At 49.0% G+C, this 141,295-nt stretch overlaps 4 protein-coding genes, 2 long non-coding RNA genes, 1 other non-coding gene and 2 pseudogenes across 11 annotated transcripts in view; 6 read left to right on the top strand and 3 right to left on the bottom strand.

Moving 5' to 3' along the window:
* The first annotated feature begins 2,750 nt into the window (after window positions 1-2,750).
* ZNF175 (zinc finger protein 175) lies at window positions 2,751-45,819 on the top strand. Of its 2 annotated transcripts, XM_032591310.1 has the most exons (6): window positions 2,751-3,288; window positions 6,670-6,930; window positions 34,493-34,619; window positions 34,911-35,006; window positions 40,478-40,579; window positions 40,886-43,095. In XM_032591310.1, exons 2-6 carry the CDS (start codon window positions 6,781-6,783, stop codon window positions 42,733-42,735), a joined length of 2,325 nt encoding a protein of 774 aa, XP_032447201.1. In that variant the 5' UTR covers window positions 2,751-3,288; window positions 6,670-6,780; the 3' UTR covers window positions 42,736-43,095. The 2 variants fall into 2 exon arrangements, with proteins under 2 accessions (XP_032447201.1, XP_030155153.1); XM_030299293.2 differs by lacking the exon at window positions 40,478-40,579 and having other exon boundaries at window positions 2,753-3,288; window positions 40,886-45,819.
* On the top strand, window positions 23,133-23,258 carry LOC115503580. The gene has a single exon (XR_003965419.1). It is a non-coding gene; the product is annotated as a small nucleolar RNA SNORA28 (small nucleolar RNA).
* An 11,875-nt stretch (window positions 45,820-57,694) lies between the features above and the next one.
* Window positions 57,695-60,364, top strand: LOC115503251 (annotated as a pseudogene).
* Window positions 60,365-68,231: 7,867 nt separating this feature from the next.
* On the bottom strand, window positions 68,232-81,909 carry LOC115503235 (sialic acid-binding Ig-like lectin 5). Its single transcript, XM_030299332.1, is given in 12 exon segments — window positions 68,232-69,505; window positions 74,571-74,624; window positions 74,626-74,653; window positions 75,223-75,322; window positions 75,559-75,849; window positions 75,939-76,113; window positions 76,115-76,197; window positions 76,723-76,767; window positions 77,408-77,686; window positions 77,910-78,284; window positions 78,364-78,440; window positions 80,870-81,909. Coding segments are annotated over 11 exon segments (1,659 nt in total). The 5' UTR covers window positions 78,401-78,440; window positions 80,870-81,909; the 3' UTR covers window positions 68,232-69,313.
* Window positions 76,294-77,982, top strand: LOC115503302. Its single transcript, XR_003965335.1, has 2 exons — window positions 76,294-76,799; window positions 77,360-77,982. It is a non-coding gene; the product is annotated as an uncharacterized LOC115503302 (long non-coding RNA).
* LOC115502174 lies at window positions 78,399-80,194 on the top strand (annotated as a pseudogene).
* A 4,881-nt stretch (window positions 81,910-86,790) lies between the features above and the next one.
* LOC115503250 (sialic acid-binding Ig-like lectin 14) lies at window positions 86,791-95,772 on the bottom strand. 3 transcript variants are annotated; one of them, XM_030299367.1, is made up of 7 exons: window positions 95,578-95,772; window positions 95,124-95,498; window positions 94,622-94,900; window positions 94,183-94,230; window positions 90,943-91,200; window positions 90,697-90,832; window positions 86,791-87,280 (listed from the first exon to the last, which is right to left on the bottom strand). In XM_030299367.1, the coding sequence occupies exons 1-7, from the start codon at window positions 95,612-95,614 to the stop codon at window positions 87,223-87,225; spliced, it is 1,191 nt and encodes a 396-aa protein (XP_030155227.1). In that variant the 5' UTR covers window positions 95,615-95,772; the 3' UTR covers window positions 86,791-87,222. The 3 variants fall into 3 exon arrangements, with proteins under 3 accessions (XP_030155227.1, XP_030155229.1, XP_030155226.1); XM_030299369.1 differs by having other exon boundaries at window positions 86,791-87,262; window positions 95,578-95,771; XM_030299366.1 differs by lacking the exon at window positions 86,791-87,280 and adding an exon at window positions 89,610-90,556 and having other exon boundaries at window positions 95,578-95,770.
* A 15,920-nt stretch (window positions 95,773-111,692) lies between these two features.
* LOC115503300 lies at window positions 111,693-119,945 on the bottom strand. Of its 2 annotated transcripts, none has more exons than XR_004342953.1 (3): window positions 119,860-119,945; window positions 115,603-115,724; window positions 111,693-111,733 (listed from the first exon to the last, which is right to left on the bottom strand). It is a non-coding gene; the product is annotated as an uncharacterized LOC115503300 (long non-coding RNA). The 2 variants fall into 2 exon arrangements; XR_004342954.1 differs by lacking the exon at window positions 111,693-111,733 and adding an exon at window positions 113,541-113,581.
* Window positions 119,946-139,125: 19,180 nt separating this feature from the next.
* SPACA6 (sperm acrosome associated 6) overlaps window positions 139,126-141,295 on the top strand; it is a 10,302-nt gene continuing 8,132 nt past the window's right edge. The window contains exons 1-2 of the mRNA XM_030299426.2: window positions 139,126-139,811; window positions 140,311-140,388. Of these exons, the coding sequence (XP_030155286.1) occupies window positions 139,598-139,811; window positions 140,311-140,388 (292 nt within the window). The 5' untranslated portion in view covers window positions 139,126-139,597. The remainder of the gene's footprint in view (window positions 139,812-140,310; window positions 140,389-141,295) is intronic.

Below are 141,295 nucleotides of genomic sequence, written 5' to 3' on the forward strand. Positions count from 1 at the left end.
GCTCAGAGCCTGGAACCTGCTTCGGATTCTGTGTCTCCCTGTCTCTCTGCCCCTCGCCTGCTCACACTCTGTCTCAATCTCTCAAAAATAAATAAACATTAAAAAAAATTCAACAAGTCTTTCTTGGGGGCCTCCTGGCTCGCTCAGTCGGTGGAGCGTGCAACTCTTGATCTTGGGGTTGTGAGGTCTAGCACCATGTTGGGTGTAGAGATTACTTAAAAATAAAATCCTTCACTTTTTTTTCCTTGGGCACATCATAGGAACCTAATATTTGTTGAATGAATGAAATAGAATATTTTTCTCCAGTGACAGCTCATTCTTATTACGTAAAAGCACTGTTTCGAACATTTTGAATATGATCATTGTAGAGGCTGCTTTTAGGCAACAGCAACGGAATAGAGAAAGGGCCCACAGAGACCAACAGAGCATCAACTGAAAACAACCAGGCCCACCAGGCTGATGGGGTTTGGCAGTGGTGGTGTGGGTCCGGAGCTGATGGCCAAGAAAGAATTCTTGAGACATCCTTGGTGCAAAAAGGTGACTTATTAAAGGACAGGACCCTTGGGCAGAAAGAGCCACACTGGGATTGTGAAGAGTGACTGATTATATACTATGGAATTGGGGGAGGGAAGACAAAAGGGGGGCCTCCAGGACTTTCATGTGCTAAAGAGGACTCCTAAGATAAGGGAGGCCTTGCTATTGTTAAGCTAAGGTTGTTTTCCCTCCTGTAGGACATTAACTTTTGGACAGTAGGGGGTTCCTGGAGAAATGTTCTACTCTGTATCTGCCTCAAGTATTTGTCAATGGGCTGTAGGTTATGAGGAAATCTAATTTCACCTCCCATTTCCTTCTTGCCTTTGTTCCCCACATCACTATGGAGAGGAGGGTGATGTTAGGGCTCCAGGGAACTGAGTCTATGGGTTTCTGGAAGATTGCCTTTTTCTTGTAATTTACTAAGACATAGGTAAACTGACGGAGACTCCTGTCCTGCATGACTGTGCTATCAGTTAGCCATTCATTTCCTCCTTTCCTTTGTTCTTGGGCAGCCGGGAGTCCCTGAGGGATATCACACATATCCCACCTGGCAGGGTGTTTGTGGGGTGAAGGCTTGCCTTCTGCTCCCACATCAAGGTGACCCACCTCAAAATATCCATAGGCCCTAACTAATCAATGGGTTACTTACAACCAGGCACAGTTACCAAATACCAAAAGGGGTTTCCCCCTTAAAATTCTTTTTTAATGTTTATTATTTTTGAGAGAGAGAGAGACAGAGAGCAAGCAGGGGAGGGGCAGAGAGAGAGAGGGAGACACAGAATCGGAAGCAGGCTCCAGGCTCTGAGCTGTCAGCACGGAGCCCGATGTGGGGCTGGAACTCACAGACCTCGAGATCATGACCTGAGCCTCTCAACCGACTGAGCCACCCAGACGCCCCAAGGGTCTTACCCCTTTAAATACAGCCCCCTCCCACTACCTCCCTGCAGACAGTGTCTCCCTCACTGTCTTTCCCCAGTCCCCTTCTGGTGTATTCATTAAACTTCTATTTCCTTGTTCTGCCTTGGGTGGATTCTTTCACTACCCATGCCGCCTCCGGCTCTCACACAAATCGGGTTAGGTACCCCGCCAAAAGCACAACTTTATGAAACAAGAAACTGAAGAACAGAGGGGTTAACTAACTTGCCCAAATCTGAACAGCTGGCTTCAAACCCAGGGAGTCCAGCTCCAGAACCTTTGTACTGAATTATTATACATACTGCAGTAAATGATGTGGAAATGTTGGGGTTTGGAGCTGATCACCAAGAATTCTTGAGATGTCTTTGGGGCACAAAAGGGTTTTTATATTAAAGCACGGGGACAGGACCCAAGGGCAGAAAGAGCTGCGTTGGGGTTGTGAGAAGTGACTGATTACATACTTGGGAATTGGGAGAAGTAAAGATTGGGGAAGTTTCCAAAAGGATTTTCATATGCTAAAGAAGATGTGCGGGATCCCGGAAGTCTTAGCTACCGGCAAGCTAGGATTGTTTTTCCCTCTAGCAAAGCAGTAACATTAAAACAGTTGGGAGCTCCTAGAGGAACATCCTATTCACCTGTCTCAAGTATCTGTCAATGAGCTGCAGGTTATAAGGAAATTTAATTTTATCTACTTTTCCTCCTGCCTTTGTTCCCCACAACAGCAAATGCCTACAGAACTTTGTAAATAAATAATTAGAAAATGGGGACTGAGAAACAGAAAGAGAGGAATTCCTTCTGAACACTAGGTCTGGCTTTGTCTCTCTCTTTCTGTCTCTACCATTTTCTTACCACAGCTGCAGCGCACTGGGGAATGGCTCCTCTCTGTCAGTCCTGAAGGGCCAGTCCTTGTGTTTGGTCTCCGTGATTGTCAGCAACTCCTGCCAGACTAAGCTGGACCCTTGAGAAGCAAGCCCCCAGCCTACCCAGTCCTCAGAGCCTGGGGTCCCAGCTGCCTCCAGGGGAATCTGGTGACGGATGGAGAGTTTGAGTGCCAGACTCAACACCCTCTGGGATCCCATTTGCCTCTCACCATTAGCATCTCTGTTGCAGGGTGAGTTGTGGTAGGGAAGAGGGAGCAGAACACCTGGATTTTGAGCATTTATTTTTCATTTTTTAAAGCTTTCTTTAAAATTGTTTATTTCTTAAGATTTTATTTTTAAGTAAACTCTACACCCAGTGTGGGACTCCAACTCACAACCCAGAGATCAAGAGTCGCATGCTCCACCAACTGAGCCAGCCAGGCACCTCCTGAGTGTGGAGTTTTAAATCAGTGTGAAAATACAAAGAAAAGGCATTTTTCGGGATATACAATGCCAGTTTCTCGTAGAAATACATATACAAACAAGTAAGTAATACATCTGCCAAGGTGGGATGGATCCCAAGACTAGGTGAGGTTGCAAACGCCCTCCCTGGCTGTACGGAATGGAAGTCTTTGGAAAATGGCGGCCTCCGGTATCATAATCCTCATGGACGCGGCCATGTCCTTCCCTTGACAACCGCTGTAAGAAGACGACCCGCCGAATAGACTGTAGTACGCCATGATAACTACTGGCAGGGCGTGGCCTCACGGCTTCTACTGAGCCTGCGCACCATTCAATCCCCGGCGCGCCAAGAAACGCCCACGGGAATCGAACCCAGGCCGGAAGTGGCCCAGCGCGGCCATTTCGCTTAGGTTGTTAACTGGGTCTAACCTGTCCGTCCCCTGCGTGGGACGCTGCGGTGATTTAGGATGTCAGCAGTGGACGTCCTGTGGGGCCAATGAGGGGAACTCGGCTTGCGGTGAGTGTGACGGGCTCGGGGGACTAGTGGCGAGGGTCTGCGAGTGATGGGGTCTTTAGTGACGGGAGCTGTGGGGTAGGCGGCGGCTGCTAATCTCAGTTGGGTGATTGGCTCGGTCATTGTCAGTCTTTGCGTGTTTTCCGTGTGTGTAAGTATTTGGGGGGAACTTAGATTCCAAGTGTGTTTTAATACCAACTTTTATACTGTTGGTCCTTGACAGTCGTTCATTTGAGGACGGCGAACTGGCTTCTTGGACGGGCCTCAGGTGGCACTGGGGACGCTGGGGGAGTGACTCCCTGGAGGCAGTGATTGATGCAGGGGCAAGCGGCTTCAGGGATTGGGGGACTTGGAGGGTCCCATTGTAACATCGTGGACCAGTGTACTTGGGGACCTATAGAAATCAGTAGAGTGGGGCGCTGAGGGTAGCTTATGGGACCCTATCGACTGGAGGCCTAGGGAATGTTATGGGGGTTTCCAAGGTTTCTCCTTAGGGCCCTGTGGATGTGATCAGGGTCAGAAATTGGCAGTGGAACAGATGGATGAGGATCTCCTATTGGGATGCATTAATTGGAAGCCGGTGTTAGGGATTATTCCGGGTCCTGTGCAACTCAGTCCCTGGGAGAGAGACATTTCTTGGCAGCCTGTGGAGCCTGGCTGTGACCGTGTTGTGTCGGGGGAGGCATTAGGCGACCTTCTGGCCATCCTGTGGTTCACTCTTCGGGGATTTCTGGAGGTCCTTGCTGTCATGACTGCATTTGGGTGTGGCGTTGGAAGGCAATTATGTATTGTCAAGACATGGTAGGTGATCGGGGTCCTGATGCATGTCTGCAGGTTTTGGGGTGAAGGTAGGGGTTAAGTGCAGTAAACTTACTTTATTTTGGGAGGGAGAGGTAGAGAGCAAGCAGGGGAGGGGCGGAGAGAGAATCCCAAGCAGGCTCTGCTCGGTCAGCGTGTAGCCGGATGCTGGGCTCGAACGCAAAAACATTGAGATCATGACCTGAACCGAAACCCAAGAGTCAGGCGCTTAACCGCCTGAGCCACTCAGGCGCCCCATAAGTACAATAAATTTAAGTCTTATCTTTGTTAGAAAAGTCCGGGCTGTCTAGGGTGTTATGGATGGGCACGGAAATGTCCAGAAGCTTAGACACACCAGCGTGGCTGGCTCAAAGCCTCAGCTCTCTGAAGGCAACGGGAGATAGAGATGGATGGTGTTTATGGAAGCTGACCGCGTAGGGGACCACGTGGGATAGAGGCAGCTGTGTACAATTTAGGAGGCACAAGAGAGGGGCACCTGGGGCGCTCAGTCGGTTAAGCATCTGACTTCGGCTCGGGTCATTATCTCACGGTTGGTGAGTTTGAGCCCCGAGTCGGCCTCTGTGCTGACAGCTCGGAGCCTGGATCCTGCTTCGGATTCTGTGTCTCCCTCTCTCTCTCTGCCCCCTTCCCCGCTCACTCTCTGCCTCCCTCTCTCTCTCAAATATAAATAAACATTGAAAAATATATGTTAAAAAAAAAAAAAGGAGGCGGAGGAAAGTCTGGTTCTCTTTCGTTCCTTCTGCGGACTGAGTGACCGCAAGGCAAATTATGTAACAGCACTCAGCATCAGTTTCCTCATCCACAAAATGGGTATAATCGTGATGGTAATGTTTAGTTGACAGGGTTACATGCAAGTAGAACCAGGTACCTGATAACCTTACTTGCTGATTTTTATCCAGCGTTCGCCGCATGCCGCGCAGGTGCTGGAGGCGTCGTAAGCCTCATCAGCATGTACCAGTTTCCCGTCGCCTGTGATAAAAACTTGCATTTCCATTTTGGAAATTGCAGTTAAAGTAACATCTTCATATTCTCACAGCTAAAAGGTGGCAGAGCTACAATTCAACCGTCCTCTAGAGCAAACTCTTACTGTGATTAGGATCTTGGGGCGCCTGGGTGGCTCAGTCGGTTAAGCGTCCGACTTCGGCTCGGGTCATGATCTCGCGGTCCGTGAGTTCGAGCCCCGCGTCGGGCTCTGTGCTGACAGATCAGAGCCTGGAGCCTGCTTCAGATTCTGTGTCTCCCTCTCTCTCTGACTCTCCCCCCATTCATGCTCTGTCTCTGTGTCAAAAATAAACGTTAAAAAAAACAAACAAACTGGGATCTTCTGAGCTTTTATTCCATAGCAGTGGGGTTTTGGAGTGGTGGTGGGGGTTCAGAGCTGACGGCCAAGAAATCTTCAGCGGCGCCTGCGTGGCTCATTTGGTTGAGCGTCTGACTTCGGCTCAGGTCGTGGTCTCCCGGTTTCCCGCGTCGGGCTCAGTGCTGACAGCTCAAAGCCTGCAGCCTGCTGCGGATTCTGTGTCTCCCTCTTTCTCTCTCTCTGCCCCTCCCCCGCTGGTGCGTGCATGCACGTGTTCTCTCTCTCTCTCTCTCTCTCTCTCTCAAAAATAAACGTTAAAAAAAAAAAATCTTGAGACAGATGTCTTTGATACACAATGGTGATTTTATTAAAGCATGGGAACAGGACCCGTGGGCAGAAAGAGCCTCACTGGGGCTGTGACAGGTGACTGGTTATATACTATGGAGTTGGGGGAGGGAAAGGCAAAAGGGAGGTTTCCAAAAACGATTTTCATGTGCTAAAGAAAAGAAGACTCATAAGATACTAGAAGCCTAGCTGTTGTTAAGCTAAAGTTGTTTTTTCTCTAGCAAAGCATTAACATTAAGACTGTAGGGACTGTAGGGAGTTCTGGGAGGAATGTTTCACTCTGGCCTCTATGCACTGCAGGTTATAAGGAAATTTAATCTTATTTACCGTTTCCTTCTTGCCTTTGTTCCCCACATCTTTATGCAGGGGAGGGTGATGCTAAGGCTCCAGGAGACTGAGTCTGGGTTTCTGGAGGTTAGGCTATTGATAAGATTGTCTTTTTCTTGTAATTTACCAAGACTTCTGTAAACCCACGGGATTCCTGTCCTGCTTGACTGTGACCTCGGTCAGTTAACCAGGTCAGTTAACCATTCGTTTTCCCTTTTCCTTTGTTCTTGGGCAGCCACGAGTGCCTGAGGGATATCACATGTATCCCACCTGGTGGGGTGGGGGTTGCGGACGTTAGCTTGCCTTATGATCCCACATCAATAGTATCTAGCATAGGGGCACCTGGGTGGCTCAGTCAGTTAAGCGTGGCTCAGGTCATGATCCCAGGGTCGTGGGATCGAGCCCCGCATCAGGCTCTGTGCTGACAGCTTGGAGCCTGCTTGGGATTCTGTTTCCCTCTCTTTCTCAAAATAAATAAATAAACATTAAAAAAAAAATTGTGTCTAGCACAGTGGCCTTCCCCGAAGGACTCTCGAAAATACTTGCATGGAGCAAATGTTCGATGAATGACTGTGTGGGTGTTCCCTCTCCAGGACTTCCCGGTGGCTCTGCAGAGCCCCCGGATCAGACCACACCAGTGACACTGTTGGTCTCCTTAGAAGCCCAGCCAGACTCTCCCCCGCAGCTCTGACTGAAGCCTCCAGATGCCCACCCAGCTTTGGGCTCCCGGGAAGAAAGGACTTGCCCACAAGAGAGACCGAGAAGTGAAGCCCAGAGGAGACATGACTGCTGGCGAGGATTTGTCCCAGAGGTCCCAGGCCCTGGGTTCAGAGGAGCAGGATGGACCATGCGAGGTAAGCAGGAGCCACTCCGGGGACAGTTTCCAGAAATTGAGGGCCGATACAGAAAGCAGCAGATTCTGGACTTTGTGTCGCTCAGACCATGTGCCTCCGCCTGCTGAGAGCGGGCCGCGGGGGCTGATGTCCCCTCGTTCACAGGCCGTCTGTATCGTAGAGGAAACCAAACCGGGCTGATGGAGGGGAGGCTTGGCCCTGGGGCAGAGGAAGAGGAAAAGGTAGCTCCTGAGGCAGGTGAGAAGCCCCAGCCACTGGCAGGGAAATGCGAAACTTCATCCACCACTGGGTGTGTCCGCATGTTCTCAGCCGCTTGCCCCCTACCTGACTTGTCTTTACCTGCTGGCAGGGGTTTGCTTGGTTTCCCGTCTCCGCACGGGTTACAGGAACATAGGATACTGGAGCGAGAACTGCCTTCTAAGGACACGTGTGGGTTTTCCTGTTTTCAAGGTGAATAAAAATGCCAGAGAATAGTGTTTCTAAGTTGCCCCAGATATTAATATTTAATATATGGAAATAAGAAAGAAAGATTCTTGGGTATACTCAGGACTTCCTAAATTACAAGTTAGTCTGTGTATTTAAAGACATTGGGTGTGTTTTTTTTTTTTAATTTTTTTTTTTAACGTTTATTTATTTTTAAGACAGACAGAGCATGAACGGGGGAGGGGCAGAGAGAGAGGGAGACACAGAATCCGAAACAGGCTCCAGGCTCTGAGCAGTCAGCACAGAGCCTGACGCGGGGCTCGAACTCACGGACTGCGAGATCATGACCTGAGCCGAAGTCGGCCGCTTAACCAGCTGAGCCACCCAGGCGCCCCATGACATTGTGTGTTTTAAAACAGTAATGGATGGCCATAATAATAAACCGTGTGTCACTGCCTTGTGATGGGTTTATAATCAGTTACAGAGAGATGTCCTGTTTTTTAAGTATAGTAAATGCATGGGTTATTACCACTGTGAACCAACATACTGTGAGAAGATTATATATTTCAATTATGTTTAAAATCCACTCCACCTGACAGAAACATTTGATAATAGAAAACATCGAAGAACATTAAAACTATTAAAAATAAATGCCAAGTAAAAATCATTTAAAAATTAAAAGATATTGCCGCAGATATTTAAAAGTCATTCTTTTTTTTAAAAATGTTTATTTTTTGGGGCGCCTGGGTGGCGCAGTCGGTTAAGCGTCCGACTTCAGCCAGGTCACGATCTCGCGGTTCGTGAGTTCGAGCCCCGCGTCAGGCTCTGGGCTGATGGCTCAGAGCCTGGAGCCTGTTTCCGATTCTGTGTCTCCCTCTCTCTCTGCCCCTCCCCCGTTCATGCTCTGTCTCTCTCTGTCCCAAAAATAAATAAACGTTGAAAAAAAAAAATTTTTTTTAAATGTTTATTTTTGGGGGGACCTGGGTGGCTCCGTCCGTTAAATATCTGACTTCGACTGAGGTCATGATGTCGGGGTTCGAGGGTTTGAGCCCCTCATCGGGCTCTGTGCTGACAGCTCAGAGCCTGGAGCCTGCTTCTGATTCTTTGGCTCTCTGTCTGCTCTCTCCCTGCCCCTCCCGTTTGCACTGTCTCTCTCTCAAATACATAAATAAAAACTTAAAATGTTTATTTCTTTTTGAGAGTGAGAGCATGAGCAGGGAAGGGGCAGAGAGAGGAAGACAGAGAATCCCAAGCAGGCTCTGCACTGTCCACACAGAGCCTGCTGTGGGGCTTGAACTCCCAAACCGTGAAGTCATGACCTGAAATCAGGAGTCAGATGCTTAACCTACTGAGCCACCCAGGTGCCCCCTAAAAGGCATGCCAAAAATGAAAAGGTAAAACACCCAAATGTCACCCAGAACTGTCCAAGATCTTTGTTGTGTGACTGTGTTAGTTTGCTTGGGCTGCCGTCACGAAGTGCTACAGCCTGGGTGGCATAAACAACAGAAATGTATTTTCTCATGATTCCAGGGGCTGGAAATGCAAAGTCAAGACGTCAGCAGGGTTCTTCCTTCTGAGGCCTCTCTCCCTGGCTTGTAGATGGATGGCTTCTGACTGTCCTCGTGTGATCTGCCCTCTGTGGGGGTCTGTGTCTCATTTCCTTTCCTTTTTTTTTTTTCTTTTTCTTTTTTTCCCTTAATGTTTACTTATTTATTTTGAGAGAGGGAGAGAGGATCCAAAGCAGGCTCCTCACTGGGGAGGAGCTCGATTTCATGAACTGAGATTGAGACCTGAGCTGAAGTCAAGTCAGCTGCTAAACTAGCGGCTTAACCAGCTGAGCCACTCAGGTGCCCCTTAATCTTTTATCAGGACCCCCAGTCGTACAGGATCAGAGCCCACTCTACTGACCTCATTTTAACTTGGTTACCTCTTTTATTTATTTTTTTGAATGTTTCTTTATTTTTGAGAGAGAGGTAGAGACAGTGTGAGCAGAGGAGGGTGGGGCAGAGAGAGAGAGAGAGAGACACACACACGTACACAGAATCCATAGCAGGTTCCAGGCTCTGGACCCACAAACCACGAGATCATGACCTGAGCCAAAGTCAGACAGACAGACAACCAACTGAGACACCCAGGCTTTTATTTTTTTTTTTAATTTTTTTTAACCTTTTTTATTTATTTTTGAGACAGAGACAGAGCATGAACGGGGGAGGGGCAGAGAGAGAGGGAGACACAGAATCGGAAGCAGGCTCCAGGCTCCGAGCCATCAGCCCAGAGCCCAACGCGGGGCTCGAACTCACGGACCGCGAGATCGTGACCTGAGCTGAAGTCGGACGCTTAACCGACTGAGCCACCCAGGCGCCCCTTGAGACACCCAGGCTTTTAAAAGACCATGTCTCCATGGTACTGGGGGTTAGGACTTGGCCATAAGAATTTTCTTGGGTGCAGGGAGCTTGGAGGGGAGACACAGTTCAGCCCATAAACGGTGACAAACAGTACATCGTAGGTAAATGCCTTTCCTTTTGCCTTGATGTGTGTTGAACTGTTAAGAGCAGGATTGAAAGCGTGTTCAAGTGGGTGTTATGACACGTTACTTCATATCGGCTCATTTCCTTTTAGATGATGAAAATAATTTTGCCGGCTTGCCCTGGTTTTCGTTTTGCCGTTTCAGTAGATCCTCCCGTTGCTAATTCAGATTTTCACTCAGCTTCTGTTCGTCTTAGGCTATTTGCCACCAACATTCGCATAGTCTTTTCATCGTGGTCTTCCCTCCCTCGGCGTCTGCCAATATTGTGTTGTTATTCTCTACTTTTTAAGCCTGTTAATCTGATAAAAAATAGATAGGTGCCACGGCTGCTTTAATTTGTATTTTTTACGTTGTTTTGGTCTTTTTTTAAATTGGAGCGTAGTGACACAATGTTACGTTGGTAACAAGCTTACAACATATTAAATTGACAAGTGCTATCATCTGTCACCACAAGTGTTCGCTATGCTGTATCTTTTATCCTTGAGACTCACTGGTTCCATAGCTGGAAGCCTGTACTCCCCACTCCCCACCTTTGCCCATCTCCCCATCCTCCTCCCCTTCGGCAACCACTGGTTCTCTGTGTTTATGGGTCTGTTTCTGCTTTGCTTGTTCATTCGTTTTGTTTTTTAGATTCCACATACAGGTGAAATCATACGGTATTCGTCTCTGACTTATTTCACTTAGCACAAGACCCTCCTGGTCTATACACGGTATATACACACACGTATGTCTAACATTTATACGCACACCACATCTTCTTTATCCGTTCACCTGTTGATAGATACTTAGGTTGCTTCCATATCTTGGCTGGTGTAAATAATGCTGCAATAAACATAGGTTACCTCTTAAAAGACTGTGTCTCCAAATACAGGCACACTCTGAGGTACTGGGGGTTAGGACTTCGACAAGTCCTAACCTTTTCAAGTCAGCGTTTCCATTTTCTTTGGGTAAATATCCAGTAGCGGAAATACTGGATTGTGTGGTATTTCTATTTTTAATTTTTAGGGGACCCTTCATGCTGTTTTCCACAGTGGCTGCACCCATTTACATTTCTACCCACAGTGCGTGAAGGTCCTTTGGTCTCCACATCCTTGCCAACACTTGTTACTGTCTTTTTGTTTTTTTGTTTTGTTTTTGTCTTTTTATATGAAAGTTATTGTCAAATTGGTTTCCATACAACACCCAGTGCTCATCCGGACAGGTGCCCTCCTCAATGCCCATCGCCCACCCTCCCCTCCCCCCCCCCCATCAACCCTCAGTTTATTCTCAGTTTTTAAGAGTCTCTTATGGTTTGGCTCCCTCCCTCTCTAACTTTTTTTTTCTTCCCTTTCCCTCCCCCATGGTCTTCTGTTAAGTTTCTCAGGATCCACATAAGAGTGAAAACATATGGTATCTGTCTTTCTCTATATGACTTATTTCACTTAGCATAACACTCTCCAGTTCCATCCACGTTGCTACAAAGGGCCAGATTTCATTCTTTCTCATTGCCAAGTAATATTCCATTGTATATATAAACCACATCTTCTTTATCCATTCGTCAGTTAATGGACATTTAGGCTCTTTCTATAATTTGGCTATTGTTGAGAGTGCTGCTATAAACATTGGGGTACAAGTGCCCTTATGCATCAGCACTCCTGTATCCCTTGGGTAAATTCCTAGCAGTGCTACAGCTGGGTCATAGGGTAGATCTATTTTTAACATTTTCAGGAACCTCCACACTGTTTTCCAGAGCGGCTGCACCAGTTTGCATTCCTACCAACAGTGCAAGAGGGTTCCCGTTTCTCCACATCCTCGCCAGCATCTATAGTCTCCTGATTTGTTCATTTTAGCCACTCTGACCGGCATGAGGTGGTATCTCAGTGTGGTTTTGATTTGTATTTCCCTGATGAGGAACGACGTTGAGCATCTTTTCATGTGCCTGTTGGCCATCTGGATGTCGTCTTTAGAGAAGTGTCTATTCATGTCTTCTGCCCATTTCTTCACTGGATTATTTGTTTTTCAGGTGTGGAGTTTGGTGAGTTCTTTATAAGTTTTGGATACTAGCCCTTTGTCCAATATGTCATTTGCAAATATCTTTTCCCATTCCATCAGTTGCCTTTTAGTTTTGTTGATTGTTTCCTTTGCTGTGCAGAAGCTTTTTATCTTCATGAGGTCCCAGTAGTTCATTTTTACTTTTAATTCGCTTGCCTTTAGGGATGTGTCAAGTAAGAAATTGCTGTGGCTGAGGTCAGAGAGGTTTTTTCCTGCTTTCTCCTCTAGGATTTTGATGGTTTCCTGGCTCACATTCAGGTCCCTTATCCATTTGAGTTTATTTTTGTCAATGGTGTAAGAAAGTGGTCTAGTTTCATCCTCCTGCATGTTGCTGTCCAGTTCTCCCAGCACCATTTGTTAAAGAGGCTGTCTTTTTTCAATTGGATGTTCTTTCCTGCTTTGTCAAAGATTAGTTGGCCATACGTTTGTGGGTCTAGTTCTGGGGTTTCTATTCTATTCCATTGGTCTATGTGTCTGTTTTTGTGCCAATACCATGCTGTCTTGATGATTACAGCTTTGTAGTAGAGGCTGAAGTCTGGGATTGGGATGCCTCCTGCTTTGGTCTTCTTCTTCAAAATTACTTTGGCTAGGAGGGAAGATGGCGGCGTAGGAGGACGCTGGGCTCACCGCGCGTCCTGCTGATCACTTAGATTCCACCTACACCTGCCTAAATAACCCAGAAAACAGCCAGAGGATTAGCAGAACGGAGTCGCCAGACCCAAGCGCAGACGAGAGGCCCACGGAAGAGGGTAGGAAGGGCGGCGAGGCGGTGCACGCTCCACGGACTGGCGGGAGGGAGCCGGGGCGGAGGGGCGGCTCGCTGGCCAAGCAGAGTCCCTGAGTCTGGCTTGCAAAAGCGGAGGGGCCTGACGGACTGTGTTCCGACAGCAAGCGCAACTTAGCGTCTGGGAGGTCATAAGTTAACAGCTCTGCTCAGAAAGCAGGAAGGCTGGAGGACAAAGGGAGGGAGAGCTGCTGAGCCCCCGGACGACAGAGCTCAGTTTGGTGGGGAACAAAGGCGCTCACCAGCGCCATCTCCCCCGCCCATCCCCCAGCCAAAATCCCAAAGGGAACCGGTTCCTGCCAGGGAAATTGCTCGCTCCGTGCAAACACCCAACTCTGTGCTTCTGCGGAGCCAAACCTCCGGCAGCGGATCTGACTCCCTCCGGCTGCCACAGGGCCCCTCCTGAAGTGGATCACCTAAGGAGAAGCGAGCTAAGCCTGCCCCCCTGCCGCCGTGCACCTTGCCTACCCACCCCAGCTAATACGCCAGATCCCCAGCATCACAAGCCTGGCAGTGTGCAAGTAGCCCAGATGGGCCACACCACCCCACAGTGAATCCCGCCCCTAGGAGAGGGGAAGAGAAGGCACACACCAGTCTGACTGTGGCCCCAGCGGTGGGCTGGGGGCAGACATCAGGTCGGACAGCGGCCCCGCCCACCAACTCCAGTTATACACCACAGCACAGGGGAAGTGCCCTGCAGGCCCTCACCACACCAGGGACTATCCAAAATGACCAAGCGGAAGAATTCCCCTCAGAAGAATCTCCAGGAAATAACAACAGCTAATGAGCTGATCAAAAAGGATTTAAATAATATAACAGAAAGTGAATTTAGAATAATAGTCATAAAATTAATTGCTGGGCTTGAAAACAGTATACAGGACAGCAGAGAATCTCTTGCTACAGAGATCAAGGGACTAAGGAACAGTCACGAGGAGCTGAAAAACGCTTTAAATGAAATGCAAAACAAAATGGAAACCACCACAGCTCGGATGGAAGAGGCAGAGGAGAGAATAGGTGAACTAGAAGATAAAGTTATGGAAAAAGAGGAAGCTGAGAAAAAGAGAGATAAAAAAATCCAGGCGTATGAGGGGAAAATTAGAGAACTAAGTGATACACTAAAAAGAAATAATATACGCATAATTGGTATCCCAGAGGAGGAAGAGAGAGGGAAAGGTGCTGAAGGGGTACTTGAAGAAATAATAGCTGAGAACTTCCCTGAACTGGGGAAGGAAAAAGGCATTGAAATCCAAGAGGCACAGAGAACTCCCTTCAGACGTAACTTGAATCAATCTTCTGCACGACATATCATAGTGAAACTGGCAAAATACAAGGATAAAGAGAAAATTCTGAAAGCAGCAAGGGGTAAACGTGCCCTAACATATAAAGGGAGACCTATAAGACTCGTGACTGATCTCTCTTTTGAAACTTGGCAGGCCAGAAAGAATTGGCACGAGATTTTCAGTGTGCTAGACAGAAAAAATATGCAGCCGAGAATCCTTTATCCAGCAAGTCTGTCATTTAGAATAGAAGGAGAGATAAAGGTCTTCCCAAACAAACAAAAACTGAAGGAATTTGTCACCACTAAACCAGCCCTACAAGAGATCCTAAGGGGGACCCTGTGAGACAAAGTACCAGAGACATCACTACAAGCATAAAACATACAGACATCACAATGACTCTAAACCCGTATCTTTCTATAATAACACTGAATGTAAATGGATTAAATGCGCCAACCAAAAGACATAGGGTATCAGAATGGATAAAAAAACAAGACCCATCTATTTGCTGTCTACAAGAGACTCATTTTAGACCTGAGGACACCTTTAGATTCAGAGTGAGGGGATGGAGAACTATTTATCATGCTACTGGAAGCCAAAAGAAAGCTGGAGTAGCCATACTTATATCAGACAAACTAGACTTTAAATTAAAGGCTGTAACAAGAGATGAAGAAGAACATTATATAATAGTTACAGGGTCTATCCATCAGGAAGGGCTAATAATTATAAATGTCTATGCGCCGAATACAGGAGCCCCCAAATATATAAAACAATTACTCATAAACAGAAGCAACCTTATTGATAAGAATGTGGTAATTGCAGGGGACTTTAACACCCCACTTACAGAAATGGATAGATCATCTAGACACACGGTCAATAAAGAAACAAGGGCCCTGAATGAGACATTGGATCAGATGGACTTGACAGATATACTTAGAACTCTGCATCCCAAAGCAACAGAATATACTTTCTTCTCGAGTGCACATGGAACATTCTCCAAGATAGATCATATACTGGGTCACAAAACAGCCCTTCATAAGTTTACAAGAATTGAAATTATACCATGCATACTTTCAGACCACAATGCTATGAAGCTTGAAATCAACCACAGGAAAAAGTCTAGAAAACCTCCAAAAGCATGGAGGTTAAAGAACACCCTACTAACGAATGAGTGGGTCAACCAGGCAATTACAGAAGAAATTAAAAAATATATGGAAACAAACGAAAATGAAAATACAACAATCCAAACGCTTTGGGACGCAGCGAAGGCAGTCCTGAGAGGAAAATACATTGCAATCCAGGCCTATCTCAAGCAACAAGAAAAATCCCAAATATAAAATCTAACAGCACACCTAAAGGAAATAGAAGCAGAACAGCAAAGACAGCCTAAACCCAGCAGAAGAAGAGAAATAATAAAGATCAGAGCAGAAATAAACAATATAGAATCTAAAAAAACTGTAGAGCAGATCAACGAAACCAAGAGTTGGTTTTTTGAAAAAATAAACAAAATTGACAAACCTCTAGCCAGGCTTCTCAAAAAGAAAAGGGAGATGACCCAAATAGATAAAAGCATGAATGAAAATGGAATTATTACAACCAATCCCTCAGAGATACAAACAATTATCAGGGAATACTATGAAAAATTATATGCCAACAAATTGGACAACCTGGAAGAAATGGACAAATTCCTGAACACCCACACTCTTCCAAAACTCAATCAGGAGGAAAGAGAAAGCTTGAACAGACCCATAACCAGCAAAGAAATTGAATCGGTTATCAAAAATCTCCCAACAAATAAGAGTCCAGGACCAGATGGCTTCCCAGGGGAGTTCTACCAGACGTTTAAAGGAGAGATAATACCTATCCTTCTCAAGCTATTCCAAGAAATAGAAAGGGAAGGAAAACTTCCAGACTCATTCTATGAAGCCATTATTACTTTGATTCCTAAACCAGACATAGACCCAGTAAAAAAAAGAGAACTACAGGCCAATATCCCTGATGAATATGGATGCAAAAATTCTCAAGAAGATACTAGCAAATCGAATTCAACAGCATATAAAAAGAATTATTCACCATGATCAAGTGGGATTCATTCCTGGGATGCAGGGCTGGTTCAACATTCGCAAATCAATCAACGTGATACATCACATTAACAAAAAAAAAGAGAAGAACCATATGATCCTGTCAATCGATGCAGAAAAGGCCTTTGACAAAATCCAGCACCCTTTCTTAATAAAAACCCTTGAGAAAGTCGGGATAGAAGGAACATACTTAAAGATCATAAAAGCCATTTATGAAAAGCCCACAGCTAACATCATCCTCAACGGGGAAAAACTGAGAGCTTTTTCCCTGAGATCAGGAACACGACAGGGATGCCCACTCTCACGGCTGTTGTTTAACATAGTGCTGGAAGTTCTAGCATCAGCAGTCAGACAACAAAAGGAAATCAAAGGCATCAAAATTGGCAAAGATGAAGTCAAGCTTTCGCTTTTTGCAGATGACATGATATTATACATGGAATATCCGATAGACTCCACCAGAAGTCTGCTAGAACTGATACATGAATTCAGCAAAGTTGCAGGATACAAAATCAATGTACAGAAATCAGTTGCATTCTTATACACTAACAATGAAGCAACAGAAAGACAAATAAAGAAACTGATCCCATTCACAATTGCACCAAGAAGCATAAAATACCTAGGAATAAATCTAACCAAAGATGTAAAGGATCTGTATGCTGAAAACTATAGAAAGCTTATGAAGGTAATTGAAGAAGATTTAAAGAAATGGAAAGACATTCCCTGCTCATGGATTGGAAAAATAAATATTGTCAAAATGGCAATACTACCCAAAGCTATCTACACATTCAATGCAATCCCAATCAAAATTGCACCAGCATTCTTCTCAAAACTAGAACAAGCAATCCTAAAATTCATATGGAATCACAAAAGGCCCCGAATAGCCAAAGGAATTTGAAGAAGAAGACCAAAGCAGGAGGCATCACAATCCCAGACTTTAGCCTCTACTACAAAGCTGTAATCATCAAGACAGCATGGTATTGGCACAAAAACAGACACACAGACCAATGGAATAGAATAGAAACCCCAGAACTAGACCCACAAACGTATGGCCAACTCATCTTTGACAAAGCAGGAAAGAACATCCAATGGAAAAAAGACAGCCTCTTTAACAAATGGTGCTGGGAGAACTGGACAGCAACATGCAGAAGGTTGAAACTAGACCACTTTCTCACACCATTTACAAAAATAAACTCAAAATGGATAAAGGACCTAAATGTGAGACAGGAAACCATCAAAACCTTAGAGGAGGAAGCAGGAAAAGACCTCTCTGACCTTAGCCGTAGCAATCTCTTACTCGACACATCCCCAAAGGCAAGGGAATTAAAAGCAAAAGTGAATTACTGGGACCTTATGAAGATAAAAAGCTTCTGCACAGCAAAGGAAACAGCCAACAAAACTAAAAGACAACCAACGGAATGGGAAAAGATATTTGCAAATGACATATCGGACAAAGGGCTAGTATCTAAAATCTATAAAGAGCTCACCAAACTCCACACCCGAAAAACAAATAACCCAGTGAAGAAATGGGCAGAAAACATGAATAGACACTTCTCTAAAGAAGACATCCAGATGGCCAACAGGCACATGAAAAGATGTTCAGCGTCGCTCCTTATCAGGGAAATACAAATCAAAACCACACTCAGGTATCACCTCACGCCAGTCAGAGTGGCCAAAATGAACAAATCAGGAGACTATAGATGCTGGCGAGGATGTGGAGAAACGGGAACCCTCTTGCACTGTTGGTGGGAATGCAAATTGGTGCAGCCGCTCTGGAAAGCAGTGTGGAGGTTCCTCAGAAAATTAAAAATAGACCTACCCTATGACCCAGCAATAGCACTGCTAGGAATTTACCCAAGGGATACAGGAGTACTGATGCATAAGGGCACTTGTACCCCAATGTTCATAGCAGCACTCTCAACAATAGCCAAAGTATGGAAAGAGCCTAAATGTCCATCAACTGATGAATGGATAAAGAAATTGTGGTTTATATACACAATGGAATACTACGTGGCAATGAGAAAATATGAAATATGGCCTTTTGTAGCAACGTGGATGGAACTGGAGAGTGTAATGCTAAGTGAAATAAGCCATACAGAGAAAGACAGATACCATATGTTTTCACTCTTATGTGGATCCTGAGAAACTCAACAGGAACCCATGGGGGAGGGGAAGGAAAAAAAAAAAAAAGAGGTTAGAGTGGGAGAGAGCCAAAGCATAAGAGACTGTTAAAAACTGAGAACAAACTGAGGGTTGATGGGGGGTGGGAGGGAGGAGAGGGTGGGTGATGGGTATTGAGGAGGGCACCTTTTGGGATGAGCACTGGGTGTTGTATGGAAACCAATTTGTCAATAAATTTCATATATATATAAATAAAAAAAATTACTTTGGCTATTCGGGGCCTTTTGTGGTTCCATATGAATTTTAGGATTGCTTGTTCTAGCTTTGAGAAGAATGCTGGTGCAGTTTTATTGGGATTGTGTTGAATGTGTAGATAGCTTTGGCTAGTATTGACATTTTGACAATATTTATTCTTCCAACCCATGAGCACGGAATGCTTTTCCATTTTTTTGTATCTTCTTCAGTTTCCTTCATAAGCTTTCTATAGTTTTCAGCATATAGATCTTTTACATCTTAGGTTAATTCCTAGGTATTTTATGATTCTTGGTGCACTTGTGGATGGGATCAGTTTCTTTGTCTTTCTGTTGCTTCATTATTAGTGTATAAGAATGTAACTGATTTCTGTACATTGATTTTGTATCCTGCGACTTTGCTGAATTCATGTATCAGTTCTAGCAGACTTCTGGTGGAGTCTGTCGGGTTTTCCACATATAATATCATGTCATCTGCAAAAAGTGAAAGCTTAACTTCATCTTTGACAATTTTGATGCCTTTGATTTCCTTTTGTTGTCTGACTACTGATGCTAGCACTTCCAACACTATGTTAAACAACAGCGGTGAGAGTGGACATCCCTGTCGTGTTCCTGATCTCAGGGAGAAAGCTCTGAGTTTTTCTCCATTGAGGATGGTATTAGCTGAGGGCTTTTCATAAATGACTTTTACAATGTTTAAGTATGTTCCTTTTATCCCGACTTTCTCAAGGGTTTTTATTAAGAAAGGATGCTGAATTTTGTCAAATGCTTTTTCTGCATCGATTGATGGGATCATATGGTTCTTATCTTTTCTTTTATTCATGTAATGTATCACATTGATTTGTGAATGTTGAACCAGCCTTGTAGCCCAGGAATGAATCCCACTTGATCATGGTGAATAATTCTTTTTATATGCTGTTGAACTCAATTTGCTAGTATCTTGTTGAGAATTTTTCATCCATATTCATCAGGGATATTGGCCTGTAGTTCTCTTTTTTTTGCTGGGTCTCTGGTTTGGGAATCAAAGTAATGCTGGTTTCATGGAATGAGTCTGGAAGTTTTCCTTCCCTTTCTATTTTTTGGAACAGCTTCAGAAGGATAGGTATTATCTCTGCTTTAAATGTCTGTTAGAATTCCCCAGGGAAACCATCTGGTTGCTTATTGGGAGACCACCATCTCTTATTTGTGGGAGATTTTTGTTAACTGATTCAATTTCTTTGCTGGTTATGGGTCTGTTCAAGTTTTCTATTTCTTCCTGTTTGAGTTTTGGAAGCGTGTGGGTGCTTAGGAATTTGTCCATTTCTTCCAGGTTGTCCAGTTTGTTGGCATATAATGTTTCATAATATTCCCTGATAATTGCTTGTATCTCTGAGGGATTGGTTGTAATAATTCCATTTTCATTCATGATTTTATCTATTTGGGTCATCTCCCTTTTCTTTTTGAGAAGCCTGGCTAGAGGTTTGTCAATTTTGTTTATTTTTTCAAAAAACCAACTCTTGGTTTCGTTGATCTGCTCTACAGTTTTTTTAGATTCTATATTGTTTATTTCTGCTCTGATCTTTATTATTTCTCTTCTGCTGGGTTTGGGGTGTCTTTGCTGTTCTGCTTCTATTTCCCTTAGGTGTGCTGTTAGATTTTATATTTGGGATTTTTCTTGTTGCTTGAGATAGGCCTGGATTGCAATGTATTTTCCTCTCAGGACTGCCTTCACTGCATCCCAAAGCGTTTGGATTGTTGTATTTTCATTTTCGTTTGTTTCCGTATATTTTTTAATTTCTTCTCTAATTGCCTGGTTGACCCATTCATTCTTTAGTAGGGTGTTCTTTAACCTCCATATTTTTGGAGGTTTTCTAGACTTTTTCCTGTGGTTGATTTCAAGCTTCATAGCATTGTGGTCTGAAAGTATGCATGGTACGATCTCAATTCTTTTATACTTATGAAGGGCTGTTTTGTGACCCAGTGTGTGATCTTGGAGAATGTCCCATGTGCACTGGAGAAGAAAGTATATTCTGTTGCTTTGGGATACAGAGTTCTAAATGTATCTGTCAAGTCCATCTGGTCCAATGTAACGTTCAGGGCCCTTGTTTCTTTATTGACCGTGTGTCTAGATGATCTATCCATTTCTGTAAGTGGGGTGTTAAAGTCCCCTGCAATTACCACATTCTTATCAATAAGGTTGCTTCTGTTTATGAGTAATTGTTTTATATATTTGGGGGCTCCCCTATTCAGTGCATAGACATTTATAATTGTTAGCTCTTCCTGATGGATAGACCCTGTAATTATTATATAATGCCCTTCTTCATCTCTTGTTACAGCCTTTAATTTAAAGTCCAGTTTGTCTGATATAAGTATGGGTACTCCGGCTTTCTTTTGACTTCCAGTAGCATGATAGATAGTTCTCCATCCTCTCACTTTCAATCTGAAGGTGTCCTCAGGTCTGAAATGAGTCTCTTGTAAACAGCAATTAGATGGGTCTTATTTTTTTTTATCCATTCTGATACCCTGTGTCTTTTGGTTGGAGCATTTAGTCCATTTACAATTCAGTGTTATTATTGAAAGATATGGGTTTAGTGTCATTGTGATGTCTGTAGGTTTCATGCTTGTAGTGATGTCTCTGGTCCTTTGTGGTCCTTGCAACATTTTACTCACAGAGTCCCCCTTAGGATCTCTTGTAGGGCTGGTTTAGTGGTGATGAATTCCTTCAGCTTTTGTTTGGGAAAACCTTTATTTTTCCTTGTATTCTGAATGACAGACTTGCTGGGTAAAGGATTCTCGGCTGCAGATTTTTCCCGTTCATCACATTGAAGATTTCCTGCCATTCCTTTCTGACCTGCCAAGTTTCAGTAGATAGGTCTGCCACTAGTCTTATGGGTCTCCCTTTATAAGTTAGAGCGTGTTTATCCCTAGCTGCTTTCAGAATTTTCTCTTTATCCTTGTATTTTTCCAGTTTCACTATATGTCATGCTGCAGAAGATCAATTGAAATCACGTCTGACGGGAGTTCTCTGCGCCTCTTGGATTTCAATGCCTTTTTCCTTCCCCAGATCAGGGAAGTTCTCAGCTATGATTTGTTCAAGTACACCTTCAGCCCCTTCTCTCTCTTCTTCTTCTGGAAGTTCTCTGTTTCTCCCCTCATACTCCTGGATTTTTTAATCTTTTTCTCAGCTTCCTCTTTTTCCATAATTTTGTCTTCTAATTCACCTATTCTCTCCTCTGCCCCTTCAATCTGTGCTATGGCCGCCTCCATTTTATTTTTCACCTCATTTATAGCATTGTTTAGCTCCTTGTGACTATTTCTTAGTCCCTTGATCTCTGTAGCAATAGATTCTCTGCTGTTCTCTATGCTTTTTTCAAGCCCAGTGATTAATTTTATGACTATTATTCTAAATTCTTGTTCCGTCGTATTGCTTAAATCGTTTTTGATCAATTCGTTAGCTGTCGCTACTTCCTGGAGTTTCTTTTGAGGAGAATTCTTCTGTTTCATCATTTTGGGTAGTCCCTGTGGTGGCTCCAAACTGCAGGGCACTTCCCCTGTGCTGTGTGGAGTAACTTGTGTTGGTGGGCGGGGCTGCAGTGAGACCCGATGTCTGTCCCCAGCCCACCGCTGGGGCCACAGTCAGACTGGTGTGTACCTTATCTTCCCCTCTCCCAGGGGCAGGACTCACTGTGGAGTGGTGTGGCCCCTGTCCGGGCTACTTGCACACTGCCAGGCTTGTGGTGCTGCTTCGATGGGATCTGGCGTATTAGCCGGGGTGGATCCGCAAGGTGCACGGGGGTGGGAGAGGCAGGCTCAGCTCGCTTTGCCTTCGGTGGTCTGCTTCGGGAGGGAGGCAGACCTGTCGGAGGGATGGATCCCCAGAAGCACAGCGTTGGGTGTTTGCGTGGTGCAAGCAAGTTCGGTGAGGGGAACTGGTTCCCTTTGGGATTTCGGCCGGGGGATGGGAGAGGGAGATGGCGCTTGCCAGCGCCTTTGTTCCCCGCCATGCTGGGCTCTGTCCTCCGGGGCTCAACAACTCTCCCTCCCGGTGTCCTCTTGCCCTCCCTGCCCTCCCTGCCCTCCCCGCTCTCCCCGCTCTCCCTGCTCTCCGAGAGCAGAGCTGTTGACTTTTAACATTCCAGATGTTAAGTCCCGCTGGCTGTCAGAACACACTCGGTGCGGCCCCTCCACTTTTGCAAGCCAGACTCAGGGGCTCTGCCTTGCCGGGCGGGCTGCCCCTCCACCGCCCGGCTCCCTCCCGCCAGTCCGGGTAGCGCACCGACTCTCCGCCCTTCCTACCCTCTTCGTTGGGCCTCTCCTCTACGCTTGGCTCCAGAGTCTCCGTTCTGCTTATCTTCTGGCGGTTTTGTGGGTTATTTAAGCAGATGTGGGTGGAATCTACGCGATCGGCAGGACCAGGTGAGCCCAGCATCCTCCTAGCCGCCATCTTCCTGTTACTGTCTTCTTGATACTAGCCATCCTGACAGGTGTCAGGCATATTTTTTGGGTGTGAATTAACTTTTTTCTTGCCCTTTGATTTATAATTTATGTTTATATTGTATATTTTTGTTTGTCTTAGCCTCTGGTTTTCAAATATATTTTCTAATACTCATCACCCATATACGTACATTTCTGAGACATTTGGCACTTTTTCCTTTGCAGGTGGTTTTGGTTTTATTTGTACATAGAAAAGATTGTTTTGCTAGGCTTGTAAATAATAACAGCTGTCTTTGCAAGCACCACTGTGTGGCAGATGATGGAAATTGTGTGACACAGTCTAGGCTTCCTCTCGCTGGAAGGTCTGTCCTGTTCTACTTACCTCTCCTCCCAAAGACCAGCTGTTACATAGACTTACACAGCGTTCCAGCTTAAAAAAGCAAACAAACAGCTGTCAGCATTGTCTCTTCTCCTTAGAGGCAATGAACTTTTACCCTATTAACTAAATATTTTGGTATTTATTTCCTGATCTTTTAATGACACTCTTACAAAGCTGTGTGATACTGAGATTTAGGAGAAACGAGGATATTTGGTCTTCATCCAAGGTTCCTGGCTCACAGCCCCCCAGATCCTTGGAATTTTCCTGAGCCCTAAGCAGCAGGGGCATCTTCTGTCATAATATTTGGTCTTGTCTTCAGTTCCTGGCCAAAAAACCAAACCTTTTAGAGCCATGACCCTGGTGTGTGTCAGCCCCTGTCCACCACTATTGGGTTTATACAAGTAAGGGGAATTTTGGAAATCCCCTAAGGATGGTGGTTGCCAAGGGAACCAGCCCTGTGATTGGAGGGTCGGGGCTTCCAGCCCCACCTCTTCACCTCCAGAGATGGGGGAGGGGCTGCAGGTGGACTCAGTGACCCAAGGCCAGTGATACACTCCAAGTCAATCACAGCTATGTAATAAAGCTACCAGAAACACCCAAGAGGGTGGGGTTTGGGAGCTGCCAGGTGGGGTGGAGGTGCCCCGAGAGTGGCTCACTGGAGGGGAGCATGGGAGCCCTAGCCTCCTTCCCCCACACCCCCTGTCCAGGGCATGTCTTCACCTGGCTGTTAATTCATATCTTTTACTATCTTTATAGTGAGGGATCCAATGGAGTAAATGGGTTTCCTTAATTCTTGGAGCTGCTCTAGCATGGTTTTTTGTTTTGCTTTTTTTTAATGTTTATTTTTGAGAGAGAGAGAAACAGCATGAACAGGGGAGGGGTAGAGAGAGAGGGAGACACAGAATCCGAAGCAGCTTCCAGGCTCCAGGCTCCAAGCTGTCAGCACAGAGCCCGACGTGGGGCTCGAACTCACAAACCATGAGCTCATGACCTGAGCCAAAGTCAGACGCTTAGCCCACTGAGCCACCCAGGCGCCCCTTCTCTAGCATGTTAATTGAGCCCAGGAAGGGGGTCATGGGAACCTCTAATTCCAGCCCCCCACCCCCTTGCTGATCAGAAGCACGGGTGATAGCCGGGGCTTCCAGGAGAGTGCCCTCACCTGTGGGATCTGACGCCACCTCCAGGTAGATGGCGTCAGAATTAAGTTGAGCTGTAGGCCACCCCACTGTAGGGATCCCGCCTGGTGGTGTGAGGGGATCCCCCTTCCTCCACCCATACGGTGGAACTTGGTCCAGGAAAAAAAAAAAAAGCACTACCTCAGAGTCTGCTCGGGTTGCCATTGAGCATCTTTATTTTTTTAATTAAAAAAAAAAGTTTAATGTTTATTTTTGAGAGAGAGTGAGTGGGGGTGGGGGGGGCGCGCGCGCGCGCACGCGCACACACACACACACACACACACACACACACACACTATCCAAAGCAGGCCCTAGGCTCCAGGCTGGGTGCCGTCAGCACAGAGCCCAATGTGGGGCTCGAACCCATGAACCTGAGATCATGACCTGAGCTGAAGTCAGAGGCTTAACTGCCTGAGCCACCCAGGCGCCTGGCATCTTTTGTGTTCTTCCACCCGCAGCACTCATGTGCATGCCTTCATGCCTACTCTTCCTAGAGGTCAGCTTCTGCTGAGAGTAGTATTCCCTGTTTTGTTTTGTTTGAAAGTTTGTTTATTTTTGAGAGAGACTCCCAGGCAGGCTCTGCACTGGCAGCTCGGAGCCTGACGCGGGGCTCGAACTCATGAACTGTGACGCTCAACTGACTGAGCCACCCAGGGGCCCTCACAGTCCCCGTTGTAAAGGGAAATCGCTTCTCCTGTGTGGCTCCTTTACCCACACAGAACACGGCGCCTCTGACTCTCCTGGTCACCAAATGCGTGGAGATTTTTCCCCACAGCCACTCATTTCCCTGTGACACCAGCTGGGTGTCCTGCAGTTTGTCAGCAGAAACTCCTGGGATGCCACGATTTGGTCACAGGCAAGGGGAAGCTTTGCTGCCACGATTTGCAGACTGGGGAGACCACAGCTTTCGGCTGTGAACGGAAAGCCCACTCCAGAGGGGAAGGTTTAGCCTTAAATAGGCAAAACCCGCAAGTTTGTCCCCTTGTCGAGGGTGGTCAGACCCCAGACTTCAACCTCAGGAGCAGACGACAAGCAGGACCCAGCCCTCCGTTTCCGGCAGTGGCTCCAGGGTGTGGCGGCTGAGTAGGAGCACGATACCATGTGTCTTCCCGTGACTTTTGCTGAATTTTGTGCGGGCCCATCGCCACAGGCTGTGCTGACTTTTATTCTTCAGGGTCATCTGGCCTGGTGAAAATTTCTGTTTTCTCTCCCTTGCCATGAGGGAACCCATCTTGTCCGTTAGCTGTTGCTGTCTGATTATTGGGGTCTTTTGTTCTCAACGTTAAAAAAAATTTTTTTTCTTGGGGCGCCTGGGTGGCTCAGTCGGTTGAGTGTCTGACTTCGGCTCAGGTCATGATCTCGCAGTTCATGAGTTCAAGCCCCAGGTCGGGCTCTGTACTGACAGCTCAGAGCCTGGAGCTTGCTTCAGATTCTGTGTCTCCCTCTCTCTCTGCCCCTTCCCCACTCATGCTCTGTCTCTGTCTCTCAAAAATGAATAAACGTTAAAAAAATTTCTTTTTTTCTTTAAGTGTATTTATTTTGAGAGAGAGAGCAAGCATGAGTAAGAGGGGGGGCGGAGAGAGAGAGGCAGAGAGAGAATCCTAAGCAGGCTCTGTGCTGTGAGCACAGAGCCTGGCGTGGGGCTCAAACTCATGAATTGTGAGATCATGACCTGAGTAGAAATCAAGAGTCAGACGCTTAATCAACTGAGCCACCCAGGTGCCCCTTTTGTTATCAAATTGAACTCCATTCTGGCACTGTCTAACCATAGATAGGGTCAGATCCCACAGGGTAAGGGCTCACCCTACAAGGCAGCCCCTCTCCCCCAACTTTAGATGCCAACCAAAACTCCAGTGGCCTTTGGAGGTTCCTAGGATCCCTGCCTTGGGTTTAGTTAATTTTCAGGAGTAGCCCTCAGAATTCAGGAAACCATTACTACGATACCCGTTTGCTGCAAAGGATATTAACTAATAAGAATCAACAGCCAGATGAAGAGATCCATCAGGTGAGATTCCAAAGGAGCTTCTGTCCCCAGTCAGAGGCCCCGAAGGGTGCCCTGGGGACTGGATCTGGTTCCACAGTCGGGAAGCTGTCCAGACCCCGCCCTTGTGGGTGTTTATGGAGGCTTCATGACACAGGCAGGGTGCACGAAATCATCGGTGATTGGCCATTGTCCACCTCCAGCCCCTCTCCCCTCCCTGGAGGTTGGGGGTCAGTTCTAACCCTCCAGTCACTGCTCTGGTTCCCCTGGCAACCAGCCCCCCATTCCTAAAACTCACCTCATCAACATAGTAAGAGACACCTTTATCACTCTTCCTCACTTAAGAAATTTCAAGGGTTTGGGGCACATGGGTGGCTCAGTCACTTGAGTATCAAATTTTTGCTCAGGTCATGATCTCACAGCTCATGGGTTCGAGCCCCACATCGGGCTTTGTGCTGACAGCTCAGACCCTGGAGCCTCCTTTGGATTCTGTGTCTCCCTGTCTCCTTGCCCCGCCCCTGCTTGCACTCTCTCTTTCTCTCTATCAAAAATAAAATCAACATTAAAAAAAGTTAAAAAGTTTTCAAGGTTCTTTTGTTTGTTTTTTTTAATTTACATCCAAATTAGTTAGCATATAGTGCAACAATGATTTCAGGAGTAGATTCCTTACTGCCCCTTACCCATTTAGCCTCCCACAACCCCTCCAGTAACCCTGTTTGTTCTCCATATTTATGAGTCTCTTCTGTTTTGTCCCCCTCCCTGTTTTTATATTTTTGCTTCCCTTCCCTTCATCTGTTCTGTCTTAAATTCCCCATATGAGTGAAGTCACATTTGTCTTTCTCTAATTTCGCTTAGCATAATACCCTCCAGTTCCATCCATGTAGTTGCAAATGGCAAGATTTCATTCTTTTTGATTGCCGAGTAATACTCCATTGTATATATATACCACATCTTCTTTATCCATTCATCCATCGATGGACATTAGGGCTCTTTCCATACTTTGGCTGTTGTTGATAGTGCTGCTATAAACATGGGGTGCATGTGTCCCTTTGAAACAGCACACCTGTATCCCATGGATAAATGCCTAGTAGTGCAATTGCTGGGTCATAGGGTAGTTCTATTTTTAATTTTTTGAGGAACCTCCATACTGTTTTCCTGAGTGGCTGCACTAGTTTGCATTCTCACCAGCAGTGCAAAAGAGGTCCTCTTTCTCCCTGTCCTTGCCAACATCTGTTGATGCCTGAGTTGTTAATGTTAGCCATTCTGACAGGTGTGAGGTGGTATCTTTTTTTTTTTTTTTTACAAATTTTTTTAAATATATGAAATTTATTGTCAAATTGGTTTCCATACAACACCCAGTGCTCATCCCAAAAGGTGCCCTCCTCAATACCCATCACCCACCCTCCCCTCCCTCCCACCCCCATCAGCCCTCAGTTTGTCCTCATTTTTTAAGAGTCTCTTATGCTTTGGCTCTCTCCCACTCTAAACTCTCTTTTTTTTTTTTCTTCCCCTCCCCCATGGGTTCCTGTTAAGTTTCTCAGGATCCACATATGAGTGAAACCATATGGTATCTGTCTTTCTCTGTATGGCTTATTTCACTTAGCATCACACTCTCCAGTTCCATCCACGTTGCTACAAAAGGCCATATTTCATTCTTTCTCATTGCCACATAGTACTCCATTGTGTATATAAACCACAATTTCTTTATCCATTCATCAGTTGGTGGACATTTAGGCTCTTTCCATAATTTGGCTATTGTTGAGAGTGCTGCTATAAACATTGGGGTACAAGTGCCCCTATGCATCAGCACTCCTGTATCCCTTGGGTAAATTCCTAGCAGTGCTACAGCTGGGTCATAGCGTAGATCTATTTCTAAGTTTTTGAGGAACCTCCACACTGTTTTCCAGAGCGGCTGCACCAGTTTGCATTCCCACCAACAGTGCAAGAGGGTTCCCGTTTCTCCACATCCTCTCCAGCATCTATAGTCTCCTGATTTGTTCGTTTTGGCCACTCTGACTGGCGTGAGGTGATATCCGAGTGTGGTTTTGATTTGTATTTCCCTGATGAGAAGCGACGTTGAGCATCTTTTCATGTGCCTGTTGGCCATCCGGATGTCTTCTTTAGAGAAGTGTCTATTCATGTTTTCTGCCCATTTCTTCACTGGATTATTTGTTTGGTGAGCTTGGTGAGTTTGGTGAGCTCTTTATAGATTTTGGTTACGAGCCCTTTGTCTGATATGTCATTTGCAAATATCTTTTCCCATTCCGTTGGTTGCCTTTTAGTTTTGTTAATTGTTTCCTTTGCTGTACAGAAGCTTCTTATCTTCATGAGGTCCTAGTAGTTCATTTTTGCTTTTAATTCCCTGGCCTTTCGGGACGTGTCAAGTAAGAAATTGCTACAGCTGAGGTCAGAGAGGTCTCTTCCTGTTTTCTCCTCTAGGGTTTTGATGGTTTCCTGTCTCACATTCAGGTCCTTTATCCATTTGAGTTTATTTTTGTCAATGGTGTGAGAAAGTGGTCTAGTTTCAACCTTCTGCACGTTGCTGTCCAGTTCTCCCAGCACCATTTGTTACAGAGACTTTTTTCCATTGGATATTCTTTGCTGCTTTGTCAAAGATGAGTTGGCCATACGTTTGTGGGTCTAGTTCTGGGGTTTCTATTCTATTCCATTGGTCTATGTGTCTGTTTTTGTGCCAATACCATGCTGTCTTGATGATTACAGCTTTGCAGTAGAGGCTGAAGTCTGGGATTGTGATGCCTCCCGCTTTGGTCTTCTTCTTCAAAATTACTTTGGCTATTTGGGGCCTTTTGTGGTTCCATATGAATTTTAGGATTGTTCTAGCTTTGAGAAGAATGCTGGTGCAATTTTGATTGGGATTGCATTGAATGTGTAGATAGCTTTGGGTAGTACTGACATTTTGACAATATTTATTCTTCCAACCCATGAGCACGGAATGTTTTTCCATTTCTTTAAATCTTCTTCAGTTTCCTTCATAAGCTTTCTATAGTTTTCAGCATACAGATCTTGTACACCTTTGGTTAGATTTATTCCTAGGTATTTTATGCTTCTTGGTACAATTGTGAATGGGATCAGTTTCTTTATTTGTCTTTCTGTTGCTTCATTATTAGTGTATAAGAATGCAGCTGATTTCTGTACATTGATTTTGTATGCTGCAACTTTGCTGAATTCATGTATCAGTTCTAGCAGACTTATGGTGGAGTCTATTGGATTTTCCATGTATACTATCATGTCATCTGCAAAAAGTGAAAGCTTAACTTCATCTTTACCAATTTTGATGCCTTTGATTTCCTTTTGTTGTCTGATTGCTGATGCTAGAACTTCCAACACTATGTTAAACAACAGCGGTGAGAGTGGACATCCCTGTCGTGTTCCTGATCTCAGGGAAAAAGCTCTCAGTTTTTCCCCATTGAGGATGATGTTAGCTGTGGGCTTTTCATAAATGGCTTTTATGATGTTTAAGTATGTTCCTTCTATCCCGACTTTCTCGAGGGTTTTTATTAAGAAAGGATGCTGAATTTTGTCAGATGCTTTTTCTGCATCGATTGACAGGATCATATGGTTCTTTTTTTTTTTTTTTATTAATGTGATGTATCATGTTGATTGATTTGTGAATGTTGAACCAGCCCTGCAGCCCAGGAATGAATTCCGCTTGACCATGGTGAATAATTCTTTTTATATGCTGTTGAATTCGATTTGCTAGTATGGTATTGAGAATTTTTGCATCCACATTCATCAGGGATGTTGGCCTGTAGTTCTCTTTTTTTACTGGGTCTGTCTGGTTTAGGAATCAAAGAAATACTGGCTTCATAGAATGAGTCTGGAAGTTTTCCTTCCCTTTCTATTTCTTGGAATAGCTTGAGAAGGATAGGTATTATCTCTGCTTTAAACGTCTGGTAGAAATCCCCTGGGAAGCCATCTGGTCCTGGACTCTTATTTGTTGGGAGATTTTTGATAACTGATTCAATTTCTTCGCTGGTTATGGGTCTGTTCAAGCTTTCTATTTCCTCCTGATTTCTATTCCACCCACACAGGAATGCTTAGGATGCTTAGGAATTTGTCCATTTCTTCCAGGTTGTGCAGTTTGTTGGCATATAGTTTTTCATAGTATTCCCTGATAATTGCTTGTATCTCTGAGGGATTGGTTATAATAAGTCCATTTTCATTCATGATTTTATCTATTTGGGCCATCTCCCTTTTCTTTTTGAGAAGCCTGGCTAGAGGTTTATCAATTTTGTTTATTTTTTCAAAAAACCAACTCTTGGTTTCATTGATCTGCTCTACAGTTTTTTTTAGATTCTTTATTGTTTATTTCTGCCCTGATCTTTATTATTTCTCTTCTTCTGCTGGGTTTACGGTGTCTTTGCTGTTCTGCTTCTATTTCTTTTAGGTATTCTGTTAGATTTTGTATTTGGGATTTTTCTTGTTGCTTGAGATAGGCCTGGATTGCAATGTATTTTCCTCTCAGGACTGCCTTCGCTGCATCCCAAAGCGTTTGGATTGTTGTATTTTCATTTTCGTTTGTTTCCATATATTTTTTTAATTTCTTCTCTAATTGCCTGGTTGACCCATTCATTCTTTAGTAGGGTGTTCTTTAACTTCCATATTTTTGGAGGTTTTCTAGACTTTTTCCTGTGGTTGATTTCAAGCTTCATAGCATTGTGGTCCGAAAGCATGCATGGTACGATCTCAATTCTTGTATACTTATGAAGGGCTGTTTTGTGACCCAGTATGTGATCTATCTTGGAGAATGTTCCATGTGCACTTGAGAAGAAAGTATATTCTGTTGCTTTGGGATGCAGAGTTCTAAATATATCTGTCAAGTCCATCTGATCCAATGTATCATTCAGGGCCCTTGTTTCTTTATTGACCATGTGTCTAGATGATCCATTTCTGTAACTCGGGTGTTAAAGTCCCCTGCAATGACCACATTCTTATCAATAAGGTTGCTTATGTTTGTGAGTAATTGTTACATATTTGGGGGCTCCCGTATTCGGTGCATAGACATTTATAATTGTTAGCTCTTCCTGATGGATAGACCCTGTAATTATTATATAATGCCCTTCTTCATCTCTTGTTACAGCCTTTAATTTAAAGTCTAGTTTGTCTGATATCAGTATAGCTACTCCAACTTTCTTTTGACTTCCAGTTGCATGATAGATAGTTCTCCATCCCCTCACTTTCAATCTGAAGGTGTCCTCGGGTCTAAACTGAGTCTCTCGTAGATAGCAAATAGATGGGTCTTGTTTTTTTATCCATTCTGATACCCTGTGTCTTTTGGTTGGAGCATTTAGTCCATTTACAATTCAGTGTTATTATTGAAAGATAGGGGTTTAGAGTCTTGTATGTCTGTAGGTTTCATGCTTGTAGTGGTGTCTCTGGTACTTTGTCTCACAGGATCCCCCTTGTAAGGCTGGTTTAGTGGTGATGAATTCCTTCAGTTTTTGTTTGGGAAGACCTTTCTCTCTCCTATTCTAAATGACAGGTTTGCTGGATAAAGGATTCTTGGGTGCACATTTTTTCTGTTCATCACATTGAAGATTTCCTGCCATTCCTTTCAGGCCTGCCAAGTTTCAGTAGAGAGATCTGTCACGAGTCTTATCGATCTCCCTTTATATGTTAGAGCACGTTTATCCCTAGCTGCTTTCAGAATTTTCTTTATCCTTGTATTTTGCCAATTTCACTACGATATGTCGTGCAGAAGATCAATTCAAGTTACGTCTGAAGGGAATTCTCTGTGCCTTTTGGATTTCAATGCCTTTTTCCTTCCCCAGATCAGGGAAGTTCTCAGCTATTATTTCTTCAAGTACACCTTCAGCACCTTTCCCTCTCTCTTCCTCCTCTGGGATACCAATTATGCATAGATTATTTCTCTTTAGTGCATCACTTAGTTCTCTAATTTTCCACTCATACTCCTGGATTTTTTTATCTCTCTTTTTCTCAGCTTCCTCTTTTTTCATAATTTTATCTTCTAGTTCACCTGTTCTCTCCTCTCTCCTCTGCCTCTTCATCCGAGCTGTGGTTGTCTCCATTTTATTTTGAAGCTATTTATAGCATTTTTAAAAGCTCCTCCTGGCTGTTCCTTATTCCCTTGATCTCTGCAGCAATAGATTCTCTGCTGTCCTCTATACTGTTTTCAAGCCCAGCGATTAATTTTATGACTGTTATTCTAATTCACTTTCTGTTATATTGTTGAAATCCTTTTTGATCAGTTCGTTAGCTGTCGTTATTTTCCTGGAGATTCTTTGAGGGGAATTCATGCCGTTTCATCATTTTGGATGGTCCCTGGAGTGGTGCAGGACTGTGGGGCACTTCCCCTGTGCTGTCTTGAGTAACTTGCGTTGGTGGGCGGGGCCGCAGTCCGACCTGATGTCTGCCCCCGCCCACCGCTGGGCCACAGTCAGACTGGTGTGTGCCTTCTCTTCCCCTCCTCCTAGGGGCGGGATTCACCGTGGGGTGGCGTGGCCCGTCTGGGCTACGTGCACACTGCCAGGCTTGTGGTGCCGGGGATCTGGTGGTTTTAGCTGGGGTGGATCGGCAAGGTGCACAGGGCGGGAGGGGCAGGCTCAGCTCGCTTTTCCTTTGGTGATCCGCTTCAGGAGGGGCCCTGCAGCAGCACCGGGAGGGAATCAGACCCGCCACCGGAGGGATGGATCTGCGGAAGCACAGCGTTGGATGTTGCGCGGTGCAAGCAAGTTCCCTGGCAGGAACTGGTTCCCTTTGGGATTTGGCTGGGGGATGGGTGAGGGAGATGGCGCTGGGCGAGCTCCTTTGTTCCCCGCCAAACTGAGCTCTGTCCTCCGGGGCTCAACAACTCTCCCTCCCGTTGTCCTTCTCCAAGCAGAGCTGTTAGCTTATAACCTTCCAGATGTTAAGTCCCGCTTGCTGTCCGAACACACTCCATCCAGCCCCTACCGTTTTTGCAAGCCATAACTCAGGGTCTCTGCTTGGCCGGCGGGCTGCCCCTCTGTGCCCCGGCTCCCCCCCCAGTCCGTGTAGTGCACACTGCCTTCCTTCGCCCTTCCTACCCTCTTCCGTGGGCCTCGTGTCTACACTTGGCTCTGGAGAATCCGTTCTGCTAGTCTTCTGGTGGTTTTCTGGGTTATTTAGGCAGGTGTGGGTGGAATCTAAGTGTTCAGCAGGATGCGGTGAGCCCAGCGTCCTCCTACACCACCATCTTCTTCCTCAAGCCTTTATCGTGAGGTGGTATCTCATTGTGGTTTGATCTGTATTTCCTGATGATGATGATGTGAGCATTTTTTCATGTGTTGGTTGGCCATCTGGATGTCCGTCTTTGGAGAAGTGTCTATTCATGTCTTTTGTCCATTTCTTCACTGGATTATGTTTGGGTGTTGAGTTTGATAAGTTCTTTATAGATTTCGGATACTAACCCTTTATCTGATATGTTGGTTGCAAATCTCTTCTCCCATTCTGTCGGTTGCCTTTTAGTTTGGTTGATTGTTTCCTTTGCTGTGCAGAAGCTTTTGTTTTGACGAGGTCCCAGTAGTACATTTTTGCTTTCGTTTCCCTTGCCTCCGGAGACGTGTTGAGTAAGAGGTTGCTGTGGCCAAGATCAAAGAGGTTTTGTTCCTGCTTTCTTCCTCAGGATTTTGACGGCTTCCTGTCTTACATTTAAGTCTTTCCTCCATTTTGAGTTTGTTTTTTGTGTATGGTGTAAGAATGGTCCCGGTTCGTTCTTCTGCATGTCACTGTCCAGTTTTCCCAGCACCACTTGCTGAGGAGACGTATTCCATTGGATATTCTTTCCGGCTTTGTCAAAGATGAGTTGGCCATATGTTTGTGGGTCCATTTCTGGGTTCTCTATTCTGTTGCATTGATCTGAGTGTCTGTTTTTGTGCCAAAAATTTTTTCAAGTGTTTTAAGAGCTCTGTGCCAGACAGCTGGAACTAACCCCAATATCACAAGTATGTAGTAAGATTGCAGGGTATTTCTAAAAAGTTTTAATCCCCCCAAATACAACATGAAGTGGGTGGTTAGTGGAGAGCCATGTACATCATGGGGGAAAATCATTAAGAACAGGTCTGCAGGTGACCTCTTTCCAATAAGGAGTAATTTCGCATTGACCTGGGGTTTGATGTTACAGGTATCAGTGTCATTTGAGGATGTGACCATGGACTTCAGCAGGGAGGAGTGGGAGCAGCTGGGCCCCGCCCAGAGGTGCCTGTACTGGGATGTGATGCTGGAGATCTGCAGCCACCTCCTCTCCCTGGGTGAGCACCCCTGCCCACCCCCCATCCCCCCACCCCCCCACCCCCCCACCGGAATCTCGGACAGACCTCGTCGAGATTTCCCTCCTTGTTGTGGGACACAGCAGGGCAAATGAAGTGTGTTATCTGTTTGCCTTTGATTTGTCCCCGTCTTGTCGTTCCTTTAGGGCCCTTTCGAATAGTACTTAGTTCCTAAGTAAAAGATGTTGACTTTTCTGAGGACCGATGCAAAGCTTCACTGAACGCCTGTAGAGCCCAAGACCACATCCAATCCGATATTCTTTCTCACGAACAGGTACCCTCATTCCAGGCCAGAGATGATTTTCAGGATGGAAAAGGAACAGGAGTCATGGATAAGGGAGGCTCAGCTCCCACATCAGTGGCGTCCAGGTGAGTGACTGTTTGTTACCTGGCAGACGCGTGGACATCTCTGGGGGGGGGGGGGCATTATTCAACCTGCCACCCTACCCATCCCCCGGTGGTGGACCGCAGGCCCCGTGCTCTCCCGGTTTCTACAACTAACGCTGTGATGGCCGTGGGGGCAGGCGTAAGAATTTCTCAGAGGTGACGACACAGGAGCGGGCTTCCCTGATGCCTGGACACAAGCGTACTTAGTGTGACTAAGTAAACCATAGACTCTTCTGATGGGCTACAGAATCGGTGCTCTGGCGTCAGAAGGCTCAAGGACCCACCCTTGTATGCCTCACTTGCCAGCGTGGCCTTGATCAGTTTCTCCTGGCCCATGTGATAGGCCATTGGGCTGTTTCTTGTTTTAACATCATTTAGCTAATACCGAGTTAGAGTATCTCCTCATATCCATCGTGATCGGGCTTTCCGTCTGTACGTTGCTTCTACATCTTGTTCGGTCCTTTTGTGTCCATGGAGTTTTTTGTAGTCTCTTTTTCTTTTTTATTTGCCCCCTGAATTCACTGGTTTGTCTTTTCTATGGTGGATATTCTTCCTTCTTTTCCCCTCAGAGCCCCAGGCTTACCCTCGGGTCATCCCTTCATATGGTAATTCCCTTGAAGGGCCCTTCTCTTCACAACACCAAGCCTCAGGGTTTTTTTTTCTGGTGATCTCTAGATCAACCCCTCCAGTTCCTGTGCCTAAACCCTTCTCTTACCTTATTCAGCGGTGTGGTGGACAATTCCTGCGGGATGGCTCACTTCTCTTATTTGCTGGAGATCAGAAATTGGAGTCCTTACCAAATCAAACATTTTTCTCAGCCTTTTACATTTTGTCAGATTTTTTTTTTTTTTTTTTTTAAGTTTATTACAGCAGGGCACGTGGGTGGCTCAGTCAGTTAAGCGTCTGACTTCGGCTCAGGTCATGATCTCATGCTCATGAGTTCGAGCCCCACATCGGGCTCTGTGCTGACAGCTCAGAGACTGGAGCCTGCTTCGGATTCTGTGTCTCCTCTCTCTCTGCCCTTCCCCTGCTCATGCTCTGTCTTTCTCTCTCTCAAAAATAAATAAAAAACATTAAAGTTTATTAGAGCCAGTGAGTGGGGAAGAGCAGAGAAAGAATCCCACGCAGGCTCCGCACTGTCAGCTCAGAGCCTGGAACCTGCTTCAGATTCTGTGTCTGCCTCTCTGCTCCTCCCCTGCTCACACTCTGTCTCTGTCTCTCAAAAATAAATAAAAGCATTAAAAAAAATAATAAAGTCAGACACTCAACTGACTGAGCCAGCCACCCAGGCGCTTCACGTATTTCTACATTCAAATGTATCTAGAGAATTTCATTGCTTGTGCTGTACCTAGTGTTCCTATTTTCTTGTCTACTACAGAGATGGATATACATCAGTATAGACAGTATATACTGTCTGTAGGATGATCCTGTCTGCGTGGTCTGATTGATCTCCACTTTCCGTACTTAATCTTCGTTATGTCAGTATCGAGCATGAGGAAACCATTCAGGATATAAAAATTATTGAATTTCTGAAGATAGGCAAAAAATAATACTTTTTTCTCTTTTGGAAGGAAACAAAATACCTGCTGAGGTAAATTCAAAGACACCAAGATTGGGGCACCTGTGTGGCTCAGTCGGTGAAACGTCTGACTTCGACTCCCTCTCCTTTGCCCCTTCCCTGTTTGTTCTCTCTCTCTCTCCTATGTCTCAAAAACAAAGACACCGAGATCATCATTAGAGTGGGTAACAACATGAGATGTTAAAACCATCAGCCTTTTGGCATTAATGTTGTCTGTTTAATGGAGGCCAACTCAAAAAATACATATCAGGATGAAGGGTGTAGGGAGTGACTGCTTGTGAAGGTCCAAGGTGATGGCATCAGCCCAGAGGAGTGGCATTGGGGGTAATGTGAAGGACACGGTACTTGTAACTGTTCTGCATGGCAGCTGTGAGCTCTAAAGCTAAATTGGGGTAGAAGAGGTGAGAGTATGCTTGGATTTGGGAATAAATTAGACTTTTTTTGGAAACAGCTTTGTGGGGGGTTTTTTGGTTTTTTTGTTTTTAATATTTGAGGGAGAAAGAGAATCCAACTGGTGGAGGGTTAGAGAGAGAGGGAGACACAGGATCTGAAGCAGGCTTCAGGTTCTGAGCTGACAGCACAGAGCCCAACATGGGGCTCAAACCCACAAACCATGAGATCATGAGATCATGACTTGAGCCAAAGTCAGACGCTTAACCGACTGAGCCACCCAAGTGTTCCTATTTGTTTTTTAAATGTTTATTTATTTTTGAGAGCGAGTGACCAGGAGAGGGGCAGAGTGGGGGGACAGAGGACCCGAAGTGGGCTCTGTGCAGAGAGCCTGATGCAGAGCTCTAACTCACAAACTCTGATTCTGTCACTTGAGCCGAAGTTGGGTGCTTAACCGACTAAGCCACCCAGGCGCCCCGGAACAGCATTATTAACGTTAAGCTGTCTTGGAGAATTATGGACAAGCTTTTCAGCATAGTGCTGATATTTTACACTGAGCATCTTCAGTAGTGATGTACATTTCATTGGGTTCTCCAAGAGTTTTATGATCTGAATGAACCGTTCAAAATGGTCAAATCACTGTCTGGGAACTCAAAGTAGAATGTCTTCAGAAAACGTGAAAGCCAGTGTTTAGGTAAAATTGCTATAGAAGAGCGCAAATTGAAAGAAAAAACCAAATAGCCTGATATAAAAAGTCAGGGACTCGAGTAGACGTTTCTCCAGAGGTGACATATGAGTGGCCAACAAGTACATGAAAAGATGCTCAGTATTAGGGTGAGGCAAAGCAAAACCACAGCGGTAACCAACTCACCCACTAGACTGGCTACTGTTAAAAAATCAAAATAGTAAGTGTTGGCAAGGATGTGACCCTCACACTGTTGTTGAGAATGTAAAATGATGCAGCCACTATGGAAGACGGTACGGTGATTCCTCAGAAAACTAAGCCTGGGGGCGCCTGGGTGGCTCAGTGGGTTAAGCTTCCGACTTCGGCTCAGGTCATGATCTCATGGTTCATGGGTTCGAGCCCCACGTCAGGCTCTGTGCTGACAGCTCAGCGCCTGGAGCCTGCTTCAGATGCTGTGTCCCCTTCTCTCTCTGCCCCTCCCCTACTTCTGTCTCAAAAATAAATACACATTAAAAAATTAAGCATAGAATGACCATATGATGCAGCCAGCAATTAATTCCACTTCTGTATATATATCTGGGAGAATTGAAAGGATCTTGAAGAGAGATTTGCACACCTATGTTCACAGTAGCTGAGAAGTGGGTGCAACCCAGTTGTCCATTGATGGGTGAACGGATTAAGAAAATGTGTGTACACACCATGCGATGTGATTCAGCCTTAAAAACAAAGGTAAATCTGACCCATAATATGATATAGATGATTCTTGAGGATATTATAAGTGACAAACAGACAAATACTATCTGATTCCAGTCACAATAGGAGGTTAGGAGGTGTCTAGAGAGAGTCCTGTTCACAGAGACAGAAGGCAGGATGGTGGTTTCCAGAGGGGGGAGGGGGAGCTGCCACTTCAGTGGCATCGCGTCTGTCGCAAAATAAAAGTTGTGGAGGGGCGCCTGGGTGTCTCAGTCAGTTAAGCATCCGACTTCAGCTCAGGTCTTGATCTCTCGGTCCATAGTTCATAGTTGGAGCCCCGCATCGTGCTCCGTGCTGACAGCTCAGAGCCTGGAGCCTGCTTTGGATTCTGTGACTCCTTCTCTCTCTGCCCCTCCACCTCTCATGCTCTGTCTCTGTCTCTCTCTCTCAAAAATAAATAAACATTAAAAAAAAAAAAAAACATTTAAATAAAAGTTGTGGAGAGATGGGTTACACGACAGTGTGAACATGCCTGACAGTGTTGCACTTAGAAAGGCTGAAGGGGTAAATTTTACACTATGCATTTTTTTTAACCACAGTTTTTTTTAACAGTTAACGCTAAAGACAAAAAGCATTCTCATTTTTTAAAAAAGTGAATGATGAGTGAGGTTTGGGGACAGGACAAAGGTCTGAGATACAGTTTCTCCAGGGGACTGACAGAAGAAATAAGATACGATGTTCTCTTCACAGTCAGTATTTAAATCTCAGGGCAGATGAAGGAATAATAAAATGCCGTCACTCTTTTTGTATTTTTTTTTTAATTTTTTGATGTTTATTTTTGAGAGAGAGAGAGCATGAGTAGGGGGCAGAGATAGGGAGCCACAGGATCGAAGCAGGCTCCAGGCTCTGAGTTGTCAGCCCAGAACCTGATGCGGGGCTCGAACTCACAAACCATGAGATCTTGACCTGAGCCAAAGTTGGACACTTAAGTGGCTGGCCACCCAGGCACTCCTTCCTTTTCTGTTCAGCATCTCTTGCATCTTGTGTTCTATACTAGTCAACTGGATGAGCGATGACTCCTGTTCTTGGTGGATAAAAAACGGTACATTAGGTTAGCGTAAGGCTGAAAGGTCTACAGAGAGAGCAAGGTTCAGTATAGTAATTTCTAGAATACTTTTCTCTCCTGTGAAAAGTTCGAAAGGCAGATGAGCAGGAAGCCTCACTTCTTGTATTCTCCGGGTGTCTAAGGTTTTCCCTAGCTGTTGCGCTGTGCTTTAGGACACTGTCCATGTGCGTGACTGGTGGAGTCTTTTGGGTTTTCCACGTAGAGTGTCCTGTCATCCGTGAAGAGTGCAAGTTTGACTTCTTTGCCAAGTTGGATGCCTAATATTTCGTCTTGTTGTCTGATTGCTGAGGCTCGGACTTCCAACACTATGTTAAACAGCAGCAGTGAGAGTGGACATCCCTGTCGCATCCCTGATCTCGGGGGAAAGCTCTCAGTTTTTCTGTCGATGTGCGCGACTGAACGTGCACTGCATCCCAAGGCAGGTTCTGTGAGGCAGAAGGGGGGTGCGGGGTATCAAGAAGCTGTGGTCTTTCCCCCCGGGGCCGGAATTGGTGCATCATGTCGTATGCGTATTCCATCAGCCAAAACTGTCTCCCGGTCACATCTCATCACACAGGACGTTGAGAACTGTTATGTAGCTTGGCAGGCACGTACCTGGTCACGGTTAACTTCTATGAAAGACGGTGACACAGACTTTGAGGGACAGCTTGCTTGTCCACTCTTCCAGTGTTCCTTTCCTGGGTTGTAAGTTCATTTCTAGGTTCAAGCAAACAGATTTCAGCTTCCTGGAGAGTTGCCTTTGGGCAGCGGTACCCTCTTGCTCCTTGGCCATGTCAGGGCTGGTGCCGTCTCCGTTTTCCAGACGACACGCAGGGCGGGTGGACTCCCCAAATCCACCTTGCTTCTGACGAGCGGGGGGAGACGGGGGATGAGTCACGACTTAGATCCGAAAGCTAACGAAGAGCTGGCCGCCGAGCCCCTCCGCCCGCCCCGGCCGTTGCCCCGTGCCCCGTGTCTGTGTTTCCTGGAGTCGTCCATAGGTGTGCGTATCTGTGGGTCTCTGGACCGTCTGCCTGAGGGAGTGGAGCCAGGCTGCCCTTGTTCGAATCTGACTCCCGCCAGAGCTCAGCGAGGTGACTGTGGTCAGTTCCTTATGCTGCACCTCCTCCTCTGTGAGACAGGGGTAGTAAGTACCGTTACGCATGGAGGGTGTGAGGGTTGAAGGAGTTTCTGTGGCACGATGTCGCACGGTCTGGCACGCGGTCGTGCCGTCCGCAGACAGGCTGACACGCAGTAAAGTCTGTGGCTGTTTCCTCGTCATCAGCAGCCCCGCCCCCGTCATTATCCTGCGACTTGCAATTTCTGTGTTCGGTCTCCATCCGCTCCTCTGACGTGTCCTCCTTCCTCTGTTAACTCGTGCCTACCTCTTCATCTTTTTCTCCTTCTAGAAGGGGAGTTTGGACTCAAAACCTCACGACAGAAAATTTTTGAAAAAGCTTCATTTCGCGACGGTAAGGAACTTGCGGCCCCGGGAGGCGGGTCAGGGTGCTCCGTCCTGGGAGATGTGAACCCCACAACGAGGGGTCTGCAGAAGCAAGGGAAACCTTCGCGGCACGGGGCTCTCCTCAGTAGGGAAACACCGGATACAGAGAGAGACCGCGGGTGTAAAGACCCGGGAAAAATCGCTCCTGTGAGGCCCCATCTTGTTTCTCCACAAAAAAGGCCTCCTAAACGTGGCTCATTTGTGAAAAGTTTGAAGCCCAACCTAGAAGGAAGTCCTCAAAAGCAAAGCGACGGCACAGAACACCTCGATGGGACTGTCAGCTCTGGCCGGCTACTCCCCCATAGCCCTTCCGGTCCTGGCTACAAGAGCCTTCGTCCAGGAGTGAACCTGTGTGAAGGGAATCCACATACGAAAGTCGGCAGCCGTAAACCGCCACACGCACAGCATCGAGTTCATACGTGGGAGAAACCCGATAAATGTGCCGAATGTGGCAGGGGCTTCGGCCAGAAGCCACCCCCCGAGCAGCAGAGATTCCACGGCGTGGAGAACCTCCAGGAGAGCGGGAAATGCACGACGAGCCTTGCCCCGCGGCCAGACCTCGGCGCGTATCTGCCCGCTCACGCAGGACACGTTCCGTACATATGTAAGGAGTGCGGGAAAGTCTTCGCTCAGAGGTCGGAACTGACGACACACCAGAAAAGCCACGCTAGACAGAAGCCCCACAAATGCCAGGAATGTGGAAAAGCCTTTTTCCAGGCGTTATCTCTCTTCAGACACCAGAGAACCCACACTCGAGGGAAGCTCTACGAGTGCGGCGAGTGTGGGAAAGGCTTCTCCCAGAAGTCCACCCTCGCCATCCATCAGAAAATCCACGCCGGCGAGCGGCAGTATGCGTGCGGCGAGTGTGGGAAGGCCTTCACCCAGAAGTCCGCGCTCAGCCTGCACCGGAGGATCCACTCGGGGGAGAAGGCCTACGCGTGCCTCGCGTGCGGCCAGGCCTTCGTGCAGAAGGCCCACCTGACCGTGCATCAGAGAAGCCACACCGGAGAGAAGCCCTACAAGTGCAGCGACTGCGGGAGAGCCTTCATTTGCAAGTCGCAGCTCGACATACATCGCCGCATCCACACCGGGGAGAAGCCGTACGAGTGCCGTGACTGTGCAAAAGCCTTCACGCAGAAGTCACACCTCAACATGCACCGGAAGATCCACACGGGAGAGAGACAGCACGTGTGCCGTGACTGCGGCAAGGCCTTCACCCAGAAGTCCATCCTCAACATGCACCAGCGCACCCACACCGGAGAGAAGCCCTACAAGTGCAGCGACTGCGGCAGAGCCTTCACCTCCAAGTCACAGTTCAGAGAGCACCAGCGGGTCCACACGGGCGAGAAACCCTACGTGTGCGCCGAGTGTGGGAAGGCTTTCAACGGCAGGTCCAATTTCCACAAACATCAGATGACTCACACGAGAGGGAAGACCTTTGCCTGCCACACGTGCGGGACCGCCTTTGGCCAGAAATCAGAGCTGATGGCACATCGGAGAACTCACGTCGGACAGAGGCCTCACGAATGCGGGGACTGTGGGAAATCCTTCGGTAAGAAACCACAGCTCCAAGTGCACCGGCGAATTCACACGGGAGAGACGCCCTATGCGTGTCCTCAGTGTGGGAAGGCCTTCAACAACAGATCCAATTTTAATAAACACCAAAGAACTCATACCAGAGACAGACCTTACGAGAGCAGTTACTGCATGAAAGGCATTACCCAGACATCCGTTCCCAGTATGCATCAGCAATAACATAAAGTGAAACAAAGTCTAAATTTCTCGAAGGAAAAAAAAATCTAAAAAATCTCCGTAGAGTCTGATTCAATTGTATGTTACAGAATCCACGATTCAGAAGGACCCCCGGAATGCGCTGCATTGTTGCAAAGGTACACCTTGTTTTATATGAAGGAAATCGCTTAAACAAGAACATTTAAGAATGAGGGGAAGTGTCCATATTCGTACTAACCTCGTCAAGGATTATAAAACTCTCTTGGGAAGAAACCCGGACTAACCTTGAGAAAAGTGTCTCTGTAGAAAGTAGTACAAGAGGGGCGCCTGGGTGGCTCAGTCAGTCAAGCATCCGACTTCGGCTCAGGTCACGATCTCGCGGTCCGTGAGTTCGAGCCCCGCGTCGGGCTCTGGGCTGACCGCTCAGAGCCTGGAGCCTGTTTCAGAATCTGTGTCTCCCTCTCTCTCTGCCCCTCCCCCGTTCATGCTCTGTCTCTGTCTCAAAAATAAACGTTAAAAAAAAAAAAAAAGTAGTACAAGATAAAATTTTGCCAGATTTTTTGATAAATGCATAAATGTGATTTTGTGATGTATACTGGTCTTCACGGGGCACCTCTTCTCTTACACGACTAGCCCAGCTCTCCCCTCCCCACTTCTTCCCACCCCCACCACTTCTGGCGAGCATCTCCGTAAATAACCAGCGTCAACCTTTCGGTGTGGACTTTTTCCCATTTTTATACAGCCTCCTGGTCACTTCCCCAGGGTCAGCAAACTGGCCGTTGGCCACCCGGGTTTTTTAAATAAAAATTTTACCGGACACAGCCACGTTCATCTGTTTGTGTATGGCGGGCGTGAGTAACCCGTGGCGGAGCCCACGTGGCCCGCAAAGCGGAGAATATTTACCCTCCGGCCCTTACAGGAGATTGCCAGCACCTGGTGTCCGCACACACTCATCCCTATGCTCATAATCCTACACCTGTGTCGGAGCTCTGTCCTTGGTTCTGTCCGTATCAGATCCTGTCACAGGCGTGTGTGCCTCGTTCTTCTCGAGCTGCGACACGTCCGTTCGGTGGCTGCACCATATGCTGTAGGGTGAACACGCTCTAACATATTCAACCAGCCTCACAGGTTTTACTCTTCCCCACTTTTTTTTTTTGCTACAAGAAAGAATAGCATAGTGTTGTCGGACACAGGCCCAGGAGCCAGGCACCTGTATCTGATCCTACGTCAGTTGGGCAAGTGTTTAATTCCTGGGTTTCAGAAGGACGATGCCAACGTCCTTTTGTGAGAAGTAAACAGGTCCGTGTTAAGCACTTGGAACCAACAGATGCGTGGAAGTGAAAGGCGGGGGATTAAGGCCGGTGGGGAGAAGTGAGTAAAATCAGCTCTCCTTAGTAAGAAACCAGGTGGGAGCTCTGGTCCCGGGGATTCTGTTCCAGCCTCCAGCAAACCCTCGGCTTGGCACTGGGGCTCCTAGGGCTGTGAAGTTGATGTCCATGGGGAGGCTGGTGTGGACGGGCTGTAGCTCCTTGGAGAACAGCCTGGAGCCCTAGGAGTTCATGCCGTCTGCAGCTGACTGGGGCCAAAAAGCCAGGATGGGGGAGGGGCAGCCACACGAACCCAGGACTTCAGGACCGCCCAAGACAGAACATTCTACCTCCAACCCCAGTTTACCTCTGGTGGCTCTGCTCCTGGCAGAGGTCCCGGCCCTCCGGCAAACAGTGGTGGCCAGAGAACAGACGGGGCGGTAAGAGGAGCATCTTTGCAGCCTTACAGGGGGGAGGGCAGGGAGGCCAGGTGGCCTGTGCCCCCCACACCGTGGAGGGACCTGCGGCTCCCTGTGGGCTCCTCAAGCAGCAACCCCCTCCCTGGCAGCCATGTCCTCATCCTCATGATTGCAGCCCCGGTGGGAGTTGGGGAAGCCGTTTATCCTCAGGTAGCGAATGGGGCATGGGGCAAACATGCCTCCAAGGAAGCCACAGTAGGGGAGCCTGGAGAGGCAGAGAGAGTTGGAAGCCAGGAGTTTCAGGCAACAGGGCCCTGGCCCTGGCTTTCTATCCCTAAGCTTTATTTCTGCGTTCCCCCTTCTCCACTCACCCCGGTGATAACCTCTCCCCTGACCCTTCGGGTGTCCCCTTCCCTGATCTTGCGGTCGCCCTTCCTCTGCCTCTTCAGACGGGTCCTCGACCCCTGGGATATCCCCTCCTCTAAATCCTGACAGGCCCACCTGATGACCACTTGATGGCCCTTTCTCCCCAGATCCCTAAGAACACCCTTTCCTGCCCCCTGGCCAGCCCCTCCTTTCATACATTCCTCTTCTCTGGCTTTTGTCATGACCCCCTCTGTCTACCACTGGACCCCTGTGACACCTGCATCCAAAAGGAAGGTTCTTCCCTGTCTACCAGGATTTTCCCCGCCCCATTGTCCCAGAGTCGGCCCCAGGGATCAGGGCCTGGACCTTACAGATGGGCAGGGCGGCATCCAGGGAAGCGCACGGTCTGGCCACCCGTCCCCCACAGGCGGCCCCCTCCCTCCATCCGCTCATAGCTGGACTTGTCTATACCAACAGACACAAGGGTGGGGAAGATGTCACAGATGTAGAGGCCACTGTCATCCTCTGGGAGGAGGTTCACATGGTGGAAGGAGGCAGTCTTATTCCTCTGTGCGGCCTCCCAGAAGCCCACACTGCAGCCTGCCCAGCGCTGAAGGCGGTATTGCGTACCTGGGATGGACGGAGATGCTCAGTGCTCCCTCACCAGCAGGCAGGAGCATGCCCCACCTGCCAGGCCCCTCTTCTCCCCTTTCCAAGTACCATTCTCTTGCCTGGACTCTCTTCCCACCAGAGCTGGCAAACCCAGACCCGTCCACAAGGGCACGGTTCAAAGGTTCCCTCCCATGGAAAACTTTCCTTGGATTCCCACCCCCATCCTGGGCAGGGTCACTATCTTTAGCCTCCCAGCTCTGCCTCCTTGGCCATGTTCAGGGTTCTCAAGGATGATCCCCTGCAAGAGATCATCTGAGGGAGGCAGAGATTAGGGTGAGCAGGGACCACCTACATTTAAGTTGTTTATTTTGAGAGAGAGAGAGAGAGAGAACGCACAAGTGGGACAGGGGCAGAGAGAAAATCCCAAGCAGACCCCACGCTGTCAGAATAGAACCTGACTCGGGGCTCAGTCCCACAAACCGTGACATCATGACCTGAGCCGAAATCAAGATTCAGACGCTTAACCAACTGAGCCACCAGGCGCCCCCATCATGACCACCTTAATCATTACCATCACCGTCATGTTCATCATCAGCGCTAATTAGCACTGTCAGCACTATCTTCGTCATCTCCAACACCATCGACACAGTCCCCTCCCTCCATCACTATTACCATCGCCATCCTCACCGCCGACAGCAGCAGCATCTCAATCATCACCAACGGAATCACCATGATCATTAGCACTATTGTTACTGAGCACCTACCATGGGCCAGGCCTTGGCCTCGCAGCTTTATAATGTCATTAACTCAACGAATCCCTCCTGCAGCCCAGTGGTGGTGTTATTATCATCCTTGTCTCATGAATGAGAAAACCGTGGTGCAGAGAAGTTCCCCAAGTTCATACATGATTATACTAAGTGACAATGTGATGGGTGGACAGACGGATGGATGGACGGATGGACAGACGGACGGACGGACAGATGACTGGTCCCACACTCTGACCACACAAGTAGTAATGGGCAAGGCTGGGATTCAAACAAACATCTAAGGGACTCCAAACCCAGGGCTTTAAGTGACCGCTTGGCTTCACTGCCCAACCTGGCCAGCCCTGGTCTCAGGGAGACTCAGACTCGGCAGGACTGAGCCTTTCAGAGAGTCATTTAAGCTGATCCCGCACTCGGCCAGTCTGTAGCTCAGGCTCTGACTTCCCCCAGTTCAAGTTCTCCTTGGCTCATAAATCCAGCCCCACAGGCACTCTCTGGCCCAGACGCTGTCAGCCCAGAGACTGAAGACTTCAGTGTTGACTCCACAGCCACGTTCAGACCCATCTTCTCGCCTCCGACCCTCCCCTTTCCGACTGCACCTGATTCACCATGTGTATGGCACTCTGTGGGAAGGGGTGCGGGTGGAAGGGCAGGTGCTGCTGGTGCCAGACTTGCCCGTAGTAGGGCACCGCAACTGTGTGCGGCCACGTCCAGCAACCAAGTGGCCAGTACTGGCCTCCCAGCTCCAACCAGCAGGTTGTTTCCCACCACCTCCATCGTCGCCTCCACCATCAGGTTCTCTGGGATCGTCCCCTTCAAGGGGCCATCTGAGAGTGGCAGGGATGGTCAGGGCCCTGTCCCACAGCCCCCACAACCTAGCTGGATTCAATCATGTCCCCCCAAAACCACGTCCACCAGAGCTTCGGCATGTGACCTTATTTGGAAACTGGGTCTACACAGATGTAGACATTAAAATGCGGAAGTATCGGATTGGGGTGGACCCTAAATGCAACGACTGGTGTCCTCATAAGAAGGCCATGTGAAGACCTGGAGAGAAGACGGCCATGGAGGCGAAAATTAAAGTGATGAGCATACAAGCCAAGGAAAGCCAACAGCCGTCAGAAGCTAGGGGAGGGACATAGGACGGTTTCTCTCTGAGCATCCAGAAGGAACACCCTGCTGACACCTTGACCTTGGACTTCTGGTCTCCAGAACTGTGGGAGAGTAACTTTTTTTTTAAGGTTTATTTATGATAGAGCAAGTGTAAATGGGGGAGGGGCACAGAGGATCTGAAGGGGGCTCTGCACCGACAGCAGCGAGCTCGATGCGGGGCTTGACCTCACGAATTGTGAGATCATGACCCAAGCCGAAGTCAGACGCTTAATCGACTGAGCCACCCAGGCACCCCAACTTTCTATTAAGGGTGCCTCCCCTGGGATGGTTCTCAGACCACCCACTCTCCCTACACTTAGACTGCCCTCCTCGGTTCCCTTTCACTGAGGGGGTTCGAGGGGTGACCCACCAGCCCCCCGCTGTGGCTCCTCCCCCTCTCTCTAGCAGCCGGTATTTTTGCCAGAGACGCCACACCAGTATCTCCTAGCCAAAATGCCCTTCTTACAGCTGGACCCTTCCCGAAACTCCCGACCCAGATACAAGTTGAGAACTGATGACCGTTTAAAGACCCTAAGTTCTGGGGCGCCTGGGTGGCTCAGCCAGTTGTGCATCCAACTTTGGCTCAGGTCATGATCTCATGGTTCGCGAGTTCGAACCCCACGCTGGGTTATGCTCTGACAGCGCAGAGCCTGCTTCGGATCCTCTGTCCCCCTTTCTCTCTGCCCCCCCCCGACTCTCCCTCTCTCAAAAATAATACAATTTTTTAAAAATAAATTTAAATTTTGTTTTTAATTACAAAAAAAACAAAGACACTAAGTTGTGGGGTGGGTGGTTCTGATGCAGCAACACATGATCAGCAAAAACTCTCCATCACCTCTGGGGCCACCAGCCCCGTAACTTCTGCTTCCAGGTCCTGCCCTGCTCCCCAGGGAGTCCTGCCGGCCAGAGGCAGGGCTGGGGAGCGTGGGACGCCCCAACAAGCTTACTGATGTAGGGTGGGATGAGGGGGCAGCTGGGCAGGTCCTCCTTACTGGGGTCCACAGGGGGGATCTGGCTGTGGATTCTCTCTCCTGCTTGCTCTCTCTCTCTCTCTCTCTGCACCCCACTTCAAAATAAACTTAAAAAAAAAAGGGGGGTGGAGGAAGAAACGGATCAAGAGTAAAGAAACAGAGACTAACTCTGGGCGGTAACACTTAAATGGAGCCCTGGAGGACGAGGAGGAGGTGGAAAGGTCCAGAGGTGGGCAGGGGGAGGGTCAAGGGGCATTGAATGGTTACACACAGGCCGGTGTCCTTGTCGGTCAGTCCACAAGCACGCTTCTAGATGAAGCAAAACATTATCTCATTGGATCTCAAATGTGGGGCAAGACACGAACGTCATCAGGGACAGAAAATCCTTAAAATTTTGGAGCCCTGAAACGAGAGTCCAATTTCAGCTGCAAACTCTCTGTTGTGGGACAGGCAGAAAGAGGTACCCACTGGCAGAATTTCTCTTCAGCTTTCCAGCTGGAAAGACAGCTTACAAAGGAGCGTTGTTGATAGAAAACCACTCCTGGATTCGGACACCCCTCCTTTAAGCAAAGCGAGAAGAAACAAAACCCCCAAACATGGCGGAAAAGCATCCCATTCACACATAGAAGACAACGGATCGTCAAGTGCCTCGCGGGAACCTCAGCTGGATTTGGTGCTGCCCTTTGGGACCAAACCCAGTGTCTGAAGCATCCTGGTAGACTTGCCCCAGCCATTTATGAATGTATTTGCTGGGCTCAAAACAGCAGGGCTCACCTATGCCTGTTTCCCAGCTGGGAATGCTGCGGGTGTGGACGGTGCCCTAGTCCCTGCCATGCTGGCTGGTGTCCAGCTGCTATGTAAACCGAGCAGGTGCCAACAGAGACTTGGAGGTGACTGTTTCCCCCTTTCTATGCAGGGGGTCAGCGAACTTGTAGGAACGAGGAGTTTTCCATGGTATATGTGCTCTTGGGAGCATGATTATTTATTATTATTATTTTTAATGTTTATTTATTTTGAGAGAGAGACAAAGAGCAAAAGTAGGGGAGGGGCGGAGAGAGAGGGGATACAGAATCCAAAGCAGCTCCAGGCTCTGAGCTGTCAGCAACAGAGCCCGACGCAAGGCTCGAACTTACAAACCGCGAGATCATGACCTGAGCCATAGCCAGACGCTTAACCGACTGAGCCAACCCAGGCACCCCTATTATGATTTTTTTAATGTTTGTTTATTTTTGAGAGCGAGAGATCACGAGTGGGGGAAGAGCAGAGAGAAGAGTGGGGGAGGACACAGGATCCGAAGCAGGCTTTGCGCTGACAGCGAGCTTGATGCAGGGCTCGAACTCACCAACCGTGAGATCATGACCTGAGCCACAGCCAGACGCTTAACCGACTGAGCCACCCAGGCGCCCCAGACATGATTCTTCACACAGGATTCGGCTGCATCTGGTGGTTTCTGTGGAGCCCGCAACTAAGCCAGCGTGGATACGTACCATCTGATGTCAGAACACCCAGACCCCCTCAGACCCACATTTCCACACCTCCTCCTCCTCCTGCGGGACAGGAAAGGCTGCTATGGGAAGTGTGGTTTGTCTCCTGGAGTGCCCAATAAACATAACCCCTCCCTCTCCACAGGCACTGTAGAGCCTGCGAGTTTTGTAGACTATGAGCCATCATTTTCTCATTCCTCGTTTTATCACAATCCCTATTGCAAGTACAGAGGTTATGACTTAAGACAGGGTGTTACTGTTATTTGGGCTCTTGGTGGCAAAAATTTAATTGTGAACAATGATTTCCTTTATTTTTATTTTGAGAGAAAGAGAGAGACACAGAGAGGGAGGGAGAGAAATCCCAAGAAGGCTTCATGCTCAGCAGAGTCCGACTCGGGGCGATCTCACGGTCGTGAGATCGTGACCTGAGCAAAAATCAAGAGTCAGACGCGTAAACAACTGAGCCACCCAGGCGCCCCAACTATGAGCAATTATTTTTTTAATGTTTATATATATTTTTTTCAACGTTTATTTATTTTTGGGACAGAGAGAGACAGAGCATGAACGGGGGAGGGGCAGAGAGAGAGGGAGACACAGAATCGGAAACAGGCTCCAGGCTCTGAGCCATCAGCCCAGAGCCTGACGCGGGGCTCAAACTCACAGACCGCGAGATCGTGACCTGGCTGAAGTCGGACGCTTAACCGACTGCGCCACCCAGGCGCCCCTAATGTTTATTTTTGAGAGAGAGAGACAGAGACAGAGACAGGGACAGAGTGTCAGCTGGGGAAGGGCAGAGAGACAGGGAGACACAGAATCCAAAAGAAGCCTCCAGGCTCTGTGCTGACAGCTCAGAGCACGACTCGGGCTTGAAACTCAGGAACCGTTGAGATCATGACCTGAGCCGAAGTCAGATGCTTAACCAAGTGAGCCACCTAGGTGCCCCTGAACAATTATTTTTTTTTAAAAGACTTGGCAGCATAACTGTGTGACTATAGTGTGAAAGCTAAGAGTGTGTTCCTGTTACTTCTTCAAAAAACAGAAAAGGATCCATTCCACTAGTGTTTGAAAGGTGAAACAGCTAGGATAAAATCAATTGCATATGGTTTCCCAAGTTACGTAAGATTTCAAGAAAAAAAAGTCTGACGTCTTAAACAGCAACCTTCACGCATGTTATGTGACTCAAATTAGCACACCCACATTTTCCAAGTGACAGGTTTCCAAGTTTCATTTAATAAGATGTATGTGCGTTTGGAGAAAGCAGGTTCTGTCTGGCTGCCATGTTGTGTCTGTACATCCCTTAAGAGCCTATTATGACCCAGGAGACCCAGAGTCTCCCCCAAGGAGTCTGGACTCTCTGGTTCCGCCCAGAAGTAGTCCCTTCCTCCTGGAGGGTTCCTAACATACTCCCCGCCCCAGCTCTGTTTTTGGAGTCAGGCTGAGGGGGGCTGTGGTTTGAGGATGACAATGCCTAGCGCTCTCTCTGCCCCAACCCACGTTCATCAGGTCCCTCTTTCACGAAAAGGGAGAGGGCCTCTGGCCGACCTGTCACACACACTACTGACCCTCCCAAGGCCACACTCTCCAGAAAACACATGGCCAACCAGAGGGAGGATGCTGAAACCAAGCCGTCTGGAAGCCCCTCATTGCCAAGAAACTCTAACATTAGAAATGTGGTTCTTCTGTAAGAACGAAACCTATTTTCTTCTTCACGGGTAAGTTCTCTTTCGGGCTGGATCTGATCGACTCAGACATACATGCCCCAGACCAGACTGTGTGTTCGCTCTAAAGCAACCCCTGAGCTTCCTGACGTACGTCCAAGAAGGTGGGAAACGTATCTGTATGTACAGACCCTGTTTTGTCTAAAAGAGGTCTTCAGAGTGGGGGGTAGACACAACTCCCCACATAGGACTGTACGTCTACTCTACTCCTTGAAGGTGACTCCTGGCCCATGTCGGGACATCCTGTATTCAGAACAACCAAAGCATTACAGCTTAGAGGAGCTAATTTAAAAAAAAAAAAAAAATTAACTGGAATGTTTTCAGGGACAAAGTTTTCAAGTGACACCGAATAAAACATTCAGGTAAAAAAACTAATGATCCCCATTAGACATGGTGTGCATTTTTCTCTTAGGTACTTAAAGCTTATGTGCATCGTGTCATAAAATAGTCATTCTATTAACAAACAATCCCCATCTCCTGTCACCTCATACAATGTATAATGACTTCTGGCTCTGAGTGACAAGAAAAAAATTTAATGTTGAAAAATGTCAGATGTCAATTTAAATTTTTAAAAATATTTGTTTATTCATTTATTTTATTCTATTTTTTTTAATACATTTATTTATTTTTGAGACAGAGAGAGACGGAGCATGAACGGGGAAGGGTCAGAGAGAGAGGGAGACACAGAATCGGAAACAGGCTCCAGGCTCTGAGCTGTCAGCACACAGCCCGATGCGGGGCTCGAACTCACGGACCGTGAGATCATGCCCTGAGCTGAAATCGGCCGCTTAACCGACTGAGCCACCCAGGCGCCCCTCTATTCATTTTTTTAAAAGAGAGAGAGAGAGAGTGCATGCGTGTGCAGGGAACGGGCAGAGAGAATTCCAAGCAGGCTCTGTGCTGTCAGCGCAGAGCCAGATGCGGGGCTCGATCCCACAACCCTGGATCACGACTTGAGCCGAAATCAAGAGCCGGACATTCAACTGCCTGAGCCACCCAGGCACCCCAACAATTTCCCCTAATCTAAACCACACTAAGCTTTTAGGGTTTATAAACTAATGTAATCCACAAAGGGAGTCCTGACCTTAATTGAACACTAACCCAGTGTGGATCCATTTCATCTTCAAAGCCACCCTTTGACTTCACAGATAAGGTCACTGAGGTCTAAAGTCACTCAGATGTAAGAAAAGAGCATGAATCTGAGTCTAGGCCTGTGTGTGATTCCAAAGTTCTTTCCACTGGGTTGAGGGTGTCTTGGGGGCTGAAGGTGACAGAGGTCAGGAAAGGCTTCCCCAAAGAGGTAGCATTCTGCGTAGTTCCAGAAGGGTAAGTAGGCATTCAACACCAATGCCAAGTGATGGAAAGGCACTCTAGGCAGAGGGAGAAGGAGTCACCAGAGAGCTTGGCACGCGTAAGTAGCGGAGGTGATGGCAGCCAGATCTACGGAGCACCTACTGTGGCCCAAGAGCTGTTACAAGTATTCATCAAGTGTGCCCTCTTCTCAACCTCAGGACTACTGACATTTTGGGCATGTTAGTTCTTTGCTATTGGGGCTGTCCTGTGTGTTTGAGATTTATAACACTGCTGGATGCCAGTATGCCTCAACCCCAGGTGTGACAACCAAAACTGTCCCTGCCAAATGTCCTCTGGGGGCCAAAATCATCTCAGATTGAGAACCACTGCTCTCATCATGTGAAGGCTGTACCATTATTATTTCTACCTTACAGGTGAGAATATGTAAGCTGTCCACAGTTACACAACCAGGTTGGTAATCCCACGATCAGAATCAAGCTGTTCTGTCTTTAACCACAATACCACGTGGCAAGTTTCCTGCCTGGGCTTCATGGTCACTGGGGTACAGATCACAGTAGGGGACAAGAAAGGAGAGGTAAGCCAGCAACAGCTCAGCAAGGGCCTTGAGTACCTTGCCTGTTCTGTACGAGGCCTTGTGCCTAGACGCTGGGACCCAGATGCAAATCCAACCGAAGCCCTCTTTCAAGGAGCTCCCAACCCAAAGAGACACTGAAACAGTCACAGTCACAGCCCAAGGTGACGGGGCCTCTGACAAAGTGAGCCTAGAGGTGGCTTGTTAACGCAGTGCAAGGTAGGATGGGTCCCGCAGTCTACCTGGAAAAAGTACATCCACATGGCTACTCGGATGACAAACAGGAATCAGTGTGGTGGGGAGGAGGGGTGAGGGAGGGAGGGTCTTCAGGAAGAGAGGACAAAACGTGCAAACACCTGGCAGAAAAGTTACTTCGCTGGCGATTGTGGGGGACCTGCCAGAATCTCGGGGATGGGAGAGGCTAAAAAGTCATCAAGGGCATGGTTGCAAACCCCAGGCCGAGGGCTTCGACCTTACCCTGCAGGTGATGAGAGCTAGTCATCTGCCCTCTCCAGAAACCCCCAACACCAACTTACAGTCTTTTCCACTGGAATATTAATTAACATGTTGCAGCAAACAAAACATAAAAATGTTTGCAAAACATCCGTTGAGGAACCTCTGCCCAACTGGTGCCAGCTTGCTGGTGAATGTGGGCCACTAAGGGCTACAGGGACTGGTCCCATTCTCAACACTCCCAATCACTGCCACCCCGGGAAGTGACATAAGGGACCAGCACACCCCCACCCCAAACACTTATTAAGCACCAAGGCACTGACCTTCATGCTTTATATGATGTTTTTAAATATACTTTTTAATGTTTATTTTGAGAGAGAGGAGAGAGACAGAGCACAATTGGGGCAGGGGCAGAGAGAGAGAGGGAGACACAGAATCTGAAGCAGGCTCCGGCTCTGAGCTGTCAGCACAGAGCCTGACACAGAGCTCGCACTCACGAATCGCAAGATCATGACCTGAGCCGAAATCGGTCGCTTAACCGACTGAGCCACCCAGGCACTCCCAAGCTTTACATGTTAACTCATTTACCTCTTTATCCCAACAACTGCTTTATCACCCCCACAGAGGACACTGAGGCACAGAAAGGTTCAGGTCGCATGACTAGCAAGTGGCGCAGGCTGTCTTTCACATCCTCTTGCTGCCAATGACGTCTAGTCTTGAGGGTAATCCTTGTTATTAACTTCCTCACTCAAAAGTATACAGGTGGTGTTGAGATCTACTCAAACATTTAATTAGAGAAACTTGCAAAGTAGGAGACTAAAACCAACACAGAAACACCTGAATTTGTATACTATTTTGGGGGCAGAAAAATGAATGTACACACAGAAGAATACCACTCAGGCCAGCGTTCCTCGGCTTTGGCACTATCGTTTCAAACTGGATAATTCTTTGCAGTGAGAGCCAGCCTGTGCACCCTGTGTTCAGCACCACCGTTGGCCTCTACCTACCAAACACCAGTCCCACCCTTGCCCTGGTCCGTGGTTGTGACAACCAAACACGTCTCCAGATAGTGCCAAATGTTCCCTGGGGCACAAAACCACACCCAAACTGAGGACTGGCTTAAAAACTGTCAGTTTTGAAACTCTTCATCTCCTTTCTTGAAAAGAAATATTAGGCTTGGTCCCCAAAGAGAAGCCGACCTTGATTACGAGAATTAAATGGGAGGAGAATAATGAAAGTTTACTGTTTGGCGCATACACACGTGCCATATTAACTCATTTATGTTCCAAACAGCCTGTGGGGCAGCCTCTGTTGTTAGGCGCACTTTATAGAGGAGGAATGTGAGACGGTACGTGCCGAGCACATGCTAATTGCTCAGTGAGCGCAGTTCTTTCCCCCATGTCCTGGCTAGCGGCACTTGTAACCTCTGGTGTTCCCGCAGCCCCTGACATCTGTCCCTCCACATCAAGCTTCATCACCCTCAACTCCCCACCCAGCATGACACTCCTGTGTCCCCGAGGGCAGGACCCGGCACACAGGAAGCCTCAGGAAATCACTAACGTAGGAGCCCGATAACCAGGGTTCAACCCTCGCGACAGCTTCAGATACTCAAATGTGCCCCAGCACCCGGGAGAGTGCCGGTTTTTGCTTTCGGAGGCTTGTGCCCTCGGAAACCCTCCGTGTCTTGGGGCTCACCTGTCCTCCATCTCGAGCTCTGCCTTCAACTCCACAAGGCTGGAGGTGCGCGCACTCGTCCGTGCGCTACACCTGAGCGTAGCTGCCCACTGGGTTCCGCCCCAGCCCGGTACCCGCGTGGGGAACCGCAAACCGCCCGTCGTCGGCTCCGCGGACGCACGCGCCCCAGCCCGCCCGCCGCGGCTCTGGGAACCCGCGCGCGCACCCACTCCCACGCCTGCGGGCGGAGCGCATAAAAGCCCACTTCGTTACACCCTGCGGCGGGCGCCGCAGCCCAAGCCTTGCAATGTGCGGTTGCACGCGCCGCCTCTCCCTTGCGTGCCCTTATCCTCTCTTCCCCCCACCCCGACAACTCTCCAGTCGCACCAGAAATTCTATCATACTTCCATAAGAGCAGAAAATCGGAAAGCGTTCATTCCTTCTCTAGAATAAAGTGCACAGTGCACGGCGGCACACAGAATTCAGACGGCCCACCTGTTTTTTGCGCAGGCGCAGACGGGGGGACGTGCCGGCCTGGCCGGAGGCACTCTGGGAGGCCTTGGGCGGAGAGCGTGACGTCACGGCGAGGTTGGCAGCGGTGTGCGCCCAGCTGGTGTCGCAGCTGAAGGCGATGCGGGCCAAGCCGCCGCGCCGGCACCTGGGAGTCGTGGGGCGGGTAAACCCAAAGCCTTCTGGGAATCGTAGTCCTCCACAGGTTCCGCGTTTTCTCGGAGCCTGGACTTCCCAGTGCGGGTTCTACTCACGTGAGTTTCCCCTCCTCAGCGGGCCGATCTCCGCTCTTTGTCGTGCTGCGGTGTAGGAGTTGAGGGTCCTCCATCTTACCTTCCCACGCATTCCGGTAGGCATCCCTGGAGAGATGGCACCGCTCTCCGCGATCCTCCAACGCCTGTGTCCGGTGCCCCTGCTGACCCCTTTGGAGCCTGTCTAGGTTCTGATTCCTAGCTTCCACCCTCACCTGAGGGCGGTTCGAACGCAGCCTCCTCTGCCTGGTTTCAATCTAGAGTGATCAGGGCTGGCCTGGGGGGTGTCAGGCGGCCATGAGAGCCCAGAGGAGGCGCCAGACCCAGCTCAGGTTTCAGGAAAGACTTCAGAGCAAACAAAGGACCTCCAAATTACCATGCCCAAACAAAGTTACAGATTCTCTGGACTAAACCTACACCTCTCGCAATAGTTCCCTATTCTTCCCTCTTTCCCACGTCTCCCCATGAAATGGTCCCACTATCCTTGAAAGTGCTGAAGGCAGAACCTTGAAGTCGTCAGTCCCTCTGTTTCTCTCATCTATTGCCTCGTTCAACCAAGTCTCGTGTGAGTCCAACCTACTCTATTTCCAGAAGAGATCCAGATCTGACCACTTCTCTCCACTTCCACTGCCTCTACTCGGCCCTTAGCCACATTACGGCTCATCTGGACCATTGTAGGAGCCTCCTCACTGGTCTACCGGTGTCTGCCCTCGCCACTTTCCACTCTCTGTTCCCACGCAGCAGCCTGAGGCATCCTGTCAAAATATAAATCACATCCTATCACTCCAAAGCTTTCAACCATCTAACGGTTCTCACTGATTCAGATAAAATCCAACCTTTTCACCCTGCCAGCCTCCAAGCCCCCGATCTTCTCTTGTCCTCACCCATAACTCACTTTCCAAACAACTGAATATAGGCCCTTCCCTTCAGGTCCTTTGCCTTTGCTATTAACTATCTGGAACATTCTTCCCACCCTGATCTAATTGCCTGACTCCTTCTCATCCTTCTGGCCCCAGTTCAGAGGATAATTCCCTCATATTACTCCTTATATTTGTCAAGTGTCTTGGTTATTTACTTATCATGGGTTGGCTCCTCCCCTAGAACGTCGTGCCTGCACCCTTTCCTATTTTGTTCACTGCTTTCCAGTATCGAACGCATTTTGGGTAGATGGGAGGCAATGAATGGATACCTGTTGAATGAAGGAATGAATGATGAAAAGCTTACGCTGAGACTTGAAGGTGCCAATCCTGCACATGTGCTGGGAGAGGGTTCCAGTAATGGGTATATGCACTCTGGGCGCTATCCAGGCAGGCTTCCCGGAGGCATCGACCCGCAATCCGGAATCCGCACCTAACCTGCCTCCCCTCTCTCCCTGTCCAGGGGCAGCCAACTCCTCCCCGCCCGCCCGGAACCCGCGATGCCCGCCCCGCAGTGCGCCTCCTGCCACGCGCGCGCGCCGCCTCCGCCGCCCGCGCTCCGGCCAAGCGCTGTGCGGCGCCTGCTTCTGCGCCGCCTTCGAGGCCGAGGTGCTGCACACGGTGCTGGCGGGCCGCCTGCTGCCGCCCGGCGCCGTGGTGGCCGTGGCCCTCCGGCGGCAAGGACTCCACGTGCTGGCGCACGTGCTGCGCGAGCTGGCGCCGCGCCTGGGGCGTCTCGCTGGCGCCTGGTGGCCCGTGGACGAGGGCATCGGCGGCTACCGGGACGCGGCGCTGGCTGCCGTGCGGCGCCAGGGCTGCGCGCTGGTACCTATCCCGCTCACCGTCGTGGCCTACGCCGACCTCTTCGGGGCTGGACGATGGACGCCGTGGGCCCGCAGCACGGCCGGCTCCGGCCGCAGCCGCGCCTGCTGCACCTTCTGCGGGGTCCTGCGGCGCCGCGCGCTGGAGGAAGGGGCGCGCCTCGTGGGAGCCACGCACATCGTGACGGGTGAGCGCGGGCGCCGCAGCCGAGGGGCGCGGGGCGGGCGCTGCAAGGGGGCTGGGCGCGTGCCCAGCAAGGGGTGAAGGAGACGCCGGGGGTGCCCGAAGCGGGGGATCTCCACGAGAAGGGGGGTGCGCACGCCCGCTGAGGGTGCGTGGGCAGAGTGTGCGCGCGCCGGGGCTGGGCGCGGCAAGCCTTGAGTCACTGCCTTCGCTTTGGCCGTGGAGGGGTGCAGGGGGGCTCTCCGGGGGCTGGGGCTGTGTTTCCCTGCAGTTTTCAAAATGACATTCTCTGTGTCCCTTCACAAAAGGAGGCGAGTGAAGTGACACCACCCATCAGAAGCCATCTGTAGTCCGAAACGCAACTCTTTAGACCCCCCTTCTCTGTCGGCCTCCTCTCTGAGAACTTGAGAACTTACTCTCTCCCAACCGTTGCTTCAACACGTGATTGTTGACCATCTCCTCTGTACCAGACGCTTTGTAGCCTCGAGCAATACCTAACCTCGGTTACCTCATCTGTAAAACGGGGTTATTGATAATATCGAGGTCCCAGGGTCGTTGGGAATAAAGTGAGTTCTGTGTGAGGCACTTAGACCAGAGACTGGCAACAGCAGACCTTACAGAGATGTTTGCGTCCTGATGCTGCCCAAGACAGCCTCTGCCCCTGCCCTCCCATCATGTCCATAATTATAACCCGGTAAATGCTTTTAAGGAAAAATCACACAGACTTTGCCAGTTTATACAGGAGGACCCAGTGAAGGGGGAAGCCTGGAGTTAGGAAGTGGTTCCTGAGTGAGCCTGACCTGAAGGCCGCCTGAGTAACCAGTGAAGGGGGAGACCCAGTTGTTGGGGTCTGAGCAGAGGAGGTGGCTGGTGCAAAGGCCCTGAGGAGGGAGTGGTGGCCAACTGGAGAAGCCCCAAGAAGACCAGTGTCTGTCGGACCAGACAGACTCAAGTATAAGACGACAAGATGCAGAATAGGTAGACGTTTAGGTGACGTTTATGGTGACTGTTGAGTAAATACTGAAGCTCTCGCTGGCCTTCCTGCACGCTGTGATCCGCATTCCCCGGCACTGGGACAGCAGCCTACTTGACAACCTCCACTGACCTTAGAGGCCGCTTTGACTTCTCCGGTGCCGGTGCCGTGTGACGTACACCTTCAACTGAGACTGAAAAGATATTTGTAGCATAAAGCACTTCTACTACCCTCCTGAAAAAGCATCTGGCACAGGGCCTGGTTGGCGATAAGTGGGTGGCAAATGAGGGCACCCCGGGTTGCCTCCTGGAGGCCTGTGTGTCCCCTCTCCTTTCTCACTGTGCCCACCGCCCACCTCCCACCGGGCTGTCGCGCGGTGCCCCAGAGGGTCTCCATGGCCCTGTCCGGCCCTCCCTGCTGTTCTCCACGCACCGCTCCCCCCCCCCCCCCATCTCTCTCCCGGTCCTGGCATCCTGCAGTGTCTGGGGGTGTGTGGGGGTCTCCAGCCCGGGTCGCCCACTCTGTGCCGCTCTCCAGGGGCCCCTCCCCGTCCGTCTGGGTCCCTGCTGCCCACGGCGGCGCCCCCATCTCACCGGCTCCCTCTCTCTCCCCCAGGCCACAACGCCGACGACATGGCGGACCGTGCTCATGAACTTCCTGCGGGGCGACGCGGGGGCGGCTGGCCCGGGGCGGGGGCCTGGGCTCGCGGGGCGAGGGGGGCGCCCTTGCCGCGCCTGCCGCCCCCTGCAGCTGGCCTCGCAGAAGGAGGTGGTGCGTACGCGCACTTCCGCCGCCTCGACTACTTCTCGGAGGAGTGCGTCTACGCGCCCGAGGCCTTCCGCGGCCACGCGCGCCACCTGCTCAAGCTCCTGGAGGCGGCGCGGCCGTCGGCGGCGCTGGACCTGGTGCACTCGGCCGAGCGCCTGGCCTTTGCCCCGCCGCGCGGCCCCCGCCCCCCGGCGGCCTGCTCCCGCTGCGGGGCGCTGGCCAGCCGCGCGCTCTGCCAGGCCTGCGCCCTCCTGGACTGGTCTGCAGCGCGGCCGGCCCCGCCTGGCCATCGGCAAGGGCCGCGGGGGGCGCGACGAGGAGGGGTCGTCGGGGCCGCCACCCCCGCCTCCCAGCGACCCCGGCTCTGCGCCGGTCCCGCGCCGCCGGGGGGTGCGGGGCTGCCTGTAAAGAGCGCTGCGAATAAACCCAAGGGACCGTCCGCCCGGCTTCGTGCGACGCTGGGAGGGGGGACGGACGGACCGGTCGCCGTCGACCCCGCAGAAGCTGGGGGCCGGACTCCTGGGTCTGAGGGAGGGAGGGGCTGGGGCCGGACTTCCGGTCTGAGGTAGGAGGGGCTGGGGCCCTGAACTGGGTCTGAGGAGGAGGGGGCTGGGGGCCAGACTCTCGGGTCTGAGGTAGATGATGGGCTGGGGGCCTGAACTGGGTCTGAGGGAGGAGGGGGCTGGGGGCAGGACCCCTGGGTCTGAGGGAGGAGGGGCTGGGGTCTGGACTCCTGGGTCTGAGGGAGGAGGGGCTGGAGGTCAGGACTCCTGGGTCTGAGGGAGGAGGGGCTGGAGGTCACGACTCCGTGGTCTGAGGGAGGAGGGGCTGGGGCCTGAACTGGGTCTGAGGGAGGAGGGGTTGGGGGCCGGGACCCCTGGGTCTGAAGGAGGAGGGGCTGGGGGTCTGGACTCCTGGTTCTGAGGGAGGAGGGGCTGGAGGTCAGGACTCCTGGGTCTGAGGGAGGAGGGGCTGGAGGTCAGGACTCCTTGGTCTGAGGGAGGAGGGGCTGGGGCCAGGAACTCTCGGTTCTGAGGGAGGAGGGGCTGGGGATCAGGACTCCTGGGTCTGAGGAGGAGGGGCTGGGTGGCCAGGACTCTCGGGTCTGATGGAGGAGGGCTGGGGAGCAGGACTCCTGGGTCTGAGGGAGGAGGGGTTGGGGGCCGGGACCCCTGGGTCTGAAGAGGAGGGGCTGGGGGGCCAGGACTGCTGGGTCTGAGGGAGGAGGGGCTGGGGGCCAGGACTGCTGGGTCTGAGGGAGGAGGAGCAGGGGCCAGGACTCCAGGGTCTGAGGGAGGAGGGGCTGGGGGCCAGGACTCCTGGGTCTCAGGGAGGAAGAACATGGGCCAGGACTCCAGGGTCCTGAGGGAGGAGGGGCTTGGGGCCAGGACTCCTGGGTCTGAGGGGAGGAAGAACAGGGCCAGGACTCCTGGGTCTGAGGGAAGAAGAACAGGGCCAGGACTCCAGGGTCTGAGGGAGGAGGGGCTGGGGGCCGGGACTTCCGGGTCTGAGGGAGGAGGGGCTGGGGACCCGAACTGGGTCTGATGGAGGAGGGGTTGGGGGGCCGGGACCCCTGGGTCTGAAGGAGGAGGGCTGGGGGTCAGGACTCCTGGTCTGAGGGAGGAAGAACAGGGGCCAGGACTCCAGGTCTGAGGGAGGAGGGGCTGGGGGCCTGAACTGGGTCTGAGGGAGGAGGGGTTGGGGGCCGGGACCCCTGGGTCTGAAGGAGGAGGGGCTGGGGGGCAGGGACTCCTGGGTCTGAGGGAGGAAGAACAGGGGCCAGGACTCCAGGGTCTGAGGGAGGAGGGGCTGGGGGCCAGGACTGCTGGGTCTGAGGGAGGGGGGGCTGGGGGCCTGGCTAAGGGGCTGGAGGGGCCAGTACCCCTGTGTCTCAGAGCCGGTAGGAATTAGGGGCTGCTTGCCTCACACTCTGCCAGGTTCTGGGCATGCTTCAGGAGAGTCTAACGCTTCTGTAGGACCTACTATGTGTCATGTCTGACTGTTGCACGATAAGTAAACCGCTTCACCTTGAGGGACTCTCATTTACAGTAACCTTGATGTTTACCTTTGAGCAAAGGTGGGGGGGGGGCGGGTGGGCAAAAACCCTCATTCCCGGCACCTGGTTGGCTCAGTCAGAAGAGCATTCGACTCTTGATCTCGGGTCGTGAGTTCGACCTCACGTTGGGTGCAGAGATTACTGGAAAAAAAAGAAGAAAATTTAAAAAAGAACTCTCCAAGGTGCCCTGGGTGGCTCAGCTGAGCAACAGACTCTTGATTTCGGCTCAGGTCATGATCCATGAGCAAGGAGCCTGCTTGGGATTCTCTCTCCCCTGTGCCCTTCTCCTCTGCTTTCGTGCACAGGCGCACTCTCTCTCTCTCTCAAATAAAAAACACACACACAAAAAAAACAACTATCACCGTGGAACTTCTAGTATTGGGAGAGAGGCATAGACAAATCAGTATGCAATCTGACCTCTGATGATGTGAGCTATGTATGAATAACAAAGAGCTTAATGCAAAAGTGTGAAGGGGGTGCTGTTTCAGTTTGGGAGGTCAGGGCCTTTTTGAGAAAGTGACTCGGGAGAAGACCAAAATAAAGCAAGGGAGGTTTCCAGGCCACGACAGGGTATATCATGGCAGAACGTTTTCACTGAGGCCACCTGGAAAGCGCCAGGATCCCACAGAAAAGAGGCTCATTCTGCTGGAGGGGCCAGAAGCGGAAGCAGGCAGAAAACAGGTAAAGAGGCGGGGGATCTGAGCAGAACTTTCAACGGTGTCATGGGGACCGGACACAGAATTGGAGTGCAGAGCTATGTGGGCAGGGACTGGAAGGGCCAGAATCTGGGGGAGGGAACAGTGTTGAGTCAGCCCGACACCTGCTCTTGTCCCTGGGCAGCCTCATGAAACAGGATAAACACAGTCTGAAGTTCAGGGTCTCCTAAAAAGTAGAGGCCCAGTAAGCACCCGTTAGGACCCAAGTAGGGTTACAAATTTGAAGTAAGGGTCACCCGGAAGTAGGCCCATCCACAAAAAACAACCAGAACCCAGCTTCAAACACACTCAATCCCAGAGCGGATTAAGATTCCCGACTCCGAGAGCGCTTGGGTGACTCAGTCGGTTAAGCGGCCGACTCTTGATTTCAACTCAGGTCATGATCTCACTGTGAGTTCAAGCCCCACATCAGGCTCTGGTGCTGACAGTTCAGGGCCTGCTTGGGATTCTCTCTCTCCCTCCTTTTCTCCCCCCTCCCTCCCCTCTCAAAAAATAAACTTTTAAAGTGCAACAGCAAATATCACCCGCTGGAAAGTGAGGAGAGGGAGGGTTTCGGGACAGGGTGAGGGCAGAGTCAGCCCTGGGGGCAAGGCATCCAGTGTTCGTGAGAAATGCACTGTGTCTCTGAAGCTGAGTCCCCAGTGATGAATGGATTTTTCAGAGGGTGACTAAGGAGAAGCTTGGACGTGCTCTGGCCAGCATCTCTGTCCCCTAGGACAGAATATCACGCCAGTCAATCCCCTGACTTCTGATCTCTGCATCTGAGGCAAGTCAGGGAACTGCCTCCAGGGGGCGCTCCGCCCATCCTGCCAGACCTGGGGACCGCCCAGCCCAAGGGTTGGTGCTGTCCATGGTTCTGGAGCAAAGCTGGGTGAGTTCGTGAAACCCCAACTCTGCCAGGACCCAATCCATAGGTGCAAGGGCCCGAGCTCTAGGCTAGCAGGGCACCTAGGTCGCAGCAATTTCTGAAAGTCCGGGCCTTCTTAGGAAGGAGGAAGCCAGAAGAAGGGGTGGAGTGGAACTGGGCTCATCTCTGTGCTTTTCCCCTCAACCTCTTGTTGCCTTAACATGCTTTTCACCTTGTGGTGTCTGCTGGCGGAGGGACAGGGAGGGACAAGGTCTTCTCTGAGGTTCCAGGTTATGTCATGCTGCTGCCCTTGGACCACACTTTAAGAAGCAACCCTGTGCCCGGATCTCCCTCCGAGCAGAGGATTAGGAAAGAGATGGAGATTCACTGGAGGTCCTCACGTGCTGACTCAGGTTGTACTTTCTACAATTGCCCCGTTGAACCCTCACAACCATCCTAGAGAGACTGGCTAACAATTCTCCTCATCCAGTGGGAAACTGAGACTTGATGTGATAAGCCACCTTCACAGGGTCTCACATCACTGCGAGATCACTGTGCGTTTGGGGGCTGGGGTTGTGGTCCACACAAACCTGACACCATAGTAGTGACGTCCTAACCCACTGTACCTGGTCCCGGGAAAAGCAGAGATGATGCACACTTTATTTATAAGGGATGGAGACCATCAGACAATAGTCCGGGACTGATGGTGACAGCAGACAGCAAAGGAAGAGACTACCATGGGGTGGGGGGAATCTAAAGGTATCAAGATCGTGTCTCCAAGGACCAGTCCCCATGTCATCTTCTAACAATTTCGGGAGACTCTGCCCTAGTGACATGCACATGCTCGCTATTAGTGACAGAGTGGATTTCACTTAGCATTTGCCAGTGGAATGTCCCTAGAAGAGGAAGTTCTCCTGTGAACTTCATAATTTTAGAGAGCTACCAAGCTTGTCAGGCCTCCACTAAGAATTAAGATCTCGTTGCGACCTATAGAGAGGGTAGTTTTTGAGAATGTTAAGTCAGCTATAACGGAGCAGGGAACTGGGGAAGAAGCCGGGCATAATGGGGAAGAATGTGCAGAGATTTAAAACAAAACAAAACCCGGGCACCTGACTGGCTCAGTTGGTGGAGCATGAGGTTCTTGATCTTGGGGGGTTGTGAGTTCAAGCTTCATGTTGGGTGCAGAGATTACTTTAAAATCTTTTTTAAAACCCACACACATCATCTTACACCTGTCAGAATGGCTAAAATCAAAAGCAAGAGGGGTGCCTGGTTGGCTCAGTCATAAGAGCATGGTGACTCTAGATCCCAGTGTCTTGAATTTGAGCCCCACGTTGGGTGTAGAGATTATTTAAAACAAGATAAACATCAGAAAAAAAAACAGGGGTGCCTGGGTAGCTCAGTTACTTAAGTGTCCAACTCTTGATTTCGGCTCAGGTCATGATCTCATGGTCATGAGATCGAGCCCCATGTCGGGTTCGACACTAGGCATGCAGCCTGCTTGGGATTCTCTCTTTCCCTCTCTCTCTGCCCATCCCCCACTTGCATTGTCATTCTCTCTCTCTCTCAAAAAAAAAAAAAAAAAAACCCAAAAAACAAAAACACAAGAAACAACAAATGTTGGTGAGGCTGTGGAGAAAAAGGAACCCTCATGAGCTGTTGGTGGGAATGCAAACTGGCACAGCCACGGTGAGAAGACAGTATGTAGGTTCCTTAAAAAAAATAAAAATAGGGGCGCCTGGGTGGCGCAGTCGGTTAAGCGTCCGACTTCAGCCAGGTCACGATCTCGAGGTCCGTGAGTTCGAGCCCCACGTCAGGCTCTGGGCTGATGGCTCGGAGCCTGGAGCCTGTTTCCGATTCTGTGTCTCCCTCTCTCTCTGCCCCTCCCCCGTTCATGCTCTGTCTCTCTCTGTCCCAAAAATAAATAAACGTTGAAAAAAATTAAAAAAAAAATTAAAAATAGAACTACCATATGATCCAGTAATTCTACTGAGTATTTACCCAAAGAATACAAAAACCACTAATTCCAAAAGATATACACACCTTGATGTTTATTGCAACATTATTTACAATAGGCAATTATGGAAGAGAGAAGTGTTCATCCAGAGATGCGTGGGTAAGAAAGACGTGGTATGCATGCACAATGGAATATTGCTCAGCCATAAACAAGAATGAAATCTTGTCATTTACAACAACATGGATGGATCTAGACGGAATAAAGCTAAGCGAAGTAAGTCAGCCAGAGAGAGACAAATACCATATGATTTCACTCATATGTGGAAATTTCAGAAAGAAAACAAATGAACAAAGAAGAAAAGAGATAAATTGAAAAACAGACTCTTGGGGCGCCTGGGTGGCGCAGTCGGTTAAGCGTCCGACTTCAGCCAGGTCACGATCTCGCGGTCCAGGAGTTCGAGCCCCGCGTCAGGCTCTGGGCTGATGGCTCAGAGCCTGGAGCCTGTTTCCGATTCTGTGTCTCCCTCTCTCTCTGCCCCTCCCCCGTTCATGCTCTGTCTCTCTCTGTCCCAAAAATAATAAACGTTGAAAAAAAAATTTTTAAAAAAAAAAAAAAGAAAAGAAAAACAGACTCTTAACTCTAGAGAACAAACAGATGGTTACCAGAGGGGAGGTGGGGGAGATGGGGGAAATAGGTGATAGGGATTAAGAGTACACTTATCCTCATGATGAGCACTGAGTAAGATATAGAACTGTTGAGTCACCACATTGTACCGGCTGAAATTAATATAACATTGTATGTTAACTATACTGGAATTAACTAAAAACTAAAGTAAAATAAAATATAAAGGAAAGGAAAAGAAAGAAAAGACAAAATAGAAAAGAAAACCCACAGGCCCAAAATGGCGTCACTTAAGTTAACACATACCTAACTTCAGTGTCAACCTCATATAACCAAGGCACAGAGTCGCAAGTGCACCTGCTCCGAGGATCCCAAACAGACTGGGGTTGGCCACTTGCTGCTGACAAAATCTGAAGGCAGAGACATAAGCGGAGGTGGGACAAGAAAGGGATTTACTCCAGTGAGGCCAACCCCGGGGAAGACGCAGGACTAACGTCTCACTCTGTCTCCAGAGTGCTGAAATATTCATAGGTTTATATAAGGAAAATGTGGGATGAAGGGCAGTGGGGACATGTGGCTGGGAAGTAAGGTCAGGTTGATCACGGTCTTGGGATTAGTCATGCTGGGTCTTGCTGGCCCAGGGCAGTCTTTTTATTGCTTGAGGGAGTAGTTTCAGTTCCCAACGAGGGATGCTTTGCCTGCAAGGTCTTTGCCTGAGTGAAGAAATACGCTGGAAAGAACTTAATTAGAAAGTACAGACCAAGGTCAAAGTGGAGATGATTAAAGTCCTTGTTCTCTCCCAGAAATACAGTCTTAACCTCATTTGTTCAGAGAGCTCCTCCTTCTACTTTCCCCCTTATGGGGCCAAACCGCCCCGCAGATTCTTCTGGGGCTTCCCTCTAAATGTTCACGTCTTTTCAGTGACACCGGCCCCTTCAGGGGGTTAGTCGTCTGGATCCTAAGCATTGCCTTCAGTCTCTCAGTAGATGCAGCAACGTATGAAACGCAATTACGTGCTTGTCGATCTTATGTTCTTCCAGCTTGCTAAGCTCTCTTGTTCGTTCTCATCATTTGTATGTAGACATTGAACTATTTTATAGTCAGGAATTTTTTAATCATTTATTTTTTAAATTTACATCCAAGTTAGTTAGCATATAGCGCACTAATAATATCAGGAGTACAATGCAGTGGTTCATCCCTGCATATAACACCCAGTGCTCATCCAACAAGTGTCTTCCTTAATGCCCCCTTGCCATTTAGCCCGTCTGCCCTCCCACAACCCCTCCAGCAACCCTCAGTTTGTTCTCTGTATTTAAGAGTCTCTTATGTTTTGTTGCCCTTCCCATTTTGTATTATTTTTGTTTCCCTTCCCTTATGTTCATCTGTTTTATATCTTTTCCTTATGTGAGTGAAGTCATATGGTATTTGTCTTTTTTGACTATTTCACTTAGCATAATACCCTCTAGTTCCATCCACATTGTTGCAAATGGCAAGATTTCATTCCTTTTGATTGCCAAGTAATACTCCATTGTGTGTGTGTGTGTGTGTGTACACACACACGCAATATATATATAGATATATATATATATATTCTTTATCCTCCATTGTGTTTATCCATTTATCCATCATGGACATTTGGGCTCTTTCTATACTTTGGCTATTGACAATCAGTGCCAATGAGTTGGCCACAAGGACCTCTCTCTCCATCCCCTAAAGGAAGACGAGGTCATCTGTACAAGAAGACCCCTTATCTTTACCCCACACACAGGAGGAGAGCAGTCTTGCCTGAAACAATCCTTTCCTGTAGCTGATAACTTTCTTGCTCGCCTCCTTCTAGAAAAACTTTTCTTTTGTACGGCAATCAAAAGCATAGTGTCAGGCAGTTGGGATCAGAAAAGCTTGTTGAAGGCACCTGGTGGCTCAGTTGGTTAAGCATCCAACTCTTGACTTCAGCTCAGGTCATGATCTCACAGGTCGAGCCCCGCAGCTGGCTCTCAGTGTAGAGCCCGCTTTGAATCCTCTGCCCCTCCCTCACTCGCACACTCTCTCAAAAATAAACATTTTTGAAAAAGAATAAAAACTCAACCGAGGAAATCTGGGCATGTAATTGGCTCTAATCAAAGGCTCATGAGTTTGGGCAGTGTCCCTTCCAGTAGGGAGATGGGTGCCCTGAGGAGTTGTAAGTAGCAGAAGGTGTTTAAAGGCAGGAGGGTTGGCATGAGGAAGTATTCTCAAAACAAAGGAAGGATTTTTTTCCCCCCAGATCGGGCCATCTTTTGGGGGGAAGATCTTACCCTGCAGGTGACCTCACCAGTGCTGATCAGGAAATTTCAGACCGACTGTTTAAAGGTCACATTTCTGGGAGAGGCTGAAACCACAGTGAGTCTTGGGTTTGCTGTTGTGGGGGCAAGTGCCTCCACTCGGGGCCCATTGTTTCTTTTCCAACAGGAGATAGCAGGGGTTGGGGGGGGTTGGTGGACTTCAAATGCCAGGGGTGGGGGCGGATGTTTGTGATGTATTGTCTAAGCCTAGGGAGCCTTGAATGGTTTGTGGAGAAGACTCAGGGTCAGCTCTCTGGCTGTTGGACGGATCCCTGTGGGGGGCCCATAAATGAGCCAGGGAAGGGACTGGAGGTCAGGAGGTGATGGAATGTGCTGGAAGAATGGACAGATACAAGTGGGACGCAGAGAAGACCCCACAGAGATGATAAGATGCTGTGTCGTGAACCAAAATGCAGGCTGAGGGGCTGGTCTTTCCCTGGGGAGGCTTTGAAGGAGAATGACACCAGCCGGTTGCTACTGTGTGCCGGGCGGTCACCCTCAGCCCCAGGGTAACTTCCAGCAGGACCTTCTGTCCAAAGAAGACAGATCAGTAGGCACTGAGCCCCATGGTGCGATAGGACCTCTGTTGGCTGATTTCTCTGTGTTAATTCTTTACTGTTCACAACCACCTTAAGGCAGAAGGCATGATCTCTGATTTACGGAACGGGAAACTGAAGCACGCAGAGATGAAGCGACTTGCTTGACAGGCTACGCTTGAGCCCAAATCTGCTCTACCCGGGGACACCCGGACAGTCCTGCTCCTTTATATCGCCACAGGGCTCCACGCGCTTCATCAGTTGGCGCCTGACTTCTCCTCTCCCCGCAGGGGCTGGGATTCCTGGCTCCAGGCGGCCCTCACTTGCCCGTCCTGATCTCCGAGTACTCACTGGTGCTGGTGGCCTCCTGGTCCTGAGGTTCCCTCATCTTTATCCCGGGAAAGCTGAAGGAGGCGTAATGGAGCTCCTGCTGCTCCCCCGAGGGAGGGGCATCCCCGGCAGGGGTCGTTTGATCCGGGGGGCTGTCTGGCCAGGGCTTCTTCCTGGAACCCTGAGTGAAAGAGAAACGAGAGAGTCGGAGAAGGAACGAGGCAGACGTGGTCCCCCTCAAGGGAGGTTGGGCTAATGGGACATTTGTTCATTCATCCTCCTATTCACACACATTTCCTACGAACCCAATGATTCACTCATCCATTTATTTTTTTAAGTTTACTTATTTATTTTGAGAGAGAGAGAGAGAGAGCGAGAGAGCAGGGGAAGGGCCAGAGGGAGTGAGAGAGAGAACCCAAGCTGATAGTGTGGAGCCCGATGCTGGGCTCAAACCCACGAACCGTGAGATCAAGACCTGACCTGACCTGACCTGACCTGAAGTCAAGAGACACCTACCCGACTGAGCTACCCAGGTGCCCTTCACTCATCCATTTAAGTCTTTAGTCACTTACTTGCCCACAATCCGTGCTCCACAGACCTCTGTTTACCAGAGGCCAGAGTCTGAGTGTGCTTACTTTCCCCATCACTGATTCAGGGGAGTGAGTCATTTGTTGAAATATGGGATCTTGGGGCGCCGGGGTGGCTCAGTCGGTTAAGCGTCCAACTCTTGATTTCAGCTCAGGTCATGATCTCACGGTTTCACGGGATGGAGCCCCGCATCGGGTTCTGCACTGACAGTGCGGAGCCTGCTTGGGATTCTCTCTCTCTCTCTTTCTCTCTCTCTGACCCTCCCCCACTCATGCTGTTGCGTGTTCTCTCTCAAAATAAATAAACATGAAGAAAGAAGATTCTCTCTCTCTCTCTCCCCCTCTCCCTCACTTCTCTCTCTCTCTCCCTCACTTGTGCGTGCGCGCTCTCTCTCTCTCTCTCTCAAGTTAAAAAAAAAAAAGAAATCTCTTAGAAGAAAAATACATCCGCAGAGAATGCATGAGATCAGGTGTTTCTTGTTCTGTATCTAAAGTCTAAAAGGATGAGTTGATTTTTGAAGGAAATGACACTATATTTGCATCAAATCAGCTGCCTGGATTCAGCAGCCATGGCAATGCTTTTAACTTTTAATTTTTAAATATTTACCTTATTTTTTTTTATTTTTTTTAACGTTTATTTTATTTTTGGGACAGAGAGAGACAGAGCATGAACGGGGGAGGGGCAGAGAGAGAGGGAGACACAGAATCGGAAACAGGCTCCGGGCTCTGAGCCATCAGCCCAGAGCCCGACGCGGGGCTCGAACTCGCAGACCGCGAGATCGTGACCTGGCTGAAGTCGGACGCTTAACCGACTGCGCCACCCAGGCGCCCCTATTTTACTTATTTTTGACAGAGAGAAAGACAGACTACGGGCAGGGGACGGGCAGAGAGGGAGCCACAGAATCCCAAGCAGGTTCCAGGCTCTGAGCTGTCAGCACAGAGCCTGACGCAGGGTTCGAACTCATGAACCGCAAGATCAGCCGAAGTGGACGCTTAACCGACTGAGCCACCAGGCACCCCAAAGCTATGACAATTTAAAACACGATATCACATCGGGGCGCCTGGGTGGCGCAGTCTGTTAAGCGTCCGACTTCAGCCAGGTCACGATCTCTCAGTCCGTGAGTTCGAGCCCCGCGTCGGGCTCTGTGCTGATGGCTCAGAGCCTGGAGCCTGTTTCCGATTCTGTGTCTCCCTCTCTCTCTGCCCCTCCCCCATTCATGGCTCTGTCTCTCTCTGTCCCAAAATAAATAAACGTTGAAAAAAAAAAATTTTTTAAATAAAATAAAACAAGATATCAGAAACTTTTCAGACAGTATCCATATCTCTGTAAAAGAATGGTTCAGCAGGCTTATGAATCATATCTAAGAATGCTCCAGCTACCAAACCAGCAAGACTCTAAATGACATCTAAGACCAATCTGTAATTTTTAAAATGTTTCATTCCGCATATCAGCGATAAGTGATCAGAAAAATGCACTTTTAAAAAGATGGCATTTATAACAGTAACAAAACTAGTATTAAGGAAGAAAACTGACAAAAGGTTCGCAAGATGTGTTGAAGGATTTCTACATCTTTCTTGAAAAAAAAAAAAAACTTAGACTAATAGATAACCTGTTTTTGCGGACAAGGAGACTTGAGTTTATAATAAGTATATTCTTCCCAAGTTGATCTACAGATGCATGTCATTCCAGCCAAAACACTAACAGGAGTGTTTTTTGGAACTTGATAAACCGATTCTAATATGTAATAGAACAGCAAAAGTCCAGGTATAGCCAAGACACTATTTAAAAGAAGATTAAGGAGAGGATCCTGCTCTATCAGACAGTAGGACTTAGTTTTGGGTCTGTAGATTCTATTGCCTCTATAGACAGTTCTGACTCAGGGACAGTAAAATCGACCACTGGAAACAGAATAGAAGGCCACAGACAGAGGCCACGCATGTATAGACTTCTGATGTCTGACAGAGTAGAGGGCAGATCAGCAAAGAGGAGAGAGAGACATTATTCCACACGTCGAGGAGGAACATACATAGATCAAAACTGCACACCACACACAAATCAACTCCGGGTAGATTAAGGCTTCACATGTCCAAAGGAATACGTAAAACTTTTAGTAGAAACTATACTTGAATATCATTCTATAATTTTTTTTTCAACGTTTATTTATTTTTGGGACAGAGAGAGACAGAGCATGAACGGGGGAGGGGCAGAGAGAGAGGGAGACACAGAATCGGAAGCAGGCTCCAGGCTCTGAGCCATCAGCCCAGAGCCCGACGCGGGGGCTCGAACTCCCGGACCGCGAGATCGTGACCTGGCTGAAGTCGGACGCTTACCGACTGCGCCACCCAGGCGCCCCTGAATATCATTCTAATCTTAGGAGAAGAAAGACTTTTTTAGGGGCACTCGGGTGGCTCAGTCGGTTAAACGTCCGACTCTTGATTTCTGCTCAGGTCATGATCTCGAGGTTCCTGAGTGGAGCCCCGCGTTGAGCTCCACGTTGAGCTCCGCGCTGACAGTGCGGCCCCTCCCCTGCTCATGCTCGCGTGCCCTCTCGCTCATCTTCTCTCTCTCAAATAAATAAATAACTGTAACAATAGTTAAAAAAATTAAAATTAAAAAAGAAAGATTGTCTTAAATGAAACCCAAAGGCATTGAACAGAAAAGAGAAGATCAGGGGCACCCAGGTGGCTCAGTTGTTAACCACCAACTCTTGATTTCGTCTCAGGTCATGATCTCATGGTTTGTGAGTTCGAGGCCCACATTGGGCTCTGTGCTGACAGGGAAGAACCTGCTTGGGATTCTCCCTCTCCCTCTCTCTCTGCCCCTCCCCTGCTCTCCTCTCTGTCTCTCTCTCTCTCTTTCAAAATAAATAAATAAATAATTTGAAAAAAAGAAAGCTATGTCAATCTATCTTTAAAAAAAAAAGAACAGAGAAGATTAGTGAATATGGTTATATTGCAATTAAGAACTTATGTTCATCAAAGGTTACCTTTAAAAAGTGAAGACAAATTACTCACTGGAAGATATTTACAGTGCAATATAACTGAAAAAAAGAAACCAGTATGAAAATGTATAAAGCTCTCCAATCATTCAGTAAGAAAGTCAACACCCTACGGGCTGCAGGGAAATGGGCTGCAGATGAGACCAGGAATTTTATTTTTTTAACATTTATTTATTTTTGAGAGACAAAGAGAGAGAGAGGGCAGGGGAGGGGCTCTGAGAGAAGATCCAAAGTGGGCTCTGTGCCCAATGCGGGGCTCGAACTCTGAACGGTGAGATCATGACCTGAGCCAAAGCCGGACGCTTAACTGACTGAGCCACCCAGGCGCCCCGGGACCAAGCATTTTAGAGAGGAGGTGTTCATATGCCACTGGAAGACAGAGATTTTCAATGCTCCTTGACAACTAATGAAATGCAAATCAAAACCATAGCGAGAGAGTGAGATGACCCAAAAAATCGAGAAAACCAAGCACAGAGACTGTATAGGTCAACAGGATCCAAGAGGCACAGACGGGTGTACACATGGATGCGATTGCTTTGGAAAACCATTTGTCATGATAGGAACATTCACACACCCTCTGACCTAGTAATTAAGTTCTTACATAATGTTGCCAAAAAACAAAAAAAACGAACACTCGTATGTGAATCCAATGAGAGCTGGAGCAACTCAAATGTCCAGCAAGACGAGCTTAGGCAATAGACACGATCATAAAACAAACACCGTAAACAGGTAACTGCAGGTAACAACAGGATGAATCTCCAGGACCTAATTTGCAGGGTTGATGAGTCCCACAAAGGGAGCCGGAGAAGCGCGCACAGAGGGTGCCACCCTTTGTAGGTTCAGAAATAGTTACACGAAACAGCGCGTATCTCAGGTATACACACATATAAGGGGTAACAGTGGCAACTGGGTTCATCGTTGCTCATCATATTATGGACAAAACGAGTACGTGCAAGCAAACAATGCCCGTTCCAGGGACTGGCCATGAACAACGCATTCCGGATAACTCCATGCAGGGCAACACGGCCCCAGTTTCATAAAAGGGCAGAAGGGACATGGTGGACAGGGGCGGAGTGAGAGACAACTGCAGCCCCCGCCGGCAAAGACACCCCAAACACGACGAACTGCAGTGGTGTTGTGGGATGTGCCCCTCGAGACGGGGCTGGACACGGAGCTCTGGGGACGTAGAGGAGGGAGGCGTGGGCGTTGGCAGGGAAGGAAATGGCAAAGCTTTCCCAGAGCAGAAGATGTTGATACGTGAAGTGGGGTGACAGAAATGGGGACAGAAGGGCATTTCTGGTGGGAGGAGCTGTACGTGCAAAGGGTCCAAGCGGTAGGGGAGACCGCCAGAAGGCCAGTGTGGCTGCACCATAGCCGGACCAGGGCTGGAGTGGCCATCAAGGGACACCTCCTGAAGGTACTTCAACATGGGACAAGGAATGTGACTTGATTCTCAAAGCACTGGGAACAAGCATCATTGAAACTCCAGAAGGGCTGGAAGGGAAGTAGGGAAGAGTGGAGTGGGGAAGTCACCTCCCAGGTGACTGCTCAGGTGACCAGGCTGGGGCAGGGGCGGGGAAATGCTGAGGAGCTCCGTGTGGAGTCCCAATGGACAGGTCCAGAGCCCCCCACTGCACGAGAAGACCCCGGCATCACTCACCCAGGCGACTGTACCCATGACAGGGTCTTCATTAGCCATGGCCTCTTGAACTCCGTGACGCTTGCTTCCTGCGGGCTTTCACCCTGAAAGGAGAAAGCAACACACTGCAGCCACGAAGGCTCCCGTGGGCAGGCTGTCTGCTCCCCGGCCAATCCGCTGAGGTATCCGGTCTGGAACCAGACAGGCCAGGAAGCACTGCATCCCCCTGGGTGACCAGAGGTTTGGCCAGACTGAACTTCCATCACGAAAGATCCGTCTAACACAGAAAAACTTGTACACGCCGGGGCACCTGGGTGGCTCTGTCGGTTAAGCTCAGGTCGTGATCTCGCGGTTCGTGAGTCCGAAGCCTGCATCGGGCTCTGTGCAGACAGCTCAGAGCCCGGAGCCTGCTTCGGAGTCTGTGTCTCCCCCTCCCTCTGCTCTCCCCCTGCTCGTGTTCGGTCTCTCTCTGTTTCTCAATAATAAATAAACGTTAACATTTTTGTTTAAGTCCAGAAGAGGCAAATCTAGAGAGATGGAAAACAGACTGGTGGTCCCCTAGGACTGGGGGAGGATGGGGACAGGATGAAAATGAAGGAGTGCATTTCTTCTCTCGAGCTGCCCTACTCAGCCCTGTACTTCTGGGATGAGGGACCTCCCCGCACAGACTTACACCCAGAAGACGAGGAGACACAGACACAGGCACAGCAGGGCCATGGCTCCAGCGCCTCCCACAGCTGCAGTCGCGGTTTCTGCCAGGGAGAGCGACTTCCCTGCGGAGAGAGGGAGACCGAATTGCAGGACTCAGTCTCTTGCCTTCCTAGCTCCTTGCAGAACTCACTGAAGGGCCTGCTGAGGCCCGAGATGGACCACCCTGTCCCACCAATCGCCCCCCGCCCCACCCCCCCCCAGACCGTCTTCTCCAGGATGCAGACTCCTTCCCCACCCCTACCCCCACCCCCACCCCCCCCCCCCGGCTCTGCCCACCCTTCCCCCACAGCCCCCAGACCTGGCAGCAACACCAGGACGGCGTCGGTGCTCTGGGCCCCGTGCTCATTCCGGGCCTCGCAGCCTAGTCTGAGGTCGGAGCCCAGCGGCCCCCTGAGGCTCAGGGAGCTGTTGGCCCAGGGCCCCTCGGAGCTGGAGGTGACGGTCAAGGAGGCGTCGCTGTGGTTCCCCTCCAGCAGCCCCTCCCCCAGCCGCCAGCGCAGGGTGGGGGCCGGCAGGGCTCGGACGGAGCAGGTGCAGCCCAGCGCCTCGCCCTCCCAGGAGCAGGAGGGGCCGAGCAGCCGCGGGGGGCCTGCAGGGGGGGGGAGGGGGAGGGTCAGCGACGCCTCTGCTCCCCAGGCCTCGGGCGTCCCGCCCCCCCCCGGGGGTCCCCACACTCACAGACCACAGAGAGACGCAGGGAGACGTGCTGGGAGCCCAGCGAGTTCTGAGCTCGGCAGGTGAGGACTCCTTCCTCCGCAGCCCCGACTTGAGGCAGCTCCAGGATGTGGGTCCTGTACATGGGGGTGGCATTCAGGGCAGGGGACCCCCGGAACCAGCTCAGCTCGGCGGGGGGGGTTGCCTGCAGCAGCACAGAGCAGCCGCAAAGCTTGGCCCTCCCAGATGAGAAGGGATGAGGTGTTTTCCAGAATGCTGAGGGCTTTGGGGGAGAGATGTAGAGAGAGGAGAGACACTGAGACAGCCGCTGGAGACCGGCAGTCTCCACGTCTCCCTCCGTCCCAGGATCTGGTTGGCATCTCCCTCGCCTTCCCTGGCCCACTGACTTGGGTCCAACAGGGCTCAAAGGCTGGGCTTTACGCCCAAAAGAGGTTGACCTCAAGTGTCCGGGCTTCACATCTTCAGAGAAGGCTCGGTGCCCTCACTGGGACACGCCTGGACTGTTTGGTGGCCTCAGTCAGTGAACTCGGCAGGAAACAGGATGGAGGAGGCTGGGGCGGGAGGGGAGGAGGAAAACCACAGCAGCGCCCCGTAGAGGTGAACAGAGTGTGCCTGAGCACGCCACTTTTGCACCCAGGCAAGGTGGAGGAGGGAGGGTGGTGATCTTTATCCGTGCTCTTCCCTTATCTGGTCCCATTCCAGCTACGATCCCCATCCCACATGGTGGAAGCCGCCCCCCCCCATCCAAGGCCAGGTCCCAGCCCCCAAGAGGACAGTTCTTTCCTACCTGTGACATTGCTGAAGATGCTGATGGTGAGGTTGTGGGGGGCATCTGGGGTAGAAAGATACGGCTCTGCTTCAGAGGTGAGGATTGGGAGTGGAAGCTGACCCAGCACCCACGGAGGGTGGGGAGCACTGGGAAGGGGTGGGGTGCACTGGGAAAGGGTAGGGAGCACTGACAAGGTGGGGAGCACTGACAAGGTGGGGAGCACTTGGAAGGGGTGGGGTGCACTGGGAAGGGGTGGGGAGCACTGGGAAGGGTAGGGAGCACTGGGAAGGGGCAGGGGAGCACTGAGAAGGGGCAGGGGAGCACTGAGAAGGGGTAGGAAGCACTAGAAACAGGTAGGGAGCACTGGAAAGGCATAGGGGAGCACTTGGAAGGGGTGGGTGCATTGGGAAAGGGCCGGGAGCATCAGGAAAGGGTGGGGAGCACTGGAAAGGGTTAGGGAGGACTGGGAAGGGGTAGGGAGCACTGAGTAGGGGTAGGGGAGCACTAAAAAGGGTAGGAAGCACTAGGAAGGGGTAGGGAGCACTGGAAAGGCATAGGGAGCACTGAGAAGGGGTGGGGAGCATTGGGAAGGGGTAGGGAAACACTGAGAAGGTGAAGATGGCCATCCTTGCTCTCTCTCCTTGCCCCACACCAGCTCAAACCCCACTACCCTGGGGGACCCTGCCCTCTCCCCAGCACTCACAGGAGACATTGAGCCAGATGGTTCTTTCCACGGTGGCCTGAGCTTCTGGCAGTTTCACCTGACAGGTGAGGTTGGTGCCATGGTCCTGCGGCCTCGGGGTGAAGGTCACCACCGAGGAGTGCAGGGTCTCGGGGTCCAGCGAGTCCAGAGCAGCCCCCACCCAGGAGAATGTGAGAGGTCTTTCCCCTTCGCAGGACCCCGGCAGGCTGCAGGTCAGCTCTGCGGGCCAGCCAGACTTGAGGGGCTCCGGGAAGTGGATGTCGGGTTCCTGTGTCAGGGCTGAGGAGGAGACAGGGAGGTGCCCGGGCCCCAGGGAGGTGGGGACCCACGGGGTGACCCTGAGAGGGTCCGGGCCTCAGGGCCCAAGCTGACCCCGGGCCCCGTTATCTCTTCCAACCGTCCCAGCCCCAAGACCCGCAGCAGGGAATGTTCCGGCGTCCTGTGCCTGCTCTGAGAGGGGGTGTCCACATCCCAGAGCCCTCCCCCGGGGCCCCTGCTGTACCTGCCACCCGCAGAGTCATCGTCGTATGTGTGTAAGTATATCTCACGTCTTCTCCTCTCTCCACTCGGAAAAAGTAGACTCCCTCGTCACTCCTCATGGCGTCTCTGATTCTCAGGGAGCAGTTGTAGGCCCAGGGGTCCCCGACGAGGCGGAATCGGCCCCGGGCCTCCGTCCTCACCGCTCTCTGTGGGTTGTTTGTAGCCACCGGATAACGGTTGCTTGAGGTGTCCCTATCCCGGAACCAGTATATGTAGAGCATCGTCCGGGAATACCGCCACTTCCAGGGGTAGGAGAAGGAACAGGGCACGTGGACACACAGACCCTCCTGCACGGTCACGGATTCCCTCACTTGGAGCTGGTACTCCTGATCCTCCCCTGGGGGGGGACACGGAGGCTCAGCCGGGGCTCCAGCCCCTCCCACCTGTGCCCAGCCCTCCCCCCGAGGCCCACTCACCCCCCAACAGCAGGGGCAGCAGCAGCAGGGGCACCATGTCTGCACCGGCCAGGGCAGGAGCCCGGATCCAGGTCCTTCTGTCAGGGAGGGAAATGCCCCAAATGTGGGGTGAGGCCAAGGAAGCCCCAACAGGAAGCCGTGTGTGACAGAGCTGTGGTCACCACGGAAGGGGAACTTGGGCAGCACAGGCCGTGGGGGGTAGGGAGGTGCGGTGAGTTGGGAACTAAGAAATTATCTTGTCTCATCTCTGCATCTGACACAGCCCGTGAAAATACCGAGGGCCCCGGAGGCTGGGGTGCTCACCCAGATGTGAATCTGAGGGTGGTCACCCGGCCAATGCCATTTAAGTCAAGAGTGAGGTGAGCGAAGGGCAAGAGCAGCTGGCAAAGAGAAACAGGGAGCTTGTGGGCGGCCTCAGCCCCTTCCCCCAGCCCTTTCTCTTCCCAGCTCCCCATCAGCCTGTGCAACCAGGCGGGGGCTGCTTCGAGGAGTTTCGTGCAAGACCAGTGGGTCCTAGGTCCTCCTCATGCCCTACAGTCCCTTTTACCAAACCTGGGGCCCTCCGAGCCCCAGCCCCGGGACTTCAGCAGTCACGGGTGGGCGGGGACGCCCAGCCACTGCTCAAAGAATTTGCTGAGCCTACCAGGAAGTCAGCAGGACTCAAGCAACAGGAGGAAAATTTGCAACAGTTGTAATAGTCCACAAAGCACCTTGCCCAGGAAATACAATAGTTAGGAACTGGACGCTCCGAAAGAACAAAGGACGCCAACTGAATGACTTCTCTGCAGCCTTAAAGGATTTCCGGGCTGGGTGGAGAGGAGGGTCTGCAAAGGAAAAGGAGAAGATTGCCAGAGCGCGAGCCGCATGTCTCCCTGCAGAGGGGAGGCCACGAAAGAGCAGCGCCTGTCCTTTGATGGCCACGACGAGTGGGACCAGATGCAGAACCGGGGGGATGACGTGGCCACCTCGGAGCAGGAACTGGAACTGATTAAAGAGAGGGAAAGGGCAATTCGGCAGCTGCAGGCTCACACTTTGGACGTCCGTCAGAGGTTTAGAGATTTGCCCGTGATGATCCGTGACCAAGGAGACCCCACTGACGGCACGGAAGCCGACGGAGAAGGCCCAGAGGTGCGTGCAGACAGAGCCACGCCGGTCAGTTTCCGCAAGCTGCTTACGATCAGAAAAGAAAATCTCGCAAGAACGTCTGTGTTCTGGTGCTTGTCCTGTTGGTTATCACTGTTCCCTTGGTACTTAGTATCTGACAGATTTATACATGAAGCCATTGCCTCGGAGCTACCCTCTGCTTAGCTGTAGGGGGTCCTTCTGGAACAGACTGATCCGGGGAAGAGAGCAGAGGCCGGATCGTCATAATTGAGTTAGAAACTAGCTACCCACTAGACAGTGTGTATCAATTTACACACACACTCTATTGATTTCTCAAATTAGGAGTTAATTTACGTGCATTTTGCTTGCTCTTGTATTCTGAGTGCCCTTCATCCCAAGGGCTTACTGGAATTTCCGTTCTAGATATTCTTGTGTTGACAGGTGACACCAGGGTCTTGTAATACCGCCCTTTCAGTGTAAACGAGATTCATCTTTTACCAACAACTGGGATAGAATTACTCTCTGGCACCCAGGATCTCGGAGTCTGGCAGAAACTATATAATAAGCCAGCACTTTTCATTATGGAACCTTTTCATTTGAATTTCTTTATCTGCTTTGAAAGATTTTTAGCAATGTGTTTAACTGGAAGGCAGTTTCTTTTCTCTTTTAAGAAACGTTTATTTCTTTATTTTGAGAGAGCACGAGTGGGCACACGAGCAGGGGAGGGGCAGAGAGAGAGAGAATCCCAAGCAGGCTTCCCTGAGCTGAGAGCTGGACACGGGGCTTGATCTCACGAACCTTGAGGTCATGGGCTGAGCCGAGATCAAGAGTTGGTCGCTTAACCAACTGAGTAGCTCAGGCACCCCTGAATTTTTCTTTTTTTTTTTTAATTTTTGTTTTAATGTTCATTTATTCTTGAGACAGAGACAGAACGTGAACAGGGGAAGAGCAGAGAGAGAGGGAGACACAGAATCCGAAGCAGGCACCAGGTTCCGAGCTGTCAGCACAGAGCCCGATGTGGGGCTCGAACTCACGGACCACAAGATCATGACCTGAGCCAAAGTCGGATGCTCAACCGACTGAGCCACCCAGGCGCCCCTGAAGTTTTCTATATTATCTGCTGGTGTCCATAGCAGCTCACCCATATGCACACTTCACTTTCTGAAGTGGTGAATTTAGTTAACACTAAATTTCTCTTGGGGGACCACACAATGTTCCATCGTAAAGTATGGGCACCAGCCTTAGAACAAAGCCCTGCGGGTAGCGTTTGGCTGACAAATCGTACCGCAGAACATTGTCCCCGTCTTCTATAATCAGAGAAAATGGCCAGCACTCACTCCCACGATCCTCTTTTTCCCTAGAAGCTCCTCTCCCATCACCGCTTAGCCTTCTCAATTCTTACCTCGATCTTCTTGTGGTGACCGATTTCTTCTTTCCGTGCAGATCTATAGAGAGTGTTCGGTTAAGTATTCTGACGCGCCCGGGGCTTCCAGAATGGAAGAGACCCACCTCTGCTCTAGAGGAGGGTGGAGCCTAGTTGAAGTAAATACAAGGGAAGCATCCTGAGGGGACAGACGGAGCAGAAGGAGCACCTCCGCCACTGGAGGAGGGAAATAGACGCGGTAGGACCAGAAGGTATTGCAAGGATGGATTTCTGTTATCCCGTGAACATTGGAGTCGATGCCAGTCGCTCTTGGCATTGAAGATCCAGTGAACAAAAGCGTGTGGCTTCTCTCACGAAGCTTGCAACTCCGTAACGGGAAAGGACAGGACCCGAGATGATCCGTAGTCGCCTTCATCTAGAACAGGGGTCCGGAATGCAGGCATGTGGCCAAATCTGGCCAACCACTTTGTGTATGAGTCTGACTTACCCATCCGGTCGTGGCCTATGGCTGCTTCTGTGCTACAGTAAGAGTTGAAAAACCGTATGCGGAAACACTATGGCTGCAAATATTGGCCCTGTCCCTTTAAGGAAAATTTTGCTAAACTCTGATAGAAAATCAGATGAGGAAGTGGTGAGCCCCGGGGGAGAGGGGAGGGCATCTTCTGAGAGAGATCCTTCCGAGGAACCCATGGCGATAAGGTGACATTTGAGCACAGACCTCAAAAAAAAAAGGAAACAAAAAAACCCTCCGGGGTTCATCTGCCTCAGTCTGGATAGACAAGGGAGATTTAGACACAGCATGCTTTTGGAAGGCAAACAGGAATGGTGTGGAGGGGTTTCATCTTGTTGCTGCTGCCTGGGGTTCTGTGGTCCCGGTGCACGGTGAATATTGCCATGGCCATGAAAAGGCCGACCTTTCCACCGTAAGGATTGTTGGGCATTTGATGGCAGGGAGATTCGCAAAGCTATGCTGAGGTGGGCTTAACATTTTGTCCTTGTGGGGCACCTGGGTGGCTTGGTCGATTAAGCGTCCAACTTTGGCTGAGGTCATGATTTCATGGTTCGTGAGTATAAGCCCCAATTCCCAATCTCTCTCTCTCTCTCTCTCTGTATTTCTCGCTTACTCCCCACCCCCCTCCCCCCCAAAAAAAAACTAGTCCTTGTGAACCTGGCAAGAAAGTAAAGAGTCATTTTTGTAAATAATACTGGTTTGGAATAGTGATATTAGACTTATGTTCCTAGGAACATATGAAGAGATTACTTTCTCCTCCCATGTTTTAGACTAAAAAAAAAAAAAAGAAGAAGTTTCAATAAAACATTGCTGTCTTGGGGCACCTGGGTGGCTCAGTCGGTTAAATGTCCGACCCTTGATTTTGGCTCAGGTCATGATTCCAGGGTGGCGGGATGGAGTCCCGTCACACTGAGCCTGGAGCCTGCTTGATATTTTCTCTCTCTCCCTCTGCCCCTCCCCTCTGATCATGTTTAGTCTCTTAAAAAAAAAAAAAAAGATTGCTGTCTTGTAATTAATCCCTTCTAAAGAGAGAAAGGGGAAAGTCCTAGAGATTCAGCGTGACTCACCCTCCAGCTGAAAACCACTGCTGGTTCTGGAAAAGGATCATTTACCATTTCCTTAAAACCATTCGAGTGCAGGCCAGGAAGGAAGGCATTTCCGGACCCAAATCCAGGGGAGGGGGGGAAGCAGGGGAAGGCTCAGGGTCAAAGCCCTTCTGCCCTGACGGGTTTTGGGAACACGGCATCCTCAAATGATTGTCTGCGGATCTGAGGGTCTTGTGGGACAGTGATGGCCCAGGCCGTGCAAAATGACGGATCAAGGGAGATCGGGACCCCACTGGGCAGGGACACCCCAAATCTGTGACTTTAGCAGAGAAGCAGCATTACCCTGCTGCCATGAAGGTCACGAGGCTCTACCTTTCAGGGACCCTTTCTGAAAGCACTGGGAGGGGCTCAACCTTGATAAAGCATTCCTCAAATTGCACCATGATCATAAACACTTTAGACATTCCCGTAGCAAGCTGTAGGATTGAAAGTCAAGTTCTTGGGGCTCCTGGCTGGCTCAATAGGAAGAGCGTGCCACTCTTGATCTCAGGGTCATGATTCTGAGCCCCACGTTGGGTGTAGAGGTTACAAAAATCAATACATAGAAACCTAATACACACACACACACACACACACACACACACATATATATATATATATACACGCCAGAGAGGTATCGCAAACGACTGATGAAAGGAGTCTCTAATGCTTGTGAGATATCTTATTTTTGGATTTTGAGCATTTTTGCTTTTGCAATTTGACATGGTGCATTTTTTTTTTTAAATTCATATGTGGGGGCCCCTGGATGGCTCAGTGGGTTGAGCCTCTGGCTTCAGCTCAGGTCATGATCTCATGGTTCATGGGTTTGAGACCTGCATGGTAAATCTGCTGACAGCATGGAGCCTACTTGGGATCCTCTGCCCCCTTCTCTCTCTGCCCCTCCCCAACGCACCCCTCCCCCTGACTTCAGCTCAGGTCTCGATCTCACAGTTCAGCAGTTCGAGCCCCGCATCAGGCTCTGTGCCGACAGCTGTCAGTCTGACAAATCTCAAGCTGCGATGACCAAAAAGACAAGAAACAAGTGTTGACAAGGATGTGGAAAAGAGAGAACTGTTGTGCACTGTTGGTGGGAAGGAATGTGAATTGGTGCAGCCACTCTGAAACGCAGTCCAGAGGTTCCTCAAGAAATTAAAACCAGAACTACCACATGATCCAGCAATGGACTTCTGGTCTGTATCTGAAGGAAATGAAAGCACTCACTCAGAAACATATGTGCACCTGTGTGTTCATTGCAGCAGCATTTACAATAGCGAAGATCCGGGGGCTCCTGGGTGGCTCGGTCAGTTCAGCGTCCGACTTCGGCTCAGGTCATGATCTCCCAGTTTGGGAGTTCAGACCCCTTCGTTGGGCTCTGAGCTGACAGCCCAGAGCCTGGAGCCTGCTTTGGATTCTGTGTCTCCCTCTCTCTTTCTCTGCTCCTCCCCTGCTCATGCTCTGTCTCTCAGAAAGAAATAAAAGTTAAAAAAAAATTTTTTTTAAGGGTGCCTCAGTGTCTTAGTCATTAAGCATCTGATTTCGGCTCAGGTCATGATCTCACGGTTTGTGAGTTCAAGTCCCACATCAGATGAACATGAGCCCTGCTTCTCTCTCTCTCTCTCTCTCTCTCTCTCTCCACCCACTCTCTCTCCGTCCCTGGTGGGATTCTCTCTCTCTTCTCCTCTCCTCTGTCTCTTCCCCTTGCTTTTGTGCCCTGTCTCTCTCAAAAAAATAAAATAAAATAAAAATAATATCTTTAAAAAATATTTTTAAATGTGTGAGTAAATCGAAAAATATGTCATGTTAATGGGTTTAAAATAATACTGTGTAAAAGTCAAGTCTACCTAAATTCATATGCAGAATCAGAGCCATATATCAACCAATCCCCCGGAGTGATTTTTGAAGAACTTGATATTTTCATTATAAAATTTATATTGGAGTAGGGATCCGTGGCTGACTGAGTCAGTAGAGCATGGGACTCTTGATCTCGGGGTTGTGAGTCTGAGCCCCACATTGAGTGTAGAGAATACTTAAAAATGAAAATATCTTTAGGGGCACTGGGTGGCTCAGTCACTTAAGCGTTGACTCGTGATTTGGCTCAGGTCATGATCTCGCAGTTCCTGGGTTCAAACCCCACATCGGGCTCTGAGTTGACAGTGTGGAGACTGCCTGGGATCCTCTCTCTCTCTCTCTCTCTGCCCCTCCCCTGGGTGCACTTGCTCTCTGTCTCTCAAAATAAATAAACATTTGAAAAAATAAAGTCAAGTCCTGAGACCTAAGTCACAGTTCTTACTAAGACTCATGAAAAAAACATGCATCTGCACACACCAGGGGGGTTTAAAGTTGAAAAGCCTGGTTTTATCCAGTGTTGGACAGAATGCAGGGGACCCCGACCTCTTCAGACCCTGCTGGTGAGAATGTCAATGAGCACGGTCACTTTGCAAAACTGCCTGACAGGACGGCGGGTCCCCTTAGTCCACAGTTTCACTTTGTGTGGTTTCAGTTCCCCTGAGGTCAGCTGCGGTCTGCATGCTTTTTCCATAGGACAACCAGAAGGTCAATGGCAGCCTAGCGCTACATCACAAGCCTACCTCATTCCCCTCGCTCCGTCTCAGAAAGTAGCGCTTGATCATCTGCATCGTCGCATTCAGAAGAAGGGTGAGGACAGCACAAGTGGAAATTCTGAGAGAGAGCCTGAGCGATCACATTCACATACCTTATAGGACAGTATATTGTCACCACGGTTATGCTTTGTTATTACTTTACTCCGCTGGTTCATATCTCACTGTGCCTCGTATGTAACTTTACGATAGGTTTGTAGAGAGAGAAGAAACATAATATATATAGGATTGTTGGTTCAGGCACCCCCTGGGGGCCTTGGAACATACGCCTGAGACAAAACACCCTTGGGTTGAGTGCTGGGGATGCGGGGAAGAAGCTTTTGTTCTCACGCTGAGGGAAAGGACATCAGCTTGCCTGTGACAATCACACATCACCCTCAGGAAGCCTCCCACGTATCATGCTGGGTTGGCAGCTTTGGGTTCTCTGCAGTGAGTAAGTGTGAGAGATCCGGTCACCTTCTGTGGATGTTAAATCTGAGAAGGATGAGGGGCGCCTGGGTGGCTCAGTCAGTTGAGCACCCAACTCCCGATTTTGGCTCAAGTCGCGATCCCAGTGTCTCCGGATTGGGCTCCGCGCCGACCGTGGAGCCTGCTTACGATCCTCTCTGGGCGCCTGGGTGGCTTGGGCACGTAAGCGTCCGACTCTGGCTCAGGTCACGGTCTCACGGTTTGTGGGTTCGAGCCCCACGTCGGGCTCTCTGTTCTCGGTGCAGAGCCTCCTTCGTGTGCTCTATCTCCGTCTCTCTGCCCCTTCCCTGTGCTCTCTCTCTCTCTCTCTCTCAAAAATAAACATTAAAAAAGAAAAAGATTCTCTGTCTCTCTCTCCTGCCCTCTCCCACTCTCTCTCTAAGATTAGAAAAAAAAAATTTTTTTTAATACAAAAAGTCTGAGCAGGGTGCGGGATTTGCTGTGCTGGTTTGTACCACAAAACTCAAATCTGCCGCTGTAGCATAAAACTGAAATAAGACAGTCAGGTGCAGCACAAGTTGCCAGCATTTCAGCGAGACAGAGACACTGGGAACGGAGTGGTAACCCCCGTGCCTGAGCCTATGGTGCCGGGCGGCCGGGCCGAGGTAGGGGGAAGCGGTTCCCAAGGGCTCCAACCATGACAGCTGTGCACCACGGGCAAGAAGAGAGAAAACCCAGGGGGCTGTGCCTGCTTTCTCGTCTGGCTTCCACGGGGCGGCATTATCCGTCTCCTGTTCCCATTCTGTCTGTCTTGACCAGGTTTATAGAAGGCTTTCGTTTGGGTACGGAAGGCAGAACACAAAAACGGCCATTTTGGCCGTCTTGACCTTTTTGTTTTATTCTTTTGGAAAGTTATTTATTTTTGAGGTGGGGGAGGGGCAGAGACGGAGAGGGAGAGAGAGAACCCCAAGCAGGGTCCCCAGTCTGCACAGAGAGAGACAGAGCACGAACGGGGGAGGGTCAGAGAGAGGGAGACACAGAGTCTGAAACAGGCTCCAGGCTCTGAGCTGTGGGCACAGAGCCCGACGCGGGGCTCGAACTCACGGACCGTGAGATCATGACCTGGGCCGAAGCCGGCCGCACAACTGACTGAGCCACCCAGGCGCCCCTACCCCTGGACCATTTTAAAGTATACACTTCAAGTGGCACCAGCGTGGTTCAGCGGGTTAAGGGTCCCACTTCGGCTCAGGTCATGATCTCACAGCTCGTGAGTTCGAGCCCCGCGTCGGGCTCTGTGCCGACAGCTCGGAGCCTGGAGCCTGGAGCCTGCTTCGGATTCTGCGTCTCCCTCTCTCTCCGCACCTCCCCTGCTCGTACTTTCTCAAAAATAAGCAACTGTTCCAAAACATAATAATACATGAAGTATACACTTCAACAGTATTCAGTACACTCAGCCTGTTGTGTAACCATCACCGTCGTGCATTTCGAGCACTTCCTCAAGTTCCCAAACTGAAACTCTGTACCCAATAAACACCAACTCCCCATTTCCCCCCTCCCAGCCCCTGACAGCCGCCATTCTACTTTCTGTTTCTGTGACTTTGACCACGGTCCATGTACCTCACGTTTTCTGTCTGACTTCTCTCCCTTAGCATAACGTCCTCGAATTCACCCACGCCGTGGCACGTGTTGGAAAGTTCCTCCGTTTCACGACTGAATCAGGTCCCATCGTGTGTATACACCTCATGTGGTTTATCCATGGAGCCACGGATGGACGCTGGTCGGCTGCCAGCTATTGAGGGAGAAGGAGCTGTGAACACCGATGCACAAAGATCCGTCAAAGTCCCTGCTTTCCATCCTCTGGGCATCTGTCTGCCTAGAAGGGAAATTGCTGGATGGAGCAAGGTTAGAACTTTGAAACGTGCACACGGGGGGGCGCCTGGGTGGCTCTGGTGGTTACGCGTCTGACTTCGGCTCAGGTCATGATCTCACAGTTAGTGAGTTCGAGCCCCACATCGGGTTCTCTGCTGTCGGCAAGAGCCTGCTTTGCATCTTCTGTCCCCTTCTCCCCCTGCCCCCTGAGCGTTCCCTCTCTCTCTCTCTCTCTGAAAACAAATACAGAAACTCAATAAAGGCTGGAAAAATTAAAATATTTTTTTTTTAATTTTTTTTTTCAACGTTTTATTTATTTTTTTGGGGACAGAGAGAGACAGAGCATGAACGGGGGAGGGGCAGAGAGAGAGGGAGACACAGAATCGGAAACAGGCTCCAGGCTCTGAGCCACCAGCCCAGAGCCCGACGCGGGGCTCGAACTCCCGGACCGCGAGATCGTGACCTGGCTGAAGTCGGACGCTTAACCGACTGCGCCACCCAGGCGCCCCTGGAAAAATTAAAATATTAAAAGAAAACGTGAACATGGTGATGGGGATGTGAATTCACGTGACTATTCGGGAGAAGGCTTTCATGATATTCTCTGCAGCTGATTACACGCCTACCTCGTGATGGAGCTAGCGTTCCTTCTTTTTCAGTGAAACTTTCCTATCGGGGGCGCCTGGCTGGCTCAGTCGGTGGAGACTGCAACCTTAGGGTCATGAGTTCACACCCCATGTTGGGCATGGACCCTACTTAACCAAATTTAAAAAATCATATAAATAAATCATCACGAATAAAAGCCAAACCCCGGGAACAAATGCAGTCACTGTATTTTAGAATAAACAGATGGCAGGATGTCTAACCTACGATACTAATTAAAAGCAAAAACTGGGGTGCCGGTGTGGCTCCGTCGGTTAAGTGTCTGACTCTTGATTTCGGCTCAGGTCATGATCTCATGGTTTGTGGGTCTGAGCCCTGCATTGGGTTCTGGGCTGACACTGCGGAGCTTTCTTGGGATTCTCTCTCTCCCCTCTCTCTCTCTCTATCCCTCCCCTGCTCTCTCAAAATAAATAAATAAACATTAAAACAAGCAAAAAGAATACCAAAACCAAAAATGAATTACTGATGCATGGAACAACATGGATACACCTGAAAAACTTAAAGCTGAGAGAAAGAAGTCAGACCCTAAAGCTTGTGTAGCATCTGAGCCCCCATTTGTAGCGCACAAAAAAACGGGCGCTGCGGATCTGCAGGGACAGAAGAGGGGGAGGCCATACAGTTGTAAATGTGTGACTTGAAGGGGCCTAAGACGAAGCCCAGTGCCTTCAGCTGGGCACTCAAGGCTCCAACATTTCTCACCCTGCCTTCTCTCCCACGGTGACCCTGTCTCTGGTGCTTCTGGACCTCCTGCCACGTGGCGGGCAAGGGGCCCTCCCCTTCATCTGCCAGGGCCGTCTCAGGTCTTGGCACATCTCCACCCTGACTGCCCGCCCACCGCTCACCCTCCCCACCTTAGTGGTGGAACCTGACCTCCAGGAGGAAGTGGAAAGAATCTGTAGGTTGAGCTTGGTGGGGGAAGCAAGGGTGTTGACACAGGTAAGCACTGATCGAGTTGCACTCTTTAGATTTGCATATTTTACTCTATTTAAGTTAGGCCCCCAAACACAATGAATAAACGAAAAGTCTTGGTTAGAAACTGTTCAACAAAAAAGAAGAGAAGATTAAAACATAATTTTGCTCTAGAAATTTCTATAGACATTAAATGATAAAATCAATTGTTATGTCTCACTTTTAATCAAACTCGTATATACAATTTTTTATTTTTTTAATGTTTATTTATTTTTCAGAGAGAGAGAGAGAGAGAGAGAGAGAGAGACAGTGTGAGCAGGGAGGGGCAGAGAGCGAGGGAGACACACAGTCAGAAGCAGGCTCCAGGCTCTGAGCTGTCAGCACAGAGATTGACTTGGAACTCGAACCCACAAACTGAGATTATGACCTGAGCCAAGTCAGACGCCCAACGAATGCACTGGGCCACCCAGGCGCCACCGACTTGTATTTATAATTACACGTGATGTTCTGGGGGTGCCTGGGTGGCTCAGTCGGTTAAACGTGCCACTCTTGATTGAGGCTCAGGTCAATGACCTCAAGGTTCATGAGTTCAAGCCCTACATCGGGCTCTGCACGGCCAGTGCAGAGGCTGCTTGGGATTCTCTCTCTCCCTCTCTCTTTCTCAAAATAAATAAATAAACTTTAAAAATCCTGTGATATTCTCTTGCAATTATTATGGGGTAGGCGTCTTTCGGGTGGGAAAGACGTGCTCCTGACTCCACCGTGCGTTGACGTCTACACTGAGCAGGAAATCTGGGAGACCAGAAAGTCGGGGGTTAGGCAGGTAACTTCTGGGTCATGAAAATAAGCCTGAATGAAGCTCATTCCCTTCGCAGGGGCAGGGCTGGGGATGGAGAGGAGGAGGGTGGGAGGGGTGACACCAGCAAGGAGGAGCAGGCTGAACAGGAGACACCCACAGGCGCAGACGGGGGAGAGGGGGCGCCCGTGGGGTGTGTACCAGTCAGCTGGTTCGTTTCCTGTATCTTGTGACTTCGGACGTGTTAAAAATCTTGCCATCCCTGGGGAGACGGCCCCTCCAGGCCGGGCCGGGTCTTAAAGGTAGCAGAGGGCTCAGTCCCTTCAGAGCAAACCAACCAATCCCCAGCCCGTGTCCCCCGAGCACCCCTTTTCTCTCACTCCCACGCCAGGCCACCGTTCCCCCTGCCCGAAGAAACCCAGGACAGGAACCAGACACCTAGAGCCACCCCTCTAGGCCAAGGCCCCCCCAGAATGACTCAAACTAGCTGGTCCCGAGCTGCCCTCCCGGCCTGGCCTTTCCCACAGGTCTCTGTCGTCTCTGGTGAGGCTTCCCTGCACCTGCTTCTGCCCCTGGGGCCCTGAATGGCATGGCGTGTCACAGCCCCTGCTGAAACCTAAGTAGTCCCTTCTTCCGATGGCGTGGCCTCCCCACATTGTCACTCAGTCCGCTCTCCAAATTAAGCTCCCAGGAACTGAGCAGGCTTGAGTTGAGAGCTTCCAGGAAGAAGCTGACCACGAGGGCCCCATATCTGTCCCTCTGGGCTCCAGGGCCACACCTCAGTCCCGTCTCCAGAAGGAGGGAGGCTCGGTCTGGACTCTCAGCCCTGCGTCCTGGCGGCCTCCACGCCTGCAGGGACAACATGGGTCTCAGATCAGAGAGTCGTCCCTTTCACTCTAACTCCAGGCGGGTGGGACAGCTGCGTGCCACCTGGAACTCAGGGACTTCCTGGAGACTGCCCTGGGGGGGGGGGGGACAGGCCCGCTCACCTGGTGTAGTAGATCCAGGTGAGGCCATAGGTGAGGAGGAAGCCAGCCCCCATGAGGGCCCCTCTGAGCAGGGTGAGGACCAGGGGCCAGGAGCCCTCTGGCTCGTCAGTCACACAGTTGCAGGAAGACGGGCTTCCTGGCGAAGCGGGGGACAGAGGATGAAGTCCTGCCCGCAGGCCCCAGGCCCTTCCACATCCCAAACACCCGGCCAGGCTGTCCACCCCCACAACCCGTGTTGCGACTCACTCTGCACAGAGAGGCTGAAGGAAATGTGCTGGGAGCCCAGCGGGTGCCGAGCCTGGCAGGTGAATTCCCCTTCGTCTCCAGCCCCTACGTGGGGCAGCTCCAGGACCCCGGGTGCGGAGGGCTGGGAGGGGCTCAGGGCTTTCCCCTCCCGGGACCAGCTCAGCTCGGCAGGGGGATTGCTGTCAGCCACGCAGACCAGCCGCAGGAACTGGCCCTCCAGGACCGGCAGCGACATACCGTTGCACAGCGTCTTGGGGACTGGGTAAGAGATTCACCACAAGGCGGGTGGAGCCGGGACGTGAGTCCCTTCCGGATTGTGCCCGCAGAGCCAGAAGTGGAAAGACAGGGCCATGCCACAAGGGCTGATGGCGGGGCTACTCGTGGCTGATTAACGACCCTGGCGGTCAAGTCAGGCCACCAGAAAGAAGGGGGGCTGCGCTGAGGTGGGGAGGGTGAGCCGTGGGCGGGCAGCTCCCGTGGAGATGTGCCAAGACTTGAGGGCCTGGCACGTGAGGGGAGGAACACGTGCGCCTGGGCAGGGAGAACCAGGACAGACACCGTCCCGATGGATCCCGGTGGGAGAGAAGGCGGGGTGAGCCTTGAGGGCCGGACTGAGTGCCTTGAGCTTTGCCCTGAGGTTACTGGGAAGCAGTAGGGGCTGTAAAAGCAGGGGAAATGCAGAATCAGCACTGGGTCTAGAGAGATCCTGCTGGGGCCAAGTGGGGAGTGCAGGGGAGAGATTAACCAGGAGGCAGGGAGGCTGAGGAGGAGGCTGAGGCGAGGGTTCAGGGTCCAGGAGCAGACTGGAGCCGGGTCTGGGGCCAAGGGCAAGAAGAGGGGAATGATTTGGGAAGTGAGGTCCTCGAGACTCCCCGACTCGTGGGGGGGATGCTGGCAAGGAGGGGACTAGAAAGTTGTGGGAGGCACCAGGATAGGGTCAGGATAGGGACGGGGGCACAGGTGGAGACAGGGACAGAATGAGCAAGCCCACGAGCGTGGAGACAGAGAGAAACAGGGGTCCAGGCTGGAGCTGTGGGGAAGGGGAACACGGAAGGGTCCACCAGATCAGAGAGGCAGGAGAGCAGACAGCAACTCCGGCCCAGGGAGCAGAGCCTGGAGAGTCAGAAGGTGGAAGGGAGGCTGCCAGGGAGAGGGGGAGGGGAGGGGAGGCGTGGGAGGGGAAGCGAGGGGAGTTGGTGCCTGATGGACACAGTTTCGGTTCTGTGAGCTGGAGGGAGCCCTGCAGACCGGTTGCACAACACCACGAATGGACTGGACCTTGCTGAGCTCTACCCTTAAACACCCGGAAGGTAGTGTTACCTGTGTCTGTTTCACTACAAGTAACATAGACTTTGGGGCGCCTGAGTGGCTCTGTCGGTTGAGTGTCTGACTCTCGATTTCAGCTCAGATCTTGATCCCAGGGTGGTGGGATCGAGCCCCGCGTAGGGCTCTGGGCTGAGCTCGGAGCCTGCTTGAGATTCTCTCTCTCTCTCCCTCTGCCTCTCTCTCTCTCTCTCGCTAAAATAAAACTTAAAATGAAGTTAAAAAACCACAGACCTTAAAACTAAGGAACATTGGAGAAGGTCAAAAGGAGGGGCGCCTGGGTGGCGCAGTCGGTTAAGCGTCCGACTTCAGCCAGGTCACGATCTCGCGGTCCGTGAGTTCGAGCCCCGCGTCAGGCTCTGGGCTGATGGCTCGGAGCCTGGAGCCTGTTTCCGATTCTGTGTCTCCCTCTCTCTCTCTGCCCCTCCCCCGTTCATGCTCTGTCTCTCTCTGTCTCAAAAATAAATAAACGTTGAAAAAAAAAATTTAAAAAAAAAAAAAAAAAAAAGAAGGTCAAAAGGAACCAACGTCCAGTTATAGAACAAATAAGTCACGGGATGTAACGCGCAGGCACGGAGACCGTAAGTAATAGCGGTACCCCAGACTTGAAAGCTGTTGCGGCGCCTGGGTGGCGCAGTCGGTTAAGCGTCCGACTTTGACTCAGGTCACGATCTCGCGGTCCGTGAGTTCAAGCCCCACGTCGGGCTCTGGGCTGATGGCTCGGAGCCTGGAGCCTGTTTCCGATTCTGTGTCTCCCTCTCTCTCTCTGCCCCTCCCCCGTTCATGCTCTGTCTCTCTCTGTCTCAAAAATAAATAAACGTTGAAAAAAAAAATTTAAAAAAAAAAAAAAAAAAAGAAGGTCAAAAGGAACCAACGTCCAGTTATAGAACAAATAAGTCACGGGATGTAACGCGCAGGCACGGAGACCGTAAGTAATAGCGGTACCCCAGACTTGAAAGCTGTTGCGGAGCCTGGGTGGCGCAGTCGGTTAAGCGTCCGACTTTGACTCAGGTCACGATCTCGCGGTCCGTGAGTTCGAGCCCCACGTCGGGCTCTGGGCTGATGGCTCGGAGCCTGGAGCCTGTTTCCGATTCTGTGTCTCCCTCTCTCTCTCTGCCCCTCCCCCGTTCATGCTCTGTCTCTCTCTGTCTCAAAAATAAATAAACGTTAAAAAAAAAAATTAAAAAAAAAAAAAAAGAAAGCTGCTACGAGCACAGATCTTAGATTTTCTCACCACAGGAAAAAAGAACAGTAACTACGTGTGATGAGGGATGTTAACTGAACTTGCTGTGGCGATCATGTCACAATACAAATCATTATGTTGTATAGCTAAAAACGAACACAACAATACAACGTTATGTGTCGATTAGTCCTCAGCCAAAGTAAAACATAAACAATACATACAAACCAGAGAAAAGAAGAGGCAACGGCCAAAAGCAATACAGGATCCACGATGGGAGACGCTGGTGAGGTGGGTGGGGGGGCAGACCCAGACCACAGGGCTGAGGAGTGGGCGAGGGTCTCAATCCCCATGCCCTGAACCCTGAGCCCTGAGCACCCAGAGACCCAGTTCCTATCACAGCCCCAGGGAAGAGAGGATCTTTCCCGCCTGTGTTATGTCCCTGCAAATTGTGGGTGGTCATCAACTGCGGTGTGGCTGAGAGGGGTGGGCTTTTGCCCTTTGTTCCAGAAGCCCCGTAAGTGAAAACCTTGGACGGGGTGTTCAGACTTCCTCCAATGTCCTCCGGGAAAAGGATCCCAGGCCTGGATCCCTCTTCCCCCCATTGCCCTCTGGGACCCAGCCCTCCCTCCAGCACTGATGAGAGACAGTAAGCCAGATGGTCCCTTGCTGGGAGCTGAACCCCCACCCCCACCCCAGGCCAGGCCCCAGCCCCCAAGAAGATAGTTCTTTCCTACCTGTGACATTGCTGAAGAAGATGCTGATGGTGAGGTTGTGGGGGGCATCTGGGGTAGAAAGATATGGTCCTGCTTCAGAGGTGAGGATTGGGATGGAGGCTGACCCAGCACCCCCAGAGGGGTGGGGAGCACTGTGAGGGGGTGGGGAGCACTGAGAAGGGGTAGGGGCGCATTGGGAAGGGGTAGAGACACTGAGAAGGTAGGGAGCACTTGGAAGTGGTGGGAGCACTAAGAAGGGGTAGGGAGCATTGGGAAGGGGTGGGGGAGCACTAGGAAGGGGTAGGGGAGCACGGAAAAGGGGTAGGGGAGCACTGGAAAGGGGTAGGGAGCACTGAGAAGGTGGGGATGGCCGTCCTTGCCGTCTCCCCTCCCTCTACTCCCAGAACTGCTCAAACCCCACTGCCCTGAGGGACCCAGCCCTCCCCCCTCAAGCACTCACAGGAGACATTGAGCCAGATGGTTCTTTCCACGGTGGCCTGAGCTTCTGGCAGTTTCACCTGACAGGTGAGGTTGGTGCCATGGTCCTGCGGCCTCGGGGTGAAGGCCAGCACCGAGGAGTGCAGGGTCTCGGGGTCCAGCGAGTCCAGAGCAGCCCCCACCCAGGAGAATGTGAGAGGTCTTTCCCCTTCGCAGGACCCCGGCAGGCTGCAGGTCAGCTCTGCGGGCCAGCCAGACTTGAGGGGCTCCGGGAAGTGGATGTCGGGTTCCTGTGTGAGGGCTGAGGAGGAGACAGGGAGGTGCCCGGGCCCCAGGGAGGTGGGGACCCACGGGGTGACCCTGAGAGGGTCCGGGCCTCAGGGCCCAAGCTGACCCCGGGCCCCGTTATCTCTTCCAACCGTCCCAGCCCCAAGACCCGCAGCAGGGAATGTTCCGGCGTCCTGTGCCTGCTCTGAGAGGGGGTGTCCACATCCCAGAGCCCTCCCCCAGGGCCCCTGCTGTACCTGCCACCCGCAGAGTCATCGTCGTATGTGTGTAAGTATATCTCACGTCTTCTCCTCTCTCCACTCGGAAAAAGTAGACTCCCTCGTCACTCCTCATGGCGTCTCTGATTCTCAGGGAGCAGTTGTAGGCCCAGGGGTCCCCGACGAGGCGGAATCGGCCCCGGGCCTCCGTCCTCACCGCTCTCTGTGGGTTGTTTGTAGCCACCGGATAACGGTTGCTTGAGGTGTCCCTATCCCGGAACCAGTATATGTAGAGCATCGTCCGGGAATACCGCCACTTCCAGGGGTAGGAGAAGGAACAGGGCACGTGGACACACAGACCCTCCTGCACGGTCACGGATTCCCTCACTTGGAGCTGGTACTCCTGATCCTCCCCTGGGGGGGGACACGGAGGCTCAGCCGGGGCTCCAGCCCCTCCCACCTGTGCCCAGCCCTCCTCCCGAGGCCCACTCACCCCCCAACAGCAGGGGCAGCAGCAGCAGGGGCACCATGTCTGCACCGGCCAGGGCAGGAGCCCGGATCCAGGTCCTTCTGTCAGGGAGGGAAATGCCCCAAATGTGGGGTGAGGCCAAGGAAGCCCCAACAGGAAGCCGTGTGTGACAGAGCTGTGGTCACCACGGAAGGGGAACTTGGGCAGCACAGGCCGTGGGGTGGGGGGAGCAGAGCGGGGCTGAGAAATCATCTCCTCCTGCCTCCCTGCCTGTTGCAGGGGAGCCCGGGAGTTACTGGAGATGGACCGAGAGGCCTGTCTAGGCGGATAAGGCCCCAGAACGGTAGCAGCCCTTTCCTCGGGCACCATGTTTGCACAGGGAAGAGAAGGGAACACCACCTGGCTAGCTCCCTGGGATGGGAGCCCATGGGCGCTGGAAGAGATCAGACAAATGCATTATCACACGACGGGGCTCTAAGGAGAGGCTCCCAGGCTGAGAAGCCAGGTGGCATCAGGGAAGGTAAATTCTCAGGGACAAATACATCAGGTAGACGTCACTCGGTCCCCAGCAGTCCCTAGAGATGTGGTTGCCACCAGTGACCCTGTGGCCTCCTGACCCCTTGGATATGGGTCCCCCTTCCCACCACTGTCCTCATCCCAGGCCGCCTCAGACTCTGGCCCTGGTGTTGACGCAGAGTTGACCCGAGAGCCGGGCATTTGGAGTGTGCGAGTTGAGGGCTGGAGTCACCAGGTTGGAACCCAGACAGCTATCTACCTACCACTTCTCCTGCCACCTGCTCAACTTTGCCAAAATTAGTTAGCCTCGCAGTGCCTCAGTTTGCTCATCCATAAAATGGGGCCACTACTGCACATGCTATGTGACCTTAAATGAGTTCACGTGTATCAGATGCCTAGGGCAGTGGCTGGCACTGGGTATTTGTTCATCCAAATTCTGTTTCCTGGACACCTCCCATGTGCCAAGCCCTGTGTTACAGCTGGAGACGATGTGTTTGGGAGTGGAGGTGGGGGTCCAGAGCCAACAGTCAAGAAAGAATTCTTGAAATGTCTTTGGTGCAAAAAAGTGATTTTATTAAAGCACAGGGATAGAACCTGTGGGCAGAAAGAGATGTGCTGGGGTTGTGAGGAGTGACTGGTTATATACTGTGGCCTTGGGGGAGGGAAAGGCAAAAGGGAAGTTTCCAGAAGGACTTTCATACGCTAAAGAAGACTCACAAGAGGGGCACTCAGGGGTGGCTCAGTTGGTTGAGTGTCTGACCTCAGCTCAGGTCATGATCTCAGGGTTTGTGAGTTCGAGCTCATCATTGAGCGCCACACTGTGCACAGCCTGCTTAGGATTCTCTCTCTTTCCCCCTCCTCTCTCTCTCTCTCTCTCTGCCCCTCCCCCACTCACACTCTCTCTCAAAACAAATAAACCTGAAAAACGCAAAAACAAAACAAAACAACAACCAAAAAAAGAAGACTCACAAGATACTAGAGGCCTTGCTATTGTCAAGCTAAGGTTGTATTTTCCCTGAGTAAGACATTAACATGAAAACAGTGGGGATTTCTGGAGAAATGTTTTACTCCACTGCCTCAGGTATCTATCTGTCAATGGGCTGCAGGTTATAAAGAAACTTAATTTTGCCTACCATTTCCTTCTGTCTTTGTTTCCCACATCATTCCCCCCTGAACCATTTTGACCCTGAAATCTTTAAGGTTGCTGAGGGTGGAAGGTCTCATCTGTAGTTTCCTCCAGCTGAACAGGGGCTAGAGATGTCCCCACCTATGGGTCAACATTGGTCAGGTGGGGTATTTATATACAATTACCAAAGGCAGAGGCAGCCATTCCGAGGTGGACAACATATATAAACTTCCTGGAGTAGAAAGGATCATCTGTCAGCTACAAGTTAGAGCAGTATTAGGAGTTTGGGCACCAGGCAGGGAGACACCAGAAACGACAACAAATTAGGGTTAATATTATTATAAGAAGAAGCCTGATAAAAACAGCCTTTGGTAGTTAATCTGAACTTTCCTCAAGGCCTTCATTGTCGTTAGAAGGGAAATTTGAGGTTTTCTACAGGTTCACAGGAATAAGGAGGTGCGTCAGCTGGCATACTAGATTCCCTTGAGGAAGGTACAGGTTTAATTCCTGATATTTCAGTCCATGAGGAATGTCCTTCTAATTTTACTGCCGTGGAAGGGAGTACATAATATGACCCGGTAGGAGTCCTTCCATTTTGGAGTTAAATCCCCTGTTGTATTAGACTTCCGATTGAAACAGGGTGCTGCCGGAAAAAAACCACCAGACGCCGAATAGAAGCGAGGCCAGATTTTATTCATGGGCGGGCCAAACCTGACCTCCTGATCTTAAGGAGAAAAGTGCAGAGAATGGCCCTGAACAAAGGCAGCAGTGAGCTTATATGGATTTTAGCAAGTCAGAATACGTCATTATTTAGTTAACCAATTATAATTTACAGCATTTCATGGTAGCCAATTATATTGTGACATACAGACGTTAGTTTTGGCGGGAACCTATCAATTTAAAGTTCTTTGTCCTAAGAGGGTTTAAAATGACCAATCATAGTTAGACACCTGAGATACCGTGGGGCAGTGAGTACGTGACTTTTTACATGTTGGCCTTGCCTAGGCCAGATCTTGGTAGAAGGGGTGGGGGAGCGTTTTGCATCCTAAGTTATCTATTTAGCAAGCAGGAGAGGTCACATAAGCGAGATAGGGCAGTTAGTAATTTCCGATAACCCTAATAGGGAACTACATTAGCTTTTGTCTCAATTATTCATGAAAGGTGAGTTTAAGCCGAACTCATATCAATAAGCTTTCTGATATCTTTTTTTTTTTTAATTTTTTTTTCAACGTTTATTTATTTTTGGGACAGAGAGAGACAGAGCATGAACGGGGGAGGGGCAGAGAGAGAGGGAGACACAGAATCGGAAACAGGCTCCAGGCTCTGAGCCATCAGTCCAGAGCCTGACGTGGGGCTCGAACTCACGGACCGCGAGATCGTGACCTGGCTGAAGTCGGACGCTTAACCGACTGCGCCACCCAGGCGCCCCTCTGATAACTTGTAAGTTGACCTATTACACCGATTCTTTAAAAAAAATTTTTTTTAATGTTTTTATTTATTTTTGAGAGAGAGAGACAGAATGCGAGCGGGAGAGGGCAGAGAGAGAGGGAGACACAGAATCCAAGGCAGGCTCCAGGCTCCGAGTTGTCAGCACAGAGCCCAAAGTGGGGCTCAAACTCATAAACCATGAGATCATGACCTGAGCTGAAGTCGGAGGCTTTAGTGACTGAACCACCCAAGTGCCCCAAGATTTCCAGTTCTTTAAATAAACTAGGTCTCCTGAGTTTATATGGGATGGGTTTCTAGTAACTGTCAGATCAGGTTTAGGGAGGATATGGTTTCCATATTCATTTAGAGATTTATGAATTAACCCGGCCTCAAGCAAATAATTTAACAGAGCATGATAGTCTTTACCTATTGATAGGTCTACTGTGAAGGAAGGCCTTTTGGAAGCAGACTGAAAACCTTAGTTTGGAGAGCCATAGCCAAATCAAGACTAATTCTTTTGTAAAACAAGTCCAGTTTTAACAAACTTTACATTGGGGCGCCTGGGTGTCTCAGTCGGTTGAGCCTCCAACTTTGGCTCAGGTCATGATCTCATGGTCTGTGAGTTCGAGCCCCACGTCGGGCTCTGTGGTAACAGCTCAGAGCCTGGAGCCTGCTTCGGATTCTGTGTCTCCCTCTCTCTGACCCTCCCCTGTTCTTGCTCTGTCTGTCTCTGTCTCAAAAATAAATGAACATTTAAAAAAAATTTTTTTAAACACCAAACTTTACATTATTTACATAATGTAAATAATTATTTACCTAAGCTGCCTAATTATTTACATAAGCTCAGCGAGAATAGTGATTGGCCATATAAATCTTTTAAAATCTGCTTTGTTGGAACTTTTCATGAGGAATCTAAGTTGAACTTTTAGTAGCCTCTCTAGGCCAGAAGCCAAGCCAAATACTTGCCATCAGACAGGCCTGTAAGGCCTGTAGAGTTGGGCCAACTCCTCTTTACGAGGTCCCCAAGATATCCTGAGGTTCCTGCACCTGCCAGGAAGTGACCTTGTTTACTCACCTGGTGAGGCTGCTGGGAACTCTATAAGCAAGGTATCAGGCCAACATTTCCAAGGGACTTTATGACTCCACGTTTCATAAAGTCAACCTTAGTTCCTTAAAGTCATCTGGTTATATCTGAGTCTATGCATGTCTCTCAAATAGGACATTCCAGTCAAAGCCCTGGTAAAATAACCAACGTTTCTAATGGTGTCCTGTTACATGAAGAACAGATTCCTTTTTTTTTTTTTAAGTTTATTTTTTTTTCAACGTTTATTTATTTTTGGGACAGAGAGAGACAGAGCATGAACGGGGGAGGCGCAGAGAGAGAGGGAGACACAGAATCGGAAGCAGGCTCCAGGCTCTGAGCCATCAGCCCAGAGCCTGACACGGGGCTCGAACTCACCGACCGTGAGATCGTGACCTGGCTGAAGTCGGACGCTTAACCGACTGCGCCACCCAGGCGCCCCAAGTTTATTTATTTTGAGAGAGAGACAGAGAGAGCGGGTGGGGAGGGGCAGAGAGCAAGGGAGAGAAAGAATCCCAAGCAGGCTCTGCACTGACAGCAGGCTCAAACCCACAAACCATGAGATCATGACCTGAGCCGAAACCAAGAGATGCTTAACTGACTGAGCCACCCAGGCGCTTTGAAGAACAGATTCTTACTGAATTTATGTGAATAATTATGATGGCCATGAAAGAAAGAACACTCAAGGGGAGTTTTTTGAATTTCTGAAGGTTCAGGTAGAGAGAAAAGTTAAATGCTTCGATTTGTTCACAAATGAATATTTTGTCACATTTCTAAAGGGGTCACAGATACCTTAAGAGAAAGTTTCCTTAACGTGGAAGGGCAAACATTAGAGAACAGCAATATTTTAAACAGGAGTCACAAGAACTACAAATGACAAAAAGACTCAAAAACGGACAAGGTTAGAGATCTGAGGAGAGTGCGTTATGATGCAATTGACAGGGAAATTCAGTCGCTTCCGTGGCACACAACACTTCAATAATTAAGACTATCAAGTGATGGCCTTATACCAAAATATATTAAAACTTTAGGAATTGCCTAGCATATCTCTAGAATAGTTACAGCATTTACCCAAATGTAACCCAAGGCTTATTGTTTGTTTAACCACGGTGACGATAAAAGATTGCAAAGGCAAATAGTTAGGGTTATATGGGTGTTAGCAAAACCTAGTTCATTTAATGCTGAGAAGTGTTGACTGAGTCATCAAAGACCTGATAAAGACAAAATATAAAAACTGGTTTTCTGGGCAGACAAAAGAGGAAAAACAAAAACCTTTGTTTACATTTTCTTATCAAGAGCAGACCAACAATCCAAGAAAGCTTTTTTGTTTTTTTTAACGGAAAGAAAGCATAATTTCAATCTTATACCAGTGTACTGTTAAAATCCATTCATTTCAACTTTAGTCCTGACCACACATAAAATTCCTTTCCAAAGATTTCCCTTCATAAACCTTTCACAAGAACTTTTTAATCCAGTTTTCTTTTTTTATTTCCATCCATCTAACTACATTTAGCAGAATTTTAACTCTTAGAAACCTTCATCTCCAGTGAAAACTAGTAGTAACCGATTGTGAACTGTGATACCAGAATTCTTTGGATGGCACACTCAAGTATTCTTAGTTTCTCTGTAATACGTAAGAAACAAAAACTTTCAATAATCAATGCTTTAGTATTTTATCTCATTTGGAAAAGGCTTAAATGCCCAATGAATTCAATCCCATTTATCTTGCAAGCAAAACTTCAGAGTTTCAAGTTACCAAAGGCTGAAAGCGATCTTAACAACTACCCATGAAAACCTTAAGACAGAAAAAATTAACTGTCATTTTCAGTCATCTTTTTGCTGCCAAATTGCAACAGAGAAAACATGAGTTCGTTTGACCTTCAGTAAACCTAGGAAGCATAAAAGTTTCATATTTAATGCTGATAACTCTAAAGGCATGTGTATCTTAATTAAACCAACAAACTCAATTTAGATTAAACACCAAATCCTGTTCCACTTGGGTCCACTTAAAAGACCACCAACTTGGGGCGCCTGGGTGGCGCAGTCGGTTAAGCGTCCGACTTCAGCTCAGGTCACGATCTCGCGGTCCGTGAGTTCGAGCCCCGCGTCGGGCTCTGGGCTGATGGCTCAGAGCCTGGAGCCTGTTTCCGATTCTGTGTCTCCCTCTCTCTCTGCCCCTCCCCCGTTCATGCTCTGTCTCTCTCTGTCCCAAAAATAAATAAAACGTTGAAAAAAAAAATTTAAAAAAAAAAAAAAAAGACCACCAACTTGTTCCCTGTGGTCAATTTTTACCTGGGCCACTGGTGGGGAAATCTGAAGTGGGTGGTCCAAGGCAGGTCCTCTTGCTCCTTGACAGAGCGGGGGGAGGAGGAGCCCGTGGTGCCAGAGGCACCGAGGATGGCATAGGTACCAGTTATAGAGGCTGCACCGAACGTGGTGCAGAAATAGGAGGAGGAGGGGGAGGCAGAAGAGGCGAGGTGCTCCCAGAAGGCAGAGAAAGAGGCTTCCTGGTTCTAAACCTCATCAGCTCAGACAGGTGAGCAGACACCATGTGTGTTGTTCTTTTTTTTCCACCAAAGTGGATATAGCAGTCCATGTTGGGCCTGAGAAGACAGAGAATTTCCTGAAACAAAGGGAGTTTCACCAGCTGCTTGGTAATATTACTTAAAGCCCCCATCCCAAGGTAGACTTATCAGAGACAGTTGGTTCCAATTAAAGTTATTAGCTGGGTGAATGAATGAGGGAGAAGCCCCCACATCTATTAGGAGAAGAATAGTGAGAGACAGATGGTATACTCTTCATTAGAGGTGGCCTGTATTTCCTCTAGCAATGTGGATTTATTCAGAGGAGTCCTGTTCAGATAATAAGAGGCCCTTAGCTCTCGGTCCTGATTTAGAGCCATAAAGGCCTGGATCTAGGGCACCTCCATTCATTTGCCCTGTTTCCTGCAGAAGAGATCTAACTGCTAGATCCTACTGAGGCCATGCAGTGTTACAGAAGATCAGTCCTTTCTCAAATTTTACAATCTGAGTTGTTTCCAGTGGGTTAAAAAAAGCATCCCAGGGGTGCCTGGGTGGCTCAGTTGGTTAAGTGTCCAATTTAAGCTCAGGTCATGATCTCACAGTTCATGGGTTTGAGCCCTGCATCTGCACTGACAGTGTAGAGTCGGCTTGGGGTTCTCTCTCCCTCTCTCTCTCTCTCTGCCTCTCCCCCAATAGAACTCTCTCTCCCCAAAATAAATAAATAACACTTAAAAAAAAGGCATCCGAAGGGAGAGTCCTTGGGGACTTAAAGAAGGTCAGTTACTAAGAAAATCCCCCCCTGACTCTTGGTGGTGTCCCACACAGCATATGTCAGAAGTTCCTGGTGTCAAAGCAGCCCAAGGCATCCCTGGAACTAAATTGCTATGATCACCACCTGCCATAAAGGCCCTGTAGAAGAGAGGACGGCCCTCCCCCTGCTTCCCCATTGCATTCTAGACTACAATGGATGCTGGCATAGGGACTGAGTTTGCCTTGCTGAGAAGGCTGTGAAGAACCCGTCATTTTTAACCCATGGAAAACACTGGAAAAGTTTACAAGGTGAAATTACCCACTTATGTAGTAGAAAACAATGATGGAAAACAGTAAAGCTAGAAATCCATCATTATCTAAGTGACATTCCAACACATGTAGTCCTTACAGCCGACTTCCTAGCAAACAGTCTCTGACTGGGTTTTAATTCATTCAGGTACTGGTTTTGACCAGCTCTGCAGGAGGTCCCACGGCCAGAAGCTGCTAGACTAGAGATGTGAAGGGGATCACATAGGACCAACGAGGAGAAAACCTCACAAGGGAGTCTTAAGATTGGAAGCTATGCTAGTCACTTTGGTGGCAGTCCTGTGCCCAAGATGGACAACTTTGTGTAAGGACAGGAATAAAGAGAGGGCATCAAGTTTCTGGGCCTTATTACCATTTCAGCCAGGCTACTAACTTCCAGCCAAAAGGCAGGCTTTCTCCTCCCCATAGAGTAGCCATGGGCTAGAGGACTGCAGCCCGAGCAATCGACATGAAAATGTTCCAATAAGACCATACTCCTTGAGGGGCGCCTGGGTGGCGCAGTCGGTTAAGCGTCCGACTTCAGCCAGGTCACGATCTCGCAGTCCGTGAGTTCGAGCCCCGCGTCAGGCTCTGGGCTGATGGCTCGGAGCCTGGAGCCTGTTTCCGATTCTGTGTCTCCCTCTCTCTCTGCCCCTCCCCCGTTCATGCTCTGTCTCTCTCTGTCCCAAAAATAAATAAACGTTGAAAAAAAAAAAGACCATACTCCTTGAAAAGCCCCTGAAATGAGAGTAAAGGAAGATAAGAGAAAATACTCAGCAAATTTGCACCGAAGCTCAGAGTCCAGATGCAAAGACTAGGAGTCCCACGTTGGACACCAAAAATGGTGTAGCAATGGTTGGATTCAGAGCCAACAGCCAAGAAAGAATTCTTGAGATGTCTTTGGTGCAAAAAGGTGGTTTTATCAAAGCACAGGGACAAGACCTGTGGGCAGGAATTGCTGCACTGGGGTTGTGACAGGTGACAGATTATATACTACGGAGCTGGGGGAGGAAAAGGCAAAAGAGAGGTTCCCAAAAGGATTTTCATTTGCTAAAGAAGACTCCTAGGATCCTGGGAGCCTAGCTATTGTCAGGCTAAGGTTGTTGTCCTCTCTAGTGAAGCATTAACGTTACAGCAGTAGGGGTTCCTGGAGAAATGGTAGACTCTGCCTGCCCCAAGTCTTTGTCAATGGGCTGCAGGCTATAAGGAAATTTAATTTTATCCACCATTTCCTTCTGCCTTTGTTTCCCACATCACATACAATGGAATAATACTCAGCCATCAAAAAGAATGAAATCTTACCATTTGCAATGATGTGGCTGGAGCTAGAATGTACTACGCTAAGCAAAGTAAGTCGATCAGAGAAAGACAAATACCATGTGATTTCACTCATATGTGGAGTTTAAGAAACAAAACAGATGGGCATATAGGAAGGGGGGGGGAGAGAAGAGAGGGAAACATACCACAAGAGACTCTTAACAATGGAGAGCAAACTGAGTGAGGGTTGATGGAGGGAAGTGGGTGGGGGGTGGGCTAAATGGGTGATGGGTACTAAGAAGGGCACTTGTGGTGAGCACTGGGTGTTGTACCTAAGTGATGAGTCACTGAATTCTACTTCTGAAACCAAGATCGCAGGGTATATTAACTAAAATTATAAATAAATAAACAAACAAAAAACCAAATAAAAGCATCTTGATTTCCTTTTGGAGGACAGCCATTGTCCCATTATCAACCCGATTCCCTATTCTATGGGTGAGTCTGTGAACCAACACTACCCAGTGGGCATATTTCATCACCGATAACACCCACGGTCAATTTATCGGCTCCTGGATGAGCCTGTACCCATTTTCCTCTAACGAGTTTCCAGGACTTCTGCTATACCTTCGGGAAATATAGCTGCCCTGTTTCTCCTGGGGTCTCTGAAAGGGTAAGATTCAAGCCTGGAGCTGTCAGGGCCCAACTGGGCTACAGCCTGCCTGAGAACAAAGCCAACAGAGGAGAGCAGAGCTACAGGGGTAGCAAATCTTTTTAAAGGATTTCGGTGACATCGACCAAGCTCTAGAACCCTCTGTGCCACAGGCCAGTGTATTTCAAAACCTTTCAGCCAGCAGAGTGTGTTACTGTGATTTATAATAAGAAATATATATTTGGTCACTGTCCCAGTTCCCGGCAGAAATGTCCTAAAACCCTTGGAGAATTTCCTTAGTGAGGAGAGCAGATAAAGGTTTCTTTTGTTATGCTAATGAGGTAACTTGGAAAGCACCTAAGGGGCGGAGCTGGTTGCCAGGGGAAACAACCTTGCTCTTAGGATGTTGGGACTTTCTGGGGGCACCTGGGTGGTTCAGTCAGTTAAGCATCTGACTTCTGCTCAGGTTATGGTCTCACGGCTCTGTCTCCCCCTCTCTCTGCCCCTCCCCCACTTGTTCTCTCTCTCTCTCTCTCTCTCTCTCTCTCTCTCTCTCTTTCCCTCTCCCCACCCCCCGCAAAAATAAAGAAATATTAACAACAACAACAACAACAAAAGGAATGCTGGGACTTTCAGTCCGAGCATGTTGACTTCCAGGGAAGGGAGAGAGGCTGGAGGTTGAGTTCAAACACCAGTGGCCAATGATTTAAGCATTCAAGCCTATATAATGAAGCCTCCGTAAAAACCCAAAAGGACAAGGTCCAGAGAGAGCTTTCAGATGCATGAACCAAAACGCATCCATGTGCCACCGTGTAGGGTCCCAAACTCACAGGGACAGAAGCTCCTTTGTTCAGGACATCACCCTACGTACCTCTTATCTGGCTATTGATTCCTAGCCTTCGATATTCTTTGTAATAAATTGGTAACCTAGTGAGCAAACAGGTTTTCTGAGTGTGTGAGCTGCTCTAACCAATTAACTGAACCCAAGGAGGGGGTCTTGGGAGCCTCTGATCTACAGCCAGTGGGTCAGAAGCACAGGTGACAAGCTGGGACCCTTGACTGGCATCTAGGGGAAGGGGGTGGTCTTGTGGGACTGAGCCCTTAACCTGTGGGATCCTAGGCTGTTTCCAGGTAGCCAGTGTCAGAGTTAAGTTGAACTGTAAGACACTCAACGAGTGTCCGAGAATTTCCTGGATGTGTAGGAAAAAGACGTTGGAATTGGGAGAATTGTAGTGAGTTAATACTTTTTTTTCCCCCTCCATTAGGCCAGTTTGAACTGGGCTGATCTTACACGTACTCAAAAGGTCTAACACCCCCTCTCCGCTAACCATTGTGCCCATGCCCGCTTGCCTCAACCCTGCAGAGGCAGAGACAGAGAGAGAGGCAGAGAGAGGTTACCTGCTCTGCCTCAACCCCTGAAGCTGCCAGCACCTCCCTGTGAAACTTGACTTCACTTTCACAGTTCATAAGCCTTCCATGGACTTCCGGGAAAGACACTGACATATGTTCATGCTTTAAAAAAAAAAAAAAAAAAAGTTAATTAATTATTTTGAGAGAGAAAGAGAGAGTGTGGGGGGAGGGGCAGAGAGAAAGAGAGAGAGAGAATCCCAAGCAGGCTCCCAGCTATCAGGGCTGAATCCCACAAACCATGAGAACATGACCTGAGCCCACATCAAGAGTCAGATGCTTAACCAACTGAGCCCCCCCTGGGGTGCCCCCTGAAACAGTTTTAATTCATTGGTCGCAGTTTAACATTTGGAGATCTCAGGGCGCCTGCGTGGTTCAGGCAGTTAAGCATCTGACTTCAGCCCATGCCGTGATCTCACAGTTCATGAGTTCGAGATCCATTTCGGGCTCTCTGCTGTCAGTGCAGAGCCGGATTTGGATCCTGTGTACCTCTCCTGCTCACGTGCTCGCTCTCTCTCTCTCAAAAATGAATGAACGCTAAAAAAAATTCGGACATCTCTTCCAATAATCTGAATGTCCACCCTTTCTTGAACGTATTGATCCTCAGGCATTCCCATATGACAGATCAGCTAGGGCTGAACGGAATCTGCAGGGCCTTAATCGGCGACATTCTCCCAGCCAGTGCCGTGGTCTCAGTGGAACTGGGGCCAAAGCTCAGGTCCCAGTTGTCAGCATGTATGCCTGCCCCACTACTGTCCTTTACGGCACGTCTGCTACCTCATTTTCTGTCCCTGCCTTGCTATTGTAGGGGTTTGATTTTGCATCTGCTGGGAAAATAGATGCCCTGACTCATGAACCAAAAACTTCATTTCTCAGCCACGGATCTTGTTGAACCTGAGGCAGGGAAGCAATCAAAGTCCAAGTGTGCCCCCTGCTGGACAAAGTGCGCTCAGCACGCTTGGCCCGTAAACCATGGAGTGAATTCCTAGGATTCCCAATTTAGATGCCTAAAAAACGCTCCAGCTCTCTCTTCCAACACAATTTTGACAAATAATAAAGGAGAAAAAGAAAAGAGAATGAAAAAATTATAAAGAGGGGTGCTCGCCTGGCTCCGTGGGTGGAGTATGTGACTCTTGATCTCAGGGTTGTGAGTTCGAGCCCCACATTAGATGAAGAGATTACTTAAAAAGAAAAGATGTTTTTAAAGAGTATTTATTTATTTATAAAAGAGTATTTTAATTTATTAACTGCAGGAAGCAAAACAATGGTAGGCTCTAGCAGCTTCCACTTATCTGGAAATTGAAGAAAACTTCTATGAGCAATGATAAGAAAGCAGAATACAGGGGCACCTGGGTGGCTCAGGCGGTGAAGCATCTGACTTCAGCTTAGGTCATGATCTCGCGGTCCGTGAGTTCGAGCCCCACGTCAGGCTCCGTGCTGACAGCTGGGAGCCTGAAGCCTGCTGCAGATTCTGTGTCTCCCTCTCCCTCTCCCTCTACCCCTCCTCCACTCATGCTCCGTTTCTCTGTCTCTTTCAAAAATAAATAAACATTTAAAAAAATTCTTTGGAAATAAATGGACAGAAGCATATTATTTTAAACTATCAACAGACAGACGATTCTGATTCCACATAAACTAAAGATAAAAATTAAAACTTCCTGGGGCACCTGGGTGGCTCAGCTGGTTAAGCATACAACTTCAGCTCAGGTCATGATCTCATGGTTTATGGGTTCGAGCCCCCTGTCAGACTCTCTGCTGTCATCTCAGAGCCTGGAGCCTGCTTCAAATTCTGTCTCCCTCGCTCTCTGCCCCTCCCCCACTCACGGTCTGTCTCTCTCTCTCAAAAATAAACATTAAAAAATGTTTTTTTAAATAAAACTACCAAATTATCTTTATAGAGTCAGCACTGCATAATATAAAAATTGAATATGGTAACACAATAAGGGAAAACTACAGACACATAGATAACAAGCAATAGAAACCTCCAGTACTGGGCACCTGGGTGGCTCAGTCAGTTGAGCACCCAACTCTTGGTTTCAGCTCAAGTCATGATCCCAGGGTAGTGGGATTGAGCCCCATGTTGAGCTCTGCACCGAGCGTGGAACGTGTTTAGGATTCTCTCTCTCTCTCCCTCTGCCCCTCTCCTCTACTTGTGCTCTCTCTCTCTTCTTCTCTCTCTCTTCTCTCTCTCTTCCTCTCTTTTCCTCTCAAATAAAAATAAATAAATAAAAGAAACCTCCAGTTTCTTTTATATAATTAAATAAATATTATACAAACACACACACACACACACACACACACACACACACACACACACACCATGGCCAGATAGATCTCCTAATTTTCAGATACCTTTCCCAACAATAATCCCCTTACATAGGATTATTTCCTTTAATTTAGAATTCTACTTGGGCGCCTAACTGACTCAATCAGAAGAGCATGGGACTTGATCTCAGGGTCGGGAGTTCAAGCCCGACGTTGGATGTAGAGATTACTAAAAATAATACATGAACTTAAAAAAAACCTTGAGGGGCGCCTGGGTGGCTCAGTCGGTTGAGCGTCCGACTTCGGCTCAGGTCACGATCTCGCGGTCCGTGAGTTCGAGCCCCGCGTCGGGCTCTGTGCTGACTGCTCAGAGCCTGGAGCCTGTTTCCGATTCTGTGTCTCCCTCTCTCTCTGCCCCTCCCCCGTTCATGCTCTGTCTCTCTCTGTCTCAAAAATAAATAAACGTTAAAAAAAATTAAACAAAAAAAAACCTTGAGAGTTCTACCTACCAATCTCTCAGGTCACATAAAACCAAAGACAAGTTAAATGCTTCCTTGTAAAACACTGCATCGGCAGCCTACCCCAAGACCTACGCCTTGGGCCACTTCTCTCTGCCATCGTTACTCGTTCCCGAAGCAATTTACTCCAGTCTGAAGTCTTTAAAGACGACAAAACGCTGGTAACTCCCAAATGTGTATCTTCCTTCTGATCCTCTCACCAAAGCTCCAGGTTCCTCAATTTACTTGCCTGCTTGGGGTATCTAATATGTCTCTTAAACTCATCATGCCCAAACCTTAGTCTAGATTTCCGCTCCATGTCTGCTCTTCCCACAGCCTTCCCCATCTCGGGAGAGCTCAACTCCATCTGTTCGGGCCAAAGTCCTCAGAGTTATCCTTGTCTCCTTTCCTCACTCACCCTACATCCAGCTGGAAATCCCCTCGGCTCTGCATTCAAAATATATTGAAAATTCATCTTCTCCTTTCCCCGCCCCGTCCCTCCTTCCTTTCCTGTCTCTTCTTTTCTCTTTCTCTTCTGATCAGGAGGGCTCAGGTGCAAGACGGATACCTGTGTAGAGTGGTGGCCTAGAATGAGGTGTCTCAAACACAGTGAAGAGGGTGTCTACTCAAGAATGTCATAGAGGAGGGGTGCCTGGGTGGCTCAGTCGGTTGAGCATCTGATTTGGGCTCAGGTCATGATCTCATGGTTTGTAAGTTCAAGCCCCACATCAGGTTTGCTGCTGTCCATGCAGAGCCCACGTCAGATCCTCTGTCCCCATCTATCTCTGTCCCTCCCCTGCTCATGCTCTCTCTCAAAAATAAATAAACATTAAAAAAAAGAAGAAGAAGAAGAATGTCGTGGGGGAATGTCAGAACCTGAGCAAGATGAGGAGGGCATTTGCATGTGTTTACTCTCTGGAATGACCCAGCAGAATGAGAGGGAGTCCTTGGTGGAGGAGGGTGGGAACATCCCAGCCCCGAAAGCAGAGCCAATAAGGAGGAATGGTGGCTGAGAGGGAGAGCTAGTTACATTCAGAGGGACTGAAGAAATAAGTATACATACGATGGATAATGGGAAACAGGTTTCCCATTTTTCAGAGAAGGGATTTACACAAGCAGGAAAGCGGAAACTAGAATGGCCCATGTGGTAATTGGATTGGAACCGGAGGTAAAGGAATGAATGCATGGACTTCAATATTCATTTTGTGAATGAATTAATGAATGTGTGCAAACAAGAGACTATTTCCAGCGAAGTCAGGAACAAGACAATGGCACCTGCTATCACAATTATTATTTAACATTCTAATAGTCGGGTTCTTGGTTGCGAAGGAAACCAATTTGGGTTAACAACAAAAAAGAAAAGGAGTTCATTCATAGGACATGGGGCAGCTGAGAAAGCTAAAGTACCAAGTTTAGAAAATGGGTCAGAACCCAAGGAAACAATGAAAGGAGAATCATCGCCAAGTTTGCCTAGGGACAGCCTGGTTCAGTGCCAAAGCCATCAAAGTGAGCACTGACCCCTTCTTGATGTCTTTATAAAGTCTCAGTGTGAGTTCAGTCAGACACCTGCATGCTAGGTTTCAGGGAAAGCAAGTAATCTAGCCGTTAGGTCCTTAATGGTAGGCAGCGGGCCCTCACAATGACAGAATTCCCAAACAGAGAAGTAGAGTTCAGCTGCTCAGTGCAAACACGGGCTAAGAGTGCCAGCCAAATGCAATTACAAAACAGAACCAAATAAGAGGTATGAATACTGGAAAGGATATATCCTTATTTTTTGCGATTAGCGGGATTGCATCCCTGGGAAATCCAAAATGAACTGGAAACACTGTTAGAGACAATATGATATCTCATTAAGGTGTCGAGTTACACCACAGATTTTCAATTTCAGCACTACTGATCCGCCTTCCATTCACCCGATGCCAGGAACACCCCTCTCCCCCAATCAGGATGAACAAATGTCTCTAGACCTTGCCAAGTGCCCCCAGGAGGGAAAGCAAAATTGTCCCCGCTTGGATTGGGTTGTACAATCAATCTAAAAAAAATCAATAACTTTCTTACATTAAAAAACACCCAATCCAAAATTATAATGGAAAATATTTTTTGTTCATACATACATTACCTTAAAAATCATATTAGATCCATCTGGAATGACACTGTGTATTGTTTGAAATACACATCTAATTTTACCTGTTGCGGAGCCTGGGTGGCTCAGTCGGTTAAGCATCCAACTTCAGCTCAGGTCACGATCTCACAGTTCATGAGTTCGAGCCCCACGTCGGGCTCTGTGCTGACGGCTCAGAGCCTGGAGCCTGCTTCAGATTCTGTGTCTCCCTCTCTCTCTGCTCTTCTCCTGTTCATGTTCTGTCTCACTCTCTCCTTCAAAAATAAATAAACATTAAAATTTTTTTTTTAATTTTACCTGTTGATTCTTCATAAGATCTTGATGAGTATATTTATCTTATATCTTGCCAAGTCAAAGAACTTGATAAGGAGTTCTGTTTCTCTGTAAATTCTCTTGGGTTTTTTAGGTGAAGGATCATATCATTTTCAAAAGATGACCAGCTTGCCGCTCATTTCTCATATCTACACTGTTTATTTCAATTTCCTGTCTAGCTGCCTGTGCTAGCATTTCAGAAGCAATTACAATTGTGTTAATAGACCACCCGGTTCCTGGCATAACTGGGAAGACTTTAGAATTTCACCATTATCACTAATGACTCTTAAATTTCTTTAGCAGTTGAGATGGCTGGACTCTGTTGGATTTGATATGATTATTTTCTAGATATTCTGAAATAGCGATTTTGATGGGCCTATTGTCAGAGAATGTTTTCCTTCCATTTTGGCTCTGTGTATGTGTGACTTTTACCATTTTGTGATAGATACGATGACTCATTAATTACATGAAATAGATCCTCTACACAATGTGTCTAATAGTACTTTCCATCTGTGCTGTCTAATATAGTGGTCACTAGCCACATGTGACTAAAGAGTACTTGAAATATGGCTAGTTGTGACTAACTGAATATTCAGTTTTATTTCACTTTAATTAATTTAAACTTACATAGCCATATGTGGCTAGTGGCTACTGTATTAGACAGGACAGCTCTAAAATTTTATTTATTTTTACCCATTGATTCTACCATAGCCAAGAGGGGTAAATTAAAATCTCTTAGTATAGGAATGCCTGGGTGGTTCAGTCAGTTGAGCATCTGACTTTTGGTTCTGGTTCAGGTCATGATCTCAGAGTTCATGGGATTGAGCCCCTCGTCTGGCTCCACTCTAATAGCACAAAGCCTGCCTGGGATTCTGCTTGGGATTCTCTCTCTTTACCTCTCCCCTGCTCACTCTACCTCTCTAAATAAATAAATAAATAAATAAATAAATAAATAAATAATTTAAAAAATCTCTTAGTACAGATCAATATTTGTGTATTTCTCCTAATGTTCGGTGGTTTTGCTGTTTAAGTTGTGATGCTATACAATCCTGGACTTTAGCCTCTACTACAAAGCTATAATCATCAAGACAGCATGGTATTGGCACAAAAACAGACATATAGACCAATGGAATAGCATAGAGAACCCAGAACTGGACCCACAAATGTATGGCCAACTAATCTTCAACAAAGCAGGAAAGAGTATCCAATGGAAAAAAGACAGTCTCTTTAGCTAATGGTGCTGGGAGAACTGGACAGCAACATGCAGAAGAATGAACCTGGACCACTTTCTTACACCATACACAAAAATAAATTCAAAATGGATGAAAGACCTAAATGTGAGACAGGAGACCATTAAAATCCTAGAAGAGAAAACAGGCAACAATCTCTTTGACCTCGGCCATAGCAACTTCTTACTTGACATGTCTCTGAAGGCAAGGGAAATAAAAGCAAAAATGAACTACAGGGACCTCATCAAGATAAAATCTTCTGCACTGCCAAGGAAACAATCAACAAAACTAAAAGGCAGCCAACAGAATTGGAGAAGATATTTGCAAATGACATATCGGATAAAGGGTTAGTATCCAAAATCTGAAAAGAATTTACCGGGGCGCCTGGGTGGCTGAGTCGATTGAGCGTCCGGCTTCAGCTCAGGTCATGATCTCACAGTTTGTGGGTTCGAGCCCCGCATCAGGCTCTGTGCTGACAGCTTCGAGCCTGGAGCCTGCTTCGGATTCTGTGTCTCCCTGTCTCTCTGCTCCTCCCCCACTCATGCTCTGTCTCTCTCTGTCCTTCAAAAATAAATAAAAATTTTTAAAAAATTAAAAAAAAAGAATTTACCAAACTCAACACACAAAAACCAAATAGTCCAGTGAAGAAATGGGCAGAAGACATTAATAGACACTTTTCTAAAGAAGACATCCAGATAGCTAACAGACACATGAAAAAATGCTCAACATCACTCATCACCAGGGAAATACAAATCAAAACCACCTCACACTGCTCAGAGTGGCTAAAATGAACAACTCAAGAAACAACAGATGTTGGGGAGGATGTGGAGAAAGGGGAACCCTCTTGCATTGTTGATGGGAATGCAAACTGGTGCAGCCATTCTGGTAAACAGAGTGGAGGTTCTTCAAAGAATGAAAAATAGAATTACCCTATGACCCAGCAATAGCACTACTAGGAATTTATCCAAAGGATACAGGAGTGCTGATTCATAGGGGCACATGTACCCCCACGTTTATAGCAGTGCTATCAACAATAGCCAAATTATGGAAAGAGCCCAAATGTCCATCAACGGATGAATGGATAAAAATGATGTGGTAAAAAACGATAAAAAATGATGGAATACTACTCAGCAACAAAAAAGAATGAAGTCTTGCCATTTGCAACAATGTGGATGGAACTTGAGGGTATTATGCTAAGTGAAATAAAGTCAGTCAGGGAAAGACAGATGTCATGTTTTCACTCATATGTGGAAGTTGAGAAACTTAACAGAAGACCATGGGGAAAAGGAAGGGAAAAAATAGTTAAAAACAGAAGGGAGGCAAACCATAAGAGACTGTTAAATTCAGAGAACAAACTAAGACTTGAAGGGGTGGGGTGGGTGGGGAAGTGGGTGATGGACATTGAGGAGGGGACTTGTTGGGATGAGCACTGGGTGTTGCATGTAGGTGATGAATCATGGGAATCCACTCCCAAAGCCAAGAGCACACTTGGCTTGACAAGTGAAATATATATATAAATAGCTAACTCGACAATGAATTATATATATAAAAAAAAGACATTTCTATTGAGAAAAAATTGTGATGCTATATTATTTGGTATGTAGAATATCATGGGTGTTATTAGATCATTCTTGTGTATATATATCTTTTATTCTCATAAAGTATCTCTCTTTATCCTGTTTATGGCTTATTGTCCTAAATTCAACTTTGTTGTATATTAAAATTGAAGCCCTGCTTTCTTTTTCTTTCAATTGGTCTCACATGCCTTGGCCCATCTTTTCATTTGCAAACCTTCTGCATCCATTTGTTTTAACATGTTTCTACTATTTCCAGAAAATAGTTGGGTTTTACTGTGTGATCTGATGTGATAATTGCTTTTAAAAAAAAATGTAGAATAAGCACATTTAAATTCATTTCTATGACAGATATATTTTCCCTTAGTTTTATCAACATTTTAATGTTATACTTTCTGTTTTTATTGCTTCTTTTGAAATTATATTTCACAATATGGTCTATATTTCTTTTTGTTGTGTGTGTGTGGGTGTGTGTGATCATTCTTCACTATGAGCAATGACAAAGTTAGAATATTTCCACTTCCTTTCATCCCCTCCACACCCAATTTTTAGTTGATTTTGCTGGTTTTCTTAGTTCTGGTTTTTACTTTTTTTTTTTTTCTTAAAGTAGGCTCCACACCCCATGTGGGGCTTGAACTCACGACCCTTAGATCAAGGGTCTCATGTTCTATTGATTGAGCCAGCCAGGCGCCCCTGGTTTTTACTTTTATATCTTTTTAAAAATGTTTTATTTATCTTTGAGAGAGACAGAGACAGAGTGTGAGCGGGGAAAGGGCAGAGAGAGAGGGAGATACAGAATCCAAATCAGGCTCCAGGCTCTGAGCTATCAGCACAGAGCTGGACATGGGGCTCAAACTCACGAAACTGAGAGATCATGACTTGAGCTGAAACCAAGAGTCGGTCTCTTAACCGACTGAGCCACCCAGGTGCCCCTATCAGCGTGTTACTCTTATAGGCTTATAGATTTATACTTCTGTTCTGTGATGACAATCCCCATCATTTTCTTACTCTGAGTCCAGAAGGTAAGTAGAGTTGGTGTTCATCATTTTGTAGGAGGGTTGGTACAGTTGACTGGTTGCTCCATAGCTGTTCTTTCCCCCTTTTATTGTTCTCACCTCCTGCTGAAGAGACTGAAATGGCAAGAAGCTAGTTCTCCACTTTTTAAATGATATCTGGGGCGCCTGGGTGGCTCTCAGTTGGGTAAGCGTCTGACTTCGGCTCAGGTCGTGATCTCAGGGTCCGTGAGTTCGAGCCCCGCGTCGGGCTCTGTGCTGACAGCTCGGAGCCTGGAGCCTGCTTCCGATTCTGTGTCTCCCTCTCTCTCTCTCTGCCCCCCCTCCACTCACGCTCTGTCTCTCTCTCTCTCTCTCAAAGATAAATACACATAAAAAAATAAATAAATGGGGGCGCCTGGGTGGCGCAGTCGGTTAAGCGTCCGACTTCAGCCAGGTCACGATCTCGCGGTCCGCGAGTTCGAGCCCCGCGTCGGGCTCTGGGCTGATGGCTCGGAGCCTGGAGCCTGTTTCCGATTCTGTGTCTCCCTCTCTCTCTGCCCCTCCCCCGTTCATGCTCTGTCTCTCTCTGTCCCAAAAATAAAAAAATAAAAAAATAAATAAAAAAAATAAAATAAATAAATAAATAAATAAATAAATAAATGATCTTTAATTCACTACCTACAGACAGTTGCTTCCACTGACGCTCAGGAAGGTGGCTACAGACTGATCCAGGCTTTTATGGCTCCTACAATCTACAATGACAGAGCATGTAGGGTCCTTACTCTTTCCTGTCATTCATTTATCAAACCTCTTAGAAAAGTAATGAAGCGTGTTTGTTTGTTTGTTTGTTTGTTTGTTTTAATGCAGAAGAATATACTATCAATTTGGTGTTAGCAAACTAGTGTAATATTGGAATAGGAACAGAAAAATAGATCAAAGGACATGATAAGGAATCCAGAATAGATCCAAGTCTACATGAGAATTTTAAATATAACAATGGTGATGGTCCTATTCAAATGAGAAAGAATAGTGTATTTAACAAACAGGCCTTGGGGTGCCTGGCTGGCTCTGTTGGTAGAGCATGTGACTCTTGATCTTGGGGTTGTGGATTCAAGCCCCACGTTGGGTGTAGAGATTACTTAAAAATAAAATCTTGGGGCGCCTGGGTGGCTCAGTCGGTTAAGTGTCCGACTTCGACTCAGGTCATGATCTCATGGTTCGTGGGTTCAAGTCCTGCGTCGGGCTCTGTGCTGACGGCTCAGAGCCTGGAGCCTGTTTCAGATTCTGTGTCTCCTTTTCTCTCTTCCCATTCCCCTCTCACTCTCTGTCTCTCTCTCAAAAATGAATAAACATTAAATAATTTTTTTAATAAATAAAATCTTAAAAACAACAATGCTAACTTCTTAAAAAAAAAAAAAAAAACAGGTCTTGGCTAAACAGACCTATCTGAAAATATAATAAAGCTAGACTCCCATCTCAGGTCACATCACATACAGAAAGGCATGAGAGGATTAAACTTTTTTTTTTTAAGTTGTGAACATATTAGAAGAAAATCAAGGCAATTATGTGATTGTGGAGGTGACTAAGCAGGAGACCAAAAGGTCTGGGGAAAAAATAGTCATGTGACTATATGGATATAAAAACTTTTGCCAAGGGGTGCCTGGGTGGCTCAGTCCATTAAGCAACCGACTCTTGATTTTAGCTCAGGTCACCATCTCACGGTTCATGACAAAGAGCCCCGTGCCAGGCTCTGTGGTGACAGTGGAGAGTCTGCTTGGGATTCTCCCTCTCCCTCTGCCCCTCCCCCACTCGCCTTCTCTCAAAATAATTAAATGAAAACATTAAAAAAAAGAACTTTTGGCAAGAAACAGACTCTTAACTAGAGAATGGACTGATGGTTACCAGAGGGCGGATGGGTGAGGGGATGGGTTAAATAGATGATGGGTATTAATGAGGGCACTTGTGATGAGCATCGGGTATTGCATGTAAGTGTTGCATCACTAAATACACCTCAAACTCATATTACACTGTATGTTAACTAGCTGAATTTTTTTTTAATTTTTTTTCAACGTTTATTTAATTTTTTTGGGACAGAGAGAGACAGAGCATGAACGGGGGAGGGGCAGAGAGAGAGGGAGACACAGAATCGGAAACAGGCTCCAGGCTCTGAGCCATCAGCCCAGAGCCCGACGCGGGGCTCGAACTCACGGACCGCGAGATCGTGACCTGGCTGAAGTCGGATGCTTAACCGACTGCGCCACCCAGGCGCCCCTGAATTTTTTTCTTTTAAGTAGCCTTCGCACCCAGCATAGAGCCAGACCTGAGCTGAGATCAAGAGTCGGATGCCTACCTGACTGAGCCACCCAGGTACCCTAACTACTGTAATTTAAATAAAAACCTGGGGGGGGGGATAATAAATACTCTCTATATGTAAAAATAAAAATAAAAACTTCTGTATAGCAAAATGCACCCAAACAATCATCAGTGTACCGAGGGTCATGGATAGTACATCTTTCAATACTGATGGCTATTAAAAATCGAGATCCATTCTCCTACAAGAAGTTAAAAAGAGAGAAACAACTCAATAGAAAATGGGCAAGGAATGAGAATAGAGAATCCATAGAACAAAACAAATCCAAAAAGCTAACCATGAAACAAACGCTCAAATTAACCAGGAGTCTGAAAAGTGCGTATCTGAGTAACAATACGGTGCCCCTTTAGATGGCAAAATTATAAGGCATTTGAACACCCTTAGCTGGCGTGAGTGTGACGAAAGAACACGCTTACATGTGGAAGTGATACGGCATCGGCCACTAGCATTACATCTACACACTGCCCTGATCTCAACCATCCCACTCTAGAGAATTAATTCCACGGAAGCAGAGGTAGAAACACGTAAGGATGAACAAACAAGGATATTAATGGTAGCATTACTCATGGTAACAAACCAAACGAAACCCACAAAACTGAACACCAACTGAACGCTCACCAGCTGAATCATGGATGAATGAACTTCGGCTCACTGACATCACTGAAAACAAGGCAAATTGAAAAAAAAAAGCCAACTATCACAACAAATTGAATGAAGACGCAGGTATGAGAATTCTGTTATCTCCCATTAAGCCGGAGACTAAAGAGGTTTGCAAAAATGTAAAACAATCTCTCGCTCTCTTTTAAGGTTTTATTTATTTAGGTGATCCCTACAACCAATGTGGTTGTAATACTTTTGACAGCAATTCTCATTGGATGAGGATTATAAAGAAACCACAAACTTAATTAGAAAAAGAATTAGGCAACCCAATACCAAAATTGCCTAATGCCCTGAGCAGACTTCACAGAAAGTCCAAATGACCACGGGTTACATTAAAAGGTTCTTGATAACTTTATTATTTAAAAATATAACAGGGGCGCCTGGGTGACTCAGTCGGTTAAACGTCCGACTTCGGCTCAGATCATGATCTCACGGTTGGTGAGTTCGAGCCTGCCGTCGGGCCCTGTGCTGACAGCTCGGAGCCTGGAGCCTACTTCAGATTCTGTGTCTTCCCTTCTCTCCGTCCCTCCCCTGCTCACGATCTGTGTCTCTGTCTCTCAATAAGAAATAAACGTTAAAAAAAAAAAAAAAAATATATATATATATATATATATATATAGTAAGGTCAGTAGCATTATACCAATGTTAATTTCCTGAGTTAAAAATTTTTTTTCTTTTTACATTTATTTATTTTTGATAGATAGAGAAAGACAGAGCACAAGTTGGGGAGGGGCAGAGAGAGAAGGAGACAGAATCCGAAGCAGGCTCCAGTCTCCAGCTGTCAGCACAGAGCCTGACATGGGGCTCGAACTCACAAACCACAAGATCATGACCTGAGCCGAAGTGGACGCTTAACCGACTGAGCCACCCAGGTGCCCCAATTTCCTGAGTTTTGACATTTTTTATTTTATTGCAATAAATTTAACATGAGATCTACCCTCTTAACAATTTTTTTAAAATCTTTACTTATTTTTGAGAGAGAGCACACAAGCAGGGAAGGGGCAGAGAAAGAAGGGTACAGAGGATTCAAAATGGGCTCTGCTCTGTCAGTACAGAGCCGGATGCAGGGCTTGAACTCAAGAACTGTGAGATCACAACCTGAGCCAAAGTCAGAGGCTTCACCCGCTGAGCCACCCAGGCACCTCCCCCTCTAACAAAGTTTAAGGGTACAACACAGTGCTGTTGATTGTAGGGACAGTGTTGTACCACAGATCTCTAGAACTCATTCATCTTGCTTACCTGAACTTTATGTCAGTTGATAAGTAATTTTCCATTTCCTCCTTCTTCCAGCCTCTGGCAACCATCATTCCACTCTTTGATCCTGTGAATTTGACTATTTTAAAAAAAAATTTTTTTAAACATTTATTTACTTTTGAGAGACAGAGAGAGACAGAGAATGAGCAAGAGAGGGGCAGAGAGAGGGGGATTCTGGAGGGGCAGAGAGAGGGGGAGACACAGAATCCGAAGATGGCTCCAGCCTCCGAGCTGTCAGCACAGAGCCCGACGCGGGGCTCAAATCCCCGAACCCTGTGATCATGACCTGAACTAAAGTCAGACACTTAACTGACTGAGCCACCTAGGCGCCCCAAATTTTGACTATTTTTTAAAAGATTTTATTTTTTTAAGTAATCTCTACACCCAATGTGGAGCTCGAACCTACAACCCTGAGGTCAAGCATCACATGCTCTACCGACAGAGCCAGCCAGGTATCCCTGAGTTTGACTATTTTGCATACCTCATGTAAGTGGAATCATCCAACATTTGTCTTTCTGTGCCTGGCTTACTTCAGTTAGCATGATGTCCTCAAGGTTCATCCATGTTGTTGCATGTTGCAGAATTTCCTTTCTTTAAAGCTGAATTAGATCCCATCATATGTATATACCACAGGGGTTTTGTTTGTTTGTTTGTTTGTTTGTTTCAATCCATCCACCTGTCAACGGACATATAAGTTGTTTCCACATTTTGGCTATTGTTGATAATGCTGCAATGAACACAGAGGCACTAATATCTCTTCAAGATCCTGCTTTCAATATTTTTGGACAAATATCTAGAAGTGAGATTGCTGGATCATAGGTAGTCTCTTTCTAATTTTTCAAGGAAGCTCCATACTGTTTCCAATGGCACCCCTGCCATTTTGCATTCCTACCAACAGTGTGCAAAGGTTCTAATTTCTCCACATCTTCAACACTTTTGGGGTTTTGTTTTGTTTTGTTTTGTTTTATATAGCCATCCTGACAGGTGTGAGGTATATCTTATCGTGGTTTTGATTTACATTTCCATGATAATGAGTGATGTTAAGCATTTTCTCATGTATCTGTTGGCCATCTATGTGTCTTCTTGGAAGAAATGTCTATTCAATTTTCACCTCATTTTTTAAATTGAGCTAAATTTTAAACTAAGGCTTTTATTTTTTTTACTCTTGAATTGTAGGAGTTCCTTACATATTTTAGAGATTAACTCCTTATCGGATATATGGTTTGTAAATATTTTCTCCCCTTCCATAGGTTGTCTCTTCACCCTTGATTGTTTCCTTGGCTGTGCAGAAGCTTTTTAGTTTGATATAGTCCTCCTTGTTTGTTCTTGCTTCTGTTGCCTGTGCTTTTGGGGTCATATCCATGAAATCAGTGCTAAGACCTTTGTCATGAAGCTTTTCCCTGTGTTTTGTTCTAGGAGCTTTATAGTTTAAGGTCTGATGCTTAGGTCTTCAACCCATTTTCAGTTGATTTTTGTGTAGGCTATAAGATAAGGGTCCAATCTGATTATTTTGCATGAACATTCAGTTTCCCCCACACCATCCGTTAAGGGATTATTCTTTCCCCATTGTGTATTCTTGGCACCAGTTATATAAGAAGTTAACATTAGGGAAAGTTAGAGGAGTATGTGGGAATTCTCGGTACTATTTTTGCAACTTTTCAAAACACTAAAATGAGTTCAACATAAAGAGTTAAAACTGTATGATGATCTAACTTTAACATTTTAACAGTAGAGAGTGGGAACAATGATTTCTAGGCACTTTTATTTTTTTAATGTTTATATATTTTTCATAGAGAGAACACGGCGGAGGGGGGGTGCAGAGAGAAAGGGAGACAGAGGATTGGAAGAGGGTTCTGTGCTGATGGTAGAGAGTCTGACTGGGGCTCAAACTCACAAACTGTGAGATCATGACCTGAGCCAAAGTTGGATGCTTTACTGACTGAGCCACCCAGGCGCCCCCTTGGCACTTAACACCTGTTATTTCTTTTTCTCTCTGTTCACCAAACTGCACAGTTCTGATACTAAGTAAATGCTCACTTTGCCAGTAAAGGATCCCTGTGATAGTGATGTCACCATCAGGGTATTAAGCTTTCCTTCCTCCCTAAGAAGAGAAAGTGATTAAAGGAAAGGATTACTTCCTCTTCGGGAAAATTTGGTCAAAAGCAATGATGTAATTTCATTAAAGATGTTCCACAGACTGAATCTTTGCTGCTTTCTCAACCATTTCAGAAGCGGATGTAAGATTCTTGCTCTCAGCTATATATTTCTTGTGAAATATTACATAAAGATGCATAAAACAAATGTATTCATACACACGAGTAATTTTATTTTATTTTCACACATGAGTAATTTTATTTTATTTTTTAACTTTTTTGGTGTTTGTTTTTGAGAGAGAGAGACACAGTGTGAGCAGGGGAGGGGCAGAGAGAGAATCTGAAGCAGGCTCGAGGCTCCGAGCTGTCATCACAGAGCCTGACGTGGGGCCCAAACTCACAAACCGTGAGATCATGACCTGAGCCGAAGTCGGACGCTTAACCGACTGAGCCACCCAGGCGCCCCTGCACACGAGTAATTTTAAAGTAAACACTCTAGGGGCGCCTGGGTGGCTCAGTCGGTTAAGCGTCCGACTTCGGCTCAGGTCATGATCTCTCAGTCTGAGAGTTCCAGCCCCGCGTCCGGCTCTGTGCTGACAGCTCAGAGCCTGGAGCCTGTTTCAGATTCTGTGTCTCCCTCTCTCTCTGCCCCTCCCCCGTTCATGCTCTGTCTCTCTATGTCCCAAAAATAAATAAACGTTGAAAAAAAAATTAAAAAAATAAATAAATAAATAAATAAATAAAAACATTGAAAAAAATTCAACACTCTCTTGTCACATAGGTCAAGAAATGAAATATACACAATATTTCAGGATCTCACGCATGTGTTTTCCTTTTCTTCAGTGGTAACTCCTCCACACCTCCAGAAGTTTGCAACATTCTAACTTTTTGATAAACTTGTCCTCAATCTTCTTTTTTTTTTTTTTTAATGTTTATTTATCTTTGAGACAGAGAGCCCAATGCAGGGCTTGAACTCCCAAACCACGAGATCATGACCGAGCCAAAGTCAGATGTTCAACAGACTGAGCCACCCAGGCACCATTGCTCTGACTCTTCTTTTTAATGCCTTCACTTAGTTTTCTTTTGCCTGTTTTCAAGGATAGATATTTATGCATATGAAACAAGACTTTCTGTATCCTTTTGTGTCTTATTTTCTGCAACACAGTGTGTGTGAGAATTCTATACATAGTTGTATGCTTCTCAGCAGGCCCCAGACTTTTCAGTTTCAGGACGTCTTTACGCTATGAAAAAAAGAAGTATTGAGAGCCCCAAGAGCTTTGGCTTATGCAGTTTATAACTATGAATACTCACCTTATGAGGAATTAAAATAGAGGAACTTTCAAAATATTTATGTATTAATTCATTTAAAAATCACATTTTAAAATTACAAGTTAACACAAAGAATGTATTTAATAGAAAACACTCTTTTAAAACAAAAGTCAATGAAAAGCATTGTTTTACATTTTTGTGAATGCTTTTTTTATGTTTATTTATTTGTTTTGAGAGAGAGCGTGAGCAGGGGAGGGGCAGAGAGAGAGAGAGAATCCCAAGGAGGCTCAGTGCTGTCAGCACAGAGCCGGACGTGGGGTTCGAACTCACGAACTGGGATATCATGACCTGAGCTGAAATCAAGAATCGGATGCTTAACGGACCAAGCCACCATCAGCCTGTTTGGGAATGTTTTTAGTGTCTGCTTGATGGAACAGATTGTGGGACTTCCCAGCCTCCATAATTGCATAAGCCGATTCCATATAAACAATCTCTTCCTATGTATCTATACCCTATTGGTTCTGTTTCTCCAGACCACCCTAAGAGACCCATCCTCCAAGCCTACATGTCCCACTGGCTTCAGGTACCATCGTTTCCTGCCTTGTCCCATCAGATCTGGGGGTGGTAATGGCTCCCCACCATTGCTGGTACCAGAAATCCCACTATCCCTTACTGGACCTCTTCATCCTGCCACACCTCTGTAACTAGTTATGTTTAATTGGGCCATTAGCTTATGTTCAACTGAGCCCTTCACAGGGCCAGGAGTTTCACAGTGAGATTCTGATGGAAACATCTATACATTGACCACTTTCTTGCTCTGTCCATCTCACACCTTCCAGCTGGGACCATTTTCTTTTTGTGATTTAAGAACCTTCCTCCAGAGAGGGTGTAAGTTTGCTTTTCCATTTGCCATGGCACCAGCGGGGTACCACTTTGATCTGGGTTCCCTTCATTCCGGGAGCCTGTTGAAAACTATGGCTCATTTTCATAATCAGAGCAGCTCAGAATGCTTTTCTCATTTCTCTGAGTTCCCCCTTAATAAACCTAAGCTGGGAGAGGCACTGGGTGGTTCAGTCGGTTGAGCATCCGACTTTGGCTCAGGTCATGATCTCACAGTTGGTGGGTTCAAGCCCCGCGTCAGGCTCTCTGCTGACAGCTCAGAGCCTGGAGCCTGCTTCAGATTCTGTGTCTCCCTTGCTCTCTGCCTCCCCCACTCATGCTCTGTCTCTCTCTCTGTCAAAAATAAATAAACAAAAATTAAAAAAAAAAAACCCTAACCTGGGAAACTCCTCACTAGATTGTCCTATCTTTCATGATTTTGCAAGAACTGTTGTTAGCATTTTATCCAGTGTTTTTAATTGTTTTCAGTAGAAGGGCTGATTGAAATAACCCAGCCTGACATTATCAAAAGCAAGAAAGCCCTGCCCTCTCTCACATTATTTCTTTCCCCTGAGGTTTTTGCAGGCACTGGCTACTTCGCATAATTACTCAGGAATAATCTGTTCTTCCATCTCGAATGAGAAACATGACAATGGAGCAAGGCCACTGACTTCCAGGATGTCAAAACTGTATTAGTCATCTTTTGCTGTGTAACAAATGATCCCAAAACTAAGCAGCTTAAAACAACACATTTATTGGGGCACCTGGCTGGCTCGGTTGGTAGGGCATGTGACTCTTGATCTCAGGGTCATGAGTTCAAGCCCCACGTTGGGTGTGGAGACTACTTAATTAAAAGAAAAAAAACCCAACACATTTATTATCTCAAGGTTTCTGTGAGTCAAGGGTCTGAGCATAGCTTATCTCAGTCTTCTGTTTCTTACTTTCTCACTAGGCTAAAACCAAGGCGCTGATCCAAGGCCTGCAGTCTCGTTTGAAGGCTCTACTTGGAATGACTCACTTCCAAGCTCATTCATTGGTTTTGTGCAACATTCTTCATAGGATGTTGTACCGAGTGCCTCAGTTCCTTGCTAGGATTCCCTCAGGTTCTTGCCACCTAGGTCCTTCCAAAATGGGAGATCACAGTATAGCCACTTACTTCATTAATAATGAAAGCCAGGGGGCGCTTGGGTGGCTCAGTCGGTTGGGCGTCCGACTTCGGCTCAGGTCACGATCTCGCGGTCCGTGAGTTCGAGCCCCGCATCGGGCTCTGTGCTGACAGCTCAGAGCCTGGAGCCTGTTTCAGATTCTGTGTCTCCCTCTCTCTCTGACCTTCCCCCATTCATGCTCTGTCTCTCTCTGTCTCAAAAATGAATAAACATTAAAAAAAAAAAATTTTTTTTTTTAAATAATAATGAAAGCCAGGAAGGCAATAGAGAGAATTTGACAGAAATCCCAGGCCTTTGTAACCTGATCTTGGAAATGAAATGACATCCCATCACTTTCACCATATTCTATGAGTTATAAGGAAGTCAATGGGTGCGGCCCATACTCAGGGGAGCTGGGTTACACAAGGGCATGAATACCAGGAAGTGGAGGTCATTGGGAGCCATTTTAGAAGGCACCTACACTACAAGAATGGGGTCTGAATTTCCATCTGTGAGCCCGGTTTTCAACAGCTACACACCAATTTTGGCACCTTGGTAGAAGCAGGATGGCGACAAACTTTTTATAACACGTATCTGTATAGACTACCTCCATGCTCCAAGCACCTTGGTTTGGCTACCTCTTCAGTAGGCTCATCAGATAAACCAACCGCTTTTTCTATAAGCAACTCTCAGTTGTCAGGAAGTCTTGATATGTTAATATTGCCATGCAGAGTATACCATAAAATCTCTTCTTGGGGCACCTGGCTGGCTTAGTTGGAAGAGCATGACCTTCTGTTGGTTGTGGTTTTTTTGTAATATTTTTTAATGTTTTATTTTTGAGAGAGAGAGACAGACAGACAGACAGACAGCACAAGTCGGGGAGGGGCAGAGAGAGTGGGAGACACAGAATCCAGAGCAGGCTCCAGGGTCCGAACTGTCAGCACACAGCGGGATGCAGGGTTCAAACCCACAAACTGTGTGATCATGACCTGAGCTGAAGTCGGATGCTTAACCAACTGAGCCACCCAGGCACCCCGAGCATGAGATTCTTGATCTCAGGGTCGTAAGTTCAAGCTCCACCTTGGGTGTAGAGATCACTAAAAAAAAAAAAAAAAAATTAATAAACTTTAAAAAATAAAAAAAATATCTTCTTTTGCTCAAGTGGGCCTTCGAACATAGAAAAGCTTTTTTGCCATTTTGTTTGAATGCAGTTCCAAAACCTGTTGTATGTCATGAGATTGATTTTGGCTGAAGAAGAACCATAACAGTGTAGCCCGCCACCTTTCTGCTTATGGCCGGTAATTGTTCACCTGGTACTGAGCTCCAGTCACTTTAGACACACAGCTAAAGAGTGTGAACACATCATAATATGCTTGCAATTTCTAATTCCCTCATAGCCTTCTCCATTTTCGTTCCATTATCAATGAGCACACTGCTTTTCCATTCCACATATATTTCATAAGCCGTATTCACTGTCTTATTAACTATGGATAAGACCTAGAAATATCTCAGCAATCAAGTAGAAACAGGGTTAAGTTCATTATAAATCAGGGACACCTGGGTGGCTCAGTCAGTTAAGCATCTGACTCGATTTCAGCTCAGGTCATGATGTCACGGTTCGTGACATCAAGTCCCAGATCTTGCTCTGTGCCGACAGTTCAGAGCCTGCTTGGGATTCTCTCTCCCTCTCTCTCTGCCCCTTCCCCCGCTTGTGCATGCACATGTGCTCTCTTTCTCTCCCTCTCAAAATAAATAAATTTAAAAATTTTTCATTACAAATCAGATAAAAAGATACCTGATGGTTTCTTCATATCCCAATGTTCCATGTACAAGATACGGAAGTAATACACACAGGAAGTCTGTGCACAGCTTAATAAGATCCAGACAATTTTTCAAACTATGTTTTCTATAAAGAACTTGTGGGACCAATAGCTTGGGCAAATTTTGAAAATCATTCATTTTCCACTTCTGAAAACAGTTGACAGTATTTTGCAGTCAACTTGGCAGCTTTGATGTAAGCTTTCGGCCTTAATAGGCTCAAAACTTATATATGCACTTGTATCTATATAAATTATCCTTCCAAAATATTCTTTTACTTTATTAAAAAAATTTTTTAATGTTTGTTTTTGAGAGAGACAGAGAGAGAGAGAGAGAGAGAGAGAGAGCAAACAGGGGAGAGGCAGAAAGAGAGGGAGACACAGAATCCGAAACAGGCTCCAGGCTCTGAGCTGTCAGCACAGACCCCGACGCGGGGCTCGAACTCACAGACCGCGAGATCATGACCTGAGCCGAAGTTGGATGCTTAACCGACTGAGCCACCCAGACACCCCTCAAAAGTATTCTTATAAAATATGTTGTTTTGATGTTTGATTGGTAAGAACAACATGTATTCAGCGGATCTAATTTTCTAACACTTTCCTATTTTCCTCATGCTCTTTGCATTCACTATTATGTCTGGATCAAAGGTGATTTATCATACAAGTTGTTGTACATAATTTTAGAGAGTTTTATTTCCACTTCAAGAAATTGAAGTCAGCAAAGCTGTCAAACTTTTAAAATTCATCCTCACAAATGTGAAGGAATACTTTTTACCATTTATTTATTTATTTTTAACTTTTTATTTCATTATAATTTTTTAATGTTTATTTATTTTGAGAGAGAGAGAGAGAGAGAGAGAGAGAATCCCAAGCAAGCTCTGTGCTGCCAGTGCAGAGTCCAACGTGGGGCTCAATCCCACAAACTGTGAGATCATGACCTGAGCTGCAATCAAGAGTTGGATGCTTACCTGTCTGAGCCACTCAGAAGCCCCTATTTTTTATTTTTTTTAAGTAGGCTTCATGCCCAGTGTGGAGCCCAACACAGGGCCTGAACTCAAAACCCTGAGATCAAGACCTGAGCCGAGATCAAGAGTTGGACACTTAATCGACTGCGCCACCCAGGCGCCCCTGAAGTAATACTTTTTAAAAATACAATTAGGGGCGCCTGGGTGGCGCAGTCGGTTGAGCGTCCGACTTCAGCCAGGTCACGATCTCGCGGTCCGTGAGTTCGAGCCCCACGTCGGGCTGTGGGCTGATGGCTCAGAGCCCGGAGCCTGTTTCCGATTCTGTGTCTCCCTCTCTCTCTGCCCCTCCCCCGTTCATGCTCTGTCTCTCTCTGTCCCAAAAATAAATAAACGTTGGAAAAAAAATTTTAAAATACAATTAAATAACTAAAAAATCAAATATAGTTATTAAAGATTATTTTTAATAGTATGAATGGTAGAATACAAAACAATTCTACAAAGAAGGCTGCCTGCCATAGAAATGATCTCTGAATTTCCATTCGATCTGATCTTTGCTGTTTTGCCTCACGTTATTTATTATTCACATTTTTACAGGAATTTGTCCATTGCAAGAGGAGAAAACTGTCTTCCTAATGGTATCTGAATGAAGCACCTTTAATATTCACACCAACACTCACTCTCCTTCCTGATTTACATAATTACACGGAAGCTCTCAAAATTTGTTTGGGGCATGTAAAAGGCATCCTATAATGGACAGACTTCCCCTCCAGGACACTGCTGAGGGTGTTGAGCTCTTGAGGATGAGTGCCCGTCCCAGAGACTGCCCTCAGAGGAAAAGGGCTGCCTTGCCCACCCCCTTGCCCTTGGTCGCAGCCCCTCCCTAGGGGCAGCCCACATCCAATGCCAGGCCAATGTGTAATACAAAGACTTGGTCCTCTTGCCTCTTGAGACACATGCCTGGGGGCATTCAGCTCTAGCTGCTTGTGGGACTGGATGAGGTATCCTAGTTCAGCTTCTTCCTCTCCCTGCCCCCCTTTACGCTGCTGAACCTGACAGCGCTCCCCAGTTAATATCCTAAACCCTAATTTCTTTTTCAGAGTCCCTTTCCTGAAAACCCAACCTACAGCCTGCAATCATCATTAATTATTTCAGCGTCTTACTCCTGTAATTATGTAATTACTCACGCGCGCACGTATACACACACTTCAACTGACAGATAAAATTTTGACTTTGAATGCACACACAAGGTTTTCACTCCCCTTACACCAGGATGCTTAAATTTAAAAGTGGCTATTATGATCTTAGGAGCGCCTGGGTGGCTCAGTTGGTTGAGCATCTGACCCTTGATTTCGGCTCAGGTCATGATCTCACGGTTTGTGAGCTCGAGCCCCACGTCGGGCTCTGTGCTGACAGCTCAGAGCCTGGAGCCTACTTCAGATTCTGTGTCTCCCTCACGCTCTGTCCCTTCCCTGCTCGCATTGTGTCTCTCTCTCTCAAAAATAAATAAACATTAAAAAAAAAAAAAAGATACCAGTCATTGGATTTAAGGCTCACTCTAGTCTAGTATGATCTCATCTTAATTTGATTACATCTTAAAGACCCCCAAATCAGGTCACATTCACAGGTACTGGGAGTTAAGAATTCAACATAGGGGTGGGTGGCACATAATTCAACCCATGACAGATACCATATGTAATTCAGGGTGAAGAGGTGCCTGGGGTGTGGACAAGAAGGAAGGAGTCGAGAAAAGACAAGCTAGGGGCGCCTGGGTGGCTCGGGTGGTTAAGCGTCTGACTTGGGCTCAGGTCATGATCTCCCGGTTCATGAATTCAAGCCCCAAATCCGGCTCTGCGCTGAGCCACAGAGCCTGCTTCGGATCCTCGGCCTCTCCCTCTCTCTGCCCCTACCCTACTTGTGCTCATTCGCTCTCTTTCTCAAAAATAAATAAACATTAAAAAAAATAATAAAGACCTTAAAAAAAAAAAAGCAAGCAAAGGAAAAAGAAAGAGGAGGGAGAGGAGGAAGAATGTAGTAAACAATATTTCCATAAGTATAAATTGTCCTGTTTCTAGAAAATGCTGTGCATGTTTATGTAGAAATTAGACTAAAGAGCTAGCTTTCTATTTTTTGTGGGAATAATAACAACAGATAATCCTATCTGTGGCTTACTAGGAGCCAGACACTGTTTTAAGCACTTTATACATATTAACTCCTGTCCTCATATCTCAACCCTGTGATGTAGGTACTATTAATTATCATACCCATTTCACTGACGCCAAAATTGAGGCCTAAGCGGACACAGCTAAGAAAATGGTTGAGCCAGGATTCAGCCTGGCTTCAGAATCTGTGCTCTTAAACACTTTGCTATACACAATATAATTCGGTTCTTGGAAAACAAAAACACTACATGTGTGTACAAATGCTTGTATACTTGTAGTGCCTGGGTGGCTCGGTTGCGGTTCGTGGGTTCAAGCCCTTGGTCAGGCTCTGTGCTAGCAGCACAGAGCCTGGAGCCTGCCTCAGATTCTGTGTCTCCCTCTCTCTGTGCCCCTCCCCGAGGCGCGCTCTGTCTCTCTCTCTCTCTCTCCCAAAAACAAATAACGTTAAAGAAAAATTTTTTTAATGCTTGTATATTTTATAAGACCAAATAAATAAAAAATAAATAACAAAACGAGGCGTCAAAATAAAAAAGTAAAGAGGCGCTTGGCTGCCTCAGTCAGTGGAGCATGTAACTCTATCTCAGGGTTATGAGTCTTAAAATCCTCTAAAAAAATTTTTTTTAAGATTAAAAAGTAAAAGCTTGGATTCTAATCAGTTCTGTTTCGGGGGGGGGGGGGGACACAAATGAATGTTCTGATTGGCCTGTGTTGGGTCACATGCCCAGACCACATGTTTTGCGGAATGGAAGTTGCATTAGTCCCAGAACATTCTCAGTAGAGTCACATGGGTGGATTTCGTACACCAAAGAGGCACTATTACCAGAGGAAGCGGAAGTAGATGGCCGCTGAGGGGCTTGGAAAACCACCCATCCACGCCAGTCTCCTTGAACCTCAGAACCACCCTCCCTACCTTTTTTTTTTTTTTTTTAATTTTTTTTTTCAATGTTTATTTATTTTTGGGACAGAGAGAGACAGCATGAACGGGGGAGGGTCAGGGAGAGAGGGAGACACAGAATCGGAAACAGGCTCCAGGCTCTGAGCCATCAGCCCAGAGCCCGACGCGGGGCTCGAACTCACGGACCGCGAGATCGTGACCTGGTTGAAGTCGGACGCTTAACCGACTGCGCCACCCAGGCGCCCCCACCCTCCCTACCTTTTGAAGAGATGCAAAAAAAAAAACAGGGTAGCTGGAGGTCCTTCACTACTTGGATGAACAGAAGGCATGGCCCTAAGGGGAAGAAACAGGCTGCGGAGAAACTCTCCCTTCAAAATCCCTCCCTTGTTTCCTACCCTCCGCCCAGGAAGGGGTTAATGAAGGGACAAAGCTTTGTGTTCTCTGCACCTGCCACACAGACACACAGACACACACACACACACACACACACACACACACACACACACACACACACACAGAAAAGGTGCCCCTGTCCCCAAGTCCTACGAGGGGCAAGTGCCCATCTGGGATAATTCAATGGTGCAACGGGAGCTCGTGCTGCATTTGGATCATCTGGTATTTTGGTTGCTCTGCCAGCCTGAGGATTATGGCACCTGTGGGGATTAAGTGGTGCTGTAGGATTATCTTGAGTTTGGAGTTTAACCCCCACGTGGAAGGATTTTCTGGCGGTACTGTAGGATTATCTCGGGTTTGGGTTTGATCCCTCATATGGAAGGATTCTCTGCTACTTTGATGTTCTTCATGACCTGGTGCCTTTTCTACAGTATTAATCAGTGAATTATTGACTCAGACCTACTTCAAGGCAGGTATCTTCATGGCTAATAGTTCCTGTTCTGGGATCGTGGGGATGTATTTGTGATGGGTGGGATGGTTCTATTTTCCATTGGCACACTGTTCCAAGGGATAATAATTATGGCAGAACTTGTATCTCAGGAGTTGGTGGGAATGGTGGGCCCTGTATCCTAGGGGTATAGGAATTATAGATGTTGGGTCTCAGGGACTGAAAAGAACAACAGTATTTGTATCCCAATGTCTGATGAAAATGGTGGCCTTGGTGTCTCCAGAGTTGATGGGAAAGGTAGATCCAGAGTCTCAGGGGCTGATGGGAAGGTGGGTGCTGAGTCCCAGGGGCTGATGGGAAGGGTGGGTCCAGAGTCCCAGGGGCTGATGGGAAGAGTGGGTCATGACTCTCAGGGACTGGTTGGAATGGTGGGTCCTGAGTCTCAGCGATTAGTGGGAACGGGTCAGCTGAGTCTTAGGTGCCAAGCGAGTCGCAAACTCTATATCAGAGAATGATGGAAACAGTTGGTCCTGTGACTCACTAACCAATGAGAATGTAGGCCTTATGTTTTAGGAACTAACGGGAATTATGTATGTTCTTTTACCCCAGAGGCTTAAGCAAGTCCCAAGCCAACCCAACCCATAAAGCTGTTTGTTATTCATCTATCCCTCCATTTCGTTAGCAAACCCTTTCCTGGGCCCCTGCTATGAGCCACACCCTATGCTGGGTGATAGTGAGGACACAGAGATGACTCAGGCCTAGATGGTGCCCTCAGTGAATTCCCAGAGCCAGACCCAGACACCGAGGATCACAACATGACAGGATCAGAGCCAGGAAAAGGAGACAGCAGGGTGGTGCAGTTACTGTCCTGTCCAGACTATAGGGCATCTGGGGTAAATGTAGAGGGACAGTAATTCTGGATACCAAATCAAGGTGTAGGGCCTGACAGAATGTCCTTTTTCTCCCATGTGAATTCGTGTGCATGACAGGAGCCAAATACTAATCCCAAGTAAGCTGCACATTTTTGCAGAAGCAGCTCACCTCCAAAGGAGAGGCATGGACCGTGGAGCCACAGAGACCAGGGTTCAAGTCCTGCCATTGCCATTCACTTTGGAGGTTGGCTAACTCCCCGTTCAGAACTTCAGTTCCCTCATCCTTACACAGAGATAAAACAATTCCAATAGCAAGACTGCTCTGAGGGGCGCCTGGGCGGCTCAGCTGGTTGAGCGTCCAACTCTTGGTTTCAGCTTAGGTCACGATGAGGTCAATCCCCACATAGGGCTCTGTGCTGACAGCCTGGAGCCTGCTTGGGATTTTCTCTCTCCTGCTCTCTGCCCCTCCTCCCCCCGCCTCCCACGCTCTCTCTCTAAATCAAAAATATTTAGGGGCGCCTGGGTGGTGTCAAATTGGTTTTCAAACATCGCTATGTTTTAAAGTGGCTTATTGGGGCGCCTGGGTGGCGCAGTCGGTTAAGCGTCCGACTTCAGCCGGGTCACGATCTCGCGGTCCGTGAGTTCGAGCCCTGCGTCAGGCTCTGGGCTGATGGCTCAGAGCCTGGAGCCTGTTTCCGATTCTGTGTCTCCCTCTCTCTCTACCCCTCCCCCATTCATGCTCTGTCTCTGTCTCAAAAATAAATAAACATTTAAAAAAATTAAAAAAATATTTAAAAATATTAAATAAAATATTAATTTTAAATTTAAAATATTAATAAATTTAATTTTAATTATATTTAAATTTAAATAAAATTTAAATCTAAAATATTAATATTAAATAAAATAAATAAAATAATTTAAAAAATATTTAAAAAATAGTAAGATTGCTGTGATGACTGGATGATCTGATTTATAACAAATACCCAGCCCAGGTCCCACCCCAAACTAGACACTCAACAAAGGGTATGTGTTGTCATTACCATTATTCCCATCGTTAGTAATTAAAAACAAAATTTAAAAGACTTTGAAGTCAGTATCCAATATCTGAGTTCAGAGGCTTAAGAGCATCGGAAGAAATCAGTAAAAAATAAAAATAAAAATAAAAAACAAATGGGGCTCCTGGGTGGCTCAGTCCGTTAGGCATCCAACTCTTGATTTCGGTTTGGGTCATGGTATCAGGGTTCCTGAGCTTCGCACGGAATCCGGCAATGTGCCAATGGTGTGGAGCCTGCTTGGGATTCTCTCTCTCTGCTCCTCCCCAGTTCCTGTGCGTGCGCGCTCTCTCTCTCTCTCAAAATAATTAAACATTTTTTAAAAGAAGTAATTTGCATATGTATAAGCATTAGTTTCTGTATGCAAGAAAACAAATCTCCCAATTGCCTGAGTTAAGTATGGATAATGTATGCAATGGAATACTATATAGCCCCTAAAATGGAGGAGTTGGGTCTATAAGCATGGATAGGGGAGGCTCTTCAAGACGCAGTGTTAAAAAAGCAAAGCGTAGGACAATGTGATCCCAGCTGGGGACAAAAAAAAGAGAAAGGGGTGGCATAATATATGTGCATAGATATATAGAATTCGGCTGAAAAGATACACAAGAAATTGGTAAGCCTAAGCTATCTCCAGCAAGTACTGGGTGTCTGGGGGGCAGGGTGGAAGGCAAACGCATTTTTCACTGTTGGAGCCCTAGAATCACATACCCACCGCTGCCTGAATGTGTTCCCTAAATGTCCCCTGACCCAAACGCCCACAAAGTTCCAAGCTGCGCATAGCACCTATCCTCCCCAGTTCCCTCTTCCTCCTGGTTCCCATTTGGGAACAACTTCTGTCCCCTCAGTTCCTGGGCCAGACTCCTGGTGGCTGTATCTTCACGTCTTCCCCTCCCCATCACGCCCACAGTCGGTCAGTGCCCAGTCCCTCCTGCCGGCACACATTCTCTGCCCCACCCTCTCCTTTCTGTCCGCAGGGTCCCAGCCCCAGCCCGGGCATCCGCCCCCTCCACCCATCCCCCACAGGGCCCCAGAGGGGTCTCTCTGACGTCCAGACCTGACTACCACCCTCCACGGCTCCCGGTCACCCCCAGGAGAAAGTTCCCAGCCTGGCCTTCAAAACGCTCTCGAGCCTGGCCCCGCCCACCGCCTCAGCCGCATCTTCGGAGCTCCTCGGCTCCTGTCCTCTAAGGCTCCAGGCGGACTTGACTGCTTTGCGGTCCTCCCGGAATCGCCCCCGGTTCCCTGCCTTAGAGCCTCCGCCAGGAACGTCCTTGCTGCGGCCAGCCCCCCTCTCGGCCATCCAGATCTAACTTCTCCCGGTTCTCGGAGGTCCCTTCGGCTGTCTCCAGCCGAAAGGGCTCCTTCCTCCCCTGGGCTCGCACAGCCGCTGGCCTCTGGCTCTGTCATACCCCGATCGCCCTGCATTGGAACTGTCTGCGTCTGGGGCTGTCTCCTCCATCAGACTGTGAGCTCCGTCTGCAAGGGCAGCTATGGGTCTGATTCACCTTTGGGGCCCCAGCGCGGGGGGCGGGGGGTGGCGAAGCGGAGGGAGGGGAAGGAGGCTGGGAGGGCAGGAAGGGGGGAGAGCGAGGAGGGGAGCAGACCCCGCTGGGAAGGGGGGGGGGAGGAAGAGGAGAGACACAGAGACGGAGAGACCGGGAGAATGCACCGCGCAGGAGGCGGCGACCGCGGCGACAAGGCGAGGGCGCAGAGGTGGAGGGCGCGGGAGAAAGCGGAGAGGGGAGAGCCGGGCCGGCCGCAGGAGGCGGAGGGAGGGAGAAGTGGAGCGCGGCGCCCCGCCGCCCCGGCCCCTTTTGTCCCTTCCCTCCGCCCTGCGTCACGCTCCCGGCCGGCCTCCCCGCGCGCTCCCTCCCCCGCCCGCGCCTCCTCCCCGGGGCTGGATGGAATTTTTTCCCCTGGACCGGGGCCAGCTCCGGGGCCGGGGGAGGCAGGCCGGGCCCGGCCGGCGGCGGGGAGGGGCCGGGGCGGGGGCGCCCGGGGAGGGGGCCGGCCCGCGGGGTCCCGGGCGGAGACGCGGACCGGAGGGAGTCGGGAGGAGGGAAGGAGGATGGCGGGGCCGCCGGGAGGAAGGGGAGAGGCCGTCGGGCGGCGGAGGCGGGCAGAGGATGGAGAGCGGGCGGCGGCGGCGGCGGCGGCGGGCCCGGCGCGGCGCGGCCTGGGGGCTGGCCGGGGAGCCCCTGCCCTCCGACGCGGGAGCGGCGGAGCCGTGAGTCTGCGGAAAGCGGGCGGGGGGTGGGGCGGCGGGGGGCGGGGGTAGGGCGCTGGGGCCCGGACCCGGGGTCCCAGGGGGAGGAGGCCGCGGCGGCCTGGGTTTCTGGGTTCTTGGAGGAGGAGGGGGCTGGGGACCCAGACTCCTGAATCCTCGGAGGAGGGGGCTGGGGGCCTGGATTCCGGGGTCCGTTGGAGGAGAGGGCGGGGAACGCCTCCCGGATTCCAGAGGAGGAGGGAGCTGGGGCCGGGGTAGCTGGACGCGGAGGCTGGAGGACACTGGGGGCAAGATGCCCGCCCGAGCCCTCAGGGGAGGTGGAGGAAGAGAGGTTGGCTTTGGAGGTGCCTCTGGCAGCGGAAGGGTTAACGTCTGGCTGGAGGGGAGGGGGAGGGGCAGGGAAGGGGCTGCGGGGCTTTGAGGGGTCAAGGGTGAGCCGTGCGAGGTGGGGGCGGAGGAGGGGGGGGGAGGTTGTCTGGGCTGCCAGACAGGCCAGGGTCAGCGGCGGGGGCAGGGGATGTCTGGCGGAGGAGAGGCCCAGCATCCAGGCTCCCTTGGGGACCTGGGATTCCAGGCCTCAGCCCCCTCCTCCTTCAGACCTGGGAGTCCGCAACCCAGCCCCCTCCCCCAGAATCCGAACCCTTAGCCCTCTTTACCCCAGGACCCGAGAGAGACTGGGCCTCGGGCCTCTTTTTCCCTCAGACCTGGGAGTCCACAGCCCAGCCCCCACCCTTCACAAAACGGCGGAGTCCGGGCCCCTTGCCCCTTCCTCCCCCGAACCCAGGCGTCCCCACCTCCTCTTTAAGCCCCAGCTGGATCCCAGCCCTCTGGGGGTTAAGGGGGCGGGGCCAGCCGGTTGCCATGGTGCCAGACTGTTTGGGTCTGCTCTCTGACCCTTGGGGGCTCCCCAGGGTCTGCAGAGAGGGGGAGGGGGACCCAGACCTGAGGGAAGTCCAGCGCCAACCCCCTCCCCAAATCGGGCCTATGGGCCCAGGGAGTTCGTGTCTCCATCAGCGCCGTGTCCGGTGACCTTGAACAAGTCCTGACGGTTTTCTCTGCGTCTCAGTTTCCCCAAGGAGAAATTTTGGGGGGGATTGGGGAGATGCTCGGGTCCTGCAAATCTTTAAGATTCTCAGCTCCCCTCTCACCCCCTCCTCAGGCCCCAGGCAGCCCCGGGGCATGCTGGGAACCCGGCCTGGGCTCTGGGCCAGGTTGTGGGGGGGCGGGGGCAGCCTCCTCCCTTCCCCTTCCTCCCCACCTTGGCCTGACTCTCGCCCCCGCCTGAGGGTCTGGGAGGTTGGGAAGGAGGGAAGGGGGATGAGAGCCGGACCGACTCTGGCCCCCCATCTCCTCCTTTCCTCCTCCGCCCCCTTCCCGCCTCTCCTCCCCCTCCTCAGCAGGTCGCTACCCCAGCCCTGGGCCCCTTCTCCAACCACCCCCACCCCACCCCCAGCTCCAGACCTGGCTCTGAGCTGTGAGGGGGAGGGAGAGAGGGAAGGAGAAAGACAGAGAGAGAGAGAGAGAGAGAGAGAGAGAGGCGAAGAGAGAGGCAGAGAGGGGGCGAAGGAGAAGGGAGGGAGAAAGAAGGGGGTGGGAAGGAAGGGAGGAAAGAGACAGAGGGAGACAGAGATGGAGAGAAAGGGAGAGGAGAAGGGAGACGGCCAGAGACAGAGACATTGAGGAAGAAAGAGACTGAGAGCATGAGAGACAAAGAGAGAGGGAGGGAGGAGGACAAGGGAGGAAGAAAGACAGAAGGGAAAGAAAAAGAATAAGGAAGGAGAAAAGAGGGAGAGGCCATCTGCGAGGGAGAGTGCCGGAACCAAGGAGGGGAGAAACAGACTGAGCGAGGCCGAGAGAGAAGGCCGAGAGCGGGGAATGAGCAATGCGGAGCCGGGAGAAACAGACGCAGAAGGAGGTAGATACGACCAGGTAAGCTGGGAGCTGACACGGACACCAGGCGCAGCAGGAACAGACAGCAGGAGGAGACAGCCAGAAAGATGGAGCTAGAGCGAGGGACAGACAGAACTGGACGGAGGGACCGACCTGCTGCCTGCAGGTGCACAGACGGGCTAAAGGTTAGCCCTCGGGTGGGGAGGCCGGGTGCCCGCCCCGGAGCCTCCCAGGCCCGGCCCCTCCCACTTGCTCTGGCCCAGCCTCTCCCCCTCGTGGGGCAGTGCGGCGGCAGCGGCGGCCTTCTCACCTGCCCAATGGGGGGGAGCCGACAGCACCTTACTAGGCCTGGGGCAGTGTTAGCGCTCAGGGATCACAGCTGTCATCATTATAAACGATGGGAGGCCAAAAGAAGAAATGAGAGAGGGGAAAAACATCCAGAGATGTTCGAAGGTTTCATATCCCCGCCTCCGCCCTAGTCCTGGATTCCAGAATCTGACAGGTAGGTAGGGAGCTGCTTGCCCAAGGGGCCCAACTCCAAAACAGGTGAGGCTCCCTCTGACTCTGCATCCGGGAAGCCAGGCCATGCCTTCCCCAGGGAGGCAGGCCTGGCTGGACTCCCGGGTCTGAGGGAGGAGGTGGCTGGGGGGGGCCTGGATTCCAGGGCCCTTTGAGGAGGAAGGGACTAGGGGCCTGAACTCCTGGGTCCCTGCTGAGGAAGGGGCCAAGGGACTGATTCCTGGGTTCCTGGGGGAGGAGGGGGCCGGGGGCCCGGATTCCTGGGTCCTGGCACCCACCCGTAGAACCGACCTTGCGGGGCCTTCGCCGCACACAAGCTCGAGTCTGTGGGTCCGTGTCGGGGGCTCACCATCGCGGCTGGGGTCTTCCCGGCCCTCCCCGCCCTCCCTGGTCCTCCTGGCCCCCATCTGTCCGTCCATCCGTCTGTCTGTCCACCTGCCGCGCCCCCCGGGCTGAGGTAGGAGGTTGTATAGTTGAGGAGGACACCCACGGAGATCACTATACGGCCTCCTAGCTTTCCCCAGGCTGCGCCCTGCACGGGACGCCCGGCGGGGACCCCAGCCCCGGACCGCTGCCCCATGCCGGGGGGACCCTGGGTGGAGGAGCTGGGCTGTCTCTCCATCTCCACTGTGTCTCTGGAGTCTTCTGTGTGTCTGCACAGCGGCCTCTCAGACTCTGTCTTCATCTCTCTCTTACTGTGTTTTCTGGCATCCCTCCGTGTCTCAGCTCCTGTCTCTCGGGATCTCACAGTATCTCTGTGCCATCTCCACTCTGACCCCACACCCCCACCCCACGCCAGCGCCTGTCAGGCCACCCCACGCCACACTGCCGGCCTCTGGGTCCCTGAGACCCTTTAACCTGTGAGGACATCCAGGGTCACAGGTGAGGTTCTTGGGAGCCTGGCGTCCGGACCAACCACAAGCCTGGGGATTGCCCACCTGACCCCTGACCGCTCACACCCTTTCTCCTGGAAAACCCAGAGCTTGACGTTTGGCCAGCCACAGAAATCCGACCTCTGACCCTAGACCACGTGCCCCTCCCCCCCACCATGGTGACCTCACAAAGGTCACCAGCTTCTGCCCGGGCCTAGACCCTCCGCTATGGCCCTGCTGGCCCAAGACAGCGCTGTCCCGTGTGCCCTGGCGGCCCTCACGGTCTTCAGGGCCCCCGCCTGGGCCTGTCTGATCTGCTTCACATCCTATAAGGAACGCACCCGCATCTGCCAGATCTTTGCTGGTATACAGGGCCCCGAGCTGGAGAAGTGTCAGGAGGCATTCAGCAGCGCCTTTGCGGACCTCGCCGACATTGAAATCAGTGAGGAGACCTGCCACTCTCCTCCGGGGTCCTGGGGGGTATGTGCAGGGAGGGCCCCGAGTGCCTTGAGAACCACTGGGATTCACACAGAGAGGGGATGGTGGGGGCAGACTTAGAGCAGGATGGAGAGTGAGGGACAGACTCGGGGGAGGACAGACATTTGGGGGGACAGACTCAGAAGGGGATAGTATAGACATGGAGGACAGACTCAGGAGAGGATAGAGATGGGGGGATAGACGGGGGGGAACAGAGATGGGGGACAGACTCAGAGAGGAGGAGAATAGAGGTGTAGGGGGACAGACTCAAGGGAGGAGAGAGATGGGGGGATAGACTCAGAGATAGGGGACAGACTCAGAGCGGGCAGGATAGCAGTGGGGGGGGGGGTGGACAGAGACTCGGAGACAGAAGGTATCTTAGAGAGACAGAGAATCTCTACACTTCGGACGTGGTGTTGAGGGGACTGCTTTTCCCAGCCTCTGCCCTCCGCCCTTACTCCCAGACTACGATGACAGAAGCCATCTGCATGACGCCTTCACCCAGATGACCCACTCTCTCCAGGAGATAGCTGCCGCCCAGGGTGAGTGGGGTGGGGATGGTCTGGCGGATGTGGGTTGGAAGCCCCCAAGAGGTAGATGTGTGTGTGCGGGGCGGGGCGCGGGGGGCAAATGTGGCAGATCCTGAGGCGGTGCCATAGGCTGAGTGAGCTTGATTATCTGTCGGGAAGAAGGGACGGCCGGATGCTGGCAGGGAGGTCAAAGAACAGCGCAGAAATGACCTCGAGTCTGAAGCCCAGTCGGGAGCAGGCAGACATGAGTTCCGAGCCACCTGGCTGTGTGGCTCCCCCTCTTCCTGGCTGTGAGGTTCTGGATGTGTTGCTGCCTCCCTCAGGGTCTCAGCTCACCCACCTGTAAGATGGGACAATTGCTTTGCTTCCCTGACGGCCGTGCAGCGTGGTGAGCGGAAGAAGCCTCCCGACCAGACAGACCTTGAGGGTGGGAGGGAGGAGGGAGGCCTGAGCGCTGTTTGCAGCATGAACTGGCCAGCTGGGGGTCCAGGGCTCAGGGTTTATTTCTACATCTGCAGTTAGGCCTTTTGTTTTCTGCTCTTGCCCACCAAGCTTTCTGACAACGACCCTGAAAGATGGGGAGGTTCCCGTCCACCCAGGGGGTGTCTGGGGAGGGGGTGAGCGTGGAGAAGACTTCAGCTACAGACCCCCAAACCCCAAAGAGGGGCCTGGGCAACTCAGAGCTGGGGTGGGGGGAGGGGCTCGGGACTCCAGAAAACACCTTTTCTCCCCACGTAGACCACCTCCTCACAGAAGTTTCTGAAAAGAGCAGGAACGAGTCCCGTTCTGCACGTAAAAGATCTCCCCCTAGAGCCGGGTGTGGGACAGACTGGAGTGGGGAGACAGTGGAGGCTGGGAGGCCTGAGCCGGGGAAGGGCTGTGACGGTGCGGGAGAGGACACGGGCGCAGATGAGAGTCC

Source organism: Lynx canadensis, chromosome E2 (assembly GCF_007474595.2).
Source record: "Lynx canadensis isolate LIC74 chromosome E2, mLynCan4.pri.v2, whole genome shotgun sequence".
Taxonomy (NCBI): domain Eukaryota; kingdom Metazoa; phylum Chordata; class Mammalia; order Carnivora; family Felidae; genus Lynx; species Lynx canadensis.

Coding starts and splice junctions, on each gene's coding strand:
- ZNF175 (XM_032591310.1), top strand. CDS start 6,781: ATGCCCACCCAGCTTTGGGCTCCCGGGAAGAAAGGACTTGCCCACAAG. Junction 34,620..34,910: donor CAGCCACCTCCTCTCCCTGG/GTGAGCACCCCT, acceptor TTCTCACGAACA/GGTACCCTCATTCCAGGCCA. Junction 35,007..40,477: donor CCCACATCAGTGGCGTCCAG/GTGAGTGACTGT, acceptor AGTCGTCCATAG/GTGTGCGTATCTGTGGGTCT.
- LOC115503250 (XM_030299366.1), bottom strand. CDS start 95,614: ATGGTGCCCCTGCTGCTGCTGCCCCTGCTGTTGGGGG. Junction 94,231..94,621: donor CATCTGGCTCAATGTCTCCT/GTGAGTGCTTGA, acceptor TTTCTACCCCAG/ATGCCCCCCACAACCTCACC. Junction 90,557..90,696: donor ACCTGGATCTACTACACCAG/GTGAGCGGGCCT, acceptor TTGTCCCTGCAG/GCGTGGAGGCCGCCAGGACG.